The 144,179-nt window shown below is 41.9% G+C and overlaps 1 protein-coding gene and 1 long non-coding RNA gene across 2 annotated transcripts; one reads left to right on the top strand and one right to left on the bottom strand.

Moving 5' to 3' along the window:
* Positions 1-1,451: 1,451 nt before the first annotated feature.
* LOC140516026 (uncharacterized) lies at positions 1,452-92,662 on the bottom strand. Its single transcript, XR_011971247.1, has 4 exons — positions 92,461-92,662; positions 88,525-88,608; positions 86,707-86,908; positions 1,452-1,641 (listed from the first exon to the last, which is right to left on the bottom strand). It is a non-coding gene; the product is annotated as an uncharacterized lncRNA (long non-coding RNA).
* A 15,409-nt stretch (positions 92,663-108,071) lies between these two features.
* Positions 108,072-120,148, top strand: TBX22 (T-box transcription factor 22). The gene is made up of 8 exons (XM_072627449.1): positions 108,072-108,808; positions 109,498-109,645; positions 110,447-110,548; positions 111,817-111,991; positions 112,945-113,109; positions 113,362-113,426; positions 113,688-113,773; positions 117,027-120,148. Exons 1-8 carry the CDS (start codon positions 108,622-108,624, stop codon positions 117,638-117,640), a joined length of 1,542 nt encoding a protein of 513 aa, XP_072483550.1. The 5' UTR covers positions 108,072-108,621; the 3' UTR covers positions 117,641-120,148.
* The last annotated feature ends 24,031 nt before the right edge of the window (positions 120,149-144,179 follow it).

Here is a 144,179-nt window from a genome sequence, read left to right on the forward strand (position 1 = left end):
ATTCTGAAACCCAAAGAGAATTTTTCAGTGTTATTCTGTAGGCCTAATACAGACCCATAAATAACCTCTGTGATCAGAAAAAGAGATAGGCTAGTCACATCAGAAGATTGAAGACTGAAATAGGCTCTGTTCAGTTGGTACATTAATACTCTGGTAACTGGGATATAATTCCAACTCATATACTACCTTCTCAGTCTGGAAGATTCTTGTCAACGTCCAATCAAAAATCACCCAGGGGGAAGCACCTGACAAACTGGGTGCCTTCTTCTGGTTCTCTGTGGATTCCAAGTGTATGTTCTTGTGTGTATCTTACCTGGGGAGGGTCTCCTAAGGCCAGTAAGAGGTGATTTCAAGCATCACTTTGGTTGTGTGATCCTAGGTAAATCACTTGACCTTTCAGCACCCCAGGCAATTTTCTAAGACTGTAAGTTACAGAATAATTGCTCATCTGCAGTGGTAGAGGGAAATCTCATGGGAGTTACCTAAACCAATGAAATCAAAAGCCTAGACAAAAAGAGTGCTTAATAAAACACTGGGCATATAGTAAACAGTGAATAAACATTTGTGATTGAATGAAAAAAAATATCTCAGGTTGCACTGGTAGCCACAAAATATATAACAAAACAAAGGAAGCTGTCTATCATGTGGAGTGAGTCCTCTGGTAGATTCAGGAAAGGCCATGAACAAGAATCATACTAGCTGAGAGGCACATGGTTAGGGCAAATCTTCACAAGAGGTGGGAGGGCCAGCACCATGGAGACCACTGAGAGATGGAAGCTCTGAAAAAACTTTGAAAGTGTTTAGTTCCATGTGGTTTAGGATGGAATAAGTCATGCTAGGGTTCTGCTAGTCAAGAAGGAGGAATTTTAAGCACTTCATTTTCGTATATCTAAAGGTAACAAGTCCTAACTTATAAAGAGCTCTAAATTCCTGCTGGAAAGGGTTTGTGACATTCTGAGGTTGGGGCTATGTCATGGATAATAGCAACATGATATAATAATGCAGCAAAGTGGTACAGGGGAGTCAGGGACCCGGAGTCAGGAAGATGGGAGTTCAAATGCAGTCAAGTCACTTTACCTCTTTCTGCCTTTCTGCCTTTTCCTCAGCTGTAAAATAGGGATAATAATAGTATATACCTCACAGGGTTGTTTTGAGGATCAAATGAGATAATATTTGTAAAGTGCTAAGCACAGTGCCTGACCCATAGCACTATATAAATGCTTATTCCCTTCCCTTCCTTGTGAAAAAAAAGCAATGGATTGGGAGACAACAAGCTCATTAGCTGTTTGACTTCAGACAAATCTGAGCCTCAGTATGCTCATCTGGAAAATGAGAAAAATAATATTTGCACTACTCCACCACATAGAGTGCACAGGAGGAAAGTATTTCATAAAATATTATATGCCAGAGAAACATGAACTATTACTATTAATATGGAGTGCCCACCCTGAACCAAAACCAAACATTGGATTAGGTTCACTTACCACTCCTTGTTGCCAAATGCCATAGTGGATGCTTTCACCAATACTAACAGCACCTTAACAACCTCTAGAGCAGGGCTTCTTAAACTTTTTCCACTTGCAACCCCTTCAGCACTTCTTAATCTGTGGGTCTCCACCACCATATGGGGTTTAAGAAGCACTGTGAGGGTAGAGACAAGACGGCGGAATGAAGTCAGGATTTTTGCCAAGCTTTCTCAACACATTCCTATGAAACAACTTTTAAAAGTATATCGAACCAAATTTTGAATGGGAAAACCAAAAAAAAGTGACAGTGAGCCATTTATCAACCCATGACAATTTGGGGAAATAGCAAGACAGGTCTGCAAAAAACGAAAGTGGGGCTGCTTGGTAACATGGTGCCACAGAAATGGCATTAGCTATGGACTGTGAGGGCAGGGGGAGGGGGTAGGACAGCAGCAGGAGCAGCCAAGTACCTGGGAATAATAAGGGGACTGAACACCTGCTCAGAATAGATCCAAGGGGACCCTATCCCTATACTAGCACTAGGCAAGGGATCAGATGCCATTTGGCAGCTCTATCACCCATCACTGGTGCATACAGTTTCAAAGCAGAGGAGACTGGAGAGTCATGAGGGAGCAGGAGCTCCACCTGCATAAGGACCAAAGTGCAGACAAGGAAGGCAGTGACCAGATTCCTCCCCAGATCACACCATTTGAGGAAGCACTAAAAACTTACAGGCCTCCAGACCAAGCTGTGAAAACAGCAGAAGAAAATAAAAGACAGAAGCTCGGGAGTTGAGGTGAGCTGAGCCCTACTCTAACATAATGTCCAAAGTCAAGATATAGGCTGGAAAAATTAGTAAATGACAAAAAAAATAATATGACCATAAAAAACTACTATGGTAACAGGGAAGCTCAAGACACAAACTCAGAAGAAAATGATGATTTGAAAGCATTTACCAACAAAGCTTCAAAGAAAAATGCAGACTAAACAAGCCCAACAAGAATTTCTAGAAGAGCTTTTTGAAAACAGGGGAAAATGGTAAAGGAAAAATTGGGAAAAGAAGTAAGAACTATGCAAGAAAATTATGAAAAAAGGATTAAAGGCTTGGTGACAGAAACACAAAAACACTGAAGGAAAAATTCCTTAAAAATCAGAATTAGACAGATGATAATAGAGGTACAAAACCTCACTGAAGGAAAACTTCCTGGATATCTTAAAACAATTAACAACTTTATCAGAGTAGCAGGATATAAAATAAACCCACACAAATCATCTGTATTTCTATGTATTACCAACAAACCCCAGCAGAAAGAGAGAAATTCCACTTACAATAACCAGACAGCATAAAATACTGGAGAGCCTACCTGCCAACACACAACCAGGAACTATATGAACACAATTATAAGACACTTCTCATACAAATAAAGACAGCTGGAGAAATAGGAACTGCTCATGCATAAGTTGAGCTAACATAAAAAATTATAATACTACCCAAATTACTTTAGTCAGTGCCATACCAATCAAAATACCAAAGAATTATTTTACAGAGCTAGAAAAAGTATTAACAAAATTCATCTTAGAGAAACAAAAAGGTCAAGAATATCAAGAGAATCAATGGAAAACAAGTGAAGGATGGAAGCCTAGCAATACCAGATCTCAAACTATACGATAAAGTGACTGGATAAGACACAGAATGGTTTAGCAAATGAATAGATTAGGTACACAATATATAAAAGCAAATGAATATAACAGCCTAGTGTCTGATAAACCCAAAGATCTCAGCTACTAGGGCAAGAACTCACTATGTGACAAAAATTGCTAGGAAACCCGAACAATAGTCTGCAGAAGGTAGGCACAGACCAACAACTCACAACATATACTAAGATAAGCTTAAAATATATACATGATTTAGACATAAAGGGTAATATCACAAGTAAATTAGGGGAGCATGGAAGAAATTATCTGTCAAATCTATGGAAAGAGTTCATGACCAAACAAGAGACAGAGAGGTTCACAAGAAATAAAATGTTTAATTTTTATTATATTAAATTAAAAGGTTTTGCACAAACAAAACCAATGCAGCCAAAATTAGAAGAAAAGCAGAAAATTGGAGGGGGGAACTTTTGCCTTAAGTTTCTCTGATAAAGGTCCCATTTCTCAAATATATAGAGAACTGAGTCAAATTTATAAAAATAGGAAGCATTCCCCAATTCATAAAAGATCAAAGGATATGAAAGGGCAGTTTTCAGTAGAAGGAAACAACAGTCATATAAAAATGCTCTAAATTATTAGAGAAATGCAACTCTGAGGTACTATATTGCAACTATCAGATTGGCTAAAATGACAGAAAAGGGAAATGACAAATGCTGGAGGGGCTGTGGGAAAATATGTACACTATTGTACTATTGCTGAAGCTGTAACCTAGTCCAACCATTCTGGAAAACAATTTGGAACTATGCCCAAAAGGCTATAAAACTGTACATATCCTTTGACCCAGCAATATCTCTACTAGGTCTGTACCCCAGTGACATCATACATACAAAAGTATTTATAGCAGCTCTTTTGTGGTGACAAAGAATTGGAAACTGAGGGGATGCTCATCAACTAAGGAATGGCTAAACAATTTATGGTATATGAATAGGATCATAGCATTATTTCACTGTAAGAAATGATGAAGGGGATGGTTTCAGAAAAACCTGGAAAGACTTACATGAGCTAATGCAAAGTGAAGTGAGTAGAAGCAAGACAACAACCTACATATTACCATTATAATAAACTCTGAAAGACTTAGTAACTCTGATTAATGCAATAATCCACCACAACTCCAAAATACTGATGATAAAAAATGTGACCTGCCTCTAGATAGAAGATTAACTGACAGTGTGGATCAAAGCATATCTTTCTTGTTTTTTAAATTTAGAACACTGCTAATGCAAAAATGTTTTGCATGACTTCATATGTATAATGAGTATTGTATTTCTTGCTTTCTCAATGGGTGGGGGAGGAGGTAATTTGGAATTGAAAATAGAAATAAATAAATAAATGGGTAAAATATAAAAAATCTACCTCTAAGGCAGTCTTAAGTTTCTATTGTCTCCACACCATGGTTACACTCAATGCCTGTAACCTACTCCTCCCCTTCACCTTACCTATACACAGGGATGATCATATCTATGATATTACTGGCTGCCATAAGTGTTCCCTTGTTCAAGAACTCTGAATTTCCTTTATCCAATCATAATCTTTAATCTTTGTGTCTTGCTATGTCTCATTCCTCCTAACCGCTCTTCATCTTAACTGTGGCATTCAATCTGTTAGTGCCACCTCAGTGCAATCTCTGAAGCTGAGATGCAAAAAGTATGGATCAATTCTCTGCTGCCTGTACTAATTTTGGCCTAATAATTAACACCAAGAAAACACAAGTGCTCCATTAGCCAGCACAACACCATCTATACATGGAACCATCGGTTACAACAAATGGAGTTTTGAATGCTATGGATAAGTTCACTTACCTTGGTAGTGTACTTTTCCAGAGATGTACACATTGACAATGAGGTTGATGCACACATTGCCAGAGCTAGCTCAGTGTTTGCGAGGCTCTGAAGAAAAGTTTGGGAGAGAAGACTGACTACCAAACTGAAGGTCTACAGAGCTGTTGTGCTGACCTCATTTCTGTATGCCTGTGAAACATGGACAGTCTACCAGCGCCATTTCAGGAAACTGAATTGTTTCCATTTGAACTGTCTTAGGAAGATTCTGAAGATCACCTGGCAGGATAAGGTACCAGACACTGAAGTCCTTGCTGGACCTGAACTGCCAAGCATTCGAACTATGCTTCAGAGAGCACAACTCCGATAGGCAAATGCAAAATGTATGTTTGCCAAAAAGACTATATTACGGAGAACTCACATGGGGCAGACAATCACATGGTGGTCAAAATAAGAGATATGAGGACACTCTCAAGGTCTCTCTCAAGAACTTTGGATTTGACTGTGCAACATGGGAGACACTGGCACAGGACTGCTCAGCATGGCGTGTCTACATCAGAAAAGGTGCTCTGCTCTATGAGCAAAGCAGAATTGAGACAGCACAAAGTAAACTTAGGATGCACAAATTTGAAGTGACCACCCCAAATATTCACATGGACCATCTGTGCCCAATCTGTGGTAAAGCATTCTGAGCTCAAATTGGTCTGATCAGCCACAGCTGGACACACTGAACTTCACTTTATCATGGTGATATCATTTTGGCCACCTTCGAGAACGAAGGACAACCAACCAACCAACTACCTCAGTCTATCACCCCTCCTCTAACTATACTCTCTCCTCTACCCAATCTTGAACCCTTGGAGAATCAGCTAGTTTAACTAACTCTACACTATTTCTCTATTTTGAATTTCCCGTTCCCTTATCAATCACATCTTGCCACACCCCAAACCTGGATTACTCCTACCATCTACCTATATTGCTTCTATTCCCATTTTGCTAAATAGAATGGGAAGAAGTCACAAAATTGTTCAGTGTCCACTATAAATTTATGTTAGCTAATATCAACTGGGCCCTTGTCACAGCAAAGCGGTTCTATTCCTTCTTCCTAATTAAAAATTTTCTTCTCTCAAAGTTTCCCATAGTTCTCCTTCCTTTCACCCTCTCATTTGAGGACATCATTTCATGCTTCATTTTTAAAAGTTGAAGTCATTCACAAGAGAGGTCCTTCTTCTCACATACCTTTTACATCATCTTCTCTATCTCCTTCATTCTGAGATCCGATGACCTTATGTCCCTTCTCCTTGGTCTTACTCCTTCCCATCTTCAGCAGAGTGCCCATCAACCCCATTCAATCTGTCCCTCCCTACTGGCCCCCTCCTTGCTACCTACAGACATTCGGAAATCTCTTGTCTTAAAAAAACAAACTCTCACTAGATCCTGTCATCCTATATCTCTTGCTAAACTCAGCAAAAAGCCATCTTGGTGCTTCTACTTCCTTCCATTCACTGTTCTAAACCCTCTGAAATCTGGCTTCCATGTTCATAATTCAAATGCAACTGTCACCTACAAAGAAGCTCACAGCCTACAGGGGGAAGAGGGGAAGGCTGTAGAAGAGAATAGATATATACAGGGTAAGTATGACATAAATTAGAATATGATGAGGAGAAATCCAGACCAAGCACTTTGAGAAGTTTGAGGAAGGGGAGATTGCTTTCAGACAAACAAAACAACTTGCTGTCAGGGATCAATTTAAAGAAAAAAACAAAACAGCCTTAGACAATGAGAATTAGCATTTAAAATGATGACCTCCCCAAGGCAAAGATCCCCATCATCAAAAAAAAACTAGATTCAGTTATCTTCCATGGATTAAATTTAATCGGGCAGTCCAATGTTTTAGAAAGATCCTAAATAACAAGAACAAAACCAAAATGGATTTTCTTGTTAACCCTAAATTAGCTGGAACATCTGCACCCCTCCAAGCTGTTAGCACAGAGAAACCAGTGTAGGAACATTAGCCCAGCTGGGGACTGAGGGCTGGAGATGGGCTCTGGCAGTGTCTGCCCCAACCTGAGCTATAAAATGAGTGATATTTAGGTATACATGGTGCTAAGGAGTTAGGCTGGTGTATCCTTCAAATTGACTGGTGGTGGTGATTGCACAGCATTTGGAAGAGATTGGGAACAAAGGCTAAATGAGGTTCAAATAAGTGGTATAGCCATACAGACCAACCAAAGTGCTTTGGGAGTCCTGGGTTTTCTCCTCTTGTGGCTTTATTATGAGTGTGCCTGGCTACTTAGCCATCTGCAAGAAGGCAACCAGAAGCACATATGTTACTCACCTGTCTCATGGGTGTCTCTACGGGTGTGTGTTTGTGGGCTTAGGCCGCTGCTTCTGAACCCAGGCAAAATGCTTCCCAAGCAGTTATGCTGCTAGATATGCACAGATGCATGCTGTTATAGCTTCAGCTTGATGGCTGCTCACCTGAGCCTACCTTCTGAGCTCACTGCACTGTGCCTGGTGAAGGGGGCCTGGGGTCTGGCACTAGAACACAAATAAACAAGATTTCATTTGACTTGCAGGCTTCTGTAACCCTGCAAATAGCCCCAGATGACAATAGAGATTGGTAGAAAATCAAATCAACTTGGAAAATCTTTCATTAAGGAACTTCAGTTAGATCTAAAATGTCCAAGCCAAGTCTTCTGGTAACGTATCTAGTCAAGATCAAAGTTCTTTCACTAAATAAGCTATGTTGTGTTACCCCTACAAGCACTTGTGCTATTCCTTCTGCCATCTTGCTTAAACCTTGTTATATAATTTAATTATGTATGTTTAATTTACTGTTATAAAAAGTACATGTGGGACTAGTAAGCCAAATCAAAACAGAAACACCATTAAGCAGCTTGATGCAACTCGAATTTGATTTAGAATAGTGGATGATACCTGAGAAGTTCTCTGGCTTTTTCAAAAAGAGCTAATAAGTAGAAAAAATATTTGTCCATTGGTAGCAAGTGAAATGAGGGAGGTCTTCTGTCCCTGTCCCTTTTTAATTTAAGACATTTTAGAATTGATTACATCCTTGAATTCATAAGTAGTAAGAATAAAAAGGCTATTGCATAGATGCAGGAAAGGGCCTGTGCATTCACTTAGTCCCAGAGTTCTTAGTAAGTTTGCATGTCCCGGACCTCTTTGTCAGTTAAATAAGGCCTCCTGACCACTTCTCAGAATGTTTAAGTGCATAAAATAAAATACAAAGAAAACCAAGTATAATGTAACACAATTAATCAAATATTTTTTTAAATCCTCATGGAAATGATCAAGGAATATGAACACGCAGCTTTCAGATAAAGAAATTAAAACTATCTATGGTCATGGGGAAAATGCTCTAAATCACTATTGGTTATAGAGAGGCAAATTAAAACAGCTCTGAAGTACCACATCATACCTATCAGATTGGCTATATGACAGAAAAGGAAAATGATAAATGTCAGAGAAGATGTGGGAAAATTGGAACATTAATGCACTGTTGGTGGAGTTGTGAACTGATTCAACCATTTTGGAGAGCAATTTGGAATTATGCCCAAAGAGTTGTGAAACTGTGCATATCCTTTGCAATACCACTACTAGGTCTGTATCCCAAAGAGATAATAAAAGAGGGAAAAGTATCCACATGTACAAAAATAATTATAGCTGCTCTTTTTGTGGTGGCCAAGAATTGGAAATTGAGGGGATGCCCATCAATTGGGGAATGGGGGAATGGAATGGAATGCTATTATTCTAAAAGAAACTATGAGGAGGCAGATTTCAGAAAAACCTGGAAAGACTAACATGAGCTTATGCTGAGTAAAGTGAGCAGAACCAGGAGAACATTGTACACAGTAACAGCACCATTGTGTGATAGACTTTGATAGACTTAGCTCTTCTGAGCAACACGATGATCTAAGACAATTCCAAAAGACTCATGATGGAAAATGCTATCCACATTCAGAGAAAGCACCATGGAGTCTGAATGCAGATCAAAGCAGATTCTTTTCTTTTTTTTCTTTCTTGTCGCTTTTTTCCTTTTGTTTTGATTCTTCTTTCACAACATGACTAATATGGAAATATGTTTAATATGATTGTACACACATAGGCTATATCAGATTGCATGCCATCGCGTGGAGAGGGGAGAAAGGTGGAATAATTTTGAACTCAAAATCTTATAAAACTGAATGCTGAAAACTAAAAATAAATTCATTAATAAAAAATTTAAGTTTGAAAAAAAATAAAATTCAAGAAGTAGGTAACTAAATGTAAAAAAAAAAAAACTCTTGGACCTCAGGTTAAGAATCTGTAACTAGGCCAGTTCTCTAATTTCACAAGCAAGGAAAATTGAAGCCCAGGGAGTTGGAGAAACTTGTCCAAGGTTGCTCAGTTTGTTAGCAGCAGAGCCGAGCCTGAATTACAGGCCTCCTGACCCAAGGCCAGTGTTTTTCTTATCATGCCATGTAGTCATATGCTACAATTATAGAGCTTGGCAAAAGTTTGTCTATCTCAGATTTGAATGGGATAGTCTATTTCAAACATGAGACATTTAAAATGACCAATTTCTGAAGAGGCCAAAACTTCTGAAAATGGGGAAACTGCTGGGAGATGAGATGTTGGCTAGTACCTTACTAGGATTTTACAACTCAACAAACTGGCTGCATAGCTGGCATCTGTAAATTATAGGCCCCTCTTAGATTGGTCAAACAAATCCAATGTTTCATTCAGGATTTTTAAAATTTTCATCTAACATGAAAAAGCATAATATAAGAAGACAGTAGTCAACTACAAAAGCTGTCCCAAAGTGCACTGGGCAACCTCAAGAGGTAGTGAGCTCTTCATCAATGGAGGGCTGTCAAAAAAAAAACAAAAAACCATTGGGTTTGCAGTAGAAGAAAGCCTTGTTCAAGCAGTGGTTGTACTAGATGGCCACTTCCAACTCTTTGAAGATGTGACTTTCCATGCCTGTCTTCTGTCTCCACTACTTCAAGTGAACTCAGGGCCCACATGTACCTTTTCATGCCCCACTCTCATTTGTTTGCCTTCTACTATCCCAAGGAGCAGATACCTCACTATCCTCTTCCTCCATTATTTGGCTCAGTAACCAATGTGGTGGAAAATCAATACAGCTATTCTTGGTCAAACATCTTCATTCACTCTTCATTCTATTTATTCAAAAGGTTCATTTTTGTCTTTGCATCCCCAGTCAGTGAAAAAATATTTATTAATTGCCTACTGTGTGTCTAGGATACACAATGAGACAAAAGCAAGTTCCTGCCCTCAAGGACCTCACCATCTAAAGGAGGAAACAAGTGAACAAACAAGTTTCATACAGGATCAACGGGAAAGAATTAAGAGAATTAAAATGGAGAAGGTGGGATTTTAGTTGGGATTTAAGAGAAGCCAGCTACTTCAGTATTTGGAGCAAAGGAAAAGGAGGGACAGACAGAGAAAATGCCCAGAGCTGAGAGATAGAGGATCTTGTGTGTGGAATAGCCAGGAGGCCAGTGTCACTGGATCCAAGAGTACATGTCAGGAAGGAAGGTGTAAGAAGACTGGAAGGTAGGAGGGGGCTAGGCTATGAAGGGTCAAACAGAGCATTTTAGATTTGATTCTGGAAGTCTTAGGAACCAGTACTTGGCACTGAGCAGGCATTTAACAAATGCTTGTTGATCAACTGAATAAGCTGTTATAAGACAATTTATATATATATATATATATATATATATATATATATATATATACACATATATATGTATATATATGTAATATATATATATACATACACACACATACATATGCAGATATACATACTATATATAATTATATATAATTGCCCTATAATAATAACATAATAATGATTTTTAGGGCATAAAAGTCTGTACAGTGGAATAAAATTTCCAGGTGGATCTCAAAAGGGACATAAAAACATTCATGTTCATTTCTAAACTGGCCCCAAATAAGATCAGTTTAGGATCATTGGTGATGAGGATAATAATTATAATTGTTTACAGCTTCCATAAACATTTGTATCAGAGCCTGACACCTTCAGTTCCAGGAGCCATGTTCTCCTCCTATCTGCAAGCAGGGAGAAACGAGGGCCCACTCTTTCACCTTGGGTGGCTGCTCTTCCCTGTTCCCTTCTCCTCCTCCCTCCCTCCCAAATCTCCTTTTAAGTAAATTCAAATGACACTGACTCTGTTCCACCCTTTAAGAAGAGTGAGACATTGATGGTCTATGGTGCCAGATCCCCTCCCCATGCCCTAACGTTGAGATAATAATTTCATGCACTGCTTTTCTTCCAGGCTTATCTGTGGTTACATGGCTATGGTGACCTCCTGATGGTAGGAAATTCAACAAGAATTTCCTTGAGGAAGTTTGCTCTGTTCCCAGTGTGTCGTTGAAGAAATAGTTCAGCAAAGGGGTATCATTTCTCTGCATTCTCAATTTCTAGGCTGCTGCTACTTCTCCTTTTTTTAATTTTAATTTTATTTTTGTAATTCTACTTACAGGTCTCTGCTTTTTGGCTCAAAGTGGCTTTGTAGTACTGTGTTTCACCTGCCAACACCCATTTCTTTTCCTTCGGGGTGGGTAACCTGCAGTCTCAAGGCCACATGGGGCCTCTAGGTTCTCAAGTGCACCCCTCTAACTGAATCCAACCTTCAATTTGTTCTGCAAAACTTGGACTCAGTCAAAAGGCTGAGGACCTACAAGATCCTCAGAAAGACCTAGAAGACTACATGTGGCCTCAAGGCCACAGGTTCCCCACACCTGTCTTAGATTATTCAATGAGGGCCTCTCAGTGAACCCATCTTACAGGATTTACACCCTGGCCAAGCAGGCTGTCAGCTGCTAGGCTGTGCAACTTTCCAGTAATAGTTTCTGTAGGACAGTAGAATTGCTGATTCAGTGATGGAAGTGATATTCAACCTGGAAAATTGCCTCAATAAGATAAGCCAGGTCCACTCAGTGTAATGGAGAAAGGATGTTTTTATTATTCATTCCCTTGATATAGAACTGAATGGATCCAATTGTATTGGGAGGTTTATTTGTATAGGAGATAGCCCCATGTAGAGTGGAAAGACCACTAGAACTAGAATTGTGGGATATGGGTTTGAATGCCACTTATTTCCTCCAAGACCTTGGGCAAGTTACAAAATTTCTGATCCTCACTTTCCTCCTCTGTACAATGAGGACTCTAGACTCAGTGAGCTCCAAGGTTAGCTTCCATATCTAAAACGAAGATACTACGATCTTATGATAGCAAATGAGGTAAAATATACGGTTGGTGGCCATTCATTAGATAAAAATAGAAATCACACCGAGAGAAGTCCACTCACAATACAGCCCAATGTGGGAAACAGAAACATATTTGGGAGTGAATTTATATTTGATTGTGACTTGATAACTGAAGGGCTTTACACATGTAAACTTATGGTCTAAACAAGACTTCTCATGGTTACTGGGGAAATAACATACCAGAGAAGAAGGGAGCCAACCCAGGGACCTTGGGGGGATGGGCTAACTACTAACAAAAGAAAAACCAAAAGGACAACTCCAACTTTGGAAGAATAATCATGGGCTCCTATGATCATGAGCTAGAAGGGACCTTGGATGTGAGAATCCAATCTCCTCTGCTTCCAAACCCAGCATTCTTTCCACTGTAACATGCTGTGTTGTTGTTGGTCCTTCATTTTTTGAAAAGTACCATGAAATCCGGATTTTGATGCCATGACTTGCAAGTGAATTGGATTTAAGTGAGGGAGGGCTGTGCAAGGTCACCAGCCTCACTTTCTCCTCCAGAGTCATCTGGGTCCAGTGGGGAGAGATAGATCAGGAAGACTGGAGATGGCTCTGCTTTCTGAAGATAGCTCATTCTTAGAACCCCAAATTAGATTTACCTCAAAAGCTAGATTCATAGATGCATTTCCAATAAGATCAGGTATGAAACAAGGATGTCCATTATCACCACTATTATTCAATATGGTACTAGAAATGTTAGCTATAGCAATTAGACAAGAAAAAGAAATTGAAGGAATAAGAACAGGCAAAGAAGAAACTAAGTTATCACTCTTTGCAGATCACATGATGACATACTTGGAGAATCCCAGAGATTCAAGTAAAAAACTACTTGAAATAATAAACAACTTTGGCAAAGTTGCAGGTTACAAAATAAACCCACACAAATCTTCTGCATTCCTATATATTAGCAACAAAGTCCAACAGTAAGAGATAGAAAGAGAAATCCCATTTAAATCTAGGGTAGACACTATAAAATACTTGGGACTTTACCTGCCAAAACAAACCCAGGGACTATACGAACACAATTACAAGACACTTTTTGCACAAATAAAGTCAGATTTAAGTAAAAAGAAAAACATCAGTTGCTCATGGGTAGGTCGAGCTAATATAATAAAAATGACAATTCTACCTAAATTAATTTACTTATTTAGTGCCATACATTAAACTATCAGATAATTATTTTCTAGAACTGGATAAAATAAAATCAAAATTCATCTGGAAGAACAAAAGGTCCAGAATATCAAAAGGACTAATGAAAAGAAATGCTAAGGAAGGTGGCCTAGTTCTACCAGATCTCAAATTGTACTATAAAGCAGCAATTATCAAAATCACTTGGTACTGGCTAAGAAGCAGAAGGGTAGACAAGTGGAATAGACTTGGCACTCAAGACACAGTAGGCAAGGAATATAACAACCTCCTGTTTGATAAACCCAAGGACCCCAGCTTCTGGGATAAGAACTCACTGCTTGACAAAAATTGCTGGGAAAATTGGATAACAGTGTGGTGGAAACTAGGCATAGACCCATGCCTGACACCATACACAAGAATAAAGTCCAAATGGGTACACGATCTAGGTATAAAGATCGATACCATGGACAAATTGGAGGAGCAAGGAATAGTGTATTTATCAGATTTATGGAGAAGGGAAGAATTTTTTTTACTAAAGAAGAGATAGAAAGCCTTATGAAATGCAAGATGGATAACTTTGATTACCTTAAACTGAAAAGTTTTTGCACAACCAAACCCAATGCAACCAAAATTCGGAGGGATGTAGTAAATTGGGAAAGAATTTTTACAGCTAAGCTCGGGGATAAAGGCCTCATTTCTAGAATATATAGAGAACTGATCCAAATGTACAATCATACAAGTCATTCCCCAATTGATAAATGGTCAAAGGATATGAATAGGCAATTTTCAGAGGAAGAAATTAAAGCTATCTATAATCATATGAAAAAATGTTCTAAATCACTTTTGATTAGAGAGATGCAAATCAAAACAACTCTGAGATACCACATCACACCTATAAGGCTGGCAAACATGACAGAACAGGAAAATGATAAATGTTGGAGAGGATGTGGGAGAGTTGGAACACTAATTCATTGTCAGTGAAGCTATGAGCTCATCCAACCATTCTGGAGAGCAATTTGGAACTAGGCCCAAAGGGCTGCAAAAATGTGCATATCCTTTGACCCAGCAATATCACTACTAGGACTGTATCCCCAAGAGATCGCAAAAATGGGAAAGGGTCCCACATGTACAAAACTATTTATAGCAGCACTCTTTGTAGTTGCCAAAAACTCGAAGTCAAAAGGATGCCCATCAATTGGGGAATGGCTGAATAAGTTGTGGCATACAAATGTAATGGAGTACTATTGCTCCATAAGAAATGATGAACAAGAAGACTTCAGAGAGGCCTGGAAGGATTTATATGATCTGATGCTGGGCAAAAGGAGCAGAAGCAGGAGAACTTTGTGCATAGCAACAACCACAGCGTGTGAGAGTTTTTTCTGGTAGACTTGGAACTTCATAATAACAAAGAACTTTAAAAAAATAATAATAATTCCCAATGATTTTCTAAGACAAAATGCCTTCCACACTCAGAGAAAGAACTATGGAATTCATGTGCAGAATGTAGCAGATCATGTTTGTATATGTGTGTGTGTGTATTATGTTTTGATTTGTTATACGATTTCTTCCATTTATTTTAGTTCGTCTACACAGCATGACTATAGTGAAAACGTATTCAATAGGAAAGTATATGTAGATCCTATATAGAATTGTATGGCGTCTAGAGGAGGGAGGGGGGGTGATGGGGGGTAGGTGGGGGGGTAAAAATCTAAGTTTTTTGGTAGTGATTGTAGAACATTAAAAATAAATAAATAAATTTAATAATAAAAAAAGCTAGATTCATATCCAAACACTCATCTCTTTAAATCACTGTGATTTTCTTTTAAATGAGAAAGAATCTGTATTACCTTTTATTTGAAATGAAATTCTCAAACTGATAAGTAAAAGAAATTCTTTTTCTCTTTCAGGGACAGAGAAAATAAATGAAGAACTAAAATGTCTCATTAGGCATAAAATCCAAATGAATTTGACATAGACTCTTAACAGGTTTGGGGGGGATTAGATAAGTAGCTAAAAAGATAATTTACTATTTGTTCCCATTCTAGAATAGGTCACCCCAAAATCCATTAACCTCAGAGAAATTCCTGGTTGGGACTATTTCACTATACTACTTATGAAAGCAACTAGGAGGTTTTCCTGATGGGACATATGGTAGCTTGATTTCAGTACACACCATCTACAACTCAAACCTACAATAAAACACTTATGATGCTGTCAGCTAGAAACAAATTAGCAAGCTTTCTGTAACTAAAATAACTCATTCTGTACTTAGGACCCCATCAACTAACTGTATTTTATCTTTCCATTTGAGTCTTGGCTAGTGTACCGGGGGGTTGTTTTCTCAGATGGGGAGACAGCACCTTTCGGAACCAGTGCTGGAGTGGATAGAGGAAACAATAAGACCTGGAGTTCCAATTCTTTCTCTGTGTGACCCTAGGAATCACTTAACCTCCTTCTCCATTTTTTTACCTACAAAAATGGGGATAAAAGCACCTGTCTCTCAGTACTATTGTAAAGATCAAATAAGCTAATAATATATGGAAAGCACTTTGTAAACTGTAAAATGCTGTAGAAAATATTACCTATTATTGTTGTTGTTATCATTAATCATAGATCTCAGCCTTCCTCATCCTTCCATGGCTACTCACTCCTCAAAAACTTCCAAGATTAAAGAATATATACACAGCTACTTGGGTCATCAAAGTTAATGCTCACATTTCTCTAGAACATTAAGGTTTGGAAAACATTTTATGTACATTATCTCATTTCAAACTCACAACAACCTGTGAGGTAGGTGGTATTATTTTCTCCATTTTACAGATAAGAAAACTGAGACACAGAATGGTCAAATGGGTTTCCCAGAGATTTCAATGGCAGGATTTGAAACCAGGGATTTCTTTAAGTCCAGTACCCTTTCTACCACATTACATGCCACGGCATCAAGATCTTTCCATTACTCTTCTCCCCAGCCCAGGAACTAGTGGGGACTGAGGAGAGGCTATTGGTGGTGGAAGAACACAATTTTCTCTAGCAATTTTGTTTTCTATGTGTTGGAAGAGTAGAGCTTAGAGCTGAACAAGCTACCACTGTAGCCCTCATAGACATGAACCTGACCATCCCATCTTGGCTTAGGAAAGACTCATTTTCCACCTTTCCCTAGAGTGGTAGGAAGTTGAAGGAAATTAATGATATCAAAGCCAGGGGCCTCTAAGTATGCCTGTTGTAATTAATAAGCACCTTACACACAGGAATACAAAACAGCACTCGCTATTTGTAACCTGGTACAAGAACTGTCATAGAAGTACTACACAGTTTACTGAGGAGTCTAAGGGCAGACAGGTGATATATATTTAAGAAAACTGGATAAGAACAAAGTAAAAATCTCAAACTTGTTTTCTGTCCTGGCCAAAGCAACCCCACAACTATGAGTTACTTTGAGTTGTGACTCATTCAATTTGCAACTTCTTGAGAAGTCCCAGAGGTTACAAATTAAATGAAACTAGAAAAGAAACCCAGGCCATGTGGATTAATCATAAGTGTGTAGCTCTTCAGGGGAACTCAAGCAATACCATTAACCTCTATTCCCCAGTTCCCTCCCACACAATCACACCAGTGACTCAACACAGTCAGTTAAAAAGGCCTGGGGAAATCCATTCTGTACATGACAACTGTCTTTGGCAAAGAACCACAAAGGAAAAAATGAAAAACTCTCCTTAGTTTATGAAAACCCTTAGAGCTAGAATTCTCAATAGAGGGAAGAATTTAATCTCGATTGCTCCTTGAAGGTCCCAAAGTCTCATCAGAAAAAGAACATTTCAGTTCAACAAATGACATTGTTGTGCTCATGTTGCCCTGTACCAAATGTTTTGTATTCTGGGAGAAGAAATTACTTAGAGGAGAAAAAATTCTTGTGACCAGAATACCTTTCCTGACATCTTGAAAAACATTCAACAAAGCCCTCCCTTGGAAGCACTGGATGGACACAATGACCAGATCATGGACATAATGGAGAGAATGCTGGATCATTCCATCCAGACAGGCAGGAAGTTCAGATCTGAACCCTGACACACACCAGCCATGTAGCTCTGGCCTAGTCACTTGACCTCTCAGAGCCTTGATCTGTAAAGTGGGAACAACGGGACCTCCTTCAGAGAGTACCTTTTCACCAGTGCAGAGAGGCAGCATGGCAATAGGGAGAGAGAGAGATGGCAGGAAGACCTGGATGCAAGTCCAATCTCTGACACATACACTGGCAAGCAACTGGCTGCTCAGTACTCCCAGGCAGCCATGGGAATGAGAAGGTGCAGAGAAGGTTCAATGCTCATTCTTAGGAGTATCCTCATCTGGGATTTTTCCATACCAACAAAATCACAGCTCCAGGCCCAGTCAATATCTTCAGTACCTAGCACAGTGCCTGGGAACAGGGTAATTATTTAATAAATATTTTATTATTGTTTCTACACTAACCTTTAAAGGCTATACAGCTAAAAAAACCATACAAACTTTTATTTTGAGAAATACCGTGGAACCACTTAAAACACAAATGAACTTGTCATTTATAGTCTAGATCAGTCCATAAAGGAGACTCTCAATCACAGGATCACAGGTTCAAGGCTCACACTACATAACTGCATAGTCATTTAAATTTGTCTTTGTCATGGGTTGCTTTGAGGAAGCTCTTTTTCTTTTTTTTAGGTTCTATCCCAAAGTCCCCAAGCTCTGTTGTATGAGCCAGATTCTGTTTGAAAAGGAAGCCACAATGCTGCGTTTCAGAGGTATCAAAGTTTTTCTAGATCAAGTCAGGAGAATAGATTCTTAAACAGAATATTTAAGTTGAGGCCTTAGAAATTATGATCTGCCACCACTGAAGGTTACTGCCACACCAAAATCATACTTTGATGATATTAAAAAAGATGTCATCAAATGAATATGCATTTGAGAAGGAAGTTAGTCCAGTCATGTAACCAAGGGCCACTGCTGGTATATTAATAATGTCAAGAGAACACCAACAAAAGATATGAACAGGTGGTTTTCATATTAAGAAATTAAAGCAATCTATAGTCATATGAAAAAATGCTCTAAATCACTATTGATTAGAGAAACGCAAATTCAAACAACTGTGGGGTACCACTTCACACTTATCTGATTGGCTAGTAAGACAAAAAAGGAATTGATAAACGTTGGACAAGACGTGGGAAAACTGGAACACTAATGCATTGCTGGTGAAGCTGTGAAATGATCCAACCATTCTGGAGAGCAATTTGGAACTATGCCCAAAGGGCTATAATAATGTGCATACCCTTTGATCCAGAAATATCACTAGTAGGTCTATATCCCAAAGAGATCAAAGAAAAAGAAGAAAAAAAGCTTACATGTGCAAAAATATTTATAGTAGTTCTTTTTGTGGTGGTCAAGAATTGGAAATTAAGGGGATGCCCATTAGTTGGGGAATGGCTGAACAAGTTGTAGTATATGAATGTAATGGAATACTATTGTGCTATGAGAAATGATGAACAAGAAGACTTCAGAGAGGCCTGGACTTACATGAACTGATGCTGAGTGAAAGGAGCAGAACCAGGAGAACTTTGTACACAGTAACAGCAACAGTGTGTGATTGACTTTCACAGACTTAGCTGTACTCAGCAATGCAGTGATCCAAGTCAGTTCCAAAAGACTCCCAATGGGAAATGCCATTCGCATCCAGAGGAAGAACTCTGGAGTCTGTATGCAGAGCGATGCAGATTATTTGCTCTTTTTGTTGTTGATTTTTCTTCTCTACATGATTAATGTGGAAATGTGATTGATATGCCTGTACATGTATAATCTATATCATATTGCTTTCTGTCTTGGGAAGGGGAGGGAGAGACAAAAGTCTGGAACTCAAAATCTTATAAAAGTTAATGCTGAAAACTAAAATATATTTTTTAAAAAGACAGAGTTTTAGAAAACACCAAAGGCCCCAAGTGTCCTAGGTAGATCACACGTAGCACACTTCTGGGAGGATGGGGATAAAAGTTGCCCAGGTTAAACAAGTATTAATGGGTTTCTATTTGCGTCATTGTAAACTATAGCTGTAGTGATAAAGTCACAGATTCACTAGAGCATGGAAAAAGAATATTTTAATGAAAGTTCTTCAGTTAGAGGGCAGTAGCTTGAGCTGAGCAGAAAACAATCATGATAACATTAAGGCCTAGTGGTAACAAATAGTAAAAGTATTAGCAAGAAAATGAATCAGATTTTTATCTAAACTGATTAATTTTTGGCTAAGATGTTTTTAATTTGAGGAAAACTTATGTAAAGATGAACTGTATTTAAGATATATTAAAGTTCAAAGAAATCATCATAGCATGGAGATTGAAATTTCTAAATGCACAGTACTTTAGATATAGTACAAAGAGTCCTAGATTTGGGGTCAAAAAATTTGAGTTCAAACTATGACTGTAACTCATTACATATGGGATCTTGGGCATGTCATTTAACCTCTCTATGCCTATTTCCCTATCAAAAGGTTATAATATCTGTATCTGCATAATAAACAGTGTAGCTTGGTGGACAGAATACTGGGTTTGGAGTTAGGGAAATCTGGATTCAAATCCAGTCTCTTACACTAGCTAGCTGTATGACCCTAGTCAAGTGGTACACACTGGTGTTAGGAGTTTCCACAATGGAAGTTTCTCATGCTAAAAAAATTACAGATCCTTTGTATTTTCATTATCTACCTACCCCAGAGAGGTTGTTGTAAGCATTAAACGAGATATCACCTATAAAGCACTTTGTAAACTTTAACCCACTTTAACTCATTATAGAAATGTTAGTTATTATCATAATTATTTTTTCCAAGGATACCTTAGCATACACTGGCATTTCCCTACCACCAAAAGCTAACAACCCCTTCACTTGTTCTTCCACATATCAGTTCCAAGAGTTACTGCACTTAAAAAGCCATTATCTAATTTGGGTATTCAAACCTTTCCCCAAACTGGCTCCCAACTACCTTTTCAGCCCTATCATAGAAGTTCCTTTCACACACTCAAAATACTAGCCACTCTGAAATATACTCCATCTACTCTCTTTGTCCTGTTTTCTTCTGCCCCCCCATCCTGCTTCATTTATATCTTCCCGACAATCCCAGCCTATCTCCCTTCCCAAACAGATAATGATCTCTTTAGACTCAAATTTCTCCCAACCTTTTCCCAACATCTTTCCTTTGTACCAGCCACACTTTCCTCTGCCTGATAGTTCCTTGCATGCAGGTCTTTCCTTTTATTCAATTATAATTTCCCTAAAAGCAAAGTTTGCTTTTAAAAGCATTGCTATATGTCCACATACAGGAGACGTATGCATTCATAGATATCCCCTGTACCTAGCATTAAGCACATCAGTGCTTAATAAACGTTTGTTGAATTAAATCACTGGGTGGCCAGTGATACAAACCTTTGTGGATTTAGCTAGGTTGGCTCTCAGTGGACAGAAATACAGTCTGTCACAGCCTCTGAGACAGCATATGGTCACTTCCACACCACGGTGAAATACTATATGAAAAAAATATTTAAGGCATCTTTTCAAAAAGCTTTATAAATAAATTACAGTAAGCAATGCTCTGTCACATTGCCTCATTTTCTGGCTAATGTTTTCCATATCTGTTAACATCAGTCTTTAATTACACATAACCTGCATTCAAAATAGCTTGGATTAGATGACAGAGCCGAGATGGTGGAGTAAGTTAGGAACTCACCTGAACTCTCCCAAGTTCACCTCCAAATTATTACAAAATAATGTCTCAAAATAAATTCTAAAGTCATAGAATCAACAAAAGGATTAAGTGGAACAGTTTTCCAGCCCAAGACAACATAGAAAGTCAACAGAAAAGATCTGTCTCACTTGAGTAAAAGGAAAACTCAGTGGAGGCTGTATCTGGGCAAGCCAGTAACACACCATGCCCCAGCAAACCAGTTTTAAGGCCTCACAGTCCAGGCACAACAGGCCAGCAGAGAGGCCTCATAGCCCCAGAGCAGTAAACAATTTTTTAAATTTAAAAAATAAAAGAAAATGTGAAATAACTCATTGGAAAAACAACCTGGAAAATAGATCCAAGAAGGATTATTTAAGAGGTACTGGACCATCTGAAAGCCATGATAAAAAAAAGTGCCTAGACATCATACTACAAGAAATCATCAAGGAAAACTGCCTTGGTATCCTAGAACCAGAGAGTAAAAGAATCCACGGATCATCTCCTGAAAAATGAAAATGAAAACACTCAGGAATATTACAGATAAATTCCAGAACTCTCAGGTCCAAGGGAAAATACAAGCAGCCAGAAAAAAACAACAATTAAAATATGATGGGGTCACAGTCCAGATAACACAAGATTTCGAAGCTTCTACATTAAAGGATCAGAAGCCTTGGAATACAATATCCTGAAAGGCAAAGGAGTAAGGATTACAACCAAGAATCACCTATGCAGTGAGACTGAGCATAATCCTTCAAAAATGGATATTCAATGAAATAGAGGACTTTCAAGCATTTTTCATGAAAAGACCAGAGCTGAAGAGAAAATTTGATTTTCAAATACAAGATTCAAAAGATGCATAAAAAGGTAAACAGGAAAGAGAAAACATAAGGGATTCAATAAGTTTAAATTGTTTATATCCCTTCATAGGGAAATGATACTCGTAACTCTTAAGAACTATATCACTAATACAGTAGTTAGAAGGACTATATATAGACATAGGATTTGAGTATAAGTTGACTTTTATGGAATGTTATCCAAAGACAAACAAACAAACAAAATGAAGGATAAGAAAGAGGACTGCACTGGAAGAAGAAGGAAAGGAGAAGTAGAATGGGGTAAATTAACTCACATGAAGAGGCATAAAAGAACTACTGGAGGGAAAAATGGGGAGGGGGCAGGCATAGCTTGAATGTTACTTTCATCGGAATTGTCTCAAAGAAGAAATAACATACACACTGAATTGAGTATAGAAATCTATCTTACCCTAGAGGGAAGTAGGAGGAGAGAGGGATAAGAGAAGAGGAAAGGACTGATGGAAAAGAGAGTGGATTAGGGGAGGCAGTAGTCAGAAGCAAAACAATGGCAAGGAGGTAAAGGGTGAAAGGGGAGTAGAAAGAGAGGGAAGGAGGGAGAGGGAAAGAGAAAGGGGAAGGGAGACACAGAAAAAGAAAAATGGGGGGAAATACGATGGAGGGAAATGACACGGTAATCATAACTGTGAATGTCATTTGGAGGAACTCACCCATAAAACAGAAGTGGAAAGCAGGGTGGATTAAAATCCAGAATCCTACGATGTGTTGTTTACAAGAAACACATTTGAAGCATAGAGACACACACAAGGTAAGGGGCTGGAGCAGAATTTATTATACTTCAGCTTAAGTTAAAAAAAAGAAAGTGAAGGTAGCAATCATGACCTCCAGACAAAGCAAAAGCAAAAATAGATCTAATTAAAAGAGATAAGGAAGAAAACTACATTTTGCTAAAAGTTACTATAGAAAATGGAGTAATGTTAATACTAAACATATATGCACCAAATTTTTTTTAATTTATTTATTTAACTTTTAACATTCATTTTCACAAAATTTTGGGTTCCAAATTTTCTCCCGCCTTGTCCCCTCTCCCCACTCCAAAACACCGAGCATTGCAATTGCCCCCATCACCAATCTTCTCTTTCCTCTATCATCCCTCTCCGCCCTTGTCTCCATCCTCTCCTCTGTCCTGTAGGGCCAAATAACTTTCTATACCCCTTTACCTGTATTTCTTATTTCCGAGTGGCAAGACTAGTACTCGACAGTTGTTCCTAAAACTTTGAGTTCCAACTTCTTTTCCTCCCTCCCTCCCCACCCCCTCCTTTTGGAAGACAATCAATTCAATATAGCCAAATCTGTGTAGTTTTGCAAATGACTTCCATAATAGTTGTGTTGTATAAGACTAACTATATTTCCCTCCATCCTATCTTGCCCCCAATTACTTCTATTCTCTCTTTTGATCCTGTCCCTTCCTATGGGTGTTGACCTCAAATTGCTCCCTCCTCCCCATGCCCTCCCCTTCCATCATCCTCCCCACCCTGCTTATCCCCTTATCCCCCACTTTCCTGTATTGTAAGATAGATTTTCATACCAAAATGAGTGTGCATTTTATTCCTTCCTTTAGTCGAATGTGATGAGAGTAAACTTCATGTTTTTCTCTCACCTCCCCTCTTTATCCCTCCTCTAATAAGTCTTTTGCTTGCCTCTTTTATGAGAGATAATTTGCCCCATTCAATTTCTCCCTTTCTCCTCCCATATATTTCTCTCTCACTGCTTGATTTCATTTTTTTAAGATATGATCCCATCCTCTTCAATTCACTCTGTGCACTCTGTCTCTATGTGTGTGCGTGTGTGCGTGTGCGTGTGTGTGTGTGTAATCCCACCCAGTACCCAGATACTGAATAGTTTCAAGAGTTACAAATATTGTCTTTCCATGTAGGAATGTAAACAGTTCAAGTTTTATAAGTCCCTTATGACTTCTCTTTGCTGTTTACCTTTTCATGGTTCTCTTCATTCTTGTGTTTGAAAGTCAAATGTTCTTTTCAGCTCTGGTCTTTTCATCAAGAATGCTTGAAAGGGAGGGGCGGAGCCAAGATGGCGGAGTAGAAAGACGCACATACACATAGCTCTGAACCCACAACCCATAGAATGGCTACAGGGAAGTAACTCACGGCGAATTCCGCACCCAGAGGCCACGGAACATTGGAGCGAGGGAGATTTCTGTTCCAGAGGGACCTGCAAACCTCTCGCGGGGGGTCCTTCGCGCTGCAGACTGGGCGCCGGGACTGGGAGCTGAGTGCAGCCCTGCCGCGGCCGCGGCACCGAGAGGAAAAGATCCGAGCAGGCTTCACAGACAGGATCTCCAGCGGCCACGCGGGTCCCTCCACCCACAGAGGGATCTGCAAACCTCTCGCAAAAGGTCCGTCGCGCTGCAGACACAAAGCCCAGCCCAGACCTGCTGCGGCCACGGCTGCGGCACCGAGAGAAACAGATCCGAGCAGGCTTCAGGGACGGGATCTCCAGCGGCCGCACAAGTCCCTCCACCCACAGGTGACAGGGGTGGGTGAGAGAGTCTCTTTGGCGGGTCGAGAGGGGAGTGGGGTGCCCCCATAATACAGCCCCCCCCCCTGGGAGGTAGAAGCTGAGAGGCGGCTGCAGACAGGGGCTCCCCAAGCGGGCGGGAGCCTGAATCCATTGCGGAAGGTCTGTGCATAAACCCCCTGAGGGAACTGAGCCTGAGAGGTGGCCCTGCCCCGATCTCAGCACCAGATCATAATCTCATACTGAATAGCAGCCCTGCCCCCGCCAAAAGCCCTGAGGCTGGAAGCAGCATTTGAATCTCAGACCACAAACACTGGCTGGGAGGATCAGGAGGTGAGGTGGGTGTGAGGAAAATATTCAGAGGTCAAGTCACTGGCTGGGAAAATGCCCAGAAAAGGGAAAAGAAATAAGACTATAGAAGGTTACTTTCTTGGCGAACAGGCATTTCCTCCCTTCCTTTCTGATGAGGAAGAACAATGCTTACCATCAGGCAAAGACACAGAAATCAAGGCTTCTGTGTCCCAGCCCACCCAATGGGCTCAGGCCATGGAAGAGCTCAAAAAGAATTTTGAAAATCAAGTTAGAGAGGTGGAGGAAAAGCTGGGAAGAGAAATGAGAGACATGAAGTCAAAGCATGAACAGCAGATCAGCTCCCTGCTAAGGGAGACCCAAAAAAATGTTGAAGAAATTAACACCTTGAAAACTAGCCTAACTCAATTGGCAAAAGAGGTTCAAAAAGCCAATGAGGAGAAGAATGCTTTCAAAAGCAGAATTAGCCAAATGGAAAAGGAGATTCAAAAGCTCACTGAAGAAAATAGTTCTTTCAAAATTAGAATGGCACAGATGGAGGCTAATGACTTTATGCAAAACCAAGAAATCACAGAACAAAGAGAGAAGAATGGAAAAATGGAAGATAATGTGAAATATCTCATTGGAAAAACAACAGACCTGGAAAATAGATCCAGGAGAGACAATTTAAAAATTATGGGACTACCTGAAAGCCATGATCAAAAGAAGAGCCTAGACATCATCTTTCATGAAATTATCAAGGAAAACTGCCCTGAGATTCTAGAACCAGAGGGCAAAATAAATATTCAAGGAATCCACAGAACACCGCCTGAAAGAGATCCAAAAAGAGAAACTCCTAGGAACATTGTGGCCAAATTCCAGAGTTCCCAGGTCAAGGAGAAAATACTGCAGGCAGCTAGAAAGAAACAATTCAAGTATTGTGGAAATACAATCAGGATAACACAAGATCTAGCAGCCTCTACATTAAGGGATCGAAGGGCATGGAACAGTATATTCCAGAAGTCAAAGGAACTAGGACTAAAACCAAGAATCACCTACCCAGCAAAACTGACTATAATACTTCAGGGGAAAAAATGGTCTTTCAATGAAATAGAGGATTTTCAAGTATTCTTGATGAAAAGACCAGAGCTGAAAAGAAAATTTGACTTTCAAACACAAGAATGAAGAGAACCATGAAAAGGTGAACAGCAAAGTGAAGTCATAAGGGACTTACTAAAGCTGAACTGTTTACATTCCTACATGGAAAGACAATATTTGTAACTCTTGAAACATTTCAGTATCTGGGTACTGGGTGGGATTACACATGCACACACGCTCACATACATAGAGACAGAGTGCACAGAGTGAATTGAATAGGATGGGATCATATCTTTAAAACAAGATGAAATCAAGCAGTGAGAGAGAAATATATTGGGAGGAGAAAGGGAGAAATTGAATGGGGCAGGTTATCTTTCATAAAAGAGGCAATCAAAAGACTCATTAGTGGAGGGATAAAGAGGGGAGGTGAGAGAAAAACATGAAGTCTACTCTCATCACATTCCACTAAAGAAAAGAATAAAGTGCACACTCATTTTGGTAGGAAAACCTATCTCACAATACAGGAAAGTGGGGGATAAGGGGACAAGCAGGGTGGGGGGGATGATAGAAGGGAGGGCATGAGGAGGAGAGTGCAATTTGAGGTCGACACTCATGGGGAGGGATAGGATCAAAAGAGAATAGAAGTAATGGGGGACAGGATAGGATGGAGGGAAATATAGTTAGTCCTATACAACACAACTATTATGGCAGTCATTTGCAAAACTACACAGATATGGCCTATATTGAATTGCTTGCCTTCCAAAGGGAAGGGGTGGGGAGGGAGGGAGGAAGAGAAGTTGGAACTCAAAGTGTTAGGATCAACTGTCGAGTAATGTTCTTGCCACCAGGAAATAAGAAAAACAGGTAAAGGGGTATAGAAAGCTATCTGCCCCTACAGGACAAAAGAGAAGATGGAGACAAGGGCAGTGAGGGATGATAGAAGAGAGAGCAAATTGGTCATAGGGGCAATTAGAATGCTTGGTGTTTGGGGGGGGAGGGGATAAAAGGGGAGAAAATTTGTAACCCAAAATTTTGTGAAAATGAATGTTAAAAGTTAAATAAATAAATTTAATAATAATAAATAAATAAATAAATAAATAAATAAATTTCAAAAAAAAAAAAAAAAAGAATGCTTGAAAGTCCTCTATTTCATTGAAAGACCAATTTTTCCCCTGAAGTATTATACTCTGTTTTGCTGGGTAGGTGATTCTTGGTTTTAGTCCTAGTTCCTTTGACTTCTGGAATATCCTATTCCACACCCTTTGATCCCTTAGTGTAGAAGCTGCTAGGTCTTGTGTTATCCTGATTGTATTTCCACAATACTTGAATGCTTCTTTCTAGCTGCTTGCAATATTTTCTTCTTGACCTGGGAACTCTGGGTTTTGGCCACAATGTGCCTAGGAGTTTCTCTTTTTGGATCTCTTTCAGGCGGTGTTCTGTGGGTTCCTTGAATACTTATTTTGCCCTCTGGTTCTAGAATCTCAGGGCAGTTTTCCTTGATAATTTCATGAAAGATGATGTCCAGGCTCTTTTTTTGATCATGGCTTTCAGGTAGTCCCATAATTTTTAAATTGTCTCTCCTGGATCTATTTTCCAGGTCAGTTGTTTTTCCAATGAGATATTTCACATTATCTTCCATTTTTTCATTCTTTTGGTTTTGTTTTGTGATTTCTTGGTTTCTCATAAAGTCATTAGCCTCCATCTGTTCCATTCTAATTGTGAAAGAACTATTTTCTTCAGTGAGCTTTTGAACCTCCTTTTCCATTTGGCTAATTCTGCTTTTGAAAGCATTCTTTTCCTCATTGGCTTTTTTAACCTCTTTTGCCAATTGAGTTAGCCTATTTTTCAGGGTGTTATTTTCTTCAGCATTTTTTGGGGTCTCCTTTAGCAGGGTGTTTACTTGTTTTTCATGCTTTGCTTGCATGTCTCTCATTGCTCTTCCCAGTTTTTCCTCCACCTCTCTAACTTAATTTTCAAAATCCTTTTTGAGCTCTTCCATGGCCTGAGCCCATTGAGTGGGCTGGGATACAGAAGCCTTGACTTCTGTGTCTTTCCCTGATGGTAAGCATTGTTCTTCCTCATCAGAAAGGAAGGGAGGAAATACCTGTTCACCAAGAAAGTAACCTTCTATAGTCTTATTTTTTTTCCCTTTTCTGGGCATTTTCCCAGCCAGTGACTTGCCTTCTGAATATTCTCTTCACACCCACCTGGCCTCCAGATCCTCCGAGCCAGTGCTTGGGGTCTGAAATTCAAATGCTGCTTCCCAGCCTCAGGGCTTTGGCGGGGGCGGGGTTGCTATTCAGTGTGAGATCAAGTTCAAGTGTTTGGGTGGGGGCAGGGCCGCCACGAGGGGCTCAGTTACCTCAGGGGGTTTATGCAGAGACCTTCAACAATGGATCCAGACTCCTGCCTGCTTGGGGAGCCCAGGTCTGCTCCTGCCTCTGCTGCTGCCTCCCAAGGGGGCCTGAGTTATGGGGGTACCCCACTCCCCTCTCTACCTGCCAAAGAGACCATCTCACTGACCCTTGTCACCTGTGGGTGGAGGGACCTGCGTGGCCGCTGGAGATTCCATCCCTGAAGCCCGCTCAGATCAGCTCCTCTCAGTGCCGCGCGGCCAAGGCAGGGCTGTGCTCGGCTCCTGGTCCCCAGCTCAAAGGACCTTTTGTGAGAGGTTTTCTGGCTCTCTGGAACAGAAATCTCCTCCGCTCCGTTGTTCTGTGGCTTCTGCTGCTTCAGAATTTGTTGGCAGTTCTTTTTTACAGATATTTAACGGGCTGTGGGTTCAGAGCTAGTGTATGTGCATCTTTCTACTCCACCATCTTGGCCCCTATGCACCAAATTTTTAAAGAACAAGTTAAGTGAGTTATAGAAGGAAATGTACAGTAAAACTATACTAGTGGGGGACCTCAACTTTTCCCTCTCAGAACTAGATAAATCTAACCAAAAATCAAACAAGAAAGAAGTTAGAGAGGTGAATAGAATTTTAGAAAAGATGGATATGATAGATCTCCGGAGAAAAATGAATGGGGATAGAAAGGAATATACCTTTTTCTCAATGTTACATGGCTCCTACACATAAATTGACAATATATTAGGACACAAAAACCTCACAATCAAATGCAGAAAAGCAGAAATATTAAATGCATTCTTTTCAGATCATGATGCAATAAAAATTCCATTCATTAAAGGGCTATGGAAAAATAAAAAAATTAATTGGAAACTAAATAATTTAATACTAAAGAAAGAATGGGTCAAAGAATAAATCAAAACAATCAATAATTTCACTAAAGACAATGACAATGAGACAATATACCAAAATCTATGGGATGCAGCCAAAGCAATTCTTAGGGGAAATTTTATATCTCTAAATGCTTACATCAGTAAAATGGAGAACTAACAGAGCAATGAATTGGGCATTCAACTAAAAAAAAACTTGAAAAAGAACAAATTAAAAATCCCCAATTAAACACCAAATTAGAAATACTGAAAATTAATAGAGATTGATAAAATTGAAAGAAATAAAACTACTGAACTAATACATAAAACTAGGAGCTAATTTTAAAAAAAAACAATAAAGTAGATAAACCATTGGTTAATTTGATTAAAAAAAAGAAAACCAAATTACCAGTATCAAAAATGAAAAGGGTAAATTCATCACCAATGAAGAGGAATTTAATATAATTATTAGGAGCTATTTTGCCCAATTATATGCCAATAAATCTCACAATCTAAGCAAAATGGATTTACAAAAATATAAACTGTCCAAATTAACAGAAGAGGAAATAGAATACAGTTTAACCCCATTTTAGAAAAAGAAATTGAACAAGCCATGAATGAACTCTCTAAAGAAAAAAATCCCTATGGCCAGACAGATAAGTGAATTCTACCAAACATTTAAAGAACAATTAATTCCAATACTATATAAACTGTTTGGAAAAAAACAAATGAAGGAGTCCTATTGAATTTCAACCCAAATATGATGCTGATATCTAAATCAAGAAAGAGTGAAAACAGAAAGAAAACTAGAGACCAATTTCCCTAATGAATATTGATGCAAAAATTTTAAATAGAATATTTAACAAGGAGATTACAGTAATGTATCACAAGTATGGCTCACTATGACCAGGTGGGATTTATACCAGGAATTCAAGGTTGGTTCAGTATTAGGAAAAGTATCAGCATAATTAACCATATCAGTAACAAAATAAACAGAAATCATGCTATCTCAAAAAATACAGAAAAAGCTTTTGTCAAAATACAGCACCCATTCCTATTAAAAATACTGGAGGACATAGATATAAATGGAGTTTTCCTTAAAATGATAAGCTGTATCTATCTAAAACCATCAGCAAGCAGTGTCTGTAATGAGGATAAGCTGGAAGTCCTCCCAACAAGATTAGGGGTGAAGCAAGGATGTCCATTATCACCACATTATTCAATATTGCACTTGAAATTTTAGCTATAGGAATAAGAAAGAATTGGAATAGGCAGTGAGGAAACCAAACTATCACTCTCTGCAGATAATATGGTGGTATACTTGGAAAGTCCTAGAGAATCCACTAAAAAACTAGTTGAAATAATTAACAACTTTTAGCAAAGTTGCAGGATATAAAATAAATCCACATAAATCACTGGCATTTTTATATATTACCCACAAAGTCCTATACACAAGAGGTAAAAAGAGAAATTCCATTTAAAATAATTGTAAACAAAACAAAATATGTGGGAGTTTCCCCACCAAGAGAAACCCAGGAACTATATTAACACAATTACAAAACACTTTTCACAAAAATAAACTCAGATCTAAATAATTGGAAAAATATCAATTACTCACGGGTAGGTCAAGGCAATATAATGAAAATAACAATTCTACCTAAATTAATTTACTTATTCAGTGCCATACCAATCAAACTACCAAGCAATTATTTAATAGAGGTAGGAAAAAAATAACAAAATTCATCTGGAAGAACAAAAGGTCAAGAATATCAAGAGAATTAATGAAAAAAGCGGGGTGGGTGGGTGGAATAAAGGTGATCTGACTGTACCAGATCTCAAACTGTTTTATAAAACAGTAAAAATCAAGCAATCTGATACTAGCTAAGAAACAGAGTGGTAAATCAGTGGAAAAGACTGGGTACACAAGAAACAGTAGTAAATGACCACAGCAATCTGATTAACCCCAAAACCCAAGGTTTGGGGACAAGAACTCACTACTTAACAAAACTTCTGAAAAAACTAAAAAACAGTAAACAATATGGAACAAACTATGTATAAACAAACATCTTACACCAAATAGTAAGATAAGGTCAAAATCGGTACATGATTTGGTTGGTTGGTTGTTGTCCTTTGTTCTCGAAAAGGACCAAAATGACATCACCATGATAAACTCAAGTTTCAAAGTGTCCAACTGTGGCTGATCAGACCAATACAAACTCAGAATCCTCTACCACAGATTGGGCACAGATAGTCTGTGTTAACATTTGGGGTGGATACTCCAAATTTGTGCATCCTACATTTCCTTTGTACTGTCTCAATTCCGCTTTGCTCACAGAGCACAGCACCCTTTCTCATGTGAGCACGCCATGCTGAGTGGTCTGTGTCACTGTCTCCCATGTCACACAATAAAATCCAAAGTTCTTGAGAGAGACCTTGAAAGTGTCCCTGTATCTCTTCTTCTGACCACCATGTGATTGCCTGCCCCATGAAAGTTCTCCATAAGATAGTCTTTTTTGGCAAGCATACATTTTGCATTTGAACAGTGTGGCCAGCCCATCGGAGTTGTGCTCTCTGAAGCATAATCCACTGGTGAGTTAGGGGGTATCTACCCCAAGCATGTAAAGACTTTCCCTGATAGAATGGGCGAATGAGAACAATTTGTTCCTATGGCCATGAAGGCAGCTGAAGTAGGTGATGTGGAGCACTTAGAGCTTGATTAGACACCAAAGATGCCAAGGTCATCCACTGCATCCTGAACCACCGCCAGTCATTTGATTCTGTCCTGCCACTGGACTATGATGATTCTGGAGGAGAGAGTGAGGCCTTTTTAGAGATGGATGAACTATCCTGTTGGTAAATCCTGTGTAGTTCTTGTTTCTCATTTAGCAACATCTGAATTTCTCCATCATTTTCATCAAACCAGTCTTGGTGTCTGTGAGTGTTCTGATCCAGATGAGCAAATGCAGTGCTGTACACTAAATCTCTGAAAGCTGCCCACTTCTTTTCTGCTCCACTGTTGCCAGCTATGTGTTGGCTCAACTTTCCCTCCAATTTAGAAACAAACTGTTCATACTCAGACGAGAGCTCTAATTTGTTGATATTAATTCTTCTGGTAGTCATTTTGCCTTGGGGGTGGCACTTTTGATGAATGCAAATCTTTAGCTTGGAAAGGATAAGTCTATGATCAGTTCAACACTCTGCACCACACATTGCGTTCATCACTCTCTGATTCCTTAGTGTGGAAGCTGATAAATCCTGTGTTATCCTGATTGTATTTCCACAATACTTGAATTGTTTCTTTCTGGCTACTTGTAATATTTTCTCCTTGACCTAGAAACTCTGGAACTCGGCTACACTATTCCTAGGAGTTTTCCTTTTGGGGTCTCTTTCAGGAAGTGATCAGTGAATTCTTTCCATATCTATTTACCTTCTGGTTCTAGAATATCAGGATAGTTTTCCTTGATAATTTCTTAAAAGATGATGTCTAGGTTCTTTTTTTGATCATAGTTTTCTGGTAGACCAATAATTTTAAAATTTTCTCTCCTGGATCTATTTTATAGGTCAGCTATTTTTCGAATTAGATATATCACATTGTCTTCTACTTTTTCATTCTTTTGGTTTTGTTTTATAATTTCTTGATTTCTCATAAAGTCATTAGGTTTCACCTGCTCCATTCTAATTTTTGAAGAACTCTTTTCTTCAGTGAGCTTTTTTGGACCTTTTTCCATTTGGCCATTTCTGCATTTTTTTTGCTTTTTTTATGTTTATTTAGTTACTCTTAATTTTCAGCATTCATTTCCACAATATTTTGAGTTCTTAATTTTCTTCCCATCTCTCCCATTCCCCACTCCAAAATGCCTTGCATTCTAATTATCCCTTCCCCCAATCTGCCCTCCCTTCTATCACACCCCTCCCTTCCCTTATCCCCATATCTTCTCTCTTTTCTTGTAGGGCAAGATAGATTTCTGTACCCCATTACCTGTATTTCTTATTTCCCAGTTACATGCAAAAACAATTCTCAGCATTCATTCTTAAAACTTGTTCCTAAAAAAGTTCAAACTTGTCTCCTGTCCTCCCTCCCCACCAATCCCCACTGAAAAGGCAAGCAATTCAATATAGACCATATGTGTGTAGTTTTGCAAAAGTCTTCCATAATAGTCATGTTGTGTAAGACTAAGTATATTTCTCTCCATCCTATCCCGCACCCCATTTATTCTATTCTCTCTTTTGACCTTGTCCATCCCCAAAAGTGTATACTTTTAATTACTCCCTCCTCCCATTTTTCCTCCCTTCTATCTCACTTATCCCCTTCTCCCTTACTTTCCTGTAGTGTAAGACAGATTTTCATGCCAAATTGAGTGTGCATGTTATTCCCTCCTTAAGCCAAATGTGATGAGAGTAAGCTTCACTTTTTCCCTTCTCACTTCTCTCTTTTTCCCCTCCATTGAAAAAGCTTTCTCTTTACTCTTTTATGGAGATAATTTGCTCCATTCCTCCCTTTCTCCTCCAAGTATATTCCTCTCTCACCCCTTAACTTTATTTGTTTACATATCATCCCTTCCTATTCAACTCACTGCGTGTTCGCTGTCTGTGTGTGTGTGTGTGTGTGTGTGTGTGCGCATAATCCCTCCAAATACCCAAATATTGAGAAAAGTTTCAAGAGTTACAAATATTATCTTTCCATGTAGGAATGTAAACAGTTCAAATTTAGTAAGTCCTATATGATTTCTCTTTCCTCTTTACCTTTTCATGCTTCCTCTTGTTTTCTGTGTTTGAAAGTCAAATTTTCTATACAGTTCTGGTCTTTTCATCAAGAATAATTGAAAGTCCTCTATTTCATTGAATGACTATCTCTTCCCTTGAAGTATTATGATCAGTTTTGATGGATAGGTGATTCTTCATTTTAATCCTAGTTCCTTTGACTTCTGGAATATCATATTCCAAGCCCTTCAATCCCTTAATGTAGAAGCTGCTAGATAGTGTGTTATCCTGAATGTATTTCCACAATACTTGAATTGTTTCTAACTACTTGCAATATTTTCTACTTGACCTGGGAACTTTGGAATTTGGCTACAATATTCCTAGGAGTTTCCCTTTTCGGATCTCTTTCAGGAGGTGATTGGTGGATTCTTTCAATATTTACTTTACCCTCTGGTTCTAGAATATCAGGGAAATTTTCCTTCATAATTTCATGAAACATAATGTCTAGGCTCTTTTTTGATCATGACTTTCAAGTAGTCTCATAATTTTTAAATTGTCTCTCCTGGATCTATTTTCTAGGTCAGTTGTTTTTCCAATGAGATATTTCACATTATCTTCTATTTTTTTCATTCTTTTGGTTTTATTTTGTAATTTCTTGGTTTCTCATAAAGTCATTAGCTTCCACATGCTCCATTCTAATTTATAATGAACTATTTTCTTCAGTGAGCTTTTGAACATCCCTTTCCATTTGGCTAATTCTGCTTTTTATTTTTTTTTTCACTGACAAAGGAGCAGGCAGAAATCTATTTTGTGGGTTTAATTTTTTTTAACATTTTTTAACTTTTTCAGTTCAAATTCTCTACCTCCATCCAGCCCCTCCTCTTCCCATTGAGAAGGCAAGCAATGCCTTAATTACACATGTGAGATTATGGAAAACATTTCCACATTAGCCATATCACAGAAAAGTAAGAAAAAGTGATAAAAAAGACTATGCTTCAATCTATACATCAGTTGTCACGGTGGAGGTAGATAGCATTTTCCATTATAAGTCCTTTAAAATTGTCTTGGATCATTGTACTGATCAGAGTAGCCAAGTCTTTCACAGCAATCATCATTAAAATACTCCTCTTCCTGTGTTCTTCTTATTCTGTTTATTTCATTTTGCATCAGTTCATGTATGTCTTCCCAGGTTTTCCTGAAAGCATTCTTTTTGTCATCTCTTTTTTTTCAATTTATTTACTTATTTTTAATTTACAACATTCATTTCCACAAGATTTTGAGTTTCAAATTTTCTCCCCATCTCTCCCTTACCCACACCCCAAAACATTGTGCATTCTGATTACTCCTTCCCCCAATCTACCCTCCCTCCTATCACACCCCTCCCTTCCCTTATCCCTATCTTCTCTTTTCTTGTAGGACAAGATAGATTTCTGTACCCCATTACCTGTGTTTCTTATTTCCCAGTTACATGCAAAAACAATTCTCAACATTCATTCCTAAAACTTTGAGTTCTAACTTCTCTCCCTTCATCCCTCCCCACCCATCTCCACTGAGAAGGAAAGCAATTCAATATAGGCTATATATGTGTAGTTTTGCTAAAGACTTCCATAATAGTCATGTTGTGAAAGACTACCCATATTTCCCTCTGTATTATCCTGCCCCTCATTTATTCTATTCTCTCTTTTGATCTTATCCCTCCCCAAACATGTTTACTTCTAATCACCCCCTCCTCTCATTTGCTCTCCCTTCTCTCATCCCTCCACACCCCAGTTATCCCATTCTACCCTACTTTCCTATAGTGTAAGATAGATTTTGATACCAAATTGAGTGTCATGTTATTCTCTCCTTAAGCCAAATCTGATGAGAGTAAGTTTCACGTTTTTCCTCTCACCTCCTTCTTTTCCCCTCCATTGAAAAAGTTTTCTCTTGCCTTTTATTGTGAAAGACAATTTGCACCATTCCATGTCTCCCTTTCTCCTCTCAATATATTCCTCTCTCATCCCTTAATTTTATTTGATTAGATATTATCCCTTCCTATTCAACTCACCCTGTGCCCTCTGTCTGTATATGTGTGTGTGTGTGTGTGTGTGTGTGTGTGTGTATAATCCCTCCAAATACCCAAATACTGAGAAAAGTTTCAAGAGTTACAAATATTATCTTTCCATGTAGGAATGTAAACAGTTCAAATTTAGTAAGTCCTATATGATTTCTCTTTCCTCTTTACCTTTTCATGCTTCCTCTTGTTTCTTCTGTTTGAAAGTCAAATTTTCTATTCAGTTCTGGTCTTTTCATCAAGAATGCTTCAAAGTCCTCTATTTCGTTGACTGACCATTCTTCCCTTGAAGTATTATACTCAGTTTTCTGGGTAGGTGATTTTTGGTTTTAATCCCCGTTCCTTTGACTTCTGGAATATCATGTTTCTTCAATCCCTTCAATCCCTTAATGTAAAGGCTGCTAGATCTTGTGTTATCCTGATTGTATTGCCACAATACTTGAATTGTTTCTTTCTGGCTGCTTGAAATATTTTCTCCTTGACCTGGGAACTCTGGAATTTGGCTACAATATTCCTAGGGATTTCCCTTTGGGGATCTCTTTCAGGAGGTGATCAGTGGATTCTTTCAATATTTATTTTATCCTCTGGTTCCAGAATATCAGGGTAGTTTTCCTTGATAATTTCATGAAAGATGATGTCTAGGCTCTTTTTTTGATCAAGGCTTTCAGGTAGTCCCATAATTTTTAAATTGTCTCTCCTGGATCTAGATCAGTTGTTTTTCCAAAGAGATATTTCACATTGTCTTCAATTTTTTCATTTTTTGGTTTTGTTTTGTAATTTCTTGGTTTCTCATAAAGTCGTCAGCTTCCATTTGCGCCATTGTAATTTTTAAAGACCTATTTTCTTTTGAACCTCCTTTTCCATTTGGCCAATTCTGCTTTTTAAAGCATTCTTCTCCTTATTGGCTTTTTGGACCTCTTTTGTCAATTGAGTTAGCCTATTAAGAGTCTCCTTTAGCAAGCTGTTGACTTGCTTTTCATGATTTTCTTGCATCACTCTCACTTCTCTTCCCAATTTTTTCTCCACCCCTCTTACTTGATTTTCAAAATCCTTTTTGAGCTCTTCCATTGCTTGAGATCACTGGATATTTATTTTGGAGGTTTGGATGCAGAAACTTTGCTTTTTATGCCTTCCTCTAATGTTATGCATTGTTCTTCCTCATCAGAAAGGATGGAAGAAAATACCTGTTCACCAAGAAAGTAATCTTTCATAGTCTTATTTGTTTTTCGTTTTGGGGGCATTTTCCCAGCCAGTTACTTGACTTTTGAGTCCTTTGTCAAGAGGAGGCTGTGCTCTGGGGACCTGTAAGTTCTCAGTTCCTCCAAAGTGGTATAGTCAAGGGAGAGGTGTTTACTGGTCTCCTGGCCTGTGCTCTGGTCTGGGAGCAACCACAAGCTTTTCTGCCCAGGATGTGTGAGAAAAATTCCCTCTCCAAATCTTCCACCAGATCCACCACACCAGCCAGTACTCCTCCTCACCCCAGGACTGCCACTCAGGGCTGAGATCCAGATAAGCCATGCAATTCTCCCAGGGGCTTTAGGTTGAGGGCTCCTAAAATGAACACTGTGCCACAGTGACTGCTGCCCCCCCTGGGGTCCCTGGGGCCAGACTATTCCCTTCTTACACAGGTGAAAGAGCTTTCTCGCTGAGCTTTAAAACTGTCTTTGGCGTATGTGCATTGAGTAATCTGGGAACCGTGGCTGCTACCCAGGACTCTGTGCCCTGAGGTCTGCTCTGGTCCTGTCTGAGCCACACCATGCAGCCCAAGCTGGGCTGCATTCTGCTCCAAGCCCAGTGTGATAGACTTTTCCTGTTGGCCTTCCAGGCTGTCTTGGGCTGGTAATGTCTTTTACTCTGCTGTTCTGTGACTTCTGCTGCTCTAGAATTTGTTTAGGGTCATTTTTTACAGGTATTTTATGGGCTATGTGAGGGAAGCTAGACTAGGTACATCTTTCTACTCCACTATCTTGGCTCCACCTCCCATGAACCCCTTTTTCTTTGGCATCTCAGTATTCTCTCAGAAGTTATCCCACCCTACAATTGTCCTAATTAGGACAAGAGAGTCCGCCCCCTTACGTTCACAGGATAGTGTGTGCATATATTTATTTACTGACAATTTAACGGAAAGTCACATCAGTAACTTTGTTAAAGTCATTAAAGTATCTTAGGTCATCAGAAAAAAAAATCAAAATCAAATTTCTAATCACGGAAATGCAAGACAGTAGCTGTGCTAGTAGATAGAAGAGAACATAAATGGTAGACATCACTAAAGTATAAATGAAATTTGACAACAGATTGGATACATGGGAAAAATATAAGGAGCTGAGGATGACACCATGGCTCTAAGCCTGACTGACTAAGAGGTGCTCTCAATAGTAATTCAGAAGGTTAGAAGAGGGGTTTGTTGGGGGAGAAAAGAAAAATAAGTTCTTTTTGGACATGTTGGGACTGTGATGTCTATGAAACATTCAGTTTGAGATATCTAAAAGACAACTGGACAGGAGTGAGACTGGAGCTCAGGAGAGAGATTATGGATGAATCTACACATCATAGACTCATGTATGTAGTTTGAATTGTTGAATCTACAGGAGCTGATGAAATCACTAAATGAGATAGTACAGAGGCAAAGGAGATCCTAAGATAGAGCCTTGGGCGATAATTATGGTTAGTGGATGTGGCCTGGATGAAGAGACAGTAAAGAAAACTGAGGAGTAGTAAGGCAGGTGGAAAAGAACCAGGAGAGTGGCATGAAAACTTAGAGGGAAGGTGACGAAGAGAAAGGATGACTGGCAGTGAGGTGGCACAGCAGATAGAACAAAGGAAGACAACTTCAAATGTGACCTGAGAAAACAACACCATGTGATCCTGGTTAAGTCACTTCATCTCTGTCTCAGTTTTCTCAACTGTAAAATGGAAGTAATAACAGCCCCTATCTCACAAGTTTGTTATGAGGATCAAATAACATTTGTAAAGTGCTTAGCACAGTGCCTGGCACATAGTAGGCACTAGAGAAATGCTTATTCCCTTTCCTTCCCCTAACCAACAGCATTAAAGGCTGTGAAATGGTTAACAAAGACAAGGACTGAGAAAAAGTCATTAAAGAGATCAGTGGTGACTTTGGAGAAAGTAGTTTCAGTTGAATGATGAGGTCAAAAACCAGAATGCGGTGGGAAAAGGAGAGTGAAGAGAGGAGAGGTGATTGGAAGAAAAAAACAGTAAGCAGATAGACCACATATAAATGACTTTTTTTAAGAATATAGTTGAGAAGAAGAGGAAAGATATGATGGCAGCTAATGGAGATGAAGGATGAGCAGAAACAGATATATTTATAAACAGCATGGAAAGGGCCCACAGCTTGGAAAAGATTAAAGATTGTAACTGAAGATGATAGTGGGGGAAATCTGAAAAAGACAGGAGGGGATGGATATCAAGGGAACATGAAATGTGGTTGACCTCGGCAAGATATGAGTAAAGGAAGAGATGATGAGAATGACGTCAAGGGGATATAAGATGAAAAGAAGGAAAGAAGATGAAGCTCTCAGCAAAAGGCTTCAAGTTTTTGGTGAAGTATGAAGTGAGGCCCTTATCTGAGAAGATAGAGGGAGGAGATGCAGTGAGAGGCTTGAGAAGAAAGGGATCGTAAATAGCTACTGTGGTAAGAGACAGAGAGAACTAATTAGGGAGGAATAGGAGGACTACCTTGCTGCAGTGAGACTGCTGTTGATGATGATGACAGCTAGCATGTATACAGAGCTTTAATATTTACAAAGAGCTTCATGCTCATTATTTCCCTGAATCCTCCCAATAGCCTTATGAACAAAGTGTTATTATTATCATCATTTTATAAATGAGGACACTAAGGGTAAGAGAGGTCAAATTGCTTACCTAGAATTACACAGCTAGTAAGAATGTGAGGCAGGGGGCAGAGCCAAGATGGCAGAGTAGAAAGACACACATACGGGGGGCAGAGCCAAGATGGTGGAGTGAAAGCAACGACTCACCTAAGCTCCTGGAAAAACTCCTCTGGATATCTCTGGGGGGAGAGTCTGACCAGACTTTGGAGGTGTAGAATCCAGTGGGTGATGGACTTTGACGGATTCGGAGCCCAGGCTGGACCGGAGGGTCCACGGGAGGGATCTGTTTCGCGGGGGTAAGACCCCGGCACACAGCGCAACGCGGTCAGCGCGGCAGGGCGGAGGGGACCAGAGGAGCCCGAGAGTGGCGGGCGAGACCAGCAGAGCAGGAGATAAGCCAGGCTGAGCCGGTGAGAGCTGCTGAGTGCCAGACATCAGCGCAGCAGCCCTTGAAATCTTCAGCCTGAAGACGGACTTCGGTGGGTCACTACTTGAACTTCCAGGAACTGGGATGGCAGAGTGATCAGTAAGTGCTCTCTCCTCCCCCCTGATGACGGTGAGGGAACCATAAAATTCTTCCCCAGATTAATCCTGCATCAGCGGGAACAGCAGAAGGGGGCGGGTGGTCTCATAACACCAGAGGCTGGAAAAGTGGCAAAGGGGGATTCTTCCAACTGTGGTGGAGGCGATCTTGAGGGACAGACGACCCAGGGCAGAGAAAATTCGCACTGAGACCCAGGCAAGCCTCAGAGCCGGGAGACGAGCCCCAGGAGGGGCGGGAACACGCGTTAGCTTCTAGGCGTGCCCCAGCCCTCCAGGGGAAAAGGGAAGACAATAGGGAAGCTGGGATCACCATCCCCTGACCTTGCCTTTGCCTCAAGTCAGCTGAGGAGATAGCCTGAGACCAGACCACACCTCCCACACACCTAACAAGCTAACCCCAGGGTTGATCGGGGAAACAAAAAACAAAAGCCTGCTTTTAGCCTAGACACACATCAGCTCAACTTAAAGATCTGTACCTTCTGACTGAAAGAACCAAAAGCTACAACACTCAGCCAACATCATGAATCGGAAAAAGCAGACGAAAAGTGAAAAAACCATAGAATCTTTCTATGGGGATAAGGACCAAAACACAAACACCAAAGAGGTTAGAGCTGAGACTGTACTTCCATCTGAAACCTCAGATGGGACTATGAATTTCTCGCAAGCACAATTAGATTACCTGGAAAGTCTGAAGAAGGATATAAAAGAAAAACTGGCCAATGATTTTAAAACTATAAAAAAAGAATTCACTGATGAGAACATCACCCTGAAAAAGAAAATTGAAGAAATGGAAAAGGAAGTTCAAAAATTAACTGGAGAGAATAATTCCTTAAAAGGAAGAGCTAATCAAATGGAAAAGGAAACCCAAAACCTAATTGGGAAAATTGATCAGATGGAAAAGGAAACCCAAAACCTAACTGGGAAAATTGGTCGAATGGAAAAAGAAGTACAAAAATTAAATGGAGAAAATAGCTCCTTAAAGGGAAAAATTGGTCAGATGGAAAAGGAGATGGAAAAGCTAACTGAAGAAAACACTACGATGAAGATTAGAATTGGCAAGTAGAAACTAATGACTCAATGAGGCAACAAGAATCAGTCAAACAAAATCTAAAGAATGAAAAGATAGAAGAAAATGTAAAATATTTACTTGGAAAAACAACTGACCTGGAAAATAGATCCAGGAGAGAAAATCTAAGAATTATAGGCCTGCCAGAAACCCATGATGAAGAAAAGAGTCTGGACAATATCTTCCAGGAAATCATCAAGGAAAACTGTCCAGAAGTACTGGACTCAGAGGGCAAAAGAGTCATCGAAAGAATCCACCGTTCCCCTCCCGAAAGGGATCCCAAACTCAAAACCCCAAGAAATATAGTTGCCAAATTCCAGAGCTATCAAGTGAAGGAGAAAATACTACAAGCAGCCAGAAAGAAACAATTCAAATATCAAGTACACACAGTCAGGATCACACAGGACCTTGCAGCTTCTACATTAAAAGATCGAAAGAATTGGAACCCAATATTCCGTAAGGCAAAGGAGTTGGGACTTCAACCAAGGACCAACTACCCAGCAAAGTTCAGCATAACATTTCAGGCAAGGAGAAAGTCATTCAACGAAATAAGGGATTTCCAGAGCTTCCTGACCAAAACACCAGAACTCAATAGACAATTTGATCTTCAAATGCAGGTCTCCAGAGAATCATAAAAAGGTAAACAGAGGGGGAAAAAACAGAAACAAAAACTTGCTACTCAATTAGGGCAAACTGTTTACCTCCCTATAAGGGAAGATGATACCTGTTAATCTTGAGAACTGTGCAGCTATTATGATAAAAGGGATATATGTAGAGGGAACGGGCATAAAGTAAATGATGTCATGTCAAAAATATGATTTAAGTATGAGAAGGGAATGTAATAGGAGGTGTGGAAAGGGGGAAGCAGAAAATGGCAAATTATATCACAGGAAGAAGTACAAAACTATAGCAGAGGGAAGGAGGGGAGGGAGATGAGCATTGTTTGAGAGGTGCTCTCATCTGATTTGTTCAAAGGAGGGAACAATAATCTTAAGTAGATAAGCCTAACTAGCTCTATAGGTAGTAGGAGGGGAAGGGGGAAGAAAGGAGAGGGTGGCTAAAAGGGAGGAAAGAAGCAATAAGAGTAAAGGGAACTAAAAGGGAGGGGGGTCAAAAGAAGGAGGGGAAGGCTGCAGGAGGAGGGGGAGAAAAGTGAATATTATTGAGGAGGGGGAAGGGAGACGGGAGAGCTAAAAGCACAAATGGTGGGAAAGAGGTTGGAGGGAAATACACAGATTGTAATCATAACTGTGAATGTGAATGGAATGAACTCTCAAATAAAACGGAGACGGATAGCAGAATGGATTAAAAGCCATAATCCAACAATATGCTGCTTACAAGAAACACATTTGAAACGGGGGGATACACATAGGATAAAGGTCAAAGGATGGAGCAGAATATATTGTGCTTCAGCTCATGTAAGAAAGGCAGGAGTAGCAATCCTAATCTCAGACAAAGCAAAAGCAGAAATAGATCTAATCAAAAGGGATAAGGATGGAAACTATATCCTGCTAAAAGGCACCATAGACAATGAAGCAATATCATTACTAAACATGTATGCTCCAAGTGGTATAGCATGCAGATTCTTAGAGGAGAGGTTGGGGGAGTTGAAGGAAGAAATTGATAGCAAAACTATACTAGTGGGGGACCTCAACCTCCCCCTCTCTGAACTTGATAAATCCAACCTCAAAATAAACAAGAAAGAGGTTAAGGAGGTAAATAAAACTCTGGATAAGGTAGATATGATAGATCTTTGGAGAAAATTAAATGGGAATAGAAAGGAATATACTTTTTTCTCAGCGGTACATGGAACATTTACAAAAATTGACCATGTACTAGGACATAAAAATCTCACAACCCAGTGCAGAGAGGTAGAGATAATCAATGCATCCTTTTCAGATCATAATGCATTAAAAATTACATGTAACAAAAGGCCATGGAAAGAGAAACCAAAAATCAATTGGAAACTAAATAATCTAATTCTAAAGAAGGGTTGGGTTAAAGAAGAAATCATAGAAACAATCAACAATTTCATTCAAGAGAATGACGATAGTGAGACAACATACCAAAACTTATGGGATACTGCAAAAGCAGTTATTAGGGCAAGTTTTATATCTCTGAATGCTTACATAAATAAAATAGAGAAAGAGGAGATCAATGACTTAGGCTTGCAGTTGAAAAAGCTAGAAAAAGAACAAATTGAAAATCCCCAAGTAAATACCAAATTAGAAATACTGAAAACCAAAGGAGAGATTAATAAAATTGAAATTAAGAAAACTATTGAATTAATAAATAAAACCAATAGTTGGTTTTATGAAAAAACTAATAAAATTGATAAACCTTTGGTCAATCTGATTAAAAAAAAGAAAGAAGAAAACCAAATTACTAATATTAAAAATGAAAGGGGTGAACTCACCTCCAATGAGGAGGAAATTAAAACAATAATTAGAAACTACTTTGCCCAACTTTATGCCCACAAATTCGATAATCTAAATGAGATGGATGAATATTTTAAAAAATACAAATTGCCCAGATTAACAGAAGAGGAAGTTGATTACTTAAACAACCCCATCTCAGAAAAAGAAATTGAACAAGCCATCAATGAACTCCCTAGGAAAAAATCTCCAGGGCCAGATGGATTCACAAGTGAATTCTATCAAACATTTAAAGAACAGTTAATTCCAATACTACATACACTATTCTTGAAAATTGGGGAAGAAGGAGTCCTCCCAAATTCTTTCTATGGTACAAATATGGTTTTGATACCCAAACCAGGAAGAGACAAAACAGAGAAAGAAAATTATAGACCAATTTCCCTAATGAATATAGATGCAAAAATTTTAAATAAGATTCTAGCAAAACGAATACAGCATCTTATCACGAGATTAATACATTATGATCAGGTAGGATTCATACCAGGACTACAGGGCTGGTTCAATATTAGGAAAACTATTAGCATTATCGATCACATCAACAACAAAGCTAACAAAAACCACATGATTATCTCAATAGATGCAGAAAAAGCTTTTGACAAAATACAACATCCATTCCTACTAAAAACATTGGAGAATGTAGGAATAAAGGGAACTTTCCATAAAATAATAAGCAGTATCTATCTAAAACCTTCAGCAAGCATTATATGCAATAGGGATAAGCTAGATGCATTCCCAATAAGATCAGGGGTGAAACAAGGTTGTCCATTATCACCACTATTATTTAATATGGTACTAGAAATGTTAGCTGTAGCAATTAGACAAGATAAAGATATCCAAGGAATTAAAATAGCCAAAGAAGAAACTAAGTTATCACTCTTTGCAGATGATATGATGATTTACCTAGAGAATCCCAGAGATTCAAGTAAAAAATTACTAGAATTAATAAACAACTTTGGCAAAGTTGCAGGGTACAAAATAAACCCACACAAATCTTCTGCATTCCTATATATTAGCAACAAAGTCCAACAGCAAGAGATAGAAAGAGAAATCCCATTTAAAGTTAGGGTAGACAGTATAAAATACTTAGGAGTCTACCTGCCAAAACAAACCCAGGGATTATATGAACACAATTACAAGACACTTTTTGCACAAATAAAGTCAGATTTAAGTAAGTGGAAAAACATTAGTTGCTCATGGGTAGGCCGTGCTAATATAATAAAAATGACAATTCTACCCAAATTAATATACTTATTTAGTGCCATACCAATTAAACTATCAGACAATTATTTTCTAGAGCTGGACAAAATAATATCAAAATTCATTTGGAAAAACAAAAGGTCCAGAATATCAAAGGGACTAATGAAAAGAAATGCTTGAGAAGGTGGCCTAGCGCTACCAGACCTCAAACTGTACTATAAAGCAGCAATTATCAAAACCACTTGGTATTGGCTAAGAAACAGAGAGGTAGACAAGTGGAATAGACTTGGCATTCAAGATGCAGTAGGCAAGGAATATAGCAACCTTCTGTTTGATAAACCCAAGGACCCCAGCTTCTGGGATAAGAACTCATTGTTTGACAAAAATTGCTGGGAAAACTGGATAACAGTGTGGCGGAAATTAGGCATAGACCCATACCTGACACCGTACACAAGAATAAAGTCCAAATGGGTACATGATTTAGGTATAAAGATTGATACCATGAATAAACTGGAGAAGCAAGGAATAGTGTATTTATCAGATCTATGGAGAAGGGAAGAATTCTCTACTAAAGGAGAGATAGAATGCATTATGAAATGCAAAATGGATAACTTTGATTACATTAAACTGAGAAGTTTTTGCACTACCAAACCCAATGCAACCAAAATCCGGAGGGATGTAGTAAATTGGGAAAGAATTTTTACAGCTAAGCTCGGGGATAAAGGCCTCATTTCTAGAATATATAGAGAACTGATCCAAATGTACAGTCATACAAGTCATTCCCCAATTGATAAATGGTCAAAGGATATGAACAGGCAATTTTCAGAGGAAGAAATTAAAGCTATCTATAATCATATGAAAAAATGCTCTAAATCACTATTGGTTAGAGAGATGCAAATCAAAACAACTCTGAGGTACCACATCACACCTATAAGATTGGCAAACATGACAGAACAAGAAAATGATAAATGCTGGAGAGGATGTGGGAAAGTTGGAACACTAATTCATTGTTGGTGGAGCTGCGAGCGCATCCAACCATTCTGGAGAGCAATTTGGAACTATGCCCAAAGGGCTACAAAAATGTGCATACCCTTTGACCCAGCAATATCGCTACTAGGACTATATCCCCAAGAGATCATAAAAATGGGAAAGGGTCCCACATGTACAAAAATATTTATAGCAGCACTCTATGTAGTTGCCAAAAACTGGAAGTCAAGGGGATGTCCATCAATTGGGGAATGGCTGAATAAATTATGGTATATGAATGTAATGGAGTACTATTGTGCCATAAGAAATGATGAACAAGAAGACTTCAGAGAGGCCTGGAAGGACTTATATGACCTGATGCTGAGTGAAAGGAGCAGAACCAGGAGAACTTTATGCACAGCAACAACCACAGTGTGTGAGAGTTTTTTCTGGTAGACTTAGATTTTTGTAATAACACAAGAACTTCTTACCAAAAAAAAAAAAAAAATCGCAATGGAGGATCTCAAGGCAAAATGCCTGCCACACTCAGAGAGAGAAATATGGAAGTCACTCACATATTGTAGCAGATCATGTTTGTGTATGTGTATGTGTTTGTGTATCATGTTCTGATTTGTTATACGATTTCTTTCATTTATCTTAGTCTGACTACATAGCATGACTATAGTGAAAATATACTCAATAGGAAAGTATATGTAGAATCTATACAGAATTGTATGCAGTCGTGGGGAGGGAGGGGGGTAGTGGGGGGTAGGTGGGGAGGGATAAAATCTCAATTGTATGGCAGTGATTGTTAAACATTACAAAATAAAAAAAAAAAGACACACATACACAGGGTCTCCCCTCACAGCCCATAAAATACCTGTAGAGAGGGCCTCTCAACAAATTCTGGAGCAACAGAAATGGAGAACAACAGAGTGGAGGAGATTTCCAGCCCAGGGTGACCTGAAAGGCCCACGGGAAACTTCAGTTGCACAGGACAAGGAGTGGAGCCCAACCCAGCGTTGGCCTCAGGCTGTGGCTCATGAACAGTCCTTGGGGGCAGAATCTCCAGTCGAGGAATCCCCAGTCCCAGCAGCAGCAGGTTTGCAGATCCCTCAACCCACAGGCGCCAAAGGTCAGTGACGGGGTTTTTTCAGCTGGCCAGGAAGGGAGAAGGGCATTCCCATAGCTCTGGCCTTAGACAGCAGCCCGCAGAGGCTGCACAGCAGCTTGTACTCACTGCTCCATTGGTGGAGCGTAAAAACCCCTGGGGGCACTGAAGAGCTGAGTCTTGCCTGTGTGGAAGACCTGGGGGAGCTGGTCTTTGTCTCACACTGAATGGCAGCCCTGCCCATCCAGCTTATCTGAAAATCAGCCCCCAGTGCTGACTTGGCTGAACTGGAGGCCAGGTGGCTGTGGAGAGGTAACTGCTAAGATTCTGGGCACGAAAATCCCTCTCTGCATCCAGATCGGTACATGCTTGTGCCACCTTGGAGGAACTGAGATCTTACAGATTCCCAGAGTATACCTTACTCTTGACAAAGGACCCAAAAGTCAAGTAACTGGTTGGGGAAAAAAAATAAGACTATAGAAGGTTACTTTCTTGGTGAATAGATATCTTCTCCCATCCTTCCAGATGAGGAAGAACAATGCTTACCATCAGGGAAAGACATAAAAGTAAAGGCTTCTGTATCCCACACATCCAAAATACATACTCAGTGGGCTCAGGCCATGGAAGAGCTCAAAAAGGATTTTGCAAATCAAGTAAGAGAGGTGGAGGAAAAATGGGAAGAGAAATGGGAGAGATGAAAGGAAAGCATGAAAAGCAGGTCAACACCTTGCTAAAGGAGACCAAAAAAATGCTGAAGAAAATAACACCTTGAAAAATAGGCTAATTCAATTGACAAAAGAGGTTCAAAAAGCCAATGAGGAGAAGAATGCTTTAAAAAGCAGAATTAGCCAAATAGAAAAGGAGGTTCAAAAACTCACTGAAGAAAATAGTTCTTTAAAAATTTGAATGGAACAGATGGAGGCTAATGACTTTATGAGAAACCAAGAAATCACAAAACAAAACCAAAAGAATGAAAAAATGGAAGACAATATGAAATATCTCACTGGAAAAACAACTGACTTGAAAATAGATCCAGGAGAGACAATTTAAAAATTATGGGACTACCTGAAAGCCTTGAGCAAAAAAAGAGCCTAGACATCATCTTTCATGAAATTATCAAGGAAAACTGCCCTGAGATTCTAGAACCGGGGGCAAAATAAGTATTGAAAAAACCCATCAATCACTTCCTGAAAGAGATCCAAAAAGAGAAACTCCTAGGAATATTGTGGCCAAATTCCAGAGTTCCCTGGTCAAGGAGAAAATATTGCAAGCAGCTAGAAAGAAACAATTCAAGTATTGTGGAAATACAATCAGGATAACACAAGATCTACCAGCTTCTACATTAAGGGATTGAAGGGCATGGAATAGGATATTCCAGAAGTCAAGGGAACTACCCAGAAAAACTGAGTATAATACTTCAGGGGGAAAAATGATCTTTCAATGAAATGGAGGACTTTCAAGCATTCTTGATGAAAAGACCAGAGCTGAAAAGAAAATGTGTCTTTTGAACACAAGAATCAAGAGAAGCATGAAAAGGTAAACAGCAAAGAAAAGTCATAAGGGACTTACTAAAGTTGAACTATTTACATTCCTACAGGGAAAGACAATATTTGTAACTCTTGAAACTTTTTTCAGTAACTGGGTAGTTGATGGGATTACACACACACACACACACACACACACACACACACACACACAGAGAGAGAGAGAGAGAGAGAGAGAGAGAGAGAAAGAGAGAGGGACAGAGAGTACAGGGTGAATTGAATAGGATGGGATCATATCTTAAAATAATGAAATTAGGCAGTGAGAGAGAAATATACTGGGAGGAGAAAGGGAGAAATGGAATGGGGCAAATTATCTCTCATAAAAGAGGCAAATAAAAGACTTTTCAGTGGAGGGAAAAAGGGGGAGGTGAGAGAAAAAACATGAAGCTTACTCTCATCACATTCGACTAAAGGAAGGAATAAAATGTACACTCATTTTGGTATGAAAACCTATCTTACAATACAGGATAGTGGGGGAGAAAGGAATAAGAAGGGTGGGGGGTTTAATGGAAGGGAGGGCAGTGGGAGGAGGGAACACTCTTGGGGAGGGATAGGATCAAAAGAGAGAATAGAAGAAACGGGGGGCAGGATAGGATGGAAGGAAATATAGTTAGTCTTACATAACACGACTATTATGGATGTCATTTGCAAAACTACACAGATATGGCCTATATTGAATTGCTTGCCTTCCAAAGGGAAGGGGTGGGGAGGGAGGGATGAAGAGAAGCTGGAACTCAAAGTATTAGGAACAACTCTTGAGTACTGTTCTTGCAACTAGGAAATAAGAAATACAGATAATGGGGTATAGAAATTTATCTTGCCCTTAAGGACAAAAGAGAAGATGGGGATAAGGGAAGGGAAGGATGTTAGAAGGGAGGACAGATTGGTGATAGGGGTAATTAGAATGCTTGGCATTTTGAGGCGAGTGGAGGAAAGAAATGGGGAGAAAATTTGCAACCCAAAATTTTATGGAACTGAATGTTGAAAACTTAAATAAATAAATTTAAATACAAGAAAAAATAAAAAAAATAATAAAAATAATCTATTAATGACAAAAAAAAAAATGTGAGGCAGGATTCAAATTCAGGTATTTTGGATTCCAAGTCCAACATTCTATCAGATAACATGAATCTATAATGGGTCCAGTCAGAAGAGTTTCATAATTTGGTCCATCTCCATTCAGAGTATGAGGAGAAGAGGAGAATATGAATGGTGGAGTTAAGAAAGGATTGGAATTCGGCAAGATGTGACTGGTGATGGAACACAGGAGCAAGAAATTTGGGAGGAAAGGAAAGTATAGAGTTGAGCTGAACTGCTTCTGCAAGGGAAAGGAGAAAATAAGAGACTTAATATTATCTTATTATATAATTGTATAATATGGCAAATTACATAACATTATAGGAAGAGGCTTGGGAAGGTACTGAGGGATTAAAGGTCTAGGGGAAGACAAAATAGGCTCAGGACCAGCAAGGCAAAGGGAGAGATGGAAGAATAAAAGACTGTGATCAGAATTCAGAATTCTTGAACAAGTGGAAAATGTGTATGTGATGGCAAGATCAAGGATAAAACTACCTCTATGGACAGCTAAGGTGAAGCGTATGAGTAGGTTATGAGAATTGGTCAGATTGAACAAGTAGGAAATTAGTGTCTTCATAAAGTACCATACAGGAGAAAAAGATTATGAGCCAAGATTATCTGTCTTCTATCTTGTGTCTGCTTACAAATTCTTCTCCTATCTAACCCTAACCTTTCTTCCTATCTATAGTTGGGAAATACATAAACTCCCACTCTCCTCTATTTTTATGTGAATTTTTATCTTTAGATTATTTGCCAAGGCAATTCTTAGGCATTCAGTACTTGTCAAAAATCTACTTTCTGCCAAACTGCTCTCTGGGTTTGCCTTGTTCATGGAACAAGGTCATTCTGACTAGTTTGTGTCTTTGTGTTTAAACACTAGACTGCTGTACAGATTTGCTGATAGGTCTTGCATATATAATCTATTCCACTGGTGCTTTATTTTCCATTTCTTATCCAGGATAAGATTTTCATAATTACTCACTTGTAAAATAGTTTAAGTCTAGTAACACCAAGTCGCCTGCCTTCCTATTTCTTTCATCAGTTTCCTTGGTATTGTTCCACATGAATTTCAGGATTATTTCACCCAAGTCAACACACAACCAATATAGCCCATTAGCACAAAAGTTCTCAGCTCAAGCCAAGACCAAAGAGAACCAGTCCAGCTGGATTATGAGGCAACATCGCTGCTGTAGTTCCCTCCCAGCCCAACATCCTCTCTACTCTACTACCTGCCCAAAGGCACAGCCTGGCACTGAAGACTGAATTGGCAAGCAATGTGGTATTGTGGGAAGAATACAGAAATTCACAGCCCTAAGGATGACCCCTGATAAGTCGCTTCACCTCATAAACAGAATCAGAGCAACAGTATCTGTGGCCTCGAAAATTTCTTTTGGCTCTTGAGCTGTGCTCTTCCAGGGCACATCTATGTAGTGCTTTCAATTTCCAAAGTGTTTTTTTCTCACAAGAACCTTGGAAGACTGAGAACATAAAAAGTCAGTTAAATCCAGTGCAGACACTGTCCCATTTAGAATGTGAACCCATCAAGACAGTTCCTCCAACTCCTGGGGCCATTTACATGTCAGATTTTCTCACCACCAGTACCAAAGCCACTTCGGTCTAGAGGTGAAGGAGGGAAGAGAGAACAGGACAGGGTCAGTCAGTTCCAAAGACTTCTATGTGTCAGAGTCCACACCACCACATCCCATCTAAAGGCTGGCTTCAGAGAATGGATTAGGAAGCCTCCTTACCATGAGCAGAGAAGATATGGGGTAGCTCGCCTCTGACACTTCCCACTTGTGTCCCTTCTTGTCTCTCTGAGCCTTGGTTTCCTCCTCTGTAAAATGAGAATGCCAGGGTCCCTCCAAGTTCCAGAATCATCATGCTCTGAACTAGCAACCAAGCCTTGTTCACAAGTGTGGCACATTCTAAGCTGCCTCAGACAAAGTCCAATCTTCAGTGGGAAATCAGCAATGTAAGTCTAAGCTGAGATGGCTTTCACCCAGGGGTCCTGCCATGACAGGTGCCCAGAGAGCAAACTCCAAGTTGAGTTCCTTTGTGCCAATCCCCACAGCAGAGAGAGAAGTAGTAGGGCTTATGGAAACTTGGAGTCAGAAAGACCTGGGTTCAAATCTCACCTTGACAATTCTATTAGCTCTGTCACAATGGTTAAGACACTGCACCTCTCTGAGCCTCGGTTAATTCATTTGTAGAATTAGGAAAACAAGACCTGTAGTACTTACTTCACAGAGTTGCTGTGAGGTGGAGCTGGAGGTAGAGGCATTGTGGCCTAGTCGACAGAGAACTAGATTGGGAGCTCTGAAACCACAGGTTCCAATTCCACCTCAGACATTTCTGGGCAAGACACTCAATCTCTCTATGCCTCAGCTGCCTCATAAGTAAAATGAGGGGGTGAACTACAGTCTCTGAGGTTCCTTCCAACTCCAAAGCTATGATTCTAGGATTTAAGTGACTGGGGAGCAGGAGATGGGGAGAGAAAAGGGGCAAACAAAGTCAGGATATGATTTCCTTTGATTCAGCACCTGGCTCTGGGGCCCTTCAACTAGTCCCCATGTTGCCAAACACTTAAATCCAGAGTTGGGGCTCATGAGGAAGCCACTTTCCCTTTCTACCTTGTTTTTACATTACTTTCCAGAGAGAGCTGGTTTCCTAGGGTAAATCTCTTGTTAATGGGCCTGGGATTTGAATTTATGGTCCCTGAAGGTGTGTAGCCCCCAAGCCAGATGGTTATTTGCTAATTTTGAACTGTTGCACTGGTTTTTGAATCTGAAGTAAACTATCCTCATTTGTAAGGTAGGAAAAGCCATACGTTAAACCGGGTTTCTTACTAAATCGTTGACTATTTCTCTTGTCTTTTATCAAACACAACTTGATTTTTTAAAAAGCAATATTATTTACAGTCTACAGTTTGTAATTCAGTATAGCCAAAAGGAAACTTTGGAAACTGAGATAATACCACAGAGAGACACTTTCCTGCATCCCAGTATGAAATCACTCCTAAAAGTTAAACCTTTTACACCACTAAGATGCAGGTTAATTCCTTTTACTCTGTGTGACCACAGCCCACATATCTTCTCGTTTCAGTTTGCCAAATTCCATTTGGAAAGCATCCGTAATTTCTGCATGCTGATGAGGATGCTTATATACCTGAGCTTCTTAAAATTATTAATATTAGTTGGTCTTATTAGGTGACTACCCAATCACTTACACTTCTTTATTGCTTTAAAATTAAAACCAGAAAATAAAGACACAGCCTCCCTATGGGGCCAGTTTCAAAAGCATAGTTTTCTCCAGTTTTGAATAGGGAGTCCATGAGGTTTTCATTTCAGATAGAAAAAAATATATAGTTCTTCTAGGGAGTTGACATCACCTTTTATAGAAAGAGTTTCATATGATTTTCTAAAAAGATATTACTTTACACATCTGTTGACAGTTGTTTGTATTGGCAGGTCTTCTAAAATATTAAAGCTATCTCCTTTTTGCTTAATTTTAAAACTTACTTTCAAATGAGGCACTTAAGCAACAGACAGGAGAGTAATTAGAAAAATATTGTTCAGAGCCAGAGAGAAAGTTTCCTTCAAAACTGCTTAGCATACTATTCTTCCCTTTCTCTTAGGCAAGTCACTTAACCTATCTAGACCTCAGTTTCCTCAGTTTTAAAATGAAGGGGCTGTATCAGTTGGCCTCTGAGGTCCCTTCCACACTAAGTCTGATACTATTGTAATCTGTAATATTTCATTACAAAATGAAATGCTCTGCTCCCAAAAGCATTTATATGTATACCAGAATGTTTGCATATTAAGGAATTTGAGATTAGTAAACTCTAATCACAAGTACTATCAATGAACAGTGTCACAGAGAATGGTAAGGAAAATGATAACAGCTAACAGGTAGTTAGTAATGGCATTCCAGGAAGAGGAATTCAGAAAGAAAGAACATCTGGGGTTAATGGAAAGAACTCAGATTCTTCTTCTACCTTTGTAAAATCACATCAGCTCATCTGATTCACAATAATTCTTCCAGTTCTACAGATTAGGAAACTGAGGCTCAAAGAAATGGAATGCCCTGCCCAGGGAATGGAGATGGTTATGAGACTGTGCTGGCAAAATCTATCCTTCCAGCTGCTATGCCACCTTCTGCAGCTGTCACTGCTTGAAGCAGCTGCAAGAGACAGAAAGAAGGCAAACCTGTGTTTGGGAGGGTGGAGGGGAAGAGAAGCAAATCCAGCTAACCTTCTGACCTGAAACACAATCTGCTGAGTCTACAAAGAACCCAGCACTGGGAGAGAACTACATACCTTGACTATTCCCTCTGCCTTCTTCAAGAGTTTGGGAGCTCCAAGAAAACAGAGGAAGCAAAATGGCCAAGCAGAAATGAGCAGAGCCTTGGACAAGAGTTCACTGTAACTTGCTTGTTGGATTCCTCTTCTTTAACTGGTATCTCAATCCTAATTAGTGATATTTACTATATAGGGACATAGATAGAGACCCGGACTGTGATTTCAATGGTATAAGTAATTCCCACTTGAGGAAACTCCCTCTTCCAAAGCGGGTCAATATCTTCTCTGAAACTTAGAGTCTTAGGTGGTTGCCTGAAGGCACTGAGAGGTGAAATGACTTATCGAGAGTCATGCAGCCAGGATGGGTCTGAGGCAGGACTTATAACCAGGTATTCTGGGCTTTGGATCTATTTATGTAGGGACATATATCTGTGTATGTGTGTATACATATATATATAGGCATGCAGATGTATGTGTATATTATCTTTACATAATAGAGATATGTAATGTATAATAGAGAGGGAAATAAATATAGAAATATAATTGCTTTAAGGCTTACAAAGTACTTTAAATACATCATCTCCAATCCAACCCAACAAACGTGTGTATATAATGATAATTCTATAAAATGCCTACTATAAACACTTTGGGGAGGGACAAAGTCAAAAGAGAGAATAGAATAAATGGGGGGGGCAGGATAGGATGGAGGGAAATATAGTTAGTCTTTCATAACATGACTATCACGGAAGTCTTTTGCATGACTACACATGTATGTCCTATATTGAATTGCTTGCTTTATCAGGGGGATAGGAGGGAGGAAAGGAGAGAAGTTGGAACTCAAAGTTTTAGGAACGAATGTTGAGAATTGTTTTTGCATGTAATTGGGAAATAATAAATACAGGTAATGGGGTATAGAAATATATCTTGCCCTACAAGAAAAGAGAGAAGATGGGGATAAGGGACAGGAGGGGTGTGACAGAAAGGAGGGCAGATTGGGGGAAGGGGTAATCAGAATGCATGATGTCTTTGGGAGGAGGGAGAGGAGAGATGGGGAGAAAATTTGAAACTCAAAATCTCGTGGAAATGAATGTTGAAAACTAAAAATATATAAGGTTTAAATAAAAAAATAAAATAAAATGCCTACTATACACAAAACACTAGGCTAGGTACTATGAATGAAAAAAGGAATGAAAACCCAACCCCTGAACTTAGGGAACTTAGGTTCTATGGAACATCACAACATGTTCACAGAGTAGACAAAGAACTCTCTGCCAGAGAAGATGAGAACACAAGAAGTTAAGTAAGGAGGTTGAGAAAGGCTTCTTTCATGAGGTGAAACATGAATGAGACTTTGAGGAAAACTAAAAGGTTCTAAAAGACAGCAGAGAAGGAGGACATTGCCTAGGCAAGGGCAAAGATGTACAGGATGGAGTGCCAAGATGGAGGAACAGAGGGTAGCTCAGTTTACCTGTAATGTAGGGTACATAAGAGGGAATAATACACAGTAAGACTGAAAAAGTAAGCTTGAGCCTGACTGTGAAGTTCTCTCAATACCAAACAGAGGAGTTTGTATTTTATCCTGGGTAGAATACTGTTATATTTTAACCTAGAGGCAACAGGGAGCCAGTAATAGTTCTTGAGTAAGGGGAGCAATATGGTCAGACTTGGGGCTCACAATAATCTTGTGAGGTAAAAACTATAACTATTATTATCTCCATTTTACAGATGAAAAAACTGAGAGGTAAAGTGACTTCTCTGGACTAACACACCTATTAAATGGATAAGGTAAGATTTCAGCCTGGGTGCTCCTGGCTCCAAGGCCAGCACTCTATCTACTCTGACAGGCTGGCTCTCAGTCATACCTGACACACAGGGTACACCTAAAAACTACTTGCTGAATTTGAATGTGAGTATAAAAATGAAATTGTATTGCAGGAGTGCAGATGGGCCAGAATGAGCCTTGTATCTTCCATGGCCTGCTGCCACAGGGTCCCAACAGCCAACCAAATGAATGACTGATGTTGGAGACCATAGCCTTGTGGAACAGAGCATACAGTAGTGATGGGCCCCATTTCTGTTACTATGTAAGCATTTCTGTACATGAAGCTTCTGGTTCAAAGAATCCTATGCTTCCTATTTAGGAGATCCATCCTTAGAGATCTATCAAGTACAAACCCTTCCACACCATTTTATAACTGAGGCAAAGTGGCTAAATGGTTTACCCAAGATCCTACAGCCTGGTATGTAGGGTGTGTTCAGGGAGGACCTGTACTAGTACCAGTACCTTTGGCGTGATGGCTGCCAAGCCCTTTTCAGGGCTCTTTCCACCTTTGATGTCCACCTATTCTACCTAACTCTCACTTGTGGCTCCAAAAAGCTGCAGCATGCACAGTGGCCACACCACAGTAAACCATTTTGGCAGATGGGCCAAACTGGGTTGAGGGTAACCAAGGGTTCTCAGACCCATTAGTGAGTTAGGGAGGTGCCTACCCCCAAGCATGTGAAGACTTTATCTGGTGGAATGGACGGATGAGAACAATTTGTTCCAATGGCCATGAAGCAGCTGAAGCAGGCAGTGTGCAACACTTAAGAGCTTGGTTAGACATTGAAGATGCCAAGGTCATCCACTGTATCTTGAGCCATCACCAGTTGTCTTGACTCTCTCCTGCCACTGGACTATGATGACTCTGGAGGAGAGAGTGAGGCTGATAACTTTGTGCAACTCTGCCTCACTTAAACCCAATTTGCTAACAAATCAAAAGACATCACCCATACCATTTCACCATTATGCCTCACAGTCCTGTTGTGATAGGCAAGTGATGAAGCAGCAGGTACAGATACACTAGGAGCTGTAGTCACAACCCTGCACATAGGCGACCCAGACCATAGGGTCATTTCTCACAGGAAGCAGCAGTGGGACTTGGCAGCCCCCTGGGTGTCTGAGCAGCCTTTTAAGAATTGCACTCCTCACCTCCTGGTGTGAGGAAGGGGGCTAGAAAAGGTGCCCTAAATATTGCCTTCTTACCCAACCCTGGTCTGATTACCGCGGCAGGCAGGGAATCCCACTATGTGGTCGAAACACAAAAAGATGTATGAAAACATCTGCAAAGAGAATTCCACTCATCACAGGCACATGGAACGTGTGCACACTAGTAGACAACAAAAAATACAGCAGACCTGAAAGAAGAACTGCTCTTGTTGCAAGAGAATTCAACAGATATCGTATCCAAATAACAGCCCTGAGTGAAACAAAGTTGGCAAATGAAGGCCAGCTTACTGAAGTTGGAGCTGGATACACTTTTTTCTGGAGTGAGTGCAGTGAAGGGGAATGCCGTGAAGCTGGTGTGGGTTTTGCAATCAAAACTAATCTAATCAGCAAGGTGGCATGCCTGCCAAAAGGAGAGAATGACAGGCTCATGACAACGCAATTGCCACTTGCAGAAAAACACTATGCCACCATCATCAGTGCCTATGCTCCCACCATGACAAACCCTGATGAAGTCAAAGACAAATTTTGTGAAGACCTAGAAACCCTTATCGTCAATGTGCTAAAAGAGAACAAGCTTATAATTCTGGGTGACTTCAATGCTAGAGTAGGCTCAGACTACCAGACTTGGCAGGGAGTCCTAGGGAGAAATGGAGTTGGAAACAGCAACAGCAATGGTCATTTACTGCTGAAGACTTGGCATCACATGACCTCATCACCCAACACTGTCGCCCATTTACCTAAACACAATAAAACTTCATGGATGCACCCTTGCAGTAAACACTGATATCTAATAGATTATTTGATTGTAAGGAGGAGAGACAGACAAGATGTGAGAGTGACAGAAGTAATGTGTGGTACAAAGTGCTGGATTCATCATAGACTTATCCTTTCCAAGTTAAATATTTGCATTCATCAAAAGCGCCAACCCCAAGGCAAAATGACTACCAGAAGAATTAGAGCTCTTCTCTGAGTATGGACAGTTTTCTGCTGACTTGGAGGGAAAATTGAGCCAACACACAGTTAGCAACAGTGGAGCAAAAAAGGAGTGGGCAGCATTCAGAGATTTGGTGTACAGCACTGCATTTGCTCATCTGGGTCAGAACACCTGCAAACACCAAGACTGGTTTGATGAAAATGATGGGGAAAAGGAGAACTCCACAAGATTTACCAGCAGTATAGTTCATTCACCTCTAAGAATGCAGCATTTAATTCCATCAAAAGCAAAGTAGAAGCAAAGCTTAGAGAGATACAGGATTCCTGGCTCAGTAAGAAGGCAGATGAAATTTAGTTTTATGCTGATAGTAACAATCCAAAGCGTTTTTATGATTCCCTGAAATCTACTTATGGACCAAAAACCTATGGTGCATCACAACTACTCAGTGCTGATGGAGACACATTGATTAGTGATAAGGACATGATCCTAGAGAGATGGGCTGAACACTTCCATAGTGTTCTCAACAGACCATCATCAATCAATGCTGAGGCCACTGACCATTTACCTCAGGTTGAAGTCAATCCCTCCTTAGCTGAACTTCCAACTGAAGAAGAAGTTTTGAGGGCCATTAGGCTCCTTTCATGAGGCAAAGCACTTGGTATTGATTCTATTCCAGCTGAGATTTACAAGGCAGGGGGACCATTACTCATACAAAAGCTGACTGAAATTCTCCAGGTTATATGGTAAGAGGAGGTTATCCCCCAGGAGTTCAAGGATGCCTCCATTCTCCATTTCTATAAGGGTAAAGGGAATAGATTGTCCTGAGACAATCACAGGGGGATCTCTCTTAGTCTTTGCTGGCAAAATTCTTGCTATAGTCCTCCTTAATAGGCTGATCCTTCACCTGGAAGATGGTCATATACCTGAAAGCCAGTGTGGCTTCAGAAAGGGCTGAGGAACAGTCGATATGGTGTTTGCTGCCCGACAACTCCAGGAGAAATGCCAGAAGCAGAACAGAGGTCTGTACACAACATTTGTAGATCTGACCAAGGCCTTTGATACTGTTAGTTATGAGGGCTTACGGAAAATTATGTCAAAATTTGGTTGCCCGGAGAAGTTCATCAATATTGTACGTCAATTTCATGATGGGATGTTTGCCCAGGTTCTGGATAATGGACAAAGCTTTTGTGCCTTCCCAGTCACCAATGGAGTAAAACAGGGCTGTGTGCTTGCTCCCATGCTTCTTAGCATGATGTTTTCAGGCATGTTGACAAATATTTTCAATGAGGATGAACACGGCATCAAGGTCAACTACTGTACTGATGTTAAGTTCTTCAATTTGAAAAGGCTACAAGCCAAGATCAAAGTGGAGGGAGTGTTGGTGCATGATTTTCTGTTTGTAGATGATTGTGCACTCAATGCAGCCTCTGAAGCTGAGAAACAACAAAGTATGGATCAATTCTCCACTGCCTGTGCTAATTCTGACCTAATAATTAACAACAAAAAAACACAGGTGCTCCATCAGCCACCACCACACCATCCATACATGGAACCATCAGTTACAACAAATGGAGAAGTTTTGAATGCTGTGGATAAATTCACTTACCTTGGTAGTGTACTTTCCAGGGTTGTACACATTGACAATAAGGTTGATGCACGCATTGCCAGAGATAGCTCTGTGTTTGAGAGGCTCTGAAGAAAAGTTTGGGAGAGAAGAGGTATTAGACTGACTATCAAATGGAAGGTCTACAGAGCCGTTGTGCTGACCTCATTGTTGTATGCCTGTGAAACATGGACAGTCTACCAGTGCCATGCCAGGAAACTGAATCACTTCCATTTGAACTGTCTTAGGAAGATTCTGAGGATCACCTGGCAGAATAAGATACCAGACACTGAGGTCCTTGCTCAAGTTGAACTACCAAGTATTCAAACGATGATTCAGAGAGCGCAGCTCCAATGGGCTGGCCATGTTGTTCAAATGCAAAATGTACGCTTGCCAAAAAGACGATTTTATGGAGAACTTGCATGGAACAGGTGATCACATGGTGGCCAGAAGAAACAATACAAGGACACTCTCAAGGTCTTTCTCAAGAACTTTGAATTTGACTGTGCAACATGGGAGCCACTGGCACAGGACTGCTCAGCATGGCGTGCCCACATAAGAAAAGATGCTGTACTCTTTGAGCAAAGCAGAATTGAGACAGCACAAAGTAAATGCAGGATGCACAAATTTGGAATATTCACCCCAAATATTCACACAGACTATCTGTGCCCAACCTGTGGTAGAGCATTCCAAGCTCGTATTGGTCTGATCAGCCACAGTCAGACACACTGAAATTTCACTTTCTCATAGTGATGTCATTTTGGTCCTCTTTGAAGACGAAGGACAACAACCACAGCCTGGATGTAGATCAGAGCTCAGATTCAATACTCCTTTCATTGCATTACATTGGCTCAATGTTCCTATAAACAAACACTTTAAAAATCATTTCCTTTTCCATTCATGTACTCCTAAAAAATTTCAGCCCATAAACCAAAGATGTCTCAAGGTTGCTAGAGTAATGTGTATTTGTTAAAAGAAGTTCATGAACCAAAAAGGTGTCCTTTCATACTTAACAAACCCCCCAAAATACACTCTTATATCCCTGCTGATGGCAAACAGGAAGCAGTTGTTGTACTGTATTTTTGTTTTGATAAGAGGGTAGTAATAAGTCTAAGTGCTAGGGCTAACAAGTAAATGAAGCCAGTCTTTCACAGTCCCCCCCAGAAGCTAGTGATTTCTCCCTCCTCAAATCATCTTATATTTACTTCCCTAAACACGTTTCCTTCAACAGAATGTAAGATCCCTTAGGGTCACTGTATCCTCAGAACAAAATATGGTGCTTGGCACACCAGTGAGCGCTTACTCAATATTTGTCAAACTGACCGGAACTGAACTGCAGGATAAGCATTAGGGCTGTCTGAATTTGCTTAGGCTGGAAGGGCCCTTGAAGATCATCCAGCCCAACTGCCTCACTTTACAGAGGAGCTTTGAGATGCCATAGAGAATGCATCCTCATGCCATACCCACTGCGTGAAGAACGTTTGCAAGACCATCACAGGGAAGAAGACAAAGAATGATCCAACAGGTTTAGAATCTCTTGGAGACAGGTATTCAATTAATGAGTCATCAAGTGTTTATTAAATACTTCTGAGGGACTAAGCACCAAGCTCAGCCTGGAGATACAAAGAAAAAGCCAAAACAATCCATTACCTTCAAGGAGCTGCATTCTAATGGGGGAGACAACATGCAAATGAACATACAAGACACATACAGAAGAGAAGGAAAGTCACCTTAGAAAGAAAAGTAATTAGCAGGCAGAGGGACCAAGAAAGGCCTTCTGTACAAGGTAGCAATTGAGCTAAGTCTTAAAGGAAGCCAGGGAAACTATGAGGCAGAGGTGAGGAAGAAAAGCACTCCAGGCTTGGGGAACAGCCAATACATGTGCACAGAAAAGGAAAAAGGAACAGGAAGTGCACCATGGCAGCTAGGTCACACAGTGATTGGAGGGAAGAAAAGCTCAAGAAAACTGGAAAGGTAGAAAAAGATCAAGCAACAAAGAACTTTAAATGCCAAATGGGACTTTATAGTTGATTCTGGAGGAAAAGGTGAGATACCAGAGTTTACTAGGTAGGAGGATGATAAATTACTTTATCAGCTGTGTGGAAGATAAATTGGAGTTGGGGAAGACTAAAGACAGAGAAACCAATTAGGATGCTACTGCAATAGTCAAGGCAAGAAATGATGAGGGCTTGAACTAGGGCAGTGACTACATAAGTGGAGAGAAGAGCATGTGGTAGAGAAATAACTTACAAGATTTGGCAAGTGGTTACATATGTGGAGTAAGAAGGAAGAACTAAGTTCAATACCAATGTCAGGAGCCTGCTGGACTGGGAATACAGTGGTGCTCTTTTTAAAAAAAAAAAAAAAGATTTTCAAAATTCTTTTAAAAAAATTTGAGTTCCAAATTCTTTTTCTCCCTCTTGTCCCTCCCCATTGAAAAGGTAAGCAACATAATATCAATTACAGATGTGAAGCATATTTCCATATCAGCCATGTTGCAAAAAATAAAGAAAATGAAAAAATTCTACTTCAGTTTGCACTCGGAGTCTATCTGTTCTGTCTCATCATGAGTCCTTCAGAACTGCATTGATCTTGGTTCTCTCATCATGAGTCCTTCAGAACTGTATTGATCTTGGATCATTATACTGATCAGAGTAGCTACATATTTCACAGTTGATCATCATTAGAATATCACTGTTACTATGCACAATGATCTCCTGTTTCTGCCCACTGCACTCTGCATCAGCTCCTATAAAATCTTCCAGGTTTTTCTGAAAGCATCCTGCTCTTCATTCCATCACAATCATATACCACAATTCCATTCCCCAATTAATGGGCATCCCCTCAGTTTCCTATTCTTTACCACCACAAAAAGAGCTGCTAGAAATTGTTTTGATATATATGTCCTTTTCCTTTTTCTTTGACCTCTCTGGGATATAGCCCTAGTAGTGATATTGCTGGATCAAAGGGTATTCACAGTTTATAACCCTTTGGGTACAGCTCTAAATCATTCTACAGAATGATTGGGCCAGTTCACAACTCCTCCAAAAGTGCATTAGTGTACCTATTTTTCCACATCCCCTCCAGTACTTCTCATTTTCTTTTCCTGTCACATTAGCCAATCTGATAGGTGAGAGGTGATACTTCAGAGTGGTTTTAAATGTGCATTTCTTTAATATAAAAATAATTTTTTCAAATGACTATAGATACCTTTCATTTCTTCTTCTGAAATCTGTTCATATTCTTTGACCACTTATCAAGCTCTTATTTTTATAAGTTTGACTTAGTTCCCTATATATTTGACAAATAATTCCTTTATCATATGGTGGTACTTGACAGAATTAGGGAAACTTGAAAGAGGAACAGATGTGGAAGAAAGATAATGAGTTGTTTTGGACATATCAAGTTAGAAATGTCTCCAAGACATCCAATTTGAGATGTCCAATAGGTGGCTGGTGATTCAGGACTAGATCTCTGTATAGAAAAGTAGGACTGGATACATAAATCTGGTAATCACCTGCATAAAGATGACAACTGAACCCATGGAAGCTGATGAGATCCCCAAGTAAGAGTACAGAGAAGAAACAGAAGAGGGCCTGGGATAAAGGCCCAGAGGACACTCACATTCAAGAACCCAAGCAAAGCAAAGGAGACTGAAAAGTTGTCAGACAGGTAGGAGAACAAGGAGAGAGCAGTGTCACAAAAATTCAAAGAAAAACAAATATCTAAGAAGAATCATAGATTTAGAGGTGGAAGAGACCTTAGAAGCCAATCCTCTCATTTTTCAGATATGGAAACTGAGGCACAATTAAATGGTATAGTTATAGTTAGATGATTTTCCCAGAGTCACATAGCTAGTAAACAGCTGAGACAGAATGACCTATATATTATACCATATTGACAAGGTCATCAACAATGTCTAATGCTGCAAAAAAAGGGTGGAGCCTGAGATGAGGTCATTATTTTTGGCAGTTAGGTGAGAGAAGTTCAGCATAGATAACAACCGTTCCAGGATACTCTTGTCCATGTCCCATAAACTGTGGTGAGGATACTTATCTAATGAGTTAAATCGAGGCCTTCCTTAGTCTTGACCTCACAAGGATCCTAGTGACCATATATTTGTTATCTCTCACTCCTACCATGTGACCAGCCCACCTTATTTTTCAATCATTTCTATCTTTGATGACATCCTTTACTTTGCTTCCCCTTTGTCATTCCTTTGCTGTAATGTTTTGCAACTTGCTCACACCCACCCTGTGCCTTTTTGATGACCTTTGGGTGATTTTCAATTTCAATCCTTTAGAGACTCTAGTGTTACACAACATCACTGAAAGAATATTGGTATTAAAAAGACGGGGTTTGTTTCAGAGAGAAGCTAGGGTCATTAAAATGACACTGCTATTTCCCGAAGGCAATCCAGCTTATTCAGTTCAAGGCCCAAATCACTGTCCATTTGCAGCATGTGTCCAAGATATGTGTACTGATGGATAAGCTCTACAAATTGTCCATCCAACTTCATATCAAAGTCTGGACAACAGGCATCTTTTATTCACTTGGTTTTCCTGGATTAGGCCAAACTTTTTCTGAGTGTTTATGGATCTCATCCAGAAGGCTCTGCAGTGTTCTGGGGCTTGATGCAATCAGCACGATGTCATCCACAAACAGGAACATCTGGAGCACCTCGCCTTCTATAGGGAATCCCTCTTGGGCTTGGAATTCTATGCTGGATCTCTTCCATGACAGTGGAGAACACCTTTGACATGCATTTTTTATGCCTGGTCTGATATTAACAGTCACAGGATCACTGAGAGAGTTTATCTTTGTTGTTCTAGCTTTCAAAGAATCTTGTAGAATTTTGACATGTGCATGGGAGAAGGTATGGTCTGTCATGGAATATCACTTGCAAAAGTATTCTTGCCTCCTCCTCACATCCTCACCAAGGATGCCTTTGAAGTGTAAGGAGATCATCATAATACTTTTAGGAAGACAGCTAAGTAGACATATAGCTGGATAGTTGATGATGTTCCCACGGCTGCCTTTTTTTGGTAGGAAGGAGATCCAATATTTTTTTCCAATCCCTCAATGACTTCACAACTGTGCTGCCTCTAGCATAGGCTTCCTCTTTTCCTGTCCTTGTCCTTTTCAGTGCTCTTTCTATCTTCTCTTTATATGTAGGACTATGATATTAGAATCCAAACATGGCTACTCCACTGTCCTAGATCAGGGTTTCTTAAACTTTTTTTCCCCATTCATAACCCCTTCATTTGTGACCCACAGTATAAGAAGTGCTGTCCTAGATGGTAAGAAGAATCATAAAGGGGTTGCAATCTGTACTGGTGAAGGGTGCTCCCTCTCCAAGGTAATACCAGATGCATGAGGCTTTGATGTAAATTGGTAAATCCAAGTAATGGACACCTTGCTTTTACTAGTTTATATACCCACTAAGCATAAGTGGCTACTGTACACTAAGGACCTTTCATCAGGGATACACTACTCAAGTCTGAGACTTAAGGCTGGGACATTGCAAAGCTGTGAAATAGATGACATACAACTTTCAGACCTCAAGCTGGTGGACCTATCTGCAAGACAATATTGAGGTAGGTTCAATGAACACTTTGAAAGCACCTTGCAGTAAGTCTTCATTAACAAATGGTGGACATGGAGCATAAGAAAACTAAGAAACCTACATGCAGTCCCTCTTGGTTTGTTTTTTTCCCCAGGAAGCAAGAGAGTTTTGCTCTGGAAATACCGGTGCATCATATCATCTTCAAGCTAATCATCAATGAAGGGCAGTGGAAAACTTCAAAGAGAACAGTACACCAGTTCTTTCCAATTAAAGTAATCTACTCAAATTGACCCAAACCAGATATTTCCTTTAATTTTAAAAATTATAATGCCTCCTCACTTTAATCTTCTAGCTGTATAATGAAATCAGAGTTACTGCCACTAATAAGATTGACATTACTGAATCAGCTCCAAAGCGGGGCTTTTGACAATACAGTGACAATTGCACTGAACGCTTCTCCAGATGTTCCAACCAGAACTAGCACCATCCTCAGGAGTTGAGGGGATAAGGAGATTTTGAAGAGATTTGCATCCGGATGCAAAACATCTGGAGCCTTTTGAATAGGGTACAGGGACAACTGCATTTGCATCTGGACTCACCCACCACAGAACTCAATGACAAAGTGCTACCATGTGGACTCCAGGCCTAGTCCTTGTGGTATGGACAGTCACACCTGAAACCAAACTTCTATGCAAGGATAAATCCAGAAGGCACATGAACATAGTCTACATGTCTCCTGGGTTTCATCTATAACCCAGGGAGGATATGGCCAATGTTGGTGGGGCCTATAGCAAGGTTAAATATTATCTCTCATTGTCTTGAGACTGCTACCTAAAATCATTTTTATGAGCGCCACCCAAGAACCATGGAAAGAAAAATCTAGGGATCAAAGGAGCTAGACCTATGAGGGATGACAGCAATCCCTTGTTTTACAGTGGAGGAAACTGAAGCCCAGAGGGGGGAAATTACTTACTTGAGGCCACAGAGCTAGAAAGCAGCAGAACTGAGATTGAAACTTCAAACCTCATGTTCTTTCCACTAGCTGGGGCTGCCAGCAGGGAGGTTCTTTTCTTTCTTTGATAACTACACTCTGAATAATTAGAAGGTTGCTTGGTGAGCACAAAATCAGAGGTGAGAGAGTTGGGTGGCTATGTATGAGATTTCATCAAAGCTACAGAAGGCTGGAGAACTTGCTCTGTCCCAGAAGCTCACAGCATACCTTGCCAGTGAGCAGCACCCTCACAATCTCTTCACAGTCTGACTCCAGCCTACCTTTCACAATGCATGGCAGATTAATCCTTTTCATACACAGTAATGTCCAACCCAGCTAGCCTTCACACTGTTCCCCAGGCTACTTCTGAGCCTCCCCCTAGACCCGCTCGCCTCTGCCTCTTGAACCCTCCAGCTCCTTTCAAGACTGAGGTCATGTGCCACGTCTGACAAAATACTTTTCCTGACCCCCTCAGCCATTAGTGTTCATTCACTCCATAAATGATCAAGTACCTAGATATTCATTCCCCACCTCCACTAGACTATAAGCCCCTTTAAATCAGGGGCTGTTTATGATTTTGTCTTTGCATCTTCAGTGCCCAGCATAATGCCTGACCTTAATAAATGCTCACTGGATTGTATTGGGTCGGGTCCTTCAGATAGGGTGGTTTTATCCTTTAGTGCAGTGCTGAAGTAGTCACAAGTGGAAAAAGTTTAGAGAAATGGTGTCAAACAAAAAGGAACAGGGATCATTAAATATACAAATACCAGCAGGCTGCATGTTGACTTAAAAAATCATATATTGACATTCTCTATATTCTACTGAACTTTCATTTATTTTGCTAAATATTTCCCAATTATATAACATTCTGGTTCTGATGCACTCTGGGGTGTTTTATGTATTTCATGCCTCTGCCAAAGAAAGACTGGAATAAATACCATCGAATTCTTACTCTCCCACTCTCTAAGGACCATTAGCAGCCTGCGATCATCATTAACATACTACAATGTCCCAATGTCCTCCTATGTTTTAAAGTCATACCTCCTGACTCATCTGATCCATCTATGGCTCCTACCTACAAACCACAGTGGAAGATCACTGGATGTAGAGCTGTGTGTTAGTTCAATTTGGACCTGAACATTTCTTGACCTCAATTCATGAGGCAGCATGGGATAGCAGACATGGTACTAGACTCAAAGGAAGGAAAAGCTGAGTTCAAATTTACCTTCTACATGTATAAACTGTGACTTTGGGCAAGTTATAACCATTTTGGGCCTCAGATCCCTTGTCTAGAAAGTGAATGGGTTGGACTCTGGCCTAGAAAAACCCCTTCCAACTCCAAATCTATGAATCTTCCTGGATACTCTTTCTTCTCAGGATTTTTGCTGACACCATTCTCTCCCAGCTCTCTTCCTACCTATTTGACTCTTCAGTTACCCTTATTAGATCTCCACCTAGGTTCTTAGGACCCTGTTTAGGCTCCTGTAGCACTCTCTCCTATGGACACCACACCTCCTATGGCCCTGAGCTCAGGCTTGACTTCTGTAGACAAATGTCTCCCTCCTCACTTCTATAAAAACTTCCAGTGCTGCAAGGTTCTTCTGACTGTCACAGAGAAAAGCTATTTGATAAACAAAGGCAGCAAGAGGCAGCACAGAAGTAGTGAAAACAAGGCTAAACTGGCTCCTGGAAAAGTCCATTTGCCACCTCATGAACCTGATCTCTTTGAGCTTCAACTTCCTCATCTTTCAAAAGAAGCTCAAAACACTTGTCATCCTACAGTGCTCAAAGGGTTGTTGCAAGGTTCAAGTGAGATGTCTTTAAATACTAGTCAAATATAAACTTTGAAGTGCTACATCAATGGTGGTTAGATTTATTATTACACTAAGGTGTTAATGACTGACAATATCTTGGCACATCCTGGGGCATCTGTTTTCTAATCAGGCATCTTGGAGAGTTTATGCCAGAATCTCATCATCTCAGAATAGGAACCCTTCTATAACATCCCCAACAACTGCTAATCCAGAAAGGAGAGAGGGAGAGGAGAGAGAAGTAGAGGGAGGGAGAGAAAGAAGAAGGAAGGGAGAGGGAGAGAGAGAGGGAGGGAAGGAGGGAGGACCAAGACCACTGCACCCAAGGCAGTACATTCCACTTTAGGAATATATAGTTAGGAAGTGTGTCCTCACATCAAGCTTAAATGCACCTCTTTCTAATGAACTGAGCCTCTCTCCCCTGCCCCCCCCCCACTGCTCCCTGTGGGACCATGTAGAACAAGACTCATCTCTCTTCCATTCAACAGACCCTCAGATAAGTGAAGACAGCAATTATGGCCCTCCTGAGCCCTTGTTTTCCAGGCTAAATATCCCTAGTTCCTTCAGCTACTTGTCATGGGGCATGATTTCTAGGTCCCATCATCACTGTGATCATGAACAGTGTACAGTATCCTAATAGGAAAAAATACCCAACAGAAAACCAACATCTTCATCCAAGCCAGGGAATGGGGGAATTCTGTATCAAAGCAAGGGATGCGGGCATCTTAAATTCCTCCTTGTTTGTCTTATCTATTGTCATCATCATCACCACCATCACCAGTCCTGCTGCCTTTCTCTCCTTCTCTTCCCTCACCAAAACTGACTTGTAAGGAGAGGGCACTTGGCTGGTGCTAGTGACAGACTAGCTACAACAGTGCCCATGGTCAACGAGTCCTGACTACCTGCAGGCTAAAATGAAAAATGAAACAAACCCACCCCCCCCGCCAAGGATATGAAATCAACACAAAGGCAAAAGACCAGCACTATCTCAAAGCATCTGCTTTTCCCACGTTCCTACAATAACCAACCTGACATGTGCTGTACATCTCCCATGTGGATGATATCATTCAATTCACTGGTTTCAATGATGACTTCGTATAACTTTTTAATCCAGCCTGTCAAGGTACTTGACACAAGCCTTTGCACTAACTTGAATTGCACACTGCAAGTAAGATGAATTTCTTTATTAAATCAGTTTGGATTTAATTAACGCTGGAGAGAGATTTTCAATGCATAGAGAATAGTCTTTTTTCTATCAAGGAATGAGATCTCATAACTTTGGAACTCCCCAGAAGACAAGATAGGCCCTTGTCTGAAATGCTTAATATCTAAGGTGTCACAGTTCAGGGCCATCTACCAAGACCTGGAAAGCTTAAAGTCTGTATCATGTAAGGAACACCCAAACTGATGAAATCACAGCTTGCTGAGGGGGCTGAAGCATGCATGTGTGTTTAGATACATATATGTATGTATATACATGTGGCATACATGGCTATTGTATTGACATGGCTCCATTTACCCCTCTTCACTGGTAATCATATCTTGACGAATGGAAGTACTGCAATATATATTGAAATAAAATTAGAACTGGTGAAAGCACTGCTTCTTCTGGTCAGACCTGAGATCATGACTGTGGTCCTTCTACGACAACACTGGCTGACTTGTCTTTGAGAGCTGCTTGGCTGAACAACCAACCTTGTGGCTGACCTGGAGTGAGGTTGATCGTCTTGGGATCCAGTGCGCAAATGTGCACACACACCCACACACACTCAGTCCAGACCCTGAGCTTTTCCACTAAGGTACGACCTGTCAGAGCTTGGGTTTCCCAACACCGTTTTTGAGAGTCACCTGTATGTTCTAATGAGACATCAGAAAAAGGTTTTAGCGAAAAACAGAACTATATATGACTTGGGATTAAGCCATTCTGATCTGCCCTATTTCCTCTTGAAATGGCCCTATGAGTGGTAGGGAGCTAAAAATTATTAGTCTCATTGCTAACAATGGACACTTGTATTCACGAGCCATTCTCTGTGTGTATATATATATATATATATATGTACCTATTGTCATCCCCATTAGAATGTCAACTCTTTATGATCAGGGCCTATTTAATTCATAGCATTCATACCCATAGCCTAGCAAGGCTCCTGGATTGCAGGCACCTGATAAAGTTTGGGCTTTGATTGGAAACATTTCCTTATCTTGCCCAGAGCCAGGCTTCCTTCTCACTTCTCAGGCAGCACCCCAAACCTTTCTAACCTCCCTTTTACGTGTTGTCTTCTCCCTTTAGAATGCCAGCTCCTTGAGGGCAGCACCATATATTACCTGGCACACAGTAAACAATTAATTCTCTATCCATCTATCCCCGAAGCCTGGCAAAGGGCCTGGCACATAGTAGACACTCAACATGCGTGTTGATTAATCGACTTGATAGGAACTAGGACAAAAGAGAAAGTCCAAAGTCTTGGATCACAGAAAAACAGAAGATTTTAGACCTAGAAGTGACCTTAAAGATCATCCAATTCTCTCATTTCACAGGTGAGAAAATGGAGGAGACACACATGGAGAATGTAACTCACCTGATCACACAGACAGTAGAGCAAAACTGGCATCTGGACTCAGACCTTGTGATTCTAAATCTAGCACTCTTTCAGCTACACTTCTTGGATCATATAGGGGGAATTAAGCAAAAATTTGATTCCATTAGTTAAGTATTTTAAGAGGAAAAATTATTTTGCCAGGATAGCCTGGGAAATGATCCACTTTTATCCTTTCCTTTGGCTACAGTGACACAATCAATTTCAAATGCTTTCCCGTTTCACCTTATGATTTTCACTGAATGACAGTTGGGTGGTACTATGTGTGTACACACATACATGTGAATTTCAGTGGGCATGAGAGAAAACCAGGAGGGCTTTGTAGCATTTATTTCCCTCTTCATGGACCGCACTTTCACTCTTTGGCATTAACATCCCCTCCCCTGCAACCTACTCCTACCATTCCCTGGCTAATACAGAACAGCATGGACTATGTGAATTGTCATCTAGAGGGGCTTCTCTCACTTGAGTCCCTCTGTAATTACCACATCTTTCATAATTAAGAAGACAAGTTCAATGCTTGCTGGAAACTCAGACTCCTCCCCCTACCCTTGGGAAAACTTGTATTTGGTCTAATCTCAAGTCTTGCTGCAATGGAGAATTGTCATAAAATCAAAAACAACGAGCTGATAAAGGGGAGTCTGCCGCTGGAAGATATTAGTTATAAACACATCACGACCTTGCAGGGAATGTGCCAAAATTCCAGCCTGCCTTCATTTTGAGTGAGAACGTGACACCCTTGACATCATTCTCTTCTCCTCAAAGGCCCACAGAGTTCAATTCTCTAAGCCCCATGTTTGAGAATAGACTGTGATAAATGAATAAATAACAACAACTCAGCTTTTTAGCACCAATATTCTTCCAGTGACGTATGACTGTGAGTCACAGAACACTACTGTGTCTGGAGAACTGAGGTTGAGGATCACCCAAAGGGCAACAGGGAAGCTCTTTGTAGGCATGTACAGCAGCAACACTGGGCATGAGTGGCAACAAGGAATTACCAACAAGGAATTCTAAAAGAGAAGTCCCATTTCCTTGACCTTGATCAAATCACTTCCTTCTTGGGGCTTTCATATTATCCTCCTTCTGTGAAATGAAAGGATTGGCCTAAATGGACCCTAAGATCCTTTCCAGCCAAAGCTGAATCTAGTAACTTCCACAGCAGAGTTTGGGAGGCAAAATGGCAGATCATTGGTTTTGGAATCGTGGAAAATGGCTTTAAATCCTCAAGAGTCATAGGCAAATTCTGCACCTTGGTTCAATTCTGGACACCATAATTTAAGAAGGATATTGATAGGCTGAATAGTATTTGGAGCAGGGGGACCAGAGTGGTAACAGGAATAAAGTACAAGCCATATGAGGATCAACTGAAACTAACGATCATGTGTCACCTGGCGAAGAGGAGATGGGGTGGGGGGAACACGAGAGCTCCTTTCAAATATTTGATGCACTGTCACATGGAAGAGAGATTAAGTTTGTTCTGGCTAGCCCCAGAACAGGTGAAAGTTTCAGAGAGGGAAATTAGGGATCAATGCCAAAAAAACTTTTCTAACAACCAGAGCTGTCCCAAAGTGGAATGGGCTGCCTCAGGGGAAAGTAAAGTCTTCTTCTTTTGCCAAGTATGCTATGGTGGGGCTTCCTTTCGAATAGGAGCTGTACTCCATAGCCTTGGAGATCCTTCCCAACTCTGCAATTCTGTGATTTGGGCTGTCTGCCTCACCCCCATCCCTCTTACAACATGACTAGCATGATCTTTCTTTATCTCTCTTGGAGCTCTCAGTTTCTGTCAAAGCTCAGCCCAAGTCACCACCTTCAAGAAGTCTTTCCTGATTTTCCCCACCACATTCTTAGCCCCACCACAATCACTGGATATGCATTTTGCATATAACTTGTAATTACTTATCTGTTTCCACGGTGTATCCCTCCAGTAAAAATTAAGCTATATCATAAACAGCCCTCAAAAGAATTGCAAACTATTACCAACCATATGAATGTTCCAGATCACTAGTAATGAGAGAAATGTACATCAAAACAACCTTGAGGTTTCACATCATAGCCAGCAAACAGGCAAAGATAGCAAAAAATAGGAATAATCAATGTTGGAGGGGTTGTGGAAAGACAGGCATGCTAATGCATTGTTTTAGAGCTGTGAATTGATGAAACCACACTGGAAAGCAATTTGGAATTATGCAAATCAAGTGACTGAAATGTCTATACCCTTTGACTCAGAGAATCCACTGTCAGGCTTATACCACAAGGAAGTCACTGACAAAAACAAAAACAACTTCATATATACCAAAATATTTATAGGGGCACTTTTTGTGGTAACAAAGAACTAGAAACAAAGTAAGTGTCCCATCAATTAGGTAATGGATTGACAAATTAAGGTATATTTAAGTAATGAGACATTACTGTTCTTTAAGAAACAAAATGAACACAGAAATACAGAAAGACAATGAATTGATTCAAAGTGAAGTAGGCAAAACCAGGAAAGCAATATACCTAATGGTCACAGCAATGTTAGTGGGAAAGAACAACAACCACAAAACAAACAAAACTGAATGGTCCAAATATAAAGAATGAGCTTGGCCAGTAAAGAGGGACATGAGAAGATACCTCCCCCCTTGCTACTTCATGTAGGTGAGCAGTGCATAGGTGAGATGGGTGCGGAAAACTGCATATACTGGCAGATATTTTTTTCAATATACTGATCAGAATTGCTGGATTTTTCTTCTATTTTTCTGTATAAAGTATTACTATCAGGAATGGCTCTCTGGAAAGGGTAGGGGGAAGGAGAGAGACACAAGGGGGAATCTAAGAAATATTCCAGACAAAGGTGGAATTTATTTCTGTATTACTGAAAGGTATGACAGATGTGGGCAAAAGGAAGAAATTACAGAGCACTGATTTAGAAAATTAGGGAATGTTAAGGGCCAGGAAGACCTGGAAGAGTCACTTACCAGCTGGGTCACCCAGTCTAGGCCCCCTCACATTAAGTTCCACTGCAACATGAGCAAGGGTCTCAGAAGCTGTGTAACACAACCTATACATCAATCAATAAGCGTTCATGAAGCACTTAGTAGGACCACACACTCAGCGAAATGCTCAGAAAGCCAAAACTCAGACAATCCCTGCTCATGTTTGTTCAAAGAATACAAACAGAAAGAAGATAGAGAACAAATGCAGAATAAATACAAGGTAGTTCAGGAGGGAGGACACTAGAAGTTAGGGGGGGTGGAATTCAGGAAAAGTAGCCAGGGAAAAAGTGGAAAACGAGGTGGAAATGAGAAGGGAATGCATTCTAGGCATGGGGGGACAGCCAGTGAAAAGGCATGGAGATTGGACATGGAGGAACAGAGAGAGCAATTTGGATGGATCATAGAATATGTGAAGAAGAGTAACGTATGAGGCCAGAAGATAGGTTAGTATAATGTTTTAAAGGTCTTTAAAAGCCAGCTAGAGAATTTTGTATTTGATCCTAGAGGCAACAAGGAACCACGGACAGCTTTTTGAGCTGGAGAGTGATGCAATTAGAGCTGTGCTGTAGGAAATATCACTTTGTTACCTGAGTAGAGGCTGGATTATAGAGGGGAGGCAGGCAGACCAATAAGGAAGATATTGCAATAGTTCAGATGAGAGGTGATGATGAGAGCCTGAACTATGGTGGTAGATGCACGAGCGGACAAAAAGAAGATGTATTCAAGAGATAGGAAGATGTACAGGACGGGATTTGGCAGTGACAAATCACTATGTGGGCTAATGAGGAGTCAAGGATGACAGTGACATTGCAAATATGGATGACTGGAAAAATGGAAGTGCCTTTGCTTGAATAAGCATGCCCCCTGCAACATCCCCAAAAGTCAGTCATCTAGTCTTTACCTGAAGACCTCTGCACCTGGGAATTATGACATCCTAAAGCAGGAAAGGAGTTTGAAATTCTGCTAACTTTCATAATCTGTATTAAATAAAGAAAGAAAGAAAAGTCCTGGGCTGCCCCAACTGCCTCCAGTGTTGGGAGGATTCTCCACACTACAGCTCTGTCCCTGCTTTCCCTGGGCTCCAGCTCAGGACAGGTCAGCTGTAGATGCCTTCAGTCACATGACTATTGTGCTGGTGGTGTGACCTGAGATCCTATAGCTCCTGCATTAGGCTAGGAGCACCTCACAGCTCTGCTACTACCATCATGCAGCCACAGAATTTCCTGGCAGAGCTTCCCCTGAGATTTCCCTTCCAGGGGACTGAGTCCAAGAGTCTGTGTGCATCCCCTCTCTTCTTTGTTATCTTTTGTCTCCAACCCCTTTAAAATCCAGCCCAGGTAGCTGAGCATAGGCTAGGAAGATGCTCTAAACCTGGCCAATCAAGCTTCCTTAAAGTGGCCTCAGTGGACCAACTACTACCCAGGTGATGTGAGTTTCACCCCTTCTCAAGAGAATATCATCAATGCTAGGACAAAGGTCTCATCAAAGCAAACACTGCCAAGGAGTTCTGTATATATATGAAGGCCAGAGGGGAAGAGAGTAGTATGGGAGACTGAAAATTCAGGAGGGAAAGGCAAAAAACATATGAGCAAGGTCCTTTAGGAGATAAAAGACAATAAAAATTCACATAGCTCTTTAAACGTACAATGTACTTTCTTCACAAACTCACTACAGGCCTAAGTGCTAATATTATCTCTATTTTGTAGATGAGGCAGCTGAGGTTCAGAGAGGTGGCTCCTCCTGGGACACAAAGCAAGAATTGGGATTCCAACCCAGGCCTCTTGCCTTTAAGTCCAGCTCCCCCAAATCCAACCAAAGGGTTAATTTAAGAAAGGAAGCATGGTGGAAGTAGGAAGGATGAAAGATCTCACAGGTATAAGGATCAGGGAAGGGACTGGGGGAGGACAAGGAGACTATGGGACCTGAGGCAGGATAAGGGGAAAATAGGAGGCCAGCCAAGGAGGAGCAGCTGCAGCAGCAGCAGCAAAAGTCACAGGCTGCTGAAGAGCATAACCTCTTATCAGCAACACACCAGCAAGAAACCAAGACTGACAATGCTGGTCATTACTGATGTAGGGGAACAAGGGAGGGAGGCATGTGAACAACAGGTCAGGGGAAGAAGGGAGTCCACTGGAAGGGAGAGAATTGTACTGAAGTGCTCTCTAATACAATATTTACCAAATATTTTAGTCAATAAGATTTAACAGACACTAGGCTCAGTGCTACAGATACTAAAATGAAAAATGAAAGTCCCTGTCCTCAAGTAGCCTACCCACTAATAAGGGGAATGAGAAAAACATGGATGGTGGCAGAGGCCAAAGCACTCCAAAGCACATTAGAAAGTTCCCTTTCGAGGGGGCGGAACCAAGATGGCGGAGTAGAAAGACTCACATACTATAGCTCTTTCCCCACAGCCCATAAAATACCTGCAAAAAATGAAAACAAATTCTAGAGCAGCAGAAGCCATAGAACGACAGAGTGAAAGAGACTGCCAGCCAAAGGTAACCTGGAAGGCTAACAGGAAAGGTCAATTCCACTGGACACTGAGGGAAGCCCAGCCCTGGCTGTGTGGCACTAGGAGGAACAGGATCAGAGCAGGCCTCTGTGGCAGAATCCCCAGCAGGGAGGGTCTCAGATCCCTCAACCCACAAGCACCAAAGAAAGCTTCAAAGGTCAGTAAGAGGGCTTTCCTAACAGGGTGAGAGGAGAGCAAAGTCTTCCCCCAGCACTGGTCCCAGGCAGCAGTAGCAGTGGTGGTGGCAGCAGTGGTGGTGGCGGCAGCTGCAAGCATCCATCTGAGAAGCAGTCAGCCTAAAGACACTGGGAGAACTGAGCAACTGATCTGAATCTCAGCCCTGAGTGGAGGGCCCCCCCACCCCCTGCCTAAAGCCCCTGGGGGAATTGAGCAGCTGATCTGAACCTCAGCCCTGATCACGGTCCTAGTGTGAGGAGGAGCACTAGGACCCTCCTCTTGACAAAGGATTCAGAACTCAAGTAACTGGCTGTGGAAATGCCCAAGAAGGGGGGGGGGGGGAAGACCATAGAAAGTTACTTTCTTGGTGAAGGTATTTCCTTCCATCCTGTCAGATGGGGAAGAACAATGCCTACTGTCAGAAGAGGTCAAGTCTTCTGCACCCAGTACCTCCAAAATGAATATACAATGGGTTCAGGCCATGGAAGGGCTTTGAAAACAGAGTCAACAGTTTGCTAAAGGAGACCCAAAAAAATGCTGAAGAAAATAACACCTTTAAAAATAGGCTAACTCAATGGGAAAAAGAGGTCCAAAAATTCAGTGAGGAGAAGAAGACTTTAAAAAGCAGAATCAGCCAAATGGAAAAGGAGGTGCAAAAGCTCACTGAAGAAAACAGTTCTTTAAAAGAGAGAATCGAGTTCAGGGAAGCTAATGACGATGAGATAAGCCAAGCAGTTAGAAAACAAAACCAAAAGTTTGAAAAAATAGAAGATAATGTGAAACATCTCATAGGAAAAACAACTGACCTGGAAAATAGATCCAGAAGAGACAATTTAAAAATTATGGAACTATCTGAAAGTCATGATCAAAAAAAGAGGCTAGACATCATCTTTCATGAAATTATCAAGGAAAACTCTCCTGATATTCTAGAACCAGAGGGCAAAATAAGTATTGAAAGAATCCACCAACCACCTCCTGAGAGAAATCCAAAAAGAGAAATTCCTAGCAACATTGTGGCCAAATTTCAGAGTTCCCAGGTCAAGGAGAAAATACTGCAAGCAGCTAGAAAGAAACAATTTGAGTATTGTGGGAATACAGTCAGGATAACACAGGATCTGGCAGCTTCTACATCAAGGGACCAAAGGGCTTGGAATAGGATATTCCAGAAGTCAAAGAAACTGGGATTAAAACTAAAAATTGCCCACCCAGCAAAACTGAGTATAATACTTCAAGAGAATAAATGGTTATTCAGTGATATAGAGGACTTACAAGCATTTTTGATGAAAAGACAAGAACTAAAGAGAAAATCTGACTTTCAAACACAAGAATCAAGAGAAGCATGAAAAGGTAAACAGGAAAGAGAAATCATAAAAGGCTTTCTAAAGCTGAACTGTTTACATTCCTACATGGAAAGATAATATTTGTAACTCTTGAGACTTTTCTCAGTATTTGGGTAGGTGGAGGGATTAGACACACACACACACACAGACACACACACATACACACATAGACAGAAAGCAGGTTGAGTTGAATCAGAAGAGATAATATCCATAAAAAAAATTAAAAAAAAATTAAGGAGTGAGAGAGGAAAATATTGGGAGGAGAAAGGGAGAAATGGAATAGGCAAGCTATAACTCATAAAAGAGATAAGAAAAATCCTGTTCAACGGAGGAGAAAAGGGAGAAGATGAGAGGAGAAAAGTGAAGCTTACTCTCTTCACATATGGCTCAAGGAGGGAATAACATGCTCACTAAATTTGATATGAAAATCTATCTTACACTACAGGAAAGTAGGGGAAGAGGGCACAAGTGGGGGGAGGGAGATGATAGAAGGGAGAGCAAATGGGAGAAGGGAGTAACTAGAAGTTAACACTTTTGGGAAGGGACAAGGTCAAATGAGAGAACAAAAAAGGGGGTGGGGGTCAGGGTAGGATCAAGGGCAATATAGTTAGTATTACACAACATGATTATTATGGAAGTCATTTGTAAAATGACACATATATAGCCTGTATTGAATTGCTTGCCTTTTCCGTGGGGATGGGTGGGGAGGGAGGGAGGGAGAGAAATTGGAATTCAAAGTATTAGAAACAAATGTTGAGAATTATTATTGCATATAAGTGAGAAATAAGAAACACAGGTAATGGGGCTTATAAATTTATCTTGCCCCACAAGAAAAGAGAGAAGATAGGGATAAGGGAAGGGTGGGGTGTGATAGAAGGGAGGGAACATTGAGGGAAGGGGTAATCGGAATGCAAGGTATTATGGGGAGGAGGAAGGAGAGAGATAGGGAGAAAAATTGGAACTCAAAATTTTGTGGAAATGAATGTTGAAATCTAAAAATAAATAAATAAACTGGGGGGAAAAAAAAGAAATGACCTATTGAATTCTTTCACACACATCTTGGACTGATACTGCCACTGGACAATGAGCTAGGCCTAGAATTGAACTGAAGAAGAGGAGTCAGGATTGCCTTTGGAAAACTACAAAGTTCTTTGAATGAATCCAAGTTTCTTCCTGAAACAAAAGCTCATCTTTTAAGTACCAACATTCTTCCAGTAGCATTGGATGGCTTCAGTTCATGAAACACTATGGTCTTCAAAGAAATGAAGTCAAGAATCATCCAAAGGTCAATGGAGATACACATGTACATGTCAACAAGTTGCAACATATTACAAACAATGAATTTATACAAGAGCAATGTAAAGAATGTTATCAAAGAAATGTACGACTGAAGAAAAAGGCAGACTGGTTACATGGTGAAAGCCAGGTAAGTAATGGACAACATACTGGTATCCCTGTAAGGTCATGAGAACATGAGAACCCTCTCCAGGGAAAATTCATAAGCAGATACGGAGAAGGATCACATAAGATGGTGACACAGAGACGGGCCATGACTGGTACCACTGCAGGGAAGGGGCACATCAGTGAGATCACAGATACATAAGCATAGTCTGGCTAACCAAGTGCTAGGCTAACTTGTTTCTCTGCTGCCCAAGGACTCAAAGCCATGTCAGCACCTTCTAAACATTAGTTCTTTAAGGTAAAGTAATGTCTTAGTCACCCTACCCTGGTGACCTATGACCTATGCCTTGGTGATCCTGCCCTAAACCAATGATCCTGTGATTCATGTAGAAGGTGGCAACTACACTGGGCCTTTAAGAAAGAAAAAGATTTCAACATGCAACAATGTGGAGGAGAGTATGTTCCAGACTTAGGGGATAACCTGAGCAAAACAAAAAGATGTGGAAAAGGGAAGTGATGAAAATCTTTTAGATAAGTCAAACCTGTAGTTTTGTCTAGTGTACTTGGAGACAGAAGACCTAGCTGTGTTACCATTTAACCTCTCAGCCTCAATTATCTCAACTGTCTGTGCAATGGGTATGATAAAAATCCTTATGCTATCTCCTTATAGGAGGATCAAAGGAAACGTTGTATGGAAAGGGTTTTGGAAATCTTAAAAGTACTATACAAACAAAATGTATGCTATTGTTGTTTGGTCTACAATAAAAACAAGACTTCACATTTGCAGAGCACTTCAGAGTGCTTTCAATACTTGTACCTATAATGCCCCCAGCCTGAATCTGCATTTTCTTGATTCTCAAGAATTTAGGGTTGTTTATTTTCTGTCAAATTTGTGAATTAAGTAGTAATTGTGTAAATGAACATATAATTTTTAAAAATAACAGTAGATTTCCCAGAAAATACTCACTTGGGCATACCTGAAGGCTCTTAACCCAACTACAGTTTTAAGACATAAAAAAATTGTGTGTCTGAAATCGACAAGTTGTTCATTTTACCTACATTCATTGTTTATACAATATTTAGAGAACAATTTGGAACACAGTAGTTCTGTGATGAAATAACGTCTACTCACCTAAAAAGATACCATTATTTTACCATCATTCCCTTTCATATACTCTCCAAACTGGCCTTCTTGCTGTTCTTCAATTTCAGTACTACATTTCCCATCTCTAGGCCTTTGCCTGGAACGTACTCCATCCTCACCACTGCCTGTTGGAATCTCTAACTTTCTTCTTGGTTCAACTCACTTGCCGCATCCTACAGGAGGCCTTTCCCAAACCCTTTAGCTGTTATTGCCCTCTCCCACCTCAAATAGTCACAAAATAACAATACTTATCTGTGACCCCACCCAGAAGAATGTGAGCCTCCCAAAGGAATTGGTTTGGTTTTGTCTTTTCCTCCCAGTGCCCAGTACAGTACTTTGCATGTTAATAATGCTTATTGGATTAGATCTTATTCAGCAGCATCCATCTCAAATACCCAGGGAATATAACAAGATTCACTGTGGGCTTAATTCCAAAATATGGCATCAGTGACTAGCTGGGCAAATGTTGAGGTAAATAAACTGTGTGGACTCTAGGACTAAATTATGCTCTTACAGGATTAGAGCTTAAAAAAGCCTTAAAGGTCATCTCATCTTGTTTTACAGACAAGGAAACAGAGAGTTTCAGGGACTTGCCTAAATTCACACAGGTATTAAGCAGTAGAGCTAGGATTAGAACGCAGGCCCTCTTCACCCATCCTCCCACTAGCCTGTGCTGCCTACAGGTCCTCAGGGGGCTTCAGTACAGCTCCAAATCCAAATGAAGAAAAGCCAACACACATAGGAGGTGGCTACCTCAAGTCTCAACACAGACCATTAAAGAGCAATGTTTCTGTATGTTTATGACAATCCATTTTCTGACCAACGGATCAGAGACTTCTGCCCCCCTTAAGGGATGAAGAACAGACTGCATGGCACAGTGGATAGAGAATCTGCCAGACATGGGATCAAGTCCCACCCACCCTCCAAACCATCAGGCTCTGTAACCTAGGAAAAGGCACTTAACCCCTCCGGGCAGGGTGTCTGACTCAGATAGAAACAAGGGCCACTCAGCTGTACAGAAGGGATCCCTGCAGGAGTACAGTGACTTAGAAAATGACTTTATCTGTGATTATACTACAGTATTTTTATGGATTTTGTTAAATACCTCCCAATTACATTTTAATCTGCTCTAGAATGCACTCAGGAGTCCAGGTTGAGGGGCAAGAGCTTGACAACTCTGCTCTAGGCAACTAAAACAATATACTTCAAAGAAGGGGCCAACATGAATTGATAGAGAGGATTTCCTCAAGGAAATGTAGTATCTCTTACACTACTACAACATCAGTTAGCTAAAGTGATTTGTCAGGACACAAGAGTCCTAGACTTGACTGCTGATCTGATGCCTTCTCCTGATCTACAAAGGCCAGAAAGGAAAGAAAGAAAAGGACTCATCAATAAGACATTTGATTAAAAAATGAGATGACAAAGCAGGGAAAGTACTCATAAAGGGCCCCACAAAGCACAAGTCTGCTGTTAGTATTTATGATGCCAAGGAGGCACAGCACCATTCCAAGTGCAGAATAGGGCTCCAGAAAGCAGCGTCAAAAAGTGGGCAAGGAGAAGATCGCCTTGATGATGGGGCACAGTGATAAGGAATAACCTAAACACAAAGGAAAGATGAGAAATGCTCCAAACTCTGTTTTCATTTTATGCACATTAGCACATGGGCTCCACCAGCTTTTCAGGGCAGAGTTCATCTCAGATTGAATCTTGGCTTTTTGGGGTTTTGTTTTTTTTTTAGGAGTTCCAGTTCCGCACTTATATTATATATAAATATGAGACCAGAGGTTCATAAAAGTTCATTATGGGAAAAATAAACTGGAGAATGAAATTAAAGCTGTGCTTTGGGACATGACATTTGAGAACATAGAGGAAAACAATCTCACAAGAATCAGAATAAGCTACTAGATGCTTTCTGCCTGTGTTTACTTAATCTTTGAGACTTTGTGACTCAAAAGGTTTATCCAGAAATTTTTTAAATTGCTTAATTTGTTAATAAGTAAAATTTAATCGATATGCTCACAAAGTACCTTTGGCAAAAGGACTAGGCCTGTGTTTATACATGACAGCTCTGAAAAGTGTTCATGTAATACGCTATGATTTCTGGTAAATTCTAATTGGATTCTTTATGTACTAGACTGGAAGTTTTATGAGGGCAGGGCCCCTTCCGTTATCTACACTTTGCAAGGTGCTCTACGTAGAGTAGGCAGTTAATAAATATTTGTAGAATTGGATAAAAATACAAAGAAAAGTGCCCAAAATGTTCAGAGATCCCCCTGCTAGCCATTTTTCCCAACATAATCAATGACGCCCCCCACATGAAAATATTTATAGCAGAATTTTTGTGCCCCATCAATTGGGGAATGGATAAACAAATTGTAGTACGTGAATGAAATGGAAGATTACTGTACTATAAGAAATGATGAGTAAGATTAATAGAGCATGGGACAACTCACAAACTGAAAGGTAGTAAAGTAAGTAGACCCTGGAAAATAATACACACAATGACCACAACAACAGAAATGATAAGAGCAACAAGTGAACAACTGTAACTGAATGATACAAAATTATAATGACAGGCTTGACTCTGAAAAGGACACATGAGAAGGCAACTCCACTTCCTCCTCTGCAAAGGTGAGAACGGACTAGAGGTGTGGAACACTGTAGACGCCATCACACTTCTGTGATGTTTGTTGGGTTTTGTTGGACTGAGGTTCTCCCCTTTTTAAAATAAAGAATAGCTCTCCAAAAAGAGGAAGGGAAAATGTAGCTAATATTTAAAATACAGCAATAAAATGTTAATGAATTGATTTTTTAAAATATGGATTTGCCATTGTACTGACCAATTATGTATACACATATTTAATATTCAATTCAATAAACATTAAGCACCTGCTGGATAAAATGCACTGGTTTGGGTGCTGGGGATACAAAAAAAAATTAGTGTGAATAACTTCAAAAATATGCGTTACATTGTTCCCAAAATAACAATACATCATATAACAGTATCCTTCTTGGTCAAGAGTGATGATACAAGTTCTTAATGCATTTGGATGAACTCTTAGTCAACAGGAAGGTATTGGGTACAGTAGCTTTTGTCCTCTTGATTTTGGGGTTTTGGTCTGAACCTAAGACTTCTTCCTAGTGAAAATTAAATAGTTGGTTAGCAATGTTGTTTTTCTTTTTCCTAATCAGAGGCAAGACTTGAATCAAGGCCAGCCCTCTGTCTATCATACTATGCCCCTGAGCCAAATCTTTCCAAAATATTGGGTGTGTGTACATATGTATAGACATTATATATATATATATATATATACACATATATATGTATGTATGTGTCTGTATATACATATGTGTGTGTGTATATAAAATTCACAGACCCATCTTAGCCATATAGACATTTAATTTGGAAAATAAAGTACATTTACATCACAATCCTTCAACAACAACCATTCTACCCTTTTTTGAGGGGAGGGAGCAGTAGGAGGGTCAAGGGACCTATATCTGTAATCCACTGATACAAATCAGCAACTCTTATTTTACCCATTTTACCTATGTGTTTTAACTGAGGCACACTGTTTCCAGAGACTTCAGCTCATCCTGACATCATTTATCACTGAACTGCACACACATACCTATACACCTATACACACACACACACACACACACACACACACACACAAACACATGCATGTTGGGGGTGTAAGCTCAGTTCCATGTGGACAGTCTCGGGCAGGTAAAAGTGAGGACTTCTAAACCTTAGAGTTCTCATGAGGCCCCCCAGGGAACAGCAGGGAATTGAGGTGTGAGACCGAGCTATCTCGTGCATTTCCACCTCTTCCCGAGAGAAAAGTGCTGGGAGAGAGCATCCCCGCCCTCGAGATTGGCCCAGATCTGAGCACACCTATTGTTATCTAACAGGCACGGTATTCAGGTGCAAACTATGCAGCCCGAGAGCTTAAGTAGGGTCAGGAAAGCCTGAAGGCGCTCTTAGCGCTGAGGGGCCCTTAGAGGACAGAAGGCCCCTCTTCCTTCTCTCCTCTCTCTTTTCTTCCCTCTCCCCTCTCTCCCCACTTCCACTTCTGCTTTCATTCTCTTACTGTAAGATCTTTGCCTCCTTGGGAGATTCCTCGCTCCCCAGGAAGAGTTCCCCCTGCACATGTAACCAAGACCCTGAATAAAGCCTAACCCTTGTTCGACTCTGGAAAGTCTCTTCTCTCATACGTTTATCCAGTTTGGCCAGCCGAAGACCTGCGATAGGTAAGGTAAGACTCGGGTAGCCCTCAGGCCTCTAGGCCTGGCACATGCAAATTTTTCTTTTCTTTTCCCCAAAAATATACCTTCCCTCTCCGTATGCTGAAGTGTCATGTGCTTTGTACTCAAAGGAAATATGCCTTTCTCCTCATGGAATCAGATACCCAGGTGGACAGCTGAAATACAGCCAGCTACATAACCATGGGAGGAAGGGACATTTTGACCATTGATATCAGAGTAATTTCCCTAAGCTTATATAAAATTAACAGGAAGGCAGGATCTTTGCATTTATGACCACAAATGAAAAACACTCAAACCAAAGCAGCTTCATGGAACTCAATTTCTCTCAGCCCTTTGGTGGCCAGATCAACTGTGATAAGTTCTAGAAACATGGACCTAGAAATGACTGCTTTAGAAAATGCTACTACAACAACAAAGTCATTATCCTGGAAATATTTCTAAGCACGAACTGTTGACTCTCGGTAATGCCATTCTGTTGATCTGGTTACAAGGAAATTCATTACTACAAATAACAGTACAATGCAGTACTCTCTGCCCTTGTTTATACAATGTTCACACCCTAGACTGGAAAAAAAACCTTATGGTCCCTGATGGGGTGCCATGGGGAAAAAGGAAACGAAGGACATAACCACATCCTATTACTCACAGTCAAAAATGGACACAAGAAATATTTAGGAAAAAGTAAAAAACGACAACCAACAAGTTGATTCCACCAGGAAAGAGATTTCACAAAAGAACTGTCTGCCACATACATTCTGAAAAATGACTATAACTGTGACTTGTCTGACAGGAAGCAGAATTGATCATTGTTAATTTTGGTTTCTTTTTCACTGCTAGATACTTTAAGCTTAATTGGAAGCAGAGGTCATTACAACAAAACTTTGGTAGACATAATGAAGGAATGTGGATACCCCCCTCACCTTGAAATTCACTATGATAGAATTCAGTCTAACATATTTATATGGCTTTATGCTCCCCATCTCTTTATGCCAACCAAAGCCAAGTTCTGCCTTGATTTATGAGTAATGATTTGGACTGGGATACTTTTCCCAGTCTTTTCTTTCCCTATGCACCAGAGATAACACAGCTTTAGAAGCCTTATTTCTGAGGCCTCCTCTGAATGTCAGAACATAAGAATTGCTCAGGGGACAGGAACCAAGCCACAGTACTAGTGGAAAAAAAAGTTTTTCTGAGTTTGGCCAAGAAGAGAAAATAAAGGATCAGAGGAGACTGAGGAAAGCAAAGGAATGGAAAAGATGGTGAATGGGGCTGGTTTGCTCCTTGAAGGGGATGGTAAATTTCAGTGACTGTTATGGGCATGAATGAAATTCAGCTACTTTCATGTCTCCATGTTCTAACTCCAGCAATTGCAAAGAAAGTCTCTTACCTTGCCTATGCCCCAGTTTCCTATCCTATAAAATGAGACGGTTGGACTCAATGAGATCTAAAATAATGGTCCCACACTGTTTTCATTATACACTGGGACGGATTGCACTTTGGAGGATATTGGGAAAAGGCACGCTGAACTTCATTTCAAGCATTTTCTGCTGTTGAAATTTGATCCACCTCAGAAATTAATTTTACATTAAAAAACCATAGATGTGAGAAAAGTAACTTTGCCCAATGAAGTCCTTATTGGGTAAATATGTTGCCTTCTCTTTTTTTGAGAAGACCCAAAGCAAGAACAACATGGCCCAAATCAAAGGACATTAGGATCTGTATTGTAAACAACTGCTCAAATGTGGAATGACTTGTGGCAGACCATTTGCTAACTGAAAATGTGTTAGTATCAAGGTTGTAACTGCAGCCTCATAGAAAGTTATGGTTGGATAAATCAGATGGAAATTTAATAGACAGCAGTATTAGTTGGCAAATTGGTTACAGGTGATTTGTGCATCTGAACTATTACCCGAAAGCTAGATGCCAGGTTTGTATTTAATGCAAGGTTTGTCCTTTCCAGGAGGGCTGCAGGGCACAGCTCTGCTTTTCAGTGCCAGTTGAGAGTGAGTCATTCATGCTTTGACAGACACATCAACAGCATTTAAAATACTGCTCATTTTCATATCACCTAGATGAAATTCAGCATTCCATTTAAAAATAACTTAATTAAGGTTGCTATAAATTGGCAATTTCTTCTAATTCTTGACTGGAGTACAAACTAATTTCTTGGAACATAAGAAGCTTATGAGGTTCAATAATGAGCCAAGTCCATGGAGAATGTTGAACTCCTCCCCTCTCCCCTGCCAATCCCCCATTCAACATGCTAAACTATGGTTTAGGCCAACACAGAAAATGACATCGACTCCTAAAGTGTTCCTGATTATATCATCCCAATTATAATTTTGTTTTTCTTTTCATTTTTCAACCTAAGAAATTCAAACAGTTTGGTTGATCCTCATCCAAGTTTCAGAAATGCGGTGCAAAAAAGGAAATAAAGGATTACTTGACATACCTTTTATTAATATGTCATCCCAGTGGAGATAAAAGTGTATACTTAATGCCCTCAGCTGGGTTCTATCAGGCTCCAGAAGAAGAGAAAAAGTCACTTGTGAATGCAGTGGTGGAAGGAACCCCGAGTTCACCTTACTAGGAAATTGTGAGCGTATGCCGAAGTAATTACAGCCACATTTGCTCGCTACGTGTTTTAATTGCTCCTCGAGGAAAAAAGAAAGAAAGAAAGAAAATCAAAACTTTTGTACTTGAAACTAGCTGAAGAATGACATTAGGATTTGATAATGAAAAGTCTTCAGTCTTTGTTTTCAATGCTGAACACAATTATGCAAATAAGATCAAACTAATAAGACCAATTAAAGTGAGCAACAGGAAAACCGTGAGTCAAAAAAGGATATGAAACCAAGAAATGTATGGAAATATGATTTAGGGCAGCCAGATTTTAAAAATGATCACCAACTATCCCCTACCTCTATCTTTCTACTTTGGTTAGGCATAAGGAGTACAGAAATTTTTTTAACTAAATACTCTGAAGGAAGGTCACCTCTCTTGGTGTCCAGATGTCTAAAATATTCATAAAGACTTAAGCCTATTTTATGTAAAAAGAATTTATATTGGTGACAAGAAAGCTCCTCTTCCCTACCCAGCTCCCAAATCCTGTGGCCACACTATGAGTTGTTATAAAGTCTGTGCCTACATGTGTCTGCATCTTTTAAAAGCCTAAGTTAACTGGCTCTTGGTCAAGGCCTTTCGTTTTTCTTCCCAGCTGTCTTCATGACTGATCTCTGCCCAATCAACTGGATCAACAAGGCAATTTAAATCAGTTGCAATGATGGTTCCCAAACACCAGATCTGCCATTTTTCCACCCAGTGTTTTCCATCAATATAGACCCAGGATTCAAATATGAAAACACATTGAGTAATCTGGAATATAGAATTACGTCCTTGGAACTGTTTGCACTTTAAAAAAAAAAAATTGATTCTTGAACATTGTAGTGTGCCGAGGTGGTATAGTGGATAATGAATTGAATTTTAAGAAGAAATATAAAGGTTTTAATTAAAGGAAAGAAATACTCAGAAACCATGGGGTTATTCAAAGTGGTCAAAAAAAGAGAATTCATTATGGGGAAATATGCAGCCCCAAACTCCATATCCATTTCCTACTCCCTACACTACCTCTTCACTAGCCCATGAATTTTATTCTGTCAGGTACTTTAGGCTAAAAGGCCTTCCCTAACTCATGAAGTTAGAGACTATTTATGGTGGTTTCAAAACCATCTCTTCCGAACTGGAATTATTATTAGCAAGAAATCACTATTTCCATTTTGTTGCCATATCTAAAACACAAATACCTCTCCCAACCAAATAACATTGTTATATTTTGTAAACAAATAAGATAATGTATAAAGCTCTTTGCTTTATACAAACCTGAAGATGCTACATTGCTAAAATTGCAAAGCCACTTTGGTCAGCCCCTTAGGTGCTAATATACTAAATACACTTGTCTAATTGATCAATTTGCATCTTAGAAATCGGGGGCTAAGTTGGAGACAATTAGAAGAATGCTCAGTGAGGAAGAAAGGGTCTGATAATCTTGCTAATAATTCAATTCTGAGATGACACTACATGTAAAGTACTTTACGATCTTAAAACGATACATGAATGGTTACTACAATAATTATCAGCACTAATGAATTCCATTTAAATCAATGAGAAATAAGCTCTCATTTAAAACTCTTATTTGCGTTTCTTCGGGGGCTTTTAATTTTTTTTTTTTTTCGAGCGTGAGGAGTTGAGAAAAACGACCTAAAATACTTACAAAGCACCTGAGTCTTCAGTGTTGGGATGAGACGAGGTAAGCAGTGGATGTGCAAGGGACGGGTCTCTCTAAGTGCTGGGAGGCCTGGGGAAGGAAACAGCGACGCCCAATGGGCCCAGGGAAAAGCCCAGAGTACTGGGCGCTGGGGGAGGGGGGGGGTCTTAGCTGGAGAGCAGCTCCCAGCCCCAGGGCGCTAGCCTGGCGTGGGGGGTGCGGGGGATTGTATTCTTCTGATGCTTGGGGGGGCCCCGGCCAGGCCTCCCACTGCAGCCCGTGGGCTTTCCAGCACCAGCACACCCCCAGCCCCCAGGAGGCCCTGCGGGCGGGGGGGGGGGGGGGGGAGGTGCGCCGCAGCGCTTCGGTTGGGGCCTCTCCCGCCCTACCCCCGGCTCAGCCCTGCCCCCGGCTCGGAGACTCCAGGGGCTCAGGGCGCTCTGCTCCCCTCCCCCCACCCCGGCCTAGCCACCCGGAGCTCGGCCCTCAGCCCTCGAGCTTCCATCGAGGCCACCTGCTCGTGGCTCCCGAAGCCTGCCCGCGCTAAAATCCCGCCTCCACCACGGACTGAGGGACCGGGGCTCCCTCCCGGCTCCGAAGGCCCAGGCCCGCGGGAGGGCCGGAGGGCCGCGTGGGGCCGGCTCTGGAGGCGGGGAGGTGGTGGGCCTCGGCCCCTGAAAGGAACCCAGAGAAGCGGCGCCCTGAGCCTGGGCCAACTTGAGGGGAGAAGCCGCAGCTGCGGCATCGGCAGCGGATGCTGAGGATGCTGCGGCCAGAAACGACGAGCCGCACAGTAGGAGGCTGCAGCTGCGCACTGCACTCCCACCCCGGGGTGGCGGCCGAGGCTGCCCCCCCCCCCCACCAGAGCACGTGGAGTCCCGGGGCGGGACGGTGTTGCCTTGAAGAGGACTCTAGGATGTGTGTCCCACCCCGGCTCCTCCAGTCCCGCTCACCCCCGGCCTAGTTCCACTCTTCTGCGGAACTGACTCGGGACTAGGGCGGAGTCTAGCCTGCCTCACTAGGCTCCCTAGTCTTTGAAACCCCCTGAATGAGAATGAGGAGGGGAAACACTGGAGTAGGAGAAAAAGAGATGGATTCTGGGTTCTGACTATACCATTTACTGCCTCTGTGATCTTGGGCAAGCTCTTTCCTCGTTCCCAGCCTCATTTTCCCCCTTTGTAAAACCAGGGGATTGGCCTTTATGATCACCAAAGCCCCTTCCAGCTCTGACTTCCTGCGGACTCTACTGCTAACTCACACATAAAATTGCCCCTTGGGGAATCATTCCTAAGGCCACCCCCCACCTCCACCCCTAGAATTCCTTGGGTCACAGCATGTAATGCACTCATACACACACTTTCTCTACGCTACTTCTACCAGCTCCCTCTCCCATCCCCACCCGGCTGTGGATCTGTCTCCCTCCTCTCCAGGGCACAGACCCTCATTCATTCATAAATAATTGCCCCGCGCATTACTGAAGTAGAAAAATAGTTACAAATGCCTTTGTTTTCCTTGGGAAGTGATCAGATTTGGGGTGGAGGGCGGTAATTGCCTGTCTGATCAAGAACCATTTCCTTCACGGTTAACCAAACATCCAGCCTGCTTATTCTGCGAAGTCTTAAATATCACCAAAAGTGAACAGCCCCAATTACAACAGGAAACACATTTCCCGACATGAAACGAGGAACAGAAACAGATTTGTGTCTTCGTGGCTCAGTACCCGGGTCCTACAAGGGGCTCCAAATCATTCAGCGTCCTGCCTCTTTCCATCTTCTGCCTCTCTCCTTTCTTAAAGGAAAACTATTACTCTTTCTCTAGCGTTTATTTTCTTTCTCACCCTCTCTTTCTCCCTCCCTCATCTGTCCTCACTCTCCCTGTCTTTCTATCTTTTTCCTTCTCTCTTCTCTTCCTCTATCTCTCCTCCTTGCTGAAAGATACTTTTATGCCTTCCCCTCCAAATGGCTACTGACTTGAGATGGAAATACAACGAAAAGGAGAGTTAAGATTCCAAGGGGCAGGAGGTTTTTCTTTTTCTCCTCTAGAAAAAGGAACCATAAGCCCCTGTAAGACAAGAGATAAGTGTTAAGTTCATATTTTGTAGACTGTGGATTTTAAACTCCAGGAATTCTGCCCGGTTAAAAAGTGATCTTAAGAGATCACCATAAATAACACTTACTACGATGATTTTTTTTTTCTCCTTTTAGTTCAGCTTTGGGATTTGGCTGATGTAAGGAGTCTAGTGAAAACTCTAACTACAGGCAGCTCAATAACTGGTCCCTAATTTTTAATCTTGGAAAATTGCTTGAAGGCACTGATAGGTTAAGTGACTTAGCCAGTGTCTCCGTGTTAGTGATAGGCCAGGTGTTTCGGACTTGGAAATTTGCTTCCTATCCACTTTCCACCACCCCAATAATATTGCTATGTTAACTGATAATAGTTTACATCTTCCTCAAGCTTTAGAAGGTTTACAAAGTGCCACAAGGATGCTGTGCCAGTTTTTCTCTCCCCATTTTACAGAGGAGGAAAACTGGCTGGAAGAGAGGGACCGCCTTGCCCAGAATCAACTCCAACTTTGTGCCGAACGTTAAATTTTTCCAGTGTAGCTTCTTGATTTTTAGAAACACACTTTAACCATCTCATCAACAAACAGTTGGGTCCATAGGGCCCCGGGTCCTGGGATTAGCACTGCTCTAGAGTGCCTCAATGGATGCTGGGGGAGTGCTGGGACGCCCCCTCTCCGGAAAGCAGAAGAGGTATGCAGCCCTTCCCGTGGAATGTCCCCGGCTGATTCTGGAAGGGAGGAGTGCTCACGTCGGCCCACGGCCAGATGGCTTGAGTTAAGCCGCGAGGCAGATCCTGTATCTCTTACAGGATATCTAGTTAGGCCACAGCACAAATTGCTGACGCTTTCTTCCAATTACGCCGCACTAATCCAAGGTCTTTCTTCCATAGCCCTCTCTGGCGTTTCAAGTCCCTCCTGTCCAAGAAATTTGAGCACTCGGCCCAAGCAGTTCTGGAAAGGACACACACACACACACACACACACGCAGCCCTGGGTCCCAAAACTACAGAGCCTCCAGGCGCTCTTGAGTCGTTCTCTTCTAGAGGGGAAATAACAAAACAAACAAACAAAACCATCCTGGCTTTCTGCCTTTGGGTCGTGGCATCTTGCGGCTGGCTTTTGTTTTCCTGGAAAACGCAAATACCGTTAATTTCCCCCGGAAAAATGGGAATCCTTGGAAAACAGCTTGGAAGTCCTTGAGGCTCCAGCTATGACCCCCGCTGGAAAAGAAAAGAGAGAGGGAGAGATTGCGGTTGAGGTGGCAAGAGCCCTGTGGGCTGTAGATGGGACCTGGCTTCGGGTTTGGGCTCGGCCTCTAAGGAGCTAGAGCTGCTCGAAGCTGGATCGAGTCCCTGCAAATTCACCAACAATAAGAATAACAATGACCAGCCCTTAGAGAGTGCTTTAAGGGTTAGTCTCTAGGCCTCGTTTCTTCTGCTTTAAAATAAGGGAGTTGAATTTAGCAGATCTCCTAGGGCCCTTTCCAGCTCGGAATCCTCTGAGGGTTGACAGTTATCTAAATTGTCCCACGCTGCCGGAATTCCTCGGGAAATTAATTATTGGCACCTCCGCTTGGCGGGAGGAAAGTTTGTATGCGAGGTCACTGCTACTAATGGAGGGTCCAGGGCTCTCTTTCCTAATCCATTTCGGGTGGAGAGGAGCCAGCGTCTTTCTGCAGAAAGCAGCTGGGGACCACAGCTGGGGCCGACTCCTGGGGGGCGGCACTCGGGGACGCTGAGCGAGGAGTTTAGCCACTTGTCCCTCTTCCCCCACCCGCCTCCGAGAAAAAGCGATAGTGGATAGTGGTAAGTGGAGAGAGAATCGCGGCGGGGGGTGGGGGTGGAGGCAGGCGCGGGGCTCTAAAGACAGTATTAACTCACCTTTTAAAGCGAATTTAGTATCGGCTGCAAGGCAATTTTTTCCCGAACAAGTTGTGGCTGGGCCTGGGCAAGAGAAGAAAGTTTGAAATGACTGGGAAAGAGTCCTGAAAGACAGCCTGCCTCCTGCACAGGATCTGAAACCGGCCTTTGACCCACAATCGCTTAGCCTGTGCCCGTGAGCCACTTCGCTAACGGGAGCGGCCGGCGGCTGAAACACATCAAGTCCCCTAGAGCAAGCCTGCTGCTTGGCCAACTGGCAATCCGGCAGGAGCTGGGAGGGATGTCGAGGTGGGGTGGAGAGGAATGGAGGGGATGGCTGGGAGCTCACTGTGGACAAGACCAGAATGCTGGGCTTTCGTTTCCTGCCAAACAGAAGATGTGAGGATGCTAACAAGTGCTCCTACCTAGCTCATCGAAGCTGGCAGAAGTATTTTGCTCACAGACAGTCCCATTAGCTGGGTGGTGCAGGAGCCCCTGGTGGCAACTGAGGCTCAGAGAGGGGAGGTCATTTGTCCACAGTCACACAGTGGAATCCTAGTAGCCAGAATCTTTGTAATCTTGGTGGCAGGAGAACTTCACTTGGTTCATCCACCTTTTACACACTGACCAGATCGAATTGTGGGCATGCTTATGGGAAAGCACGTGCCTCCAGAGATAGACCCTTCCTGACAGGACTCTCCAGTTCCTGGGAATTATGAGGAAAGTGCTTTGGAGTGAGCAAGTGCTACATGAATGAGAGAGATTTGAAATAATAAAATTTGCGAACATACAGAGGCAGTGCAAAGCCTGGCTTCAAGTTTTCTGCCACATATTTGACTGTGTGGCCCCAGGCAGATCATCTGACCTCTCAATGCCATCAGCAGTCTCTGAGATGGCTGTCCTCTCCTCTAGGACTGATGGGCAATTACAATTCGTCAGAGGTTGGATTCCTTTTAGTGATTTTTTCGTGAATACTAATCATTCTGTCACTTTCTGTGCTTTCCCTGGTCCTCAATCCTTAAACAGCTATAGAAGATGGACTGCCCTCCCTCTCCTCATCACCCCATTCACCCACCATCCACATACACAGAAATGAAATGGTGGCTTTCAAACTTCATTTGGGCAGGAGAGAATTAGTAAAAAGTTTCTAGAGACATTGTAAGGGGCAGCTAGGTGGAGCTGTAGTGCTGCTCTATCAGTTCTGGAGCCAGGAAGAGCTGAGTTCAAATCCAGCCTCAAAAAGTAGCTGTGTGACTCCAGGCAAGTCATCTAACCCTGTTTGCCTCAGTTCCCTCATCTGTAAAATGAGCTGGAGAAGGAAATGGCAATCCACTTCAATATCTTTGTCAAGAAAACCCCAAATGTGGTCAACAAAGAGTCAAACACGACTGAACAGACACATAGTAACCCGCTTCTCCCCAGATATGTAGAGGCTCATAGAGTTAGATCTTGAAGGGACCTTGAATGTCATCTAACCTAACCCCCATGGTTTACCGGTAAGGAAACTGTATACCAAAGAGGAGAAACAACTCCAGACACATCACCGGAATGACAGTGGCTGTCTTTATGTTCAAGAATCAGTTATCTAGAGAAGCAGTCATAGGTCTATTTCACAGTAATGGCTCTGGGCTCTCAACCTAAATGCTGATCCTTGGGTGGAAAACCTAAGGCTGGCATAGCAGTAGTTATGAGAAAAGCACTGAACCTGGTGTGAGAGTACCTGGGACCAAATCCTGACTGTATGACCTTGGGCAAGTCCCTTCTTCTCTCTGAGCTTCAGTTTTCTTCCCTGAAAAAATGAGGGGAGCTCTATTGGATTATCTAGGGGCCCTTCCAAGCTGTGCCAGTCCATGATTCTAGGATCCTGTTTTCTGATCACTTTGGAGAAATTTCACTAGACCCCACTGTACAGTTCTGGTGACTCATTCATTTCATTAATATCTGGTAGCCATTTGCTCCTATCTTTCTTTCCCTACTCCCTTCCAACCCTAGGAATTCATATATAACGAATCTGGGCATTTTGTGTTAGTCATTAAGGAACTTAGGGATTTCTTGGCTCTTTTCCTTCATCAGTTTCATTGTTCCCACCTCTTCCTTTGTGTTTGTCTTTGTTTTCCTGAATCAGTAGGTGTCCCTTGTTTAAGGACACCCTTTCTCCATCTCCCTGTGTGCACGTGCCCCCACATTTAGCCAAGTCCCACCATGATCAGAGCACTATACTCAGTGAGTCTAATATACACCTGGGCCCTTTGCCAAGGAAACTCTCTGAATGTCAGGATCTATTGCTTTTAGAAAAGGTAGCATTAGATGTTCATTCCACTGAATCACATAGCTGGCTTCTGGTCCCAGCTCAGTCACTCACTGGTCATGGAAACTTGACTTCCTACTTCCTTTTCCTCATCTGTAGAATAGGCCTAAGACTTGGAAGTTTTCAGGTTGGGAGGAACCTTAGAAATCAATGCCCTTGTTTTATCAATAAAGAAACCAAGGTGAGGAGAAAGGAAGTGACTTGTTCAAGGTCACACAGGAGCCAGAACCAAAGCATTCGAGTTCAGGTTCTCTGACTCCAAATTCTGTGCTTTTCCTGCTATTGCACACTCTTCAAATTTAGTGACTGCACAGAAACATTGGGTGTCCCAAAAGTCTTTGTGCAGCTGGAAGCTTTAATGAACTAATAATGGCCTATCAGAACTGGCCCCAGCGTTCTGGATGAAATAGAACAGGGCAGAAAATCATAGGGCTCACCACCACCTCTCCATTCTTAGAAACTATGGCCCTCTCCATGCAGCCCAAGACCATATTGGCTTTGGGGGCTGCCACATCCCCTGTAGCAACTGACAGTTCACTGAAAACCCCCTTTTTAACTTCCCTGTTACTGTCGAGGGCACCACCATCCCCTGTCATCCCAACTCATAACCGAGGTGTCATCCTGTACTCCTCACTTGTTCTCACAGCCTCCCCCATATCCAATCGATTACAAATCCTGTTGATTTCTCCTCTGACACCATCACTACCCTGGTGCCAGTTTCAATCATCTCATCCCTAGATTATCGGAAATAGCCCACTGGCTGATCTCCCTCTCCCTACTAGAGTCCCTCCACTCAGCTATCAAACAGATCTTCCTAAGCTTGTGTCTGACCATGTTACTTTCCACCCCTCTCCCCCCATTCAATGGCCTCTAATTCCCTCCAAGATCAAATAGAAAATCTTCTCTTTGGCTTTTAAAGCCTATCACACCACAGTCCCCTTCCTACCTTTCCAGTCTTCCTTCACCTTCCAAGATACTCCATCTCTCAACTCTGAGCATTTTTTACTAGCTGTCTCCCCTGCCTGGAATTCCCTGCCTCCTCATGTCTGTTTCTTGGCTTCCTTCAAGTCCAAGCAAAAAGCTTACCTTCTACAAGAAGCTTTTCCTGATCTAATGTCCTTCTGTTGATTATCTCCAATCGACCCCGTACGTATCTTATTTACACACGATTGTTTGCATGTTATCTCCCCATTAGACTGTGAGCTCCTTTAAAGGGGGGGGAGGGGGCTGGTTTTGCCTTTCTTTGTATCCCCAGTGTTTAGCACAGTGCTTGGCACACAACAGGCATTTAATAAATGCTTGCTGCCTTGACTTGGGATCCTTTGTAGAGTTCACCTTCCTAGTGATTGATAACCTGCCATTCAATGCCCTTGCCCCCTCTACTGTTGAGGGCATCATCACCCTCTCAGTCACTCAGTGTCACCCTTGACTCCTTCCTCATACACTCAGATATTTGATCTACTGATCAAATATTCCTATTTGATATTCCTCTCTCAGCAACATTAGAACATCAGTTCCTTGAGGACAAGTGTTGTATTCTCAGTGGTAACCACATTGGCTGGCCCAAGGTAAGCATTTAATAAACGGCTGACAATTAGCTGACATTCCTTTCATCTTGTCCCTTTCTCTGCTCACAAAATGAGTGTCCTAGTTGAGGCCCTTATCACTTTGAAATTAGATGATTGCAACGGACTTCCAATTGGTCTCCCTGCCTCCAAAACCTCTTCCTGCTCCAGTCTATCCTCCACTCCAAAGTAGCCTCCCTAAATCACAGATCTGACCATGTCATTTCACCATCTAAAATGCTGTTGCTTCCTATTGCCTTTACTATCAATTACTCTGGCTTAGGTTTTTCAAAACATGGCACCTTCTGCACATCATTGTGCTCAATGGGCTGACCATACTAGTCTACTTGGCATTACTCTGACAACACTCCGTCTCTCATGTCCATACCTTTGCACTGGCTGTGCTCACCTCCTCCTAGGATGATAGACCTTGGAGGTCATCTTGCCCAGCCACCTCAAGAAGAGATGGTTTCCCAAAGGAAGAATTAGATGTGAGACTTGAATACAGGTCCTCTGATTCTTTTCACCACCATAAGCTTAAAATGCCCATCTTCCCTCAAGGATCAGTTCAAGTGTTGACCCCATCCATCTCCAATGAGCTCCTATTCCCAGTGCCTAGTCCAGTGGCTGGCACACAATGACTGGTACACAGTAAGCACTCTAAACATTTGAGAATTGATTAGTTGGTCACAGAGGCCCACTTTGCTTTGAGAACAGTCTCTTATGTTCACAATCCCAACCCACATCAGGACCAGAGAATGTAGTATCAAGGACATGCAGAGGTAGTCCCTCAATCTGGCCTCTGGCCTGCTGTTCAATGACCTGCAATGGTGGGTAGATGATTTTCTCTGAATAGTCCTGCAGACCCCATCAAGTTCCGATTCTCAGGACCTGTTGGCATAAGAGTTAGTGACTGTTAGTGTTGCACCACGAGCAGCAGTCAAACCAACACCCAGGGCACACTTAGGTTTATAGGTTTTTAATACCCCTGGCAAGACTTGGGGAAGTTAGGAAGCCTGTATGGTTCCTTCCAACTCCAAAGCTACGATCCATTCATAGCACGTGTCAAATCTATGCTGGCTGCTGGTGATGGCACCTCAGGTACAGGCAACATCTGTAACACACATTCAAATTGGGTCTGAAAGCTCCCTCACCATACCCTATCCCTGGGAGGGGAAGAAACCCCTCTTTGCCTGAAAGGAGTCTAAGTCAATCAGCCATGATCCAGTGGGAGATGTTGGAAGTCTACATCCCCAGGGCCAACAGAGATAAGAGGTCAAAGGGGCACAGCAGGACCCATACCAGATCAAGTTAAAGTTTGAACTAAAGTTAGGTCACAGCAGTTTACTCACGCACAGGCCTGCTTACCAGGTCAAACACAAAAGCTTATCTGCTCAGGTCAAATGAGAGTTCACACATACACGTATGTGTTTATTCAGGTTAAATTACAATTCTCACATGCAACACATCTGTGGACTCAGGTTAAACTACACATAAGTTTGTTTACCCAGATCTATGCAATGGGGCTTGATTTAGGGAAGGCAAGGCTGGCAGCAGACCGTACGCAGAGGCCTAGAGGAGTAACATGCCCATCACTCGGTTTGGAGCAACCTCAATGCTTCAGCTGAGCTGAGACCTCCATGACTTGGGGAGAAAAGCCCTTCACTTTCTTCCTCCTTTAACAGTCACAAAGTACGCAACAAATTCTCCCCTGTAGGCTACCCCGAGCAAGCTACTATCAAGAGAGGGGAACCTTTGGCCTCCAAGCCACATGTGGTCCTCTAGGTCCTCAAGTCAGGTCCTTTGACTGAATCCAAGCTTCACAGAACAAACTAGAAGTCACAGAACAAATGAGATTCAAAGGGCTGCACTAGAGGACTTAGAAGGCCACATGTGACCTTGAGGCCAAAGGTTCCCCATTCCTGTTAACTAGGTCACACTTTCATAGGATCCTATCTAGAGCTGGAAGGGACTAGTTCAATTCCCTTCTTTTACAAAAGAGGAAATAGATTCCCAAGGAGGCATGTGTCTCACCCAAGGTCTCATAGGCAGTGACAAAGGCTGAGTTTGAACCCAAGCCCCCTGACTTTAGAATTAGTGCTTTATCTGTTGTCTCCCCATGGGAGCTTAAGTCCTAGGACCTAGGGGATCAGGTCATATGTTAGTGAGTATGAGGTACATTTTCATTATTTGACCATGGCACTGGTTTGCAGAGTTCAAATTAAGAAATTCTCATTCAGTTGCTGTTTGGTAAACACCCGCCCCTGACTTTCCAAGGGGCCTTGCCAGAATGGGCCAACAAGCATAGGAAATAGTGCCGCTCCAGCCTGGTGCCTAATCTAACAGCTCTGTCCAGGACTTGAGGACACCTGAGCAGCCTGAAAGATGGTAATCTGAAAAATGCAAAATAATTGTTTGAGACCAGGTCTCCATTAGCAGACTTCCCCAAGATTTCAGAGCAACAGAGAAACAATGAACCATTTGGAACCAAGCTTCCAAAAAAGGGGAGATTCAGAGTCCAAGGCACTTATTTAAAAATCAAGTGAACTGGCTCCCCCCACCTCCCATTCCTAGGATCTGGACAGAACTACATGCCAAGGGTATTTTTCCAGCTCAATCAAAAGTCAGAGATGCCGCGAAATGTCCCCAAATTAATTTTTAAGGGCTCAAGTTCATAGAAGTATATAGGTACGTTTAATCGGAGAACTTTCCTTTGGGTTTGTAACATACAAACACAATCCTTTATTTTGTGCCATTTATGCATATAGCATAGGGGGTATCAGAGTGCCCACCCCCAGACCCCCTTGGGGATCTACCCATTCCTGCCTTGGAAACTAGCTTTATAGTCCTTTATATACATGATTTCATTTGAACCTCAAAGCAATCCTGTGAGGTAGGTTCTATTATCACCCCCCCCCATTTTAGAGATGGAGAAACTGAGGCTCCAAGAGATTAAGTAACATATCTAGGCTTACGCAACTAGTAAGTATCAGAATCAGGATTCAAATCCAGGTTTTCTTGACTCCAAGTACAGCCCTCTATTATGCCATGCTGTCTAATGGGCAAGAATAGTTAATTTTGCAATGCTCCCAGAAAACTCACTAAGAGTATAACGTTATAGATGAGTTAGTGGTTCACATTGCTAAGGGGGCAAGGTATGCCTTACATTTCCTATTACTTTCCTTAAAAGCTATATAAGCCAAATAACTGTGGTAGAAAGTCAGATTTGCCTCCACTGTCCATGACTCTGAGATTATCAGTGTTCTGTGACCTGATTCTGCAATACATGGAAATGATAGCTTGGAAAGGAGTTGGGACTATATGATTTCCCAAACTCTTATGAAGCTTAGTATATGTTGACTGTGGCTTTTCTAACTATGATCATTTCTGACTCAGTGATATATCATTGTCTGGTCTTTCTGATTATGGGATAGCAAATTGAAACCAATTTTTCACTGAAGACCATTTCTGCTACCCAGACAATATGAAAGATCATCAACAAATTCTACCCATACACCCATCCTCCAGACCAAATTCTATTCGGCACACTTATAAAAAGGATGGGGCAACCAGGACTTCATCCAGAGTGCAAAAAGTTACAGGGAGTTCAAAACACCATTCAGAAGATACACTTCCTCTCCTCGGGAACTATACTCAAGTGAGCTCCCCACTCCTGGCATAAAATTTCCTAGTTACAGGAATATACAATTCATATAACATGTATGTATAGGGGTAGGTTTTTGCTTTCAGTGGACAGGTAATGTTTGAGAATTTTTAAGTTATTTTTTAAAATGTCCAGAAGAAAGGAGAACATATGTTGTGTAAAAATGGAGGGACTGGGGAAAGGGTAACTATATCTCAAAAGGTGTAGAGGACTGAATTTGGAAGTACCCCCACATTTCATAGGCCTTTAAAGGTGGATGTAGGGGTAGGGAGGAGAAGGGGCAGGCATACTTGACATCTTGAAGAAATGGTCTCTGTCATGAAATTTCCAGAGTTTGTGCTAGAAGAAAAATCCTATGAACTCTGCCTCTAATGGAGCATTTGATTTCACTCTTCCTTAGAAATTATAAGTATGGAAACCAGAAGCAGAAGCTTGCACAGGTCTGACTGCCCTTGAGTTCAACAAACTCTGCTTCTCTGGGAAAATGTACACTTTTCTCCCCAGGCACATCAGATTATCACAAATGCAGAGCATCAGCTAAAATATAGTTGATTTCATTAATTTTTTAAAAAAAGCTTGTTGGCACTGGACTTGGAGGCAGAAAACCTGGGTCCAACTCCTGACGGTGAAGTTCACTAGTTGTGTGAATGTCGGCCAGTCTCTTCACACGGCCAAAAAATAACTTTGTCAGTTTAATTGAGTCTCAGTTTCTACATCTGTAAAGAGGGCTTAACAATATACTCTCTAGGAATGTGGAAAAATGGGAACACTAATGCACTGTTGGTGGAGTTGTGAACTGATTCATCCATTCTGAAGAACAATTTGGAACTATGCCCAAAGGGCTATAAAATTCTGCATACCTTTTGACCCAGCAATACTAGGTCTGTATCCCAAAGATATTGAAGGAAAAGGAAAAAGACCTGTATATACACAAAAATTTCCAGCAGCAAATTTTGTGGTGGCAGAGAATTGGAAACTGATGGGATGCCCATCATTTGAGGTTTGACTGAACAAACTATAGTCTATGATTGTGAAAGGACAAACAGGACAGTTTCAGAAAAACTCGTGAAGTTTTATATGAACTAATGCAAAATGAAGTGAGAGGAACCAGAAGAATATTGTGCACAGTAACAGCAACGTTCAACTGAGAAAGACTCAACTACTCTGATCAATACAGTGGTTCAAGACAATTCTGAAGGACCCATGATGAAAAATGTTTTCACCTCCAGAGAGAGAACTGATTAACCCTGCAAACTGAAGTATAATTTTTTAACTTTCTTTATTTTTCATGCTTTTTTTGCAACATGGCTAATATGGAAATATGCTTTGCATAATTTCTCATGTACAATTGATATCATATTGTTTACCTTTTCAATGGATGAGGGAGGAGCTGGAGGGAGGAAGATAATTTAGAATTCAGAATTTAAAAAAAATGTTGAAAATAAATAAAAATATATATTTTTAAAACTGCTGCAACAATAACACCCAAAATATACTCTCTATTGCCCAGGGTTACCATAAGGAATGAATGTAAAGTCTTGTAAATTGTAGCAGGAACAGACATAGGGAATGAACCTAGGATTTCACAGGTATAGGGAACTCCAAGATGAAGAAGCCTCCTCCACTAATGCATGTTGACACCTTCTCCGCAACATAGTGTTTAGTGAGTTCCTAGAGCACTGAGAGATTAAATCCCTTGCTCAGGGACACACAGCCAGGACCTATAAGAAGTAGGGCTTGAATGTATGACTTCCAGGTTCCAAAGCAGTCTCTCTATCCCCTACATCATGCTGACTCTGTCCAATGCTATATAAATGTGAATTCTGATTATTTTGGGAGGGGAGAGGAAATTGGGGTTAAGTGACTTGCCCAGGATCGCATAGCTAGTAAGTGTCTGAGGCTGAATTTGAACTTAGGTCCTCAGGATTCCAAGACCAGTGCTCTATCCACTGCAGCGCCACCTAGCTGCCTCAAATGTGAATTATTAATATCATTATTCTTCCCCAACCAAAGTCCTTCTTGGATGCCTCTTTGTAGTGTGGAGGTGACTGAGCCTGGGCCCTCCAAAGGTCTTCCAAGGGAACCTAAACTTTGCCCAGTCCTACCAAACTAGAAATGTTTTCAGCAAAGCCTGGCACCTGCATGTCTGTTGTCTAAGGCCCTACCCAGTTAAGGAGGTTGGGTACTCCACTGTATGAACATTGGGCATCAGAGCAATTCAAGAAGACTGCAGCTGCAGTATGCATACAATGAAGATCATAGGTCTTCTCAGAAATTGAAGGGTGAAGATTATCAGAGGAAGCCCTATGCTAGGTGGCACAATAGCTAGAAAATTGGGTCTAGAATCAGGAAGGCCCAAATTTAAATCCTGACTCAGACACTACTCTGGACAAGTCACTTAACCTCTGTTTGCCTCAGTTTCCTCAACTGTACAATAAAAACAATAATATCATTTAAAGGGTTGTTGGGATCAAATGAGAAAATATTTGTAAAGCTCTTTGAAAAACCCAAAGTGCTATATTAATGCAACAGTAATTATTATCATAGGCTCTGAGAAATGAATATGCTTCCTTTGGTCCATGCACTAACAGTCTGAGATGACCATCTCAACTGCAGATGGGTAGAGAAAAATCAAGATGCTGCAGTTTGTCTTCACAGTGGTGGCTTGAATGACTTCCTTGATCCATTTTTATTTACAGTATGCATAAGGCCAAAGGCCCAACTGAATTACAAAGCATATTGCCATACCACCCTGAATGAACCCCCAAGATCTGGGAAGCCAAAGCAGGGTCAGGCCTGGTTAGTACTTGGATGAGAGACAAAGCATTGATCTTGATGTAACCTGTGTCAGGAAGAAAAACACAACAATTTCACAGGTCAAAGATGAGAAAAAACAATTCCTTGGAAGAAACTTAGGAAGGTGAAAGAAAACAGTCATGCTAAGGGCCGTAATTACTGGAGTGAAGTCCAAGAAATCACAACTGACACAGCTTCTTTGAATTCTTCGGGATGTTCTGGCAAATGTGTGATTGTGGAGACTTGTCCATTTCAGTTTGCACAGCTGCCCAACACACAGGTTGCCCCAACTGGAGATGTCCACACCCTATGCTAGCACTCTTCAATTCCATTCTTCAAGTATTCATTGAGTGCCTCCTCTGTGCCAGGCATTGACAAAGACAGAAAGGAGCTTCCATTCCCATGGACTATTCTGATCACCCCCTCACCTCTCAAAGACTGCAGGGCTCCCCATGGCCTACTGAATGAAGATAGAAACTCTTGACTCTGGGATCCAATACCCCCATTAGGTGGCAAGTTGCTTGAGAGTAGGGCCTATGTGGCTTCTATCTTAAGTGCCCAGGACAGTATCCTGCATATACTAAGCACTTAATAAACGTTTGTCTAATTGGATTGCCTTTAGATCCTTAAACAAGTTCACATTTCACCTCTAACAAGAGCTCACATGTCCCTTAAGGGGCATCTCATACCTGCTGTAACTTCAGAGACATTAGATAGGGACCAGAATAAGGACTAGACCAGTAATTCTCCAGGCAGAGGGAATTCCCAGATAAGAAAATGCTCCCTACCAAGGCAGTTCAGTGCCTTTTCTGCAATTTACAATCTTAGAGAGCTGCCTAGAGTACTGAATGGTTAAGTGACTTGCCTAGGATGACACAGTCAGCATGTCAGGCCCAGATCTTCCTAGCTCCCAGGCTATCTTTCTATCCATTGTGACTCCATGATGACTCTCTTGCAGAGCCCAAGTAGTCCTACCTTTAATACATCACCTCCTCCCCCCCTCCCCCCCCCCCCCCCCCCCCCCGCCTCCATTGCAGCATCCTGTCTCACTTCCCCATGTCACATGCTTATTTTTCCAGGCTCTCTAAAGTCATCCTTTACTATGACATCTTACAATGAGGATTTCCAAATTGTCATCAGTTTCCCCATTCTTTTCTCTAATCTGACCATCCATGTGGACCAGGGCTGTTCTGTATTCTTCCACTATTCCTCTGTGGTTTGCATGGCCTTTGGAAAACTCTCTCCTCCAAAATTGTATAGGTGCCCTGGGGCTGAGCAAGATCCAATGTGCTAAAGAGACCATCCAGCTGTGGTGGATGAATTGTTGACCTGAGCATCTGCCACACTGAGCCCCAGTACCTGAAAGCAAAAGACTCTTGCAGCTGAACTTGCAAAACTATTGCGGAGGGGCTGATTTTCTGGGGGTGGAGAGGTTAACAGGAATTCCGGGAAACTACTCCCGGGTTCCAGACCCATTGGGATATACACAGGAAGAGCTTAGCTACATTGCTTCCAGCTATGCTGTCAAATAGACATTCAATTGGGAATGGTAAAGCTTGCTCCAAAGTAAGAAGTATCTCATCTCCAGATTTCACATTTGCTTATCATTATTTTGGGGGGATTTTTTCCCCCAAGAAAAACAGTTCCCACCAACCACAAAAAGAGCTCTCTGGAACATTAATCCAGAAAGGAACAGCTAAGACACTTTTCTGCCTTGATTTTAACAGGAATTCAACAGCCCAAATACATTTCCCCTCAGGCTACTTCCTACCCTCTACAAAGAATGTGAACCAAACTCAAGCAAGAACCTTCATTTAGAAGAGATCCTTTCAGACTTGCCATGGTGGCTGAGTAGAAGATTTTTGTAGATTCCCCCAACATTTTCTCCGTTCCATCCCTTGTCCAAGGACCTGAGGGAAACAGAGCTAAACTCGTTCCCACTGGGCAGGCCATCTTCTGGCCAGGATGGAAAGAATGCTTAAGGACTTCTTTGCCTTCCTTACTTTGTGCTGGCAGAAAGCAAGTTTCATTGATTTGTGGCCAAGATCATGTCAGGAAATGGTGTCAGAGCAATCTGTCTTGAGCTTTACCAAGATTTTCTTCATGTTGGGTCACATTTACACCATAAATAAAACTTGGCACTCCTATCTGCAGACATGGAAATATATTATAGAATATTAGGAGATAGAATTTTAGAGTTTAAAGGGACTTTAAAGATCAATGAGGCTAATAGATGAGAAATTGAGACTCAGAGAGAATGACTTACCTTAGACTACTGGGCTAGTCCAAGGCTTGAAGAGGGTGCCTCTTAACACCCAACCCAGTGGTTTTCTCTATTACAATCACACTGTCTTCCCCATTATAAAGCCAAAATGCTGTCTTCCCAACCCAGACCAGACATCAGTTCCCCCACCCCTGCTTTTTTTTTTTACTTCAGTATTTCAAAGGCACTCCCTTAACCAATGCAGATAGTAACCTTTTTATAACTTGGTATAAGGGTGTTGCTGTGGTCAAAAATTTTAATTTCATCACCCTGTGGCCAGCCTGGTGCTGAGAATCTCTCAGCTTACTTAGGCTGGTCCTTGGATGTCAGATATATGGTCCATCCCCAGCCTCTATTCTAAGTTTTTCCTGCTTGGAAAGACATGTTGGTGTTTGTGCTCCCCTGGCTGAGCATTTGAGAGCCTAGGATTACCTTCACACCATCACAAAGCATTGGGGATAACTTCACCAAAGGATAATAATTTTTTTCCTGAAAACAAATGGCAACCTCATAGTCCAAGTGAATTAAGTTATCAAACTGAGAGTCATGGAAGGTGTTTTGCTGGGGGTTTTTACTGATGTAATAGCTAGCATTTATATAAATAATTATGTAGGGTTTGCAAAGAGATTTACGTATATTATTGAATTTGACCCTCCCGGTGAGGAAGCTGAGGTAAAGTAACTTGTTCGGGGTCACGCAGCTAATAAAGATCTGAGGCAGGATTTTCTCTATTCACTGTGCCACCACTGATGTATCATGGAAAATAGTGAGTAAAAAGGTAAACGTCTTGTTTCAGGTCACATCAAAAATGTGCACTAAATGGGACTCGTAGCTGAGACTATAAGGTGAACAGGCACATTCCTCAAGATCATTCAGATACCGCAGTTGTATATTAAATGGCATAAAGCAGGCAACCTTGGAATAAGTAACACCTTAGCTAGGTTCACATCCAGGTCTGACATATTGGTAACTGACTGCCCATGGGCAAGTCACTTAACTTAGGAGTAGCCTCAGGTACCTCTCTAAAGACTGCAATTAAAGATAAATTGTTGATCTGCTTGGTAGGGGAGAGTTTCTAGGTCAGAAAGTTCCCTAAAGCAATGAAATCATTGACCAGATCCTCCCACCTGTGATTACTTTGTAGTTAGACACTTTTGAAATGAGGTAGAATATATTGCATTTTATTTTGGAGGCAATCCAGATGAAGTGACTTGCCCAGTGTCACACAGTTAGTAAGTGTCAGAGGTCACATTTGCACCTGGGTCCTCCTCACTCCAATGCTCTATTAAGACTCTATCTACTGCAGCACCACCTAGCTGCCCCCAGCAGATATTTTAAAGGGCAGTTCAATGACTGCGGTGTCAGAGGACAATAAGACGGTTGGAGAAAGCTCAGTTTCAGTCATCTACATACATGGGGGCAGCGGGAAGACTTGGAACCGTAGAACCTAAGTTCAAATTCTAGCTCTGCTATTTGTGTAACCTTATGCAAACTGCTTAACTTCTGGGCCCCAGTTTTTTTTATAAAATGAGGGGATGGGACTAGATGTCTTCTAAGTTCTCTTCCAGCTCTAGAGCCATGATCCTATCATATATACGGACATAGATGATTACATGGTTATATACATTGTCTCTCTGTCTTTTGACAATCAGCCTAGCCAAGTTCAGAGAAGATCATCACCAAGCTGACTTATGGGGTAAATAATTTTTCATCCTGAAATACATTTAGAAAGCATAGAAGGTTGCCCTTGTTATTCAGATGTGCCCCTCCCTCCCCCCCTCCCCCACTGATGAAATTACAGATCCTTGAAGAATTGATATGTAGGGCACATTAAAATATTGGATTCAAATGTGTGTGTATGGGGGGGGGAGGAAGGAAAGGAGAAAAGAAAAGAGGAGAGGAAGATGGGGAGAGAGGGAAGGAGAAAGGGAGAGGGGGAGAGAGAGGGAGATAGGCAGAGAGAGAGAGAGAGAGAGAGATAGAAGGGGAGAACAAGAAAGAAACAGAGAGGGGGGGAGAGAGAGAAACAGACACAGAAAGAGTTTGGTTCATCTAGCTATACAGATATATGTACACTCATCAGTTGAGAGCAGAAAAGTACATTCCCCACAAAGACTAGATCAGGGATTCTTAGCCTTTCTTGTGGCATGTTCTGTTTAGACAGTCTAGTGAAGTCTCTGGATCCCTTCTCTGAACTGGGCTTTTAAATAATTGAAGGAAATGTTAAATCTCACTGAGAGCTAAGTGAAAATAAAGATCTAATTTTTTCCTTATCTGAGTTGAGGAACTCGTTGAATTCTACCCATGGATGCCTTAGGGGGTCCCTGGACCCCTGGTTCAGAACTACTTGACTATAGAAGAAAGAAGATAACAGAAGCTTGCTGAGGTCTGCTACCCTGAAGGTTCATCATTTGTCTGTGAGAAAGAGAATCGAATTGGGACCAGGGCCATAGGAGGTAGGACTTTTATCGAAGAGCGAGATTCCCCCCTTCCCCTGTTGGATGACCCCCAGGCTTGGGCAGACGTCTCTCTCCGGCAGATGTATGTTCCCGACCTTTTCTTTCAAGTCAAAAACTTCAAGCCTCCGGATTAGGGCAGGAGCTGGCTAAGCTTATGGTTTCTAGCTCTAGGGCTCGCACTTGTAAAAACTTCCAAACCTGGGCAGCTCGAAAGAGAGCCCTGGGGTTCAGTGCACTGGCCATCCCGCCCCCTAGACCTGGTTTGGTTATCCCTTCCCCTGTTCCCGGGAACATCAGCCCCCAGCAGCCGCCTGCGCTGGCTAGCCAAAAACCCCGGGAAGATTTTTCTGGATCTGGTTAAACACTATTTGCACTTTTGTTGGAAAAGTGGCCCCTCGTGGGCAATTATGTCACATTTCTTTGAGTTTTACAATTTAATGTAAAACAGTAACCTTTTATTTATCCTAGACGAGGCCGTCTCCCTCTCTCCCCCCTCCTCCCTCCCCCTTCCTCCCCCTTCTTCTCCCCTCCCTCCCCCCCCCGCCCCTTCCCCCCCTCCCCCCCCTCGCCGCCCTTGCTCTGAAATGTCACTCAGCGTGCTCTTTTGCTTCCACCAGTTTCCAAAACAAACAGCGGAGGCTGCAGGCTGCGGGCCGGGCCGGGCTGCCTCAGTGCCTGCATCCGGGCGGGCTTACTGCTCTCCCCGGGCTGCCTGCCGCGGCGCCCCCATTGGAGCTCCCCAGCCGGTCCTCAGGGCAGGGCTGCTCCCTCCCAGGTCTCCCCTTGCCAATCTTGTAGAACCATTAGGAAAAAAAATGAACGGGGGGAGATTTGACCACTGATGGTCCCCACATGTCCGATGGGAGCAGGTTTTTGGTGTTTTTTTTTAGTCAGAAATCTCAGCTCTTCCCCAGTCTATAATGAGGAGCCTCAGGTCTTAATATTGATCTTTCTTCTCCTTTCCTCCTTTAGAAAATTTTGGGGAAAGACAATTCCATTTTCGACTTTTTGGATTTCCCCTTCACTTCCTCCTGCCCTTCTCCCCCCACTCCCAACTGCTCTCCCCTCCCCCAAGGATCAAGTGGAAGCTTCTCTTGCTCGTGTAGATTCCGTTGGTTCCTCCAGGGATGGCTTTGAGCTCCCGAGCTCACGCGTTCTCCGTGGAAGCCTTGGTGGGGAGAGCAACCAAAAGGAAACTCCGAGACTTGCGGGATGAGCAGCCGCCGCAGGATCTGCTGGAGAAAGGCGATGTGGAGGGAAAAGAGGAAGAGGAAGACAGAGAAAACCGGGTGCTGAGGAAAATCGAGGAATCGGGTCAGTATCATCACCCTTCTCCCCCCACCCCAAACACAGCAGCAGCAGCCTGCTACACCGCGGACGCCAGAGGTGGCCAGCCCAGGGAGGCTCCTTGGCTATCTTGGGTGGGCGAGGGCCTTGGCTGGGGGTCCCATAGCTTTGGGCAGCCTACTTCTGGGAGCAGCTGCCAGGAGAACCTGAGAGGGACTGAGAACCTGCCTCTAGGACAGAGCTCCCCAGATTCCTTTTGGGATGCACAGTTCCCCAGCCATGGGGAGTGCCAATGAAAGAGGGAAGGCCCTGCGCTAGGACTTAAGCTCAGTAGAGCTGCGGCCCCGCTGCCCCTCATTCCCTCTAAGTGTTGTGGGTTTGAGGGACAAGAGCGGATTCTTTCCCAGTGACCACGGTGGGGGTAGGATGGGGGTCTCCTTCCCTGAAATACTTCACTTCATTCGGAGGCAACTTGAGGTGGCCTCGGACTGAGACTCCTTATTTGTGTGACTGCTCAGGTTACTAGTTCTCTCTGACCATATTTCTTCCTCTGTAAAACTGAAGTTGGAACAGATGATCATTGAGGTTCCTTCCAGTAGTACCGGTCTGTGAAATGGGCCGGGACCTGCTGTCCTGGGGACAGGTCCTAGGCGCTGGAGGCAGCCAGGAAGGGAGAACCTGGAGCACAAACACCTTCCATTTCTGTCTCTGGGCAGAAAAGAGACCCAAAGTAGAAACTTCGACGACTGCTTTCTCCGAAAATCCGGAAGATAAAGATAACGTCCAGGCAGAGCTCCAAGGCTCCGAGCTGTGGCAGAGATTCCATGAGATTGGGACTGAGATGATCATCACCAAAGCCGGCAGGTAGGCAGGCCCCTGTTTCCAGAACCCAACCTAGGAGGATCCTGGGGCAGACAGCACCATCACTAGACACCTCCCACGCAGGGCAGGAACCTCTTGCGGAGCTATCTAGGCTCACCCTGGTACTGAGGCACATGCTCACCTCCAACTCGTGGAGTCAGCTTCTCCTTGAGAGCCCAGAGGCAGCCGCTTGCCAGTGGGTACTCTCAGGGTCAGTCCTTGAGCCCACTTCTAAATAAGCAGCTTTCTTTGCCAGTAAAATTGCTCTAAGCCCTGTCAGTTACACGGGTCAGGGAGTAAATTACCCACCCGAGGGTCAGAGAGATTCGGAGAAACCCATAGATGGGAGGTGTGCCTCGCCCAAATCCTCTCATTTGCACCTAGCTCGAAATTCTCCCAGTGTGCTTTCCTCCCATCTTGCTTTAGCAAAGGAACAGAAATACAGAGAATGAGTTGAGTGTAGGGTTAGCCCCAGATCGACTCAGTCACAATTTAAAAGTTCCCAGAGTTCACCTCTCAGAAACAATTCAAAAGAACCTTTGCTTGTTTGTCCCTTTCCCTTTTGGAAGCAGCTCTGTTAGATCATACACAGGGAGGGAGCCCTCCTCTTCCTGGAGAGTACCAACATTTCAGCCGATGCACAGAGGGACTCCCAAGCTTCTCCCGTACATTGCTTAGGCCTTTTCTGCCGCTAGTACTGAATCCTCTTCCCTTCGCACTTGGAAAAGCGAGGCAGCCAGCCTCCCCTCCGGCAAATGTTTTTCAAGGCCAGACAGAGCAGAGTGCTTTCCGTCTCTTCTGCAGGCGAATGTTCCCTTCTGTTCGTGTCAAAGTGAAAGGGCTGGACCCTGTGAAACAATATTACATTGCTATTGACGTGGTGCCAGTGGACTCCAAAAGATACAGGTAAAAGGTGGACGGTAGCTCAAGTCCAGCGACATCACAAACCTGGCAGGCTGCTTGCTCTGACTTGGGAACCCAGGATCCCCTAACAAACAGGCCGGTTAAAGCTAAACTCTTCCTCAGCAAGGTTTTTACAATGCAACTCCACTGAGCCGCATTGGCTCCTACTGGTCTTGCTCTGGTCTGGGCTCTTGTATGAGGAGGGGAGGGGATCTCGGCTACTTCCTTGGGTGCCATGCTGAGGACCAGGTTCCTGTCTTGGTGCTGGCAGGTACCACATAGTTCTTGGGAGACCCATGCCACTCTGAAACTTCAGCAGGAGAAGGGAGACCTTCATGTGTCCTCAGAGCTCAGAAGGGAAAAGGGACATTGAGTCTCTCACCGTTGTGCCACAGGAATCGGCCACTGTCCTTTTCTTTACCCAGTGACTTCCCAGGCATTGAGAAATCCTGAGCCCTTTCAAACCAAGACAAAGCTTATGGGCATTGCTTAGGCTGCCAAGAGGAACAGGTTTCCCTCAGGGGTTGACCTGGCACCGTTAAGCTTAGGACCTTCGGCGTTTGGTGTCAGTGGCCGTAAGCTGTGTGTCTGGTTGGCTGGAGCAGAGGCTATCCCTGGCCCTTCTCAGCCACCCAAGCATTACCCCAACCAGCCCAGGTGAGGGGAATAGGGAAAGTGCACCTTAACCAGCTAGCTGGGGACAGGGCTTGAAGGGTAGAGGACGGAGGCAGCTTGCAAACAGAAACAGCTGTTTGCTTTTGCTTCTGCTGTCTTGTTGAGTGTTTGGGGAGCCGGCCGCACATCTGTACAGTGTCTGGATTGGAAACAGTCCGTGAGTTGCTTCAGTTGCCTCTAGAGGTGGAGAGGGGGAGAAATGGGGGAGGCTCGGGGATCTCAGGCCCTCCTTAAACAGGCAAAGCAGAGCCAACATAGAGGACCCTGGAGGCGAGCAGGGCATACCTTCTGTCCCCCTTTCCCATCTGACTCTTGTCCTAGCTGAAGGTGGGAGGGATGCTTACTGGGGCTTATGAGGTGGCATAGATCAGGTTTTCCTGCGGTCGGTTCTAGGAAATACAAACCAGATTCTGGGAAATCCCCCGACGCTTCCCTAGCCCAGGCTTAGCGTTGCGTTCTGTTCCGACAACCTCCAATTACTGAAAGTTTGCTTGCTGCTCGCAACCAGAGCTCACTGTGGGGAGCCGAGGACCTTTCTATGGATACCCTACTTAGGGCCATTTTCTCCTTCTGACGGCTCCTTTCCCACATTACAGATACGTCTACCACAGCTCCCAGTGGATGGTGGCGGGGAACACGGACCACTCGTGCATCACACCCAGACTCTACATCCATCCAGATTCCCCCTGCTCGGGAGAGACATGGATGAGGCAGATCGTCAGCTTTGATCGCGTCAAGCTCACCAACAATGAGATGGACGACAAAGGACATGTAGGTGTGCACTCCGGCTGCTGGCTGCCGTTGGAGGGGGGGAAGAGGAGAGAAAGGGAGAGAGAGAGACGAAAACTACGAGGGAAATAGGGGGGCAAGGGATCAGCCTCCTTCTCCTATTACTCTAGCGCCAGAAAGGAAAAGCAGAGGCTGCCTGCCCCAGAGGCTTCACTGCCTCTGCCCCTCTCTTCATCCCTTCTTGGTGCTCTGGGATGAGGGAGTCTGGGACGTGGGTGTGGAAAGAGTCTGAGGATTGAGAGATAGAGGGCCAGGCCATAAGCCCTGAGGACTACAGGGAGGGAGTCTGCCCCTCCTGCCAGAAGATACCTAGGTGCTCGATCCTTTGAGCTGGATAATCTAGAAAGAGAGGACTCGAATCTCGTTCTCCCCCACTCTCCAGCATGCCTGCCAGAAGTAGGAAAGGAGTGGGGGGTAGGGGTGGCCAAAGGTGGAGAGGAGATCCTGGTGCCAGGGCCACCCTGAAAGTTGCCTGGCCAAGACCATGGTAAGCGCTTTAGAATCCCGAACTGCCCTCCTGGAGCACCGCTACAGCCGGCCTCTTTTTCCCCAAGCAACCAGATCTTCCTGGGCTCTCCCCTTGTTCTCTGCCTCCAACTAACTAGGCAAAGAGGCCTGGGCTGAGCAAGAGGGCTGGACAAGAAACCCAGGCTACTGGCGCCACTTTTCCCCCCAAGACTGAAAACGACTTGGGGGCAAGAGGCGAAGGGCAAAGCTCCTTCAGCGTCTCAGGGCTGGTTGGGGAGGAAGAAGGGAGAGGGTGAAGGGAGACAGTGCCGGAGCTGTGGAGTTCAAAGACAGGCAGCCGAGGGCTCGCTAATTCTTTTGATCTCTTCTGGGCTATGGAGAGTGAGTTTTAAAGCCCTTGGGTTGGTTGAGACCCTGGCCTTTCAGTCCCTGGCAGCTGCTGACCCCATGCCCCCCTTTCCCTCTAGATTATCCTGCAGTCCATGCACAAGTACAAACCTCGAGTTCACATCATTGTTCAAGACAGCCGTTTTGACCTTGCCCAAATCCAGTCCTTGCCCGCCGAAGGGGTCCAGACTTTCTCCTTCCCAGAAACTGAGTTCACCACAGTGACAGCGTACCAAAACCAACAGGTAAGGCAGACCCAGGCTGGCGCCTGAGAGGAGGAGCAGGAAGGAGCGAGTAGTAAGCAGGCCCAGCTGGTTTTAGGGGTCCTGTTTGTTCTGAGGAGACAGTACTGGGGTTTGGAGGCTTGGCAGCCAGACTTAGGGAAGTCTCAAAACTAGTGGAGCGAACTGAGGCAGACAGGCACCGGCGATGGGCTTTTTCTACACCTCTTATTCAGAACATTTTTGTCGCCCTCTCCTCCTTTTCTACCTCCCCAGATTACCAAGCTGAAAATAGACCGTAATCCTTTTGCCAAAGGATTTCGAGATCCCGGAAGAAACAGGTAAGCAAAGACATTATCTGTCGTGGGGACAGGGTGCTATGACTTTGTGCTGTAGAATAACAGATTAAATTAAATTTATTTCCAGCAAGGAGCTGGAAAAGGTACTCAACTGAGAGACAAAACAGCAAGACAAATTTGGGAGATTCTCTCTGAAATCTAGAATTGCAATAAAAGTTAGGGTATGGTAGGGATGGAGAAATCTCTGTAACTCTTTGCTGGAATCACATAAAATGTACCAAACGTTTCATTTTGCTTTTCCAGGGGTGTGTTGGATGGACTTTTAGAGACCTACCCTTGGAGACCACCTCTCACCCTGGAGTTTAAAACCTTTGGTGCTGAAACACAAAGTAAGTACATTTCTAACCTGCACGTGAATGTTTATATTTTAGCAACATATTAGAAAACCAGGAGAAAAAAAAATAAACCAATTCATTTTTGTGTATAACTTGTATCCCGAGCCTGGATAAGCCTGGTACATTTCAGGAAATTACAACTGTTAGGTCTATTAATTTTTTTTTTTTTTTGGTCATCCAGACCTATAATTTCATCAGCATGGGAAACTTTCATTGTGAAAACTCTGCTGATTCAGACCAGCAACTTACCTATAATTTATAATGACAGGGTTACAAGGGGTACTGAGATTAAGTGACTTGTCCAGGGTCATTCAACTAGTACGGGTCAGAAGCTGGACTTGAAGATAATTCCAAGTCTTTCTTCTCCCCACTATGCTACCCTGCCTCCTGGACCAGATCTTTTGATAGGTTTGGGTTTGTTTGTTTTTTTGGGGGGAGTTTGGTGGAAAAGAAATGAATTTTTTAAACCTCAAAGATAGACAAAATCAAGAGCCAAATAATTCTTTGTTGAATGAATGAACTCTGCCACAGAAAAGTGTGAAAGGCGAAAAAGAAACTGAATCCTAAGATCTCAGCTCTGGCCCTGACCACTTCCTGCCCTTCTTTTCTTTTGGCTCTGTCTGCTTAACTCATGTTTGCCAATGCATTATATATGTAAAGAATACAATGGGCTGGATATACCTTAACATTTAGGAATATTTGGGGACTAATGTGCAGAACAGTCCAGGGCAGTTTTTTTTTTTGTTTTTTTTGTAACATTGGCAAGTCTCCTAGATCATAGTTTCATTTTGTTGAGGCAGGGGTCTGGGAGGGACTTAAAAGCGATAAAAAAAGCTAGCCATGCACAGCTCGGCATCAGTCATTGAATGGCAACCCTCCCCCGACATCGACACCTAGGTTATTACTGGAACCCCTTCTTTCTAGTCAGTGAAAAATTTTCCTAGCGGCTTTGGGAGAATTTGAGCTGCAAATGAAAACTCTGATTTTACATTTGGGGGAGGGAGGGGTCGGGAGACCACAATGTTGTCTTCAAGATGTTCAGGAAATACTGGCTTTTCTGTTCCTGATTTTGGATACTTTTAGGGAAAGAATTAGCACAGGGCTTGACACATAGTAGGCTCTTAAAAACTCGATTTGGTGAAAGGACAAAAAATAAGCATGTTTGCCTGCCTATATTCATTATATGTGCAGAACAGCTTATCTCCCAAGGTTTAGAAGAAACTTAGAACTATAGCTGACATTAGATTTGCAAAATGTTTCACATCCAGGATAATGGTTACTTATGGTACTGAGTAAAATGTCAGAATGGAAAATATGTAATCTGTTTCAATACATGAGAAAATTTAGCACAGTGTCATTGATCCTAAGAGAAACCAGGGGATACTGTTTGGCTAAAACTATTTTTTAGCTTTTCTAGAGGGAAGAAAAAAAATACTCCCAATTGTTATTTATTTCACCTAAAGCTCAAGGCAAAGTTCTTAACAGTCGGCAAATAGTGATGGAAACTGTAGCACATTAATTGACTAAATACACCTCTGACATTTGCAAAGTTGGGTAATCAGGTAGTAAACAAGCTTTCCATATTCTGGTAGTAAACAAGCTTTCCATATTCTGGTAGTAAACAAGCTTTCCATTTTCTGACTTGGGCTACTAGTCAGGCTAATCAGAGCTGACGGGAGATTTCTGGCAGAAGATAGATCTTCTATGGGAATCTCTGGTGGTCTTCCCAGGATCCATGGAGAGATTTCAGGGGTTCCATGAATTCAGAAAGGAACAAAGTTATGTGTATTTTTTCAATGCAGTTGATTTCCTTTGTAATCCTACTTTTTACTATATACATTTAAAAAACACAGATTTCTTATCATTATTATTACTGAAATGATTATTTGGAGGAATCCATAGATCTCACCAGCAACCCAAATGGATCCATGACACAAAAAATACAAAGAATTCCTGTCGTCAGGTGATGCCACTAAAGCCACTGAACATGGGGCCTCAATTTCACTGGCTAGTGGTACCTGAGCCACACTAATCTACAGATCACTCTCACCGACCTTACTCTTTAGAGTAGTATAGGTCATTTGAAAGCCTTAGCCTGGCTAGTACCTTTTAAACAGTACAACACATAAGGAGACAAAAAGAAACAAAACCAATCTCTCCAAAATATTACTAGTTGCAGTAATAAAGAAAAAACACCAAAGTCACTCATTCATTGAGGGGGTGTGTGCTGAAATACAGTTTTCCCCATTGTTTAATTTCACTATTAGTCTCAAAATTGTGACAAAGAGAAACATTCTAATTTTTCAAAAGAGGTTTTTTTCTTTCTGTTGTCATATCAGAGCTTCAGTTTCCATGAGTGGAGGTAATTGTTAACTAGTGGTTGTGACTAGACATATCAGCTAGATTGGGAGTGTGGGAGAAACCAAACTGATTCCAATCAATAATGAGTCATGATTGAATCCAAATTTATTTTGATGTTTAAGTGTTTGGAAGTATTTTTAATAACCATGTGTGTGGACTTGCCTGAAAGCTTCCTAAATTTAATAAGCCAGATAACTGGGAGATCACAGTGCAGCATAACCTAACAGAAAAGCTTCACTTCTCCTTGGTGTTTTGTAACAGCAACATGTCTCGACTTTTTGAGTTAAGTCAGTTTTAGGGACAGAAAGACTATGGTGGGAAATATGGTGCCATGATTTTTTAAAGCACATATGAACTGAATATGTTTGGTTTCAGAAAGGAAAATAATAATCAGATAGAATGGAATGGTGACCTTTCAAATGTTTGAGACAGACAGCTTTTATCCAGTAGATTTGATGTTTATGAGATGCCAAAACCACCTGTCATTTTGGGCCAGTACCTTTCAAAACAATTTGTCAATCCACTGAAAAAAGAAATCAAGCTAGTTATTCTTCGGAATTAAAAACTCCTTTCCCTCTCAATACACATAGGCTCTAAGAGTCATAACAGATTTCATCTGTGAACCCTAGCATTAGCAGAAGTTACAGGATTAGCTGGAACTCAGGGGTCACCTCGTCTCACTTACTCACTCATTACTAATAAAGGAACTGAGGCCCAGAAGAGGGAAGTGACTCACCCAAAGTCACAAAGTGCCAGAGCCAGATTTTGAACATAGATCCTCTGATTCCGAATCTCTGTGCCAGCTTCCTCTCAGAATGGGAGTGTTCATAAAAGTCTATTGAGGATTCCCAGGGATCGGTATTTTCATTGCCTTTGTCTCCCTCAGGTGGAAGCAGCAGTGGCTCCTCCCCAGTGACCTCCAATGGTGGGCCTCCATCTCCTCTGAACTCCTTCCTTTCTCCACCTTGCTCACCACCAGCATTTCACCTATCATCCAGCACCCTCGGAATGCCCTGCTCAGAAACCTACTTACACAACTTCAGCTTGCCTCTTTGCTACAAGATTTGCCCAAGTAATCTTTTGAGAACACCACCTCTTGTATTTCCCACTCCTGAAAAGCCTGGAAGCACCAATCCTCATTCTCTGTCTCCTTTCATGATGGAGGTACCCATGTTATCTTCTCTGGGAATCCCCAATTTAAAAAATGGCAGAGCTGAAGACTTAAGTGGGCAGTGTCTGCAAATGCCCCATCCTGCCAATCCAGTGTTGTATGGGCTACATGCACCTGCAAATATGTTCCCATCAGCCCCCATTGCCCGAGAAGCCTTTGGCTGTTCTTTACACCCTTCCTATGGCTTTTATGGCTATAACTTCCCCATGCCATCCAGACTGATGAATGCAGCTAGCCATTTTCGAGTGAATCATGGCATCTCATCTTCCTATCGAGATGGCAGATGCAACCACTCTCACTGGCATCCAACAATTAACCACTGCCTCTAATGTAACTTTGCAAGTTCAGAGAAGGACATATCCTTATTCAGGGCACCACCAACAGAAGCTGGTGAAAAGGACCTTGACACCTCCAATGCTACGTTATTCGAAGCCATTGCTCTGTCCTGAAGTTCCTTACCCTAAAGGGATCAGATGAGAATCTTGTACTTTACAGTAAGCACACCAGAGAAAGAAGATTTGAAGAAATAACACAGGATTTTCCAAGCTGACTTTAGGGGAGAGAGATCCCATGAACTGGACTTTGTGTATTCTACCGATCCCCACTTACACTAGAACCGGACCTGCCTTTTGCCCTTTTGTTGAGGCACATTCTGTCTCCTTCCACAAATGGATTTACTTCTCATGGTGTTCAGTACAGAGCAAAGGCGTTTCCTGTGATAACCTCTGTGGCCATTCTGGAAGGGGATTCAAGTGTCCTTGCAAGCTGTTCATTTGCACTCCACTGCTAAAGCCCTGCTAGCAACTTCATTGGGAAGGGACAAACGAGGACAAAAGGTTTTAGATTTTTCATGAAACTCTGTAGCTGCTCCCTTTAATTACCTTGATGATAAAATCTGAACATTTAATGCTGAAGGAAAGCAAGATAAATGAAAAGCAAAACCTTCTGAAATAGATCTGATCTCTGGTTTCCTTTTATTTGTTTGGGAATCATTCCGACATGAAGCATGTTTACTTGTGCCCTTAACTCACTTGCTATCTTAGACAGACTCTTGCCAAAAAGAAAAAAAAAAGAAGTGACTGAAATTCTCCATGAAGAAGAATGAGAGAGTTTGACTGAAGGGAGGGGTGAAGACATTTGAGTCCACAAATATGAAAATGGCATGAAATTGGTTGAATCTTACCTTGATGTGTAATTTATGGTGAAATAGACTAGATAAAAGGAATAGCAAAAAGAGTGTAAATAATACGTACTTGTCTTAAGCTTATAAATCTTGCATTTTACCCCTCATGTGATCTTAAAATGCCTTTCATATACATGTTGAAAGAAGTATATGGATAATCTAGCAAAGGGATGTGAAGACAAATCCAATTTTCATATCTCGTGGCACTAGGTCTAGTCATTTTATTAAGGAGAGGCCCACTACCTTGAAAGGGCCTGCTATAACTTTGAATAAGGCCATGTCCCTCCACCCCCCCACCCCAACTTTCTCAGCAAATATGACCTAGAAAGACATTCTTGTTGTTTGGTCATTTCAATCATGCCCATCTCTTCATGACTCCATTTGGGATTTTCTTGACCAAGATACTGGAGAGGTTTACCATTTCCTTCTCCAGCTCATTTTACAGATGAGGAAACTGAGGCAAAGAGAGTGAAGTGACTTGCCCAAGGTTATATCTGTCTTTTATTGCATATTGAACTGTTACTCCTTCCAAAGTATACATCTGATACAGAAGTGCCTTTCAAAAAAAAAACCTACTGCAAGTTTTATTTCAGGGTAGGGATAGGGAGGAAGAAGTCAGACTACTGAGGTATTGAGATTGAATAGTCATTTGAGAAGAATTCATATATGGGGCCTAGACAAAAGCAGTATCTATGGCAAGGTGTTGTTCAATTGTTTTTCAGCTGTGCCTAACTATTTATAACCCCATTTGGGGTTTACTTGGCGGAGATACTGGAATGGTCTGCCAGTTCATTGTCTAGCGCATTTTACAGATGAGGAAACAGAAGCAAATGGGGTTAAGTGACTTGCCCAGGGTCACAGAGCTAGTCAGTGTCAGAAGCCAGATTTGAATTCAGGAAAGAGGAGTCTTCCTGACTTCATGCCCAGTGCCCTATCCACCATGCCACCTAGCTGCCCTGTATGCTAAGGTAGATGCTACAATATCACCCAGAACCAGAAACTGTTCAGACAGGCTTTGAAGATTCAGAGTTTGGAGGTGGGGGCTAATTGTTAACTGAGGAAAATCTTGTGAATCCTTGACACAGAGACAGCTATGAGAGTACAATGACCCCGATACCCAAGGGATCATATGCGAGACCCTCAGGCATCACTGAGAGAAGGCATTTATCTAACTGAAGGATGAACTAAACAATTCTGAAAAGCTCTGGCTTCCTTTTTGGGGGGTGGAGAGTGAGGGGGAGGTGCTGTACAGTTTGAGAATGGCTCAGCTTACTGAGTTGTTACCCAGAGAAAACTTGATAATTGGCTGCACTGAGACAAGAAGGAAGAGAAAAGGGCGGCATTGTCCAGATAAAGGGAGGTACGTTAACTTTTTACTTCTGGCATTCCATGATTTCGGTTATTATATCATAGGGCCATAAGATTTAGAATTGGCAAGAACTAGGATCTCATCTACTCTCACTTTACAGAGAGGGAAAATGAGGCCCCAGAAGGGAAGTTACCCATCTAAAAGTTCAAGAGGATCATAGGAAGAGGACCTTAAGGGATTGACAGTATAGCTTCCTGCCTCTGAGCAGGCATAAATTTAGCAGCTACTCCAGCTTAAAAGTGCTTTGTATATAGCAGGTGCATAATAAAGGCTTATTGATTTGAATTCTCTCTTCATGGTGTTTCCTATCCCGCAACAAGGATTCTTCCCTCCTCATCTCCCTTACAATCAATTGAGATATCAACGTATACTAGAGAAACGACCACTTCCTTTGGAATCAAGGACAATGTCATTGCCACAACAGATCCTGGTCTTGTTTTGGAAATTTGGCATCCTGTTGACTTCAGCATCACAAGCCAACTATCAAATGTCTTAGCCTAAATGGCAAAGACAAAAGAGACTCCGTTTAGCTCAACATGAGATACTTGATTCAGGTAATATCCTAATGAGGACTAACTGGGCTATCCCCTTTCTGATGTAGAAAAAAAATTTAAATACCGAAAACAACCATTCCCTCTCTCAAAGGAATATAGTTAACCCTCTTCCGCTCTTCTGTTTAAACTACCTGCTTTATTCAGTTGAGCACCTCTCTAACGTTCTCCTTCTGAAACTGATCTGACTAAGGGACTTGATCAAAAGAAGTCCAGGGCAGAAACATTTTCCTTTAGATCTATAATAACTCAGGAAGGGAGTGGGGAAATAAATAGATGATTGTCTTTGGCTATCCAACTTTCAGGTCAATTCTGATCTGTCATGGGACTGGTTAATATGTATGCATTAAAAGCCTCTAACATTGAATGGGTTAGCTGAGCATTGACCCAAAGTGGCCGAATCCTCTTTGGAAAGCTAAAATTTGAAAGCACCCCAAGCCCACTAACATGACTTCACTTCATTATGCTGTAAGCACAAAGATAATTGTTTCAAAGCAGAGAGATGCCTCCTTTCTTCATTGTTGAGATGGTAGATGTTTAGGACATTCCCCTGATATTTGGCTAGGGTTGTACATATGGGCCCTGGAAAGGACATGACTTCATTCTTGTTTTATGGGGTTGAAGCTGGTCTGTGCAGCTCCAAAGACATGAACAATTAGAATCTTCAAGTGATGAGTCAATGAATCATGACCTCAATAATCAGAGCCCTGATGTGCTGACAACTCGACAAGGTGTCAACAGTGGATAGAGACAAGTGTCAGCAATGGGTGTCATGAAAAGGTTTGAGCTTTCCCCCCTCTTTATTTATTTTAGGATCATTTACAGTGAGCATCATGAGGTGGCAGGCAGGGGAGCCCACACAAATCCATCAACTTATACATTTTATGGGTGCTACTGGGGAAATCTTGTCTTATTTAAATATTTAATAAACAAATCTACAAGCATGAATATGGAAACTTAACTGCCTCAATACAAGTCATGGGCCTACACATGCAAGAGAGCACTATCAATTGTAATGAAGATACTAAGTCATTAAAGGGGTACTTTATCTTATCTCTGATAAATTCCAGATGCCATCTCAGTAACACAGCTAGACCATGTTTTGTGTGTTCAAAGCATTCACACCAAGTCACTTTATTTTCTCCTCACTGTCTAGAAATGGTGTCATAAAGACACTAACTTATCATATACTGATGTTTTTGATTGTGCGGGAAAAGTAGATTCACATAGCACCTAACATAATCATAGCACACATTATATAGTGCTTTAAGGTGAGCAAAATACTTTCCGTATATTATCTCTGTTGATACAACAATCCTGGGAGGTATTATTATCTCCACTTTTACGGAAGACAAAACTGAGACTCAGAGAGGCTAAGTAACTTGTCCAGGGTCACACAGCTAGTAAATATGTGATACAGGATTTAAAATCATGTCTTCCTGCCTCCAAGTACAGTGCTGCTTCCACATATCATGCTATCTCCCACTCAAATATAATTACTACTACTACTACTACTACTACTACTACTACTACTACTACTACTACTACTACTACTACTACTACTAACAGCTAATACCGCTACTAGTACCCCCATACACATGGGGAAACTGAGGCTGACAGATATCAAATGACTTACTAAAGATTAGACAGCTAGCAAGTGTCTGCTACAAGATTTGAATCTATGTCTTCCTGACTCCAAATCTTGCATTCTGTCCAGCGTACCATTCTGTCTGTTGTCTGCTTACACAAGCTTGTACACTAAGAATTCTGGCCTCTGGGGTAAATATAGGTGAATGGAGAAAGTATGTGTAAGAAGGAACCATCTTTCAAAGAATTTAGCCTATGCCCTCACAGGAATTTCTTTTCTTTTTTTGGGGGGGGGGCGGGGAGAGTAAAGGAAGAAGAGAAAGACAAGTGGGAGAGACAAGTCTAAGGGACTTGTTCCTCAGGCAAAGTTATGAGGAGTTATGAGGAGAGAAAGGAATGTACTTCTGCTCCCCCATTCCCCTCACTTTCACAATCCTGGGACCTCAATCCTTTACCCTCTCAGAGGGCCCAACTTACCCCCAAACCTTTCTCTACCTTCAAGCTCTACAGGGGTGCAAGCTGTCCCAGGAACACAAGGTATAAGGCCTAGAGTTGACAATCTCCAGACCTCAGTGAGGAGGAACCATGCCCTACTCCCAGAGATTCTGGCACCTGAACAAAGTCCCCATGCCCACACCCTTGTTACAGCCCTGTTTGTGAATGCTCACTCCCCCATCCTACGTATTGGTGATTCAAATGGACAGGATGGAAGATGAGGCCCTCCAATTTAGAGATAGGAAGCTTTTGTATTGAAAAGTCTCCCATTAGCGAAGATAACAAGAATATCCCGAGATTCAGCAGCAGCTTCTCAGTTCGTTCACCAGAATCTAATATATTTCTTGGAGCATTTAAAAGAAACCAAATGTATAGTTCAGGCACTAGTGGCAGTCCCTTTGGATATAAGCACCTTGGTATACAGTTAATCTTCCAAGGTTTGAGCTGCAATTAGAAGATAATTTGCATCAAAAGTGTGTAAATAAACATGGATTGCATGACAGTATAAGGCAGAATGAATAGGTACACAGAGCATTTGAAACATATCCAGCATTGAAACTCTTTACATGTGTGGCGGACCTACTCTAGCCACGAGGTTTCAATAAAGTATTGAAAGGAAAAAGACTCGTATCATTTCCTCTCCAAGTTTCAAATGTTCATGTTTACAAATTTGTACTGCACATTAATATGTAAACATACATTATGGTGAGCAGATGGCTAGTGAATATTTATTGGATCTTGCTAGTTAGTTTGCATATTTTTTTTAATCTATAAGAGCAGATAGAGATCTGTGTTGGCTTTAGCTCTATCAGTGCCTAAAGGTTGCGTGACATTTGGAGGGAAATCTTAATGGGAAAAAAACCCTATGAAATCATAAATTGTCATCCATTCCTCTCCCTCCCCCAACAGCCAGCATTTGGGGTGGATGGTGATATTCGGAGACAAGATTTATGATAATATACATAAAAATATGATGATCAAACCTAACCAGCTGTGGCACTTATTTCCTGTGTGACCACCTTGGGCAAATCACTTAAAGTTCCTTAGGTTTTTGTTTGCCTTTAATTTGGAAAATAAGGGAATTGGACCCGATGACCTCTGAGGTCTCTTTCAACTGTAAATCTATTATCCTATTACATATATACATATATATTATATACATACACACATATACATATACATGTGTGTATGTATATGTGTGTATATATACAGAGAGAGAGAGAGAGAGAGAGAGAAAGAAAAGGGGGGCAGGCAGATAGGTGGCACTGCAGTGGATAGAGGACTGGACTTAGAATCAAGAAGATTCATCTTCCCTAGTTCAAATCTGGCCCCACTTACTAGCTGGGTGACCCTGGGCCAGCCACTTAACCCTGATTGCTTCAGTTCCTCATCTGTAAAATGGACTGGAGAAGGAAAGGACAAACCACTCCAGTATCTTTCCCAAGAAAATTCTAAATGGGATCACAAAGAGTCAAACACAACTGAAATAACTGAACTATACTTGCAGATTCTTGATCTCTCTCTCTCTCTCTCTCTCTCTCTCTCTCTCTCTCTCTCTCTCTCTCTCTCTCTGGCTCTGTCTCTGTCTCTGTCTCTCTGTCTCTCTGTCTCTGTCTCTCTGTCTCTCTCTCTCTCTCAGACACACACACACACACACACACACACACACACACACATACCACACACACATACACAAGATATATATTCCACACCTAGGACTTAGTCCATGTGGGACTCTCTGGGTATGGTAACCCCCTTAACTCAGCATTTGGTTAGTATAGTTAGGTCCCAATTAGGGCAAATAATGAACATCATGAAGCGATCACATTATTTGAATTCTAACTGCATATTTCCATTGGACTAGAACCAGTCACCATATTTTACATAATTATAACTTTAGATAGTGTGAATTCAAATATATGCCACCACTTCACAGGATGAATTGTTGTCACTAATTGGCACTTAGCTGTAATTTACCATCTTAGAGCTGCCTGGGGGCAGACACTGAGGGATTAGCTTACTTACCCAGGGTCACACAGATAGAATTGTCAGTCAGCTCTCGAACCCAGGTTTCCCTGACTTCAAGGCCACTCCAGGGACAGTACCACACTGCTTCTCACCTGCCTTTTTATCTGAAAGAAATGGTACTATAATAAAAGAAACCACTAGAACAAGAAAAGGAATAAATCTATAGATTCCATTGGGTGACATTCAGTGTCTCAAAACTGAAGGCACCTGGATAAAATAGACTGCTCCGATTTCTCACTCCTTCCATTTTAGGATATTGGTGTTTTCTCATTTTGGGCTTTAGAGAATTCAGCAGTACTTTTGAGTGGGAGTTTTCCCTTGGCCTCACCACCTCTTCTATCCCTCAAAGATCTGATGCCTTTCAAGCCCATTGCGATCATGTCTAGACAGTTTGGTTTTCTATTTTATTGAATTTCATTAATGTCAGTGAAATGTCCCCCAATACCAATGAAAAAATTGCCTTGAGAAAGGAATTGGTCTCAGAGCATCACTTTAGGAGGTAGCAGCAGGCTCCCTGACTACTGCCTAGATCCCTTGTTGGGTACTTGACACAGGAGTTCTAGGAAGAAGGAATGGCCATGCCCGACTGACTGAAGCTGGGGGAGGGGGTGGATTGTTGCTGAAGCTCATTTAATTACAGATCCAGCCACCAATGACCCATCCTCATTATGCAGCACTGTGGAGGCAGCTTGCTGTCCTTTGTCAGTAGAGACAGCATCATTTTGTAGACTGAAGTTTGGATTTTTGGCCCTTGCTTCCAGAGAGATTTCTGGAAGCCACATTCCCAAGTGCCCTTAGAGAAGAGCAGACATCATGTTTTAACCTCAGGATGATTGGTAGCAAGAATTAATCTGCTACTACCAGTAAAACTAGAGCCATCTCGTAGGTACAGCTTAGTAGGGCAGTGGCTCCAGGCTCTTGGTCTTCTTTGTTCTCAGTCCTCTGCAGTGATTGGAAGTTGGATTCAGACTCAAGAAGGCACCTGGCATGGGAGTAAGACATGAGTTGAAGGCATGTGGTGCTTAGAAAAGCCAGAGGTTTATAGTTGAATCGGCCAGGAACCTTTGTCCCTTAATTCCCTGTTCACATTAAGTGGGTAGAGCTGTCCCAATCTGCCATATTCTCCTCTGGGAACATATCATTTTGTAGCTTCTGGGCCCTCAAATCTATGTTCATTTTGACTTAATTTCCCCTGGGCATACATAGGATGGAGATGCCTAGTGTGGGAGCTCTCACTTTTGACTGGGATCTAGGTCAAAGCTCACCTAGATGCCAATGCCTGGGTCAGGGGGTTTGGGTGACTTGTCCCAGCAAGGTTCTGAGATTGATGAGATGTTACTGCACATACTTGGTTTGTGTTTCCAGGAGAGTGGGAGCTCACCAGCACAGGAGCTTGGTTACATCTCTGTAACCCAGAAGCATTTCTATGAGTCAGAGGATTCTAGATTTCAAGCTAGAAGGATCCTTGGAGTCCAGCGCTCTCATTTTACAAATGGGGAAACTGAAGTTCAGGGAGATTATGTGACTTGCTCAGGGTCCTGCAAGGACCACCTTTAGCCTATGCATTCAGCTCTGCATTCACATCCAGTCTGAAACACACTCCAAGAATTCCCTGATCACAAGTACTTGCTATCTAATCATTAATTATCATAAACTATTTCCTTGGAAATTCCATTATTGCTATTTCATAATATGTCTTTTTCTTGAATCAAAAGGACCCAACTCTCCAATAGAACTGAACAGCTTATATTATGCCTGGAATACTATTCTTTGTGAACATGGAAATAAATGAAAAGAAACAAACAAGCAGGAATCCAATGTATGCCCGCTCTGAGGGGGGACATCCTGATCTCAAAGATCTTCAGGGATCAGAAGTTGGCCATTTCCCATTTAACAGCTGAAACTGCTCGGTAACCACAGAACAAGTCAACAGTCTCTTCCACACCACATGGGACTGCTATCATGTCTCCCCACAGCCCCCACCCCCAGTCTTCTCTCAAACATTCCCACTGTGTTTGTTTGATTAGGTGCTAGGAGGCATCTCCCACCTCCTGCCTATAACTCAGCTGGCCAGAGATTCACTATTAGGCTTCTGACCCTTTCTTGGCTACACTCAACACCCATGGGTCCCACTATGAGTGGGCAGGTTTACTACAGGACAAAGACCAAACAGCTGGAGCCAGATGGTGGTGGGCCTGAAATGCTAGCCTCAAGACATGCTTCTGCAGCGAAGAGTGGGGGCAGGATAGTGTTGGGGAGCATGGATGACTTTCATGTAGAAAACTGACAGGCTCAAAGTACTGTTTTAAGAAGATGTGGGAGGCAAGGGGATGACTTAGCAGAATAGTCACAAGAGTCAATTCACAAAAGTGGAGATAGTACCCGCTTCATGGTGATGAAATACCAAATTGGTTTTTTCCATTGAAAAAAATAAACCTAACTCTTGTTTTTCTTTAGTTGTAACATCAGGACACAATTCAGAGATTCACAGAATATCAGAGCTGGAAGGGACCTCAGAGACCATCTGCAGTCTAATCCTCTCATTTTACAAATGAGAAAACTGAGGCACACTTACTCAAAGTCACACAGTGATAGGAGCAAGATTTGAGATGCAGGGTGGCTTAGTGGATAGCGTGATGGCGTAGAAGTCAACAAGACCGAGGTTCAGATCCCTATCAGGCTCGCTGTAGGACTGTGGACACATCATTGAAGCTCTCTTTGGCTCAGCTCTTCATATGTAAAGGGAAGGGGTTGGCCTCTTAAAACCCCTTCCACCTGGAAATCCACGGTACTATAATTTGGACAAATTCTCTAATTTGGACAAAAAAGGAAATCCAGTGCTTTCCCTGCTCTCCCAAGGTGATCCTTTTTTTTTCCTTTCTACCTCCTTGCTTGGTCATAGTAGCCTCCCTGCCTAAACTCTGGTCTTTCTGAAGGTGAGTCTAAGTGTATTCTCCAGAAATGTTCATTTTCATCCTTACATTTCAAGACGTTCCCCTCCTTCATTTCCCTGCCCCAATTATCCACGGAGGGAGGAGATGAACATTGCCCACTTCAGAAAACAGCCTTAGGTTTTCCCTGCTCCCCCCCTCACTCTAAACACATACACAAAGAGCAAACTAATTTGTCTGAACTCCAAAGCCAAGTATCTTTAGCTCTGTTTCAAGAAAAGAAACCATTCCATTTTTCTTGTGGTGGATTTGGATTTAAGAAGACTTAAAGAGTTTGTCAGTGTTGTCGTTTCGCATTCCTTCTTGGCCTTGGTGAATCCAAGGGATGGAATCCTACCAAGGATTCTCTTTCTCGCTCTTTACCGCTCTCTGGTAGGAGGAGGGCATGAGCTCCAACAATTTCCTCAGTGTCTAACTTGGCAGCTGTAAGCACTTAGCAGCTAATCAGACCAATTCAGCTCACCTGTGGGAGTGATTCCCTGACAGCTCCATCTGCTTTGAGTCAGGCTTGGCCTGGCTTGGGGGTGCTGGCTGGGGGCAGCGGGGAGCATAAAAGGCTTAAAGTTAAAAAGAGAAGAAAACCGGAATGAAGTTGCAAGATTATTTTCAGCTATTTTTAGGGTGACCCGAGGGATGGTACATTTAAGAAGCATTCTGACGTTGAGACATATTTCTTACCAGTTGCTATCCTCACATTCAATTTTAAAAAGTGGAAGAGGATGGACGCAGTGTAATTGGCTGTGAAACGCGATATAGGAGACAAAGCCATATAAAAGAGAAGGCCATTGTCCTTTGTGAAAGTAGGATTGGCTGAGTCCAAGTTTGACACAACATATCCTTGGATTTGTTCTGTGAGGTTTGGATTCAGTTAAAGGGCCGTACTTGAGGACCTAGCAGGCCACATGTGGCCTCGAGGCTGCAGATTCCCAACCCCTGGTAGTGGCTGGAGTGCTGGACTTGGAGTCAGGAAGACCTAAGTTCAAATACTAGCCCTGTGATCCAGAGAAAGTCAATTAGCCTCTTTTGGCTTCAGTTTTCCCACCTCTAAGATGGGAACAATGATAGTACCTCCTTATTGAGCTGCTGTGAAGATCAAATGAGATAATATTTGTGAAGTACTTTGAGAAGCCTAACATGCTATATACATACTAGCTCTTATTATTACGTATGTCATAAGATTGTTAGGAGGAAAGTGTCTTGTAAAGTATGTCATAGGTTGGTACTTAGGAGAATTTACTTGACTGGATCTGGAGCTAGAAGGGAACCTCAGAAACCATTCAGTCTAATCTATGCCAGAACAAAGGCTCCTTAGCATGCCATTGGTAGTCCAGCTGCCTTAGGTTGTTATATGCCAGCTTTGCAATTTGGAAGAAATCTTGGGGAAAAGAAGGATAAACTAAGCCCAGAGAAGGGAAGTGTCAATTACACAGTGTCAATTACCTCTTACTTTTCTGACAGAGAATCTTTTAGAGGCACTCCTCCAGGTCCATGATACTACAATTGGCCATGTGCGTCATCGTCAAACCTGCACGAAAGCCACTTGACAGGGATAATTGTTTGGTGAAATGGCAAAATGCCTCTCCTCCCTTTCCAGGTGAAAAGTTAAACATCTTAAAAGGCAGGACTCCATTTTCAGCTATTAAAGGGCAGCCACTGGCACCTGTTTCACTGTGACATTAGGTCAAGGCATTTTACTTGCAAATGCATAAATCGTTGTAGAGGCATCATGTTGCCACAGCAAACATTTTACCCAAAGGATTCTGCCCTCCTCCTGCCCAGTACCCCTATCAGAAAACCTTATCTCAGTGATCCCTAAAAAAGGAAAATAAGAATAATTGGTCCATGCCACTTTTCAGAAGGCCATTTCTTAGATGTAGCATACAGGACACTGTTACAAGGAATGATGACAGAAGGGACTTTAAAGATCACCTGCTCCAATCTCCTTCGTTGGACAGAGGAGAAAACTACCCTTGGAGAAAGAGTGGCATGGCGGAAGGGGTGTTGGCTCTGGGAACAGAAGATCTTTGTGACCTTGGCCAAATCTTTTCTGTGAAATGAGGGGTTTGGGCTTGAACCTAGTCTGGAATTCTGACCAGGGATTAAAGATAAACCAAGGACTATTTGGACTTCTCATATTCACTGCTCTTTGCCTTTCAAGAATTGCCATGAGACAGTGGCAGGACAAGAGTCAGGATGAGTGGTGATGGCCCAAGATGCAATGCATGACCTTGTCATCTTTGATGTTTGACCAAGCTCTAAGTGGTGCCTCAGCCACCTTCATGGCCATTGGAACAAATTGTCCTCAACTGCCCATTCAACCAGGGGAAGTCTTCACATGTATGAGGTAGACATCCCCCTAACTCACTGATGGGTTTGGGGGTCTGCTGGTTACCCTCAACCTGGTGTAGCCAGTCTGCTGAGATGACTTTACTGGAGTGTGGCTGCTGGGCATGTTCCAGCTTCTTGGAGCCACAGGTGAGAGTTAGGTGACAGGTGGACACCAAAGGTGGTTGAGCAGCCCTGAGACAACCTCAGCAAGCCCTCATACCAGTAGTGCTAGTGCTCCTGAACACCCAAGACCTCCTGGTAGAGGAGAAGTGGCAAACATTCATAGGATTTAGAGTTGGGAGGGGCCTTGGAAGTCATGTAGTTGGACCCTTTCATTTTACAGATGAGGAAACCAAGGTCCTATGAGGCTAGGTGGTTTGGCCAGGATGACAGTGTGAGCTAGTGAGGGAACCAAGAATAGCACTCAGGTCCCCTGATGCCTAGCCCAAAGGCTACTAGAAAAGCCAGTTCTGATCACAGCATCTCCTGAGTAATCATTAAGGTCAGAAGAGAAAAGAACTTATGCAGGTTCATACAGCTAGCAAGTGGGAAAATGCTTCAGATTTCCTAAGAGATATGTCATGTAGAGTAGATTCTGAGGGAAAGTGGGAGGGCAGTGAGGAGAGGGGAAGGACACTTGGATACTTTCCGCTGATTGGATCAAATATTCAGACAAGGCAGTTCAGTTCTAAAAAAAAAAAAAAGCAATCATACTGATAAAAATGACAGTAGCTATAAAGTGAAATGCTTTCTAAAAAGTAAATACAAACACATGCACATATCTCCAACTGAAGTGAGTTAGGGCTTTACCACCTGGTTCAGCCCATGGCAAAACTACGAAGAAAGTGAAGTTCATCTTGGGGTTTCCTTGATCTTCATCCCCTCCTCTCTCCTCTGGGACTGTGCTCCAATGATCATTCCCACCCCTCTCCTCCACTTCTAAATTTCTCTCTATCAACTTTTTTCCTTAGCATCTATAAGTGCACTCAGTCTTCCCTTTCTTGAAACACAAACCAACCCTTCTCTTGCACTTGCCATCCTCTCATGCTATTGTCCTAGATAGCTTTCCCCTATCGTTGCTAGACTCGGAGGATGAATGATCTGTATCTGAATTACCTCTCTGTACTCAACCCCTTACAATCTAGCATTGTGTCTACCACTGAGCTGAAACTGCTCTCTCCAAAGCCACTAATGACCTGTTAAGAACCCAATCATGGCATTTTCTCAGTCTATATCCCTTTGACACCATTGACCATCCCCTCTTTCTTGATACCCCATCTTCCTTTGCTTTCATTGACACTGCTTTCTCTTGGTCCTCCTTCTACTTTTCTGACTATTCCTTCTCAGTCTTCTTTGCTACTGCCCCATCCTCTTCTCCTCCCAAGCATAAATGACTCCCTCCCCCCACCAATGCTCAGTCCTTGGCCCTTGTCTCCTCTCTCTCTTGGCGATTTCAACCATAACTCAGTGTTCAACCTCTGGGCAGACAATGGCCTGATATATATGTTTAGCCCTAGATTCTCCCTGAGTGCCAGTTCTGCCACTCCAACTTCCTGGTAGTCATCTCTACCAGGATGTCCAGCTACCATCCCTAAATCAAGTCCTGGACTGAATTCACCCTCTTCCTTAAAAAATTGACCTTTTCTCCAAATCTTTGTATTTCTGTTGATGGTACCACCATCTTTCCAGTGCTGATTCAGTGCACTTTCAGGTGCTGGCTCAGCACCTGAGAGTCTTCTTGGTTTTCCCTTGTTCCTTGCCTTCCACATTCAACCAATGGCCAATTTGGTCACTTCTCCAACATCTGTCTCAACTACTCCCTCCTTTCTATTTCCACTCATTCCAGCGTAGCTGTGGCTCTCATTGCCTCTCCCCTGCATGTTTTACTAGCCTCCTGACCCATGTTCCTGCCTCTACTCTTAATTTTATCCATTCTATCTTCCATATAGCTACCAAAGTATTCTTCCAAATGCAAGGCACTCTTCTCAAAGATGTTCTTTGGCATTCTGTTACATATAGGTTGACACAAAGCTTCGAATTCAAGGCTCTCCACAATCTGATTCTAATTTACCTTGTATAGGGAAAAGAGCACTTGATTTGGAATCAGAGAACCTGGGTTCAAAATCTGCCTACTTACTACCTGTTGGGGCAGCTAGGTGGTGCAATGGATAGAACAGGAGTCAGGAGGGCCTGAGTTCAAATCTCACCTCAGACACTTGATACTCCCTAGCTGTGTGACCTTGGGCAAGTCACTTAACCCCAATTGCCTCATCTCCAGTCATCCTGATGAATATCTGGTCTCTGGATTCAGATGGCTCTGGAAGAGAAGTGAGACTGGTGATGTGCACAGCCCCTCCCTCGCTCAAAACAAAGTCAAGTGCAAGTCATGTCATTATTTCTCTGATGGCATGGTCTTCTTCGGCAATGAAGGATGAACATACACACACACTCACTACTTGTATGGCCTTGGACAAGAAAGCTAACTTCTCTGGGTATGAGTTGTTTCATCTGTAAAATGAAGAGGTTGGAGCAAATGATCTCAAAGGTCCTTTTTGGATGCTCTCCCCTTTCCCACACTATGCTCCAGTCAAATGACTGCTAGCCCTTCCCTCATCTTGCCATAGTCTCTCCTCTATGGATTGGTACTGGTGTTGGAAATCTCTACTTATTGAAATAGTTTTTGTTTCTTCAAGGCCTACCTCAAGTAGCATCTCTTCTGTGAACACTTCCCTTATCCTGCCAGTTATGTGGAGCCATCTCCAGTCCTCCTGATCTATGTCTGGCCACTGGACCCAGATGGCTGTGGAGAAGAGAGTAAGGTTTGTGACTTTGCACAGCCCTTCCTCACTTAAATCCAATTCTTGCAAGTCATGGCATCACTTCCCTATTGCAGTTATCAAGGCTTATGTCTTACCTGACTCCTACATGTAGAGGCTGACTTATCCAAACTTTGTCCCTCCCCTACTCCCAGGACAGTGCTCTTACTAGGCAGGCATTTAATAACTGTGCTGAATGAATGAATGTCTTTTGGTATTTTATGTCTCACCCCATCTCCCATTAGACTGTAAGTCGAGGGCAGGGATAATGCATTATATTACATCAGTATCTCCCTCAACTCTTAGCACAGTGTCTTGTACATTATAGGCACTTCATAAATGTTTTTTTCAATCCAAGCCTGCTCACATCTATGCTTCAAGGATCTATAACTTCATTCCAGTAGGGAGAACACTCACTGACACAGATCACAGCCCCCTTTATATGGTAAAAGACAGCCCTTGGGAGTGGCCTTGCTATCAAAATTTAGCACCTGGTCAACCTGGTAGGAGGCTTCTCTGACTTCACCTGGTCTGCTCCATGGCTCACTGGCAGGCAGGTGGGCATTCTCTCACCAGGCCAGTACCTCTGGCCTTTCCCATGTGGTGGGACCTGTCAGACCCTGCACTTGATTGGCAGAGCCTTCCAGAAACTGGGCTCATCTCTAAGTCATGCTGAGTCATCCAGTGGGAGGAGAGCTTTAGTGCTGGTCTAATTATCACAAAATGAAAGGACCTGATTGACTCCAACTCTCATCGAGTCCTTCTTGGCCCAGTCAGTCCCAGGCTCACCACTGCTTTTCTTCTCACTGTTGTCTCCTCCAAATAGAATACACCTGCATTACAAACTCATGAAGACATTCATTCCCCTGCTGGCCTGCAGCACAATGATAGATTTGGCATTCGACTGCTTTTCTATGATTTGCTCCAGTGCTCACATCATGTTATGATTTGTTGCCTGGGATTGATTAAAAAAGGTCTTTTGATCAGTGTAACTGGCTGAAACAGTTGTTTATTGCTGGACAAATCTTCAAGCACAAGCGGTCAGGGTTGAGGTTGTGTGTGTGTGTGTGTGTGTGTGTGTGTGTTTTGGGTCTAGCCTGTTTTTGTCATAATTGGTGAGTTCATTCATGAGGGAGTGTGTGAAAATGTTCAGATTGCCCTTGGCATGAGAATATTTGCTGCCACCACTACTCCCTCCCTCCCCCTACTCACTTGTCATAGCAAAACTGTCACCCTATGTGAGTGGACAAAGCCCTGTCTTTGATAGATGAGAACCCATAGAGAACCAGCCAACTGTAATCCAATAGCTGCCAAATCCAAATTCTCCCTAGCCCCCTCCCTGCAACCAACCTGTGGATACCAGGTCATTAGTCTCTACTTAAGGCCAGGCTTACCTTCTCAGGTCAGCACAACCTGCAGGCTGGCAGCAGAGAAAAAGATGCAAGTAATCATAACCTCACTATAAACACAAAGTCTCCTTGTCACTTTACAAAGCCTGCCCAGATACATCATGGCATTCAGCCATCAGCTTCCCCTCGGGGAGATAAAGTCTTGAGATGGCAAGGACTGGCCTTGTTCCTAGAGCACAGCAGAAAGCTCATACACACTGTAAGAGATGGCACTGTCTTCAGATTTTGATGCTGATCTCCAAAGAAGGTACAAGCAGCTAACACTAATGGAAACACCCAAGTAAATACCAGGTAGCAACTTTTCACAGAACATGCTTCATGACCCCAAAGCCCCTTAGATTATGACCATGATTATTAATTGTGCTTAAAACTGACTGGTGGTCACAATGGTGGGGGCTATGCAGGGAAAGTTTCCTTTTATAGTTTCTTCTCATCTCCCAAAAGAAAAACAATGGGTCCCCCTTTTACAAAATCAGCATCTTGTATTTAAAAAAAAAACCAAATAGTGCATGCTTGAGACTTGTCTTGATTTAAAAATATAAAATGTCAGAAAAAAGGCGTCTTTTAGTGTTTTACAGTTGGATGCCAACATTATCTTGTTACACACTGGAGGCTCTGGAGCACAAATTTGTTATTCTGGTTTAATCCTTATTTCTTGAAAGGCCTTTTTTATAGATTTTTAAAATTTGCATGACTATTTGTTAATAAAAACCCTTCTTTTGCTGTTAGCCAGATTGTAAGGGAAAACCAGCAAGCCTGGCTCCATCGGCTTGACAGCCTAGCTCTGAAGGCTCCAGTCAGCACACTACCACAGCTGCGGCCAATAACGGCACTGTCTTTATTATTCTCCGCTGATATGAAATTAAAATGAACTGGAAATGTTTATTCCATAAATGGCGGGCAACACATTTACTAGCTAATCAAAGCTAAGGCCTTACTAGAGAGAGAGAGCTTTCTTGTCCAGCCCGGTGAGTGGTAACCTAATATCAAACTTTCCCCAATGGGCAGAACTGGCGAGCTTGGCAAAAGAGTCCAATGCAAAGCAATATCTTCATTAGGGGAAATTCTTTTCTTCTCCCCATTCCCAGGTGTCTCAAGAAGCAAGGCTCCAGCTCATGTGGAAAATCGGTTAGCCACGTTCCTACGGCTGTGTTTGCAGAAGCAGGTCACTTTCTGTGGTAGAAACTTTTGGATCAAACTATTTGAATTGTTGACTTCAAAATCCCCCTGGACTCTGTTTAAAGGCTAAAATAGTCACTTCTTGGTCATTCTGTTGGTGTTTCTTCCCTCCCTTTCTTCCACATAGAATCTCATTGATGTATTCCCCCCCAACACACACATGTGTACACACACACACACATGTGCACACACACATATAGACACATACTATTTCTAGGGCTCTTATTTTTTTGCATCAATCAATAAATGGGCCTCCATCCAATTATGGCAGGTTGTGATTTCTGCAGTGGCTGAGTGCCCTCTCCTAACACATATTTTCCTTGAAATCAGATACTCCTCCTCAACAGACACATGCCAATCACTGCATCCACATGAGGAAATACCATAACTGCATAAAGACGACTTGCTGACATGTGCCTGCAAATTGATCTTCAAGATGTACAATGGCCTTGGAGGGGGAGGTGAGTTGGGGGAAGGGGCACCATCTGGTGGGAAAGGCAGAACTGCAGGAGCTTCAATTGTCCTTTATTCGATTTCAAACATTCTCCCAGCCATCTAAAACTGCTCGGGTAGAGAGAGGCCCAGGTCCGAGGCAGGCCAAGTTCATTTAGTTTTGTGTTGCTCTTTTGGGATGGGGTGAAACTGTGAGGACCGATTCTAAGCAGATCTGAACAACACTGGCAGTCAAGTGCAGGATTCACAGCTGGATGTGAGAGCTGGCTGAAAATGGTGAAGACCGTCGGGGACCCGTGCATGACCACTGAATGCTAGCAGTGGGTTGAATCTTGTTCCATACACAACACGACTGGGACACGAGGGTAAATGTTTCTTGCAGGGTGCCATAGTGTGCCCATGAGAAAAGACAGCTCTGGAAAAATTTGTCCCTGGCTAAATTCTTAATATGCTGAAAATCCTTATAGTATGCAGATTAGGGCATTGCTGCAGAGGGGTGAGTTCCTAAGATTTAGCAGATGGGAGATGATTCATGGACGAAGCCAATGTGGAGGAGATAACAAGACCAAGGATTTGCAAGAAGCTTCAGTGGCTCCCTGTTACTTCTAGGATGAAATATAAAACTCCTCATCTTGGCATTTAAGGCCCTCTATAACTGGTTCCAAATGACCGTTTCAGCCGAATTGGAGTACTAGTTGACCGTATTCTTGGGCTCTCCCAGATGAAATCACAGGTCAGGACAGATGCATAATTTAAGCACATTCTGTCTTCAAAGCCCAACTCAAGTTCTGCCTCCAGGAAGTCTTCCCTAATGCTCCCTAGGTGAGTGTCAATGACCTTGGACCTCACACAGCACTTTGTTTTGCATCTGTATCACAGGCAGCTAGGTGGTGCAGTGGATAGAGCACCAGTGCAGGAGTCAGGAGGACCTGAGTTCAAATCTCACCTCAGACACTTGACACTCACTAGCTGTGTGACCTTGATCAAGTCACTTAACCCCAATGGCCTCATCCTGGGTCACCTCTAGTCATCCTGATGAATATCTGGTCACTGGATTCAGATGGCTCTGCAGGAGAAGTGAGGCTGGTGACCTGCACAGCCCTCCCTCACTTAAAACAAAGTCTAGTGCAAGTCATGTCATTATTTCCCCAATGGTCTTCTTCGGCAACGAAGGACTAACACACACACACACACACACACACACACACACACACACACACACACACGCTTTGGTTTCCTTAACTGTAAAATGGGAATAATAATAGCACCTACCTAACAGGGTTGGTGTGAATTTCAAATGAGATAATATTTGTAAAATGTGCTCAGCACAGTGCCTGGCACATAGTAGGCCCTTAATAAATACATATTCTCTCCCTTCTCTCCCCCTCTTGCCTCTACGTGGTCCCTCCAGCATGGAACAATGCATTCCCTCCTCATCTCCATCCTTCAAAGCCCAGCCAGGGAGTCATCTCCAAGAAGACTTTCCTGATATCTCTACCGCACTAATTGACATGCTAATTTATTGGGGAAGATGTCAAACCTCCCCCATTAGATTGTAAGCCCCTTTAGGGCAGGATATTTATATTCCCAGCACATATGTGCCTAGCACATATAATAATAGAATAGAATAGGTACTAAAAAGACCATAGGCTCATATGGATGAATATATATCCATAGCTCTGCAATCTCCATATAAACTATGGCACCTCCATCATCCAGGCAAAGCAGGAAGCTCTGCCCCCTTTCCTTTTTTTATTATTTTATCTCTCTATGCTGGAAGGGACGTTAGTGGCTCTTCAATCCAATTTGCTCATTTTAGAGATGTCTCAGAGATGTTAAGTGACTTGCCCAGGATCACCCAGCTAGTTTGAGGTTGGAACTGAACCCAAGTCCAAGGCATACTCCTCCACACCATGTTGCTTCACCAAAAAGTTATTTAATGATACTAGGAGTTGAGATCTGCCCTTGTGGATAGAAGCACCTACATGGATGTAATCACAAATTTTACTTCAAAGATCTGTGATTTCATCCATTTGGGTACTTCCATTTACCAGGGCAGACCTAACCTATCAGCAACTTAATAGGATTGTCTTTGAGAGTTTTAGGGTTACAAAATCCATTTTTCTGCAGCCAAACTGATGACAGGAATCTCTGAACTTAGCAAGACTAGTCCTCAAACACACAGTCCTTTGCCAAGCCTGAACCCCAAACCTTTCCAACCTTGGAGAACCTACCAGGGCTTAAAGATATTCTGCTGGCAAAGACTCTGAAAACCCAGGATCCTGTTAATGCTGGGCTGAGGCACAGTCAAGGCATAATTTAATATTATGTTTCTTTATGACACATTATAATTGGTTACCAATAACAATAACATTAATTGTTGCACATCCTTTGTTTTTGAAGAGGAACAATGATGTCACAGGTGATGTCTTGACTTTGTGAACTGGATTTAAATGAGGCAGAGCACAAAGTCATCAGCTTTACTCTTCCTGAGTCATGTCAAGACACCTAGTGATGGCCCAGGATGCAGTGGATGACCTTGGTGTTTTCCATGTCTGACCAGGCTTCAAGTGCTCCCCAGCTCCTGCTTCAGCTGCCTTCATGGTAGTTGGAACAAATTGTTCTCATCCACCCATTCTGTTGGAGGAAGTCTTCACATGCTTGGGGTAGACAGCGCCTAACTCACTGATGGATCACAGCCTCTTGTTTATCCTTAACCTGGTTTAGCCTGTCTGCCAAGATGGTTTTATCGGGGTATGGCCACTGAGCATGCTACAAATGCTCCCCAAAAGTGGATGAGCCATCCCATAAAGAGCTCAGCAAGCCCTCACACCAGAGGTGCTAGCCCTCCTGAATACTCCATACATGCTAATAATAATAGTAGTAGTGGTAGTAGTAGTAGTAGTAGTAGTAGTAGTAGTAGTAGTAGTAGTAGTAGTAGTAGTAGTAGTAGTAGTAGTAGTAATACCAAGCATTTGGATAGCACTTCGTGGTTATAAAGAATTTTTACACTGATTGGAGGTCAAACATTGGATAAAACCGAGACTCAGAGAGGGAAAATAACTTGTCCAAGATCACACAGTAGCTATGTCAAGACTTGATCCTAAGCCTTCTGACCTCATAATGAATGCTTTTGCATACCTTGAATCTACCCTTTTGTGACTTTTTTCCTCTTTGAAGCTTCTCTCAAGAGTTGTTTTAACTTGGTTTCACAAGGGTAATGGAGATGAAGGAGATGGAGGAGTACTGAGCCCAACAGTTCCGTGTAAGAAAGGCCCTGATTCAACAGCCAGTTCAGTATCTTGTGGCAGCTTTCAAGATGCCTCAAACTTATCCCAGCCCAGCCTCTTCCCAGGTTAGCTCCCTAGCTCTCCCTCTGGGTGCTTCTTATTATGTGCTGAGAGTGGGATGTCATCATCAGTACTTTACGCCAGATTAAAATTTGCTCTCTTGTATTTGGCAAACATTGGTTCTCTCTGTCTCCCTTCCCCTGTTGGGCAAATAATAGAGTTGAAAGTAACTAATTTTCTTTCAATTGCTTTCCTTAGTTTGAACAAAACCTGGCTGTTGATTTATGAGGGAGGGAGTGTGTGAGTGTGTGTGTGTGTGTGTGTGTGTGTGTGTACATGTGCATGTCTAAGTACACCTTTGTGTAAGGAGGAATCAGCTTCAACAATATATTTCGTGTTCCAAAGACAGTACAAATTACACAAACATAAAGTTTAATTTGATGTAAGGAAGAATTTGTTACCATTTTGAATTGTTCAACAATGAAATGGCTGCTTTGAAAGGTGCTAACTTTCCTATTGTTGGAGGTGTTCAAGTAGATGTTATAGAGGGGCAATTCCTGCATTGGCTGGGAGGCTGGCCTAGCTGGCCTCTGAGGCACCTTCCAAAGAGAAGATTTTGTGAGAAGAAAATAATTTTGACCACTATACTTGTGGAATTCTGATTTGGATAATAGCCATTTATTCACCCAACATTTACCAAACATCTTTAGGACTTTGAGGGGGACATTGGGATACCTGAAGATGATAAGATATAGCTCCTACCCTTAAGGAGCTGAGAGCCCACTGGGGACATAAGACAATTAAGGAATATTATGTAACTACAGGAGGGATTTATTCATTCAAAAACCAACTATTAAACACTTGCCATGTGCCAGGCACTGTTTTACACACTGGGGATACAAAGGGGAAAAAATGAAAAGGGGCTCATATTTTATTTGAGCTGAGATTTCCACATTGCAGGGAACTCCCATTATGGGAACTCATTCCACCAGGGAGTTGCCTCAGACATATAGAGATCAATTGACTTGTCTTGGGTCATACAGTAGTGTGAGCATTCTATTCACTAGGCCACACTGCCTCTAAAGAATGACTACAATACAAAATATTTAACATATGGCAAATTCTATGCTCTGAAAATCAGAGGGTGGAAGGAGATGAGATCTGAGTTGGATTTTGAAGGTTTGGGACAGAAGAGGAATGAGAGGGGAAGGGGAACAGAAAAGGGAAGGTGAGAAGACCAGCCTGACTGTCTGTAAATGTGAAGGTAGAAGGAAGATAAAGAGAAAAAGAAAACAAAGGGGACAAATCTTTGTGGGGACAAAGATTTTTCACGTTTAAAATATCAGAATTTTCCTCCCTATAGTTATAGAAAGTGCACTTTAGGAAATCAGTAATAATAAGAATGGGCAGCTGGGTGGTACAGTGGCTAGAGTGCAGGGGCTGGAGTCAGGAAGACCTGAGTTCAAATCTGGCCTCAGATACTTTCTAGCTGTGTGACCCTGGGCAAGTCACTTGGTCTTGTTTGCCTCTGTTTCCTCATCTATAAAATGAGCTGGAGAAGAAAATGGCAAACAACTCCAGTATCTCTGCCAACAAAACCCTAAATGGAGTCATAAAGAGCTAGATACAACTGAAAATGACTGAACAACAATAGTAACAATGAGAGGCAGTGTGGCCTAATGGCTATTGAGCAAGTCTTGGAGTCAGGAACACCTGGCTTAAAGTCCCACCAGTGTCACATAACTGGCCATGTGACCCTGCCAAGTCACTCCCTTGTACCTCAGGCAACTCTCTGAGACTAGAGGTTGCAGAGCAGGGGCTGACATGTACCAATAAAATTCCCTATTTAAGTGAAATCTCAGGTATGAATGAAACTAACAACTACTTCGACAACAATAATAATAGCTGACATGTATATATATATATATATACACATATATCTTTAAATTCCATATATGTATATTATCACATTTCTTCTTCATAATTATTTGTGAGGCATTATTACAGTTGTATTATTGCTATTTGACAGGGGACGAAACTGAGGCACAGAGAGCTTAAGTGACTTACAGGATCCAGACCAAGGTCTTTTCTTTCTTCAGGTCCAGCACTCTTTCCAAGAAATGATACTAGTGGGCCATTGTAGAACTAAAGAAACCATTACCACTATCTCCACCCCTAGGGAGATCAATAGGTGCTGATCCTATTTTTCAAACTCTGGACCCCTTAGCAAGTCTGATTTAAAGAAAGTGAAAGAGAAAAATACAGTGGCTAGAGCCCAGGGCCTAGAATCAGGGAGACTTGAATTCAAATATAGCTTCAGTCACTTATTGGCTGTGTGACCCTGGCAAAGTCACTTAACCCTCTGTTTGCCTCAGTTTCCTCAACTGTAAAACAGGGATTATGATAGTACCTACTTCCTAGGATTGTTGTCAGGATCAAGTGAGACAATAACTGTAAAGCTCTCAGCACAAGTGCCTGGAAAATAGTAGGTACTATCTAAATGAAGATGATGACGATGGTGATGATGGTGATGATAATGTTGCAAAGAAGAAAATGTAGATGATCCAACAAATAGAGCTGTCCCAAAATTCAATGGGCTGCCTAAGAAGGGTCTCCCTCACTGGAAGACTTCAAGTAGAGAGGCTGGATGCTTAAGTTTTTGTTAAGAGATTCTTCTCCAGATAAGTAGAGATAAGGTATTATATCTGGAGTCAGAAAAGAGCTTGGTTCAGATTCTGCCTCTAATACTTAGCAAGTCACTAACTTCACCTTCTATAGTCTTCTGTAAAATGAGTATAATACCTCTTCATTGTAGGTACAATACCTACTCATTTTATAGGATTGTTATAAGAATCAAGTGAAATTTGCCAGGAAACTGGTGCTGACAATAAAAAATGGAAGTTAATTTGAGAGGGATTATGGGAAGATATGCTATAAATTACTCTACTTGTTTCAGAAAAAATTCATTGAAACAGTGTGAGAAAAACCACTAAATGATTCATATCATTGACCTAGCAATCCCATTACTGGGCATACCCAAGGAGATCAGAGGTAGGAGAGCTACCTCTTCCTCCAGGAAATCTTTCCTGATCTCCCAGATAAAAGCATTATCTCCCACTAGAAATGTCCCTGGAGCACTTTATGTGGATTTCATCTTTATGTTTATCACAACTCATCTTATATGATACTTCTCTGTGTACATGGCACATTCCTACATTAAAGTGTGTGCTCCTTAAGGGAATTGTTTCTATCCTAACAACTCAGCCCAGTCTCTTGAACTGAATGGAATCACGAGGTAAGACACTCGAAGGAGCTTGGATTTATAATTGGGAAGGATCTGAGATATCAGCTTGTCCAAGTTACTTTCTAGAATTGAGGCCCTGAAAGGAGCAGGGACTTGCCTCAGGTACCCAAGTGGCAGAGTGAGGATTCCAATCCTGGTCTACTGATTCCAAACCTGGGGCTCTTTCTGTTGTACCCCAACACCCCATTCGGTCCCTAACACTTGAGGTTGAAGCAGTTGGAAGGCTGTGTTCTTCCCTGAAAACAAAGACCCAGAAAGGGCTGTTAACTGGGGGGAACAAAGAAGACTGGAATGGCAGGGCAAGGGGATCTTGATGCACTTGTGTGACAAAGAACTTTTGCTGAGGCTTGTACTGATAAATGAAACTTGGCTAAAGATACAGAAGAAACTCTGCAGCAAAGTGCTTTAGAGTGCGGAACACATTTGTGCTGGGTCTTTTCGGTCGTTATATGATATTCACAGCTGTCAGGAAAGTAGGCAAACTCTCTTGGCACAAAATTGGTGATCATAAACCTTGTTCGTAAACCTAAGCACTGACTTCTACCCTATCTTTGGATGATGCCTCACGTTGACTCAGAAATGGGAATGTTATATATGGCTGCACATGGGTGGTGGCACAGTGGATGGGGCACTGGACTTGGAATCAGGAAGACCTGAGTTCAAATCCTGTCTTAGATGCTTTCTAGCTCTGTGAACCTGAATAAGTCACTTAACCTCTTTCTGCTTCCTCATCTATGAAGTGGGGGGTGAAAACAACTCCTGCTTCATTGGGTTATCGTGACGATTAAGTGAGATAATGCATGTAAGTGCTTTGCAAACTTTAAAGCACCATATAAATATTATTATTATTATTATAGAGCTTGAAATTCTGTAATTATTTTGTTCCTCTGTGAGAAAAGTGACTGAGACTGAGGGGTCCCCTGTAATCTAGGGTCTTCTACCATATTCACAGACAGAACCCCTGACTTGAAGAAGCCAGGAGCTATTGAGCCTCCCTCAATTTGACAACGATAGTCCCAAGGGGTCATCTTTCCGTCTAAAAAGCTTGCTATGGCCTGTGCCTTCTGCCTGCTGGGGCTCTGTCCACATGGTCTGTATTTGGAGGTCACTGGCCATTTGCTACTACCTTTTGCTATTTCACTTAAGATTCATGGCACAGAATCCTCCTGTTACCTAGAGCAGTCAATGGTTATTCTTTCTGATTGTGCCTTGGTAACTGGACATCATCACAGTGGATGTGGTGGAACCACCCAGACCACGGGAGGATCTGGATGCAGAGATGACGGGATGAACTATACTAACATTTCCTTTGGAAATTAGTTTCATGAAAACATATCTGGTTTGGATTTCAGATGTTATTTTTTTTCCTAAATGGAAGAGAATGCAAATGGATTTGCTGTCCTAGGAGAGATATGGGTGTGGATCCTCAGGATAATTACAAGGCTCAGGGATGAGAGGGCCTAGGACAAAGGACTCAGACAATCCTATAGAGGCATAATTGAAAGGAAAGAAGGCAACCGTGGAAAGGGGACAAAAAAGGAAGACACAGAAGTGACAGATTATTTGAATAACAGTGTGTCATGCCATGAGGTATGTAAAGGAAAGAGGAAGATGAAGAAGAAGGACAAACCCAGCCCCATGGAACTCTTGTCAATTTGAGTGAGACATGAAATGTTGTACCTCATGGGGATTAGCTGTTCTTTCCCAATATGCTGTGACACTCCACCTCTACGTAGAAGCAGCTAGGTTGTGCAGCGGATAGAACTTTGGGCCTGGAGTCAGGAAGACTTGACTGAGTTAAAATCCAGCCTCAGATACTTACTAGCTGTGGGACCCTAAGCAAATCGTTTAACCTTTATCAGCCTCAGTTTCTTCAAATACAATGTGGGATTAAATGAGAGTATATTTGTAAAGTGCTTAGCACA

Source organism: Notamacropus eugenii, chromosome X (assembly GCF_028372415.1).
Source record: "Notamacropus eugenii isolate mMacEug1 chromosome X, mMacEug1.pri_v2, whole genome shotgun sequence".
NCBI classification, from domain to species: Eukaryota; Metazoa; Chordata; class Mammalia; order Diprotodontia; family Macropodidae; genus Notamacropus; species Notamacropus eugenii.

What these genes read in the sequence shown, in the direction of transcription:
- TBX22 (XM_072627449.1), top strand. Translation starts at nt 108,622, where the DNA reads ATGGCTTTGAGCTCCCGAGCTCACGCGTTCTCCGTGGAAGCCTTGGTG. An exon ending in ATCATCACCAAAGCCGGCAG is followed by an intron (nt 109,646 to 110,446) that starts GTAGGCAGGCCC and finishes TCTCTTCTGCAG; the next exon opens with GCGAATGTTCCCTTCTGTTC. An exon ending in CTTTGGTGCTGAAACACAAA is followed by an intron (nt 113,774 to 117,026) that starts GTAAGTACATTT and finishes TGTCTCCCTCAG; the next exon opens with GTGGAAGCAGCAGTGGCTCC.